Below are 142,610 nucleotides of genomic sequence, written 5' to 3'. Positions count from 1 at the left end.
TACTGTGCTGAATTACTTTAGACTTACCTGCACTAGCTAATATTACATGTTCAATGCTGGTGCATCCTTGTGCAGCTAAATCAATGACTGACCACTGATGTCCTGTGGTTGCTGCTCACTGCTCCCCTCACCTCCCAGGGGATGAACAAGAGGATGGGTCAATTGCAGAGGTTAATTTCACCACACCTAGTGTGTGTGGGACAATCATTGGTACTTTAACTTTTTAACTTTTTTTAAATGATGTTCTTATCGATCCCATGCAAAGTAAATCAGGCGGAAATACTGTGGATAACTTTTGACATTATATTTTTGGAAATTATTGTGGTTTTCACCTGAAATTGTTTGGTCGGAATAGATTATCAAAAGATTTGAGTCAAACCAACAAAAAATGTTGTCAACAAACACACATTAACAATACACAATAACACCTCTGGGGCGGCGTGGCTCAAATGGTAGAAGCGCCGCCAGCTAGAAACTTGAGGGTTGGAATCCAGCTGCAGCCAAAGACACTGCCGTCATGTCGTCGGTCGAGAAATAATAAACGTTTAAGTCAGGGGTGTCAAACGTACGGCCCGCGGGCCGAATCAGGCCCGTAGAGAGGTTTTATCCGGCCCGCGGGAGGAGTTTGCTAAGTATAAATGAGCCAAAATGTTTGATTGAAAGCAACTGCTGTTCTAAATGTGTCCACTAGATGTCGCAATAGCAATTCTTTGTATCTTTGTAGATTATGCTACATATGTAAAAAAAAATAAACCACGTTAGTGTATCAGTCGAGGAAAATGAGCAAACTACATAAACAACGTCCTGTGATTTGATTTTTATTTATTTTTATATCTTAAAAGATTGAAAATCAACACCAATGTACATTATCACATAATTTATTCAGAAGGTATAAATAACGACAAATAAAGGTAGAATACTATTAACCGCAACATGTTAGTGTGAAAAAAAAAACATGATTTGTACATTTTCAGAATGTGCTTCTTCTATTTTTAAACAAACAAACAAACAAAAAAAAAACAATTGGAAGTTGTCTTTATTTTTGAGTTATCGTGCCGTGATTTTACCTGTCCGGCCGACTTGGGAGTAGATTTTTCTCCATGTGACCCCCGATCTAAAATGAGTTTGACACCCCTGGTTTAAGTAAACATTTACAGAGCCACAAAAATATTATATTGAGAATGATTAGATGCAGAAAACAAAGTGAAGTACATATAAATGGCACATTAATCCTCAGGGGACAAATTAAGGCATTTTTTTTGTTTGTTTGTTTTTTTGGTCTTAATTTTTGTTGCATTACTCCATTAAACATGATTTTTCCTCAGCGGGCTTTTAAAATAAATTAAAGTGCAGGTGTAAGATCACTATTAGGCAATATCCCAACGAAGGACATAAAAGTATTTAACTTTTCAAAGAGCAAAAACTTTGGGATCTATTTTTATTAATTTTTTTACTCAAATTTCTCATTCATTATCAGCCCTAAACAAAAATGCCAAACATGTAATGTAATGTAATGTTTAGCCCTATAGCTCTTTGAAGGCCTATTGATATTTTGGTTATTTTTATTAATGTAAACCTGTGACATTATCCGATCAAAAGTCCTTTAAAAGATTAAAAAACAAAAACACATTACATGATTTATTTTTGGTTTAGAACCAAAGTTTATTAGGAATTTGAGCAACGAAAAGGTTCCAAAAAAATAATCAAAATGTTTTTACGCCCTTCAAAATCTTGAGGACTTTTATGTACTTTTTGGCTTAGAATATAATTGATATGAAATGAAGCGATAAAACAATATTTAACATCACTTTATACTATTGTTGAAGACTCTTGTTGGCAGAAACGGGCAATGAGTAGAGAGGAGGCAGGGGAGGAGGGAGTCACACGGCTAGCACCTTGTAGTTTGTGGCAAGTTTTTTCTTGAATTGAATTTTTCTCACTTTTTTTTTTGAACAAATATTGGCACTTGAAACTTTGCTGGCCCCATGGTGGTTTATTTTACAATAAATTCCAATAAGAAAAGGATGTCATGGGCACTAATTCTCCTCACCTGTCTTTGTTTAGCAATCAGTGTTCCCACCAGGTGTTTTGATTGATCACTCCCCTTTATAGATTTCTGTCACCCAGCACTAGTTGCTGGGTCAATGTTTGCTAGAGGCAACAATTACGTTTCTCCTAACTCAAGTATATTTTTCTACACGCTACTCTTACTCGCTGTTCACCCTTGGTGACTATTTGTTTTGCCGCTCCACACTTGTTAGCATCTGAGTTTTGTTTTGTATTTTTGCCCTGCGTTTAAATATCAAAACTCCAATCCCACCTGCACGCCGCTCCTGCGTTGGAAGAAAGACGACAATTACAGCCATGCGACGAAGACGTAACAAAGCAAAGACCATCTAAAACTTAGTCACTTAATTAAGGACTAATTAGTTTTTCACACGCAATATTAACCCGGTGGGCCAATTTCTGTCGAAAAGAGAATCGTATAAAAAGTGGAGCGTACCAAAAGACCGAGGTAATACTTTATCAATACCACAATGTACGACTATGTAACAATAGCAACAAATAAAATACATTTGTTTAGTTTAGTTTGGTTTATTATTTCTTCTGTCAGTGACCAACAAAATAAACAAACAGTTTTAGATAAACAAACAGTTGTACATTCATAAATTGATAATGTTGCAGACCGAAAGGGTTTAGGCTGAAGTTGAACACTTATTGCGCCTAACCCTATAAACAATGTTAAATACAAGAGGAGCTTCCAAAAAATGTAAAATTTCCTTTGCACAACATATTATAAATACAGGGCAGCACGGTGAAAGAGGGGTTAGTGCGTCTGCCTCACAATACGAAGGTCGTGAGTAGTCCAGGGTTCCAAATATTAGTTATAATTTCAGCATAGCAGTGATTAAAAATCCCTCATTGACATTATCATCAGACATTTATAAAAAATAACAAAAAAGAACAATAGTGTCACAGTGGCTTACATTTGCATCGCATCTCATAAGCTTGACAACACACTGTGTCCAATGTTTTCACAAAGATAAAATAAGTCATATTTTTGGTTCATTTGATTATTAAATGAACCAAAAATATGACTTATTTGAATGCAGGAGACAGCATTTGATTGCAATAATGTAAATTTGTTTTAACTATTCAATTTTAATAGTTAAAACAAATTTACATTATTGCAATCAGTTGATAAAACATTGTCCTTTACAATTATAAAAGCTTTAAAAACAAAATCTACTACTATATTTCAGTATATATGTGACACGTGTTAGTTAAACCTTTGTACCAATTATATACTATATACAAACAATTATACTTCCATTATTATTTATATCCCACATTTAGTTTGTAATTAACAATAATCATAGTATTAAATACTGTATTGATTAAAGAGTGATATATTTTTCCAAGACATTGGTCTTAAGGTGTTTTTTAAATGTGTGAATGGAACTGAAACATTTTAAGGAATCATCCAAGCTGGTCCACGGATGAACCCGCCTGACAGAAACACATCTACTTTTTAAGCTTGTTCTTATGTTTTCTTTCTGAAAGACAGCTGAACCTCTGAGGTCATTGGGACTCTCCTGATGTTTGAACCTCTCCTGTAGACACCGAGGCAGCATGTGGTTATGAGCTTTATACGTAGCAGTGTTGAGGTCAACAAGATCATGCAGTTTTAAGGCTCCGTTAATTCAATCAATCAATCAATGTTTACTTATATAGCCCTAAATCACTAGTGTCTCAAAGGGCTGCACAAACCACCACGACATCCTCGGTAGGCCCACATAAGGGCAAGGAAAACTCACACCCAGTGGGACGTCGGTGACAATAATGACCCAGTGGGACGTCGGTGACAATGATGACTATGAGAACCTTAGAGAGGAGGAAAGCAATGGATGTCGAGCGGGTCTAACATGATACTGTGAAAATTCAATCCACAATGGATCCAACACAGTCGCGAGAGTCCAGTCCAAAGCGGATCCAACACAGCAGCGAGAGTCCCGTTCACAGCGGAGCCAGCAGGAAACCATCCCAAGCGTAGGCGGACCAGCAGCGCAGAGATGTCCCCAGCAGATACACAGGCAAGCAGTACATGGCCACCGGATCGGACCGGACCCCCTCCACAAGGGAGAGTGGGACATAGAAGAAAAAGAAAAGAAACGGCAGATCAACTGGTCTAAAAAGGGAGTCTATTTAAAGGCTAGAGTATACAAATGAGTTTTAAGGTGAGACTTAAATGCTTCTACTGAGGTGGCATCTCGAACTGTTACCGGGAGGGCATTCCAGAGTAATGGAGCCCGAACGGAAAAACGCTCTATAGCCCGCAGACTTTTTTTGGGCTTTGGGAATCACTAACAAGCCGGAGTCCTTTGAACGCAGATTTCTTGCCGGGACATATGGTACAATACAATCGGCAAGATAGGATGGAGCTAGACCGTGTAGTATTTTATACGTAAGTAGTAAAACCTTACAGTCACATCTTAAGTGCACAGGAAGCCAGTGCAGGTGAGCCAGGACAGGCGTAATGTGATCAAACTTTCTTGTTCTTGTCAAAAGTCTAGCAGCCGCATTTTGTACCAACTGTAATCTTTTAATGCTAGACATGGGGAGACCCGAAAATAATACGTTACAGTAGTCGAGGCGAGACGTAACAAACGCATGGATAATGATCTCAGCGTCTTTAGTGGACAGAATGGAGCGAATTTTAGCGATATTACGGAGATGAAAGAAGGCCGTTTTAGTAACGCTTTTAATGTGTGCCTCAAAGGAGAGAGTTGGGTCGAAGATAATACCCAGATTCTTTACCGTGTCGCCTTGTTTAATTGTTTGGTTGTCAAATGTTAGAGTTGTATTATTAAATAGAGTTCGGTGTCTAGCAGGACCGATAATCAGCATTTCCGTTTTTTTGGCGTTGAGTTGCAAAAAGTTAGCGGACATCCATTGTTTAATTTCATTAAGACACGCCTCCAGCTGACTACAATCCGGCGTGTTGGTCAGCTTTAGGGGCATGTAGAGTTGGGTGTCATCAGCCTAACAGTGAAAGCTAATACCGTATTTGCGTATGATGTCACCTAGCGGCAGCATGTAGATGCTGAAGAGTGCAGGGCCAAGGACCGAACCCTGGGGAACTCCACACGTTACCTTAACGTAGTCCGAGGTCACATTGTTATGGGAGACACACTGCATCCTATCAGTAAGATAAGAGTTAAACCAAGACAGGGCTAAGTCTGACATACCAATTCATGTTTTGATACGTTCTAATAAAATATTATGATCGACGGTATCGAAAGCAGCGCTAAGATCGAGGAGCAGCAACATAGATGACGCATCAGAATCCATCGTTAGCAATAGATCATTAGTCATTTTTGCGAGGGCTGTCTCCGTGGAGTGATTTGCCCTGAAACCGGATTGAAAGGTTTCACATAGATTGTTAGACGCTAAGTGTTCATTTAACTGCTCCGCAACAATTTTTTCAAGGATTTTTGAAATAAAGGGAAGGTGAGACACCGGTCGGTAGTTTACCATGAGGTCAGGATCGAGGTTAGGTCTTTTAAGAAGAGGATGAATAACCGCTTTTTTGAATGCTAGGGGAACAGTGCCCGAGGAGAGTGATAAGTTTATAATATTTAGCACTGATGGACCTAATAATACAAAGAGCTCCCTGATCAGTTTCCTAGGAAGAGGGTCAAGTAAACATGTTGTCTGTTTTATTCCATTTACACGTTGTAACAATTCCTCTAATGTTATTTCCTCAAAACGAGAGAAACTATTTTGGAGGGCAGTATCCGCCGTATATACCATTGTATCAGTGTTAATAGAAACCCCGTTGTAGCTGGGACGCATTGTCTTTAATCTCCTTTCTAATGACTTCAATTTTCTTACTAAAGAATTGCATAAAGTCATCAGCTGAGTGGGTTGAGCTACTGGAAGGGGTCCCTTGTTGGGTTAGCGATGCTACCGTACTAAACAAAAATTTAGGATCATTTTTATTACGGTGGATGAGATTTGAGTAATATTTAGCTTTAGCTAAGGTAAGCATGCGTTTATAAGTTATTAAACCATCACTCCATGCTTGATGGTGCACCTCAAGTTTAGTCGTGCGCCATTTGCGTTCCAGCTTTCTACATGATAATTTCTGAGCTCTAGTTTCTTCTGTAAACCACGGGGTGCGCTTTTTTGGAGCCTTTTTTAACTTCAGCGGTGCTATGTTATCAATGGTTTCGCGCAGGGCGTCGTTAAAGTTGTTAGTGAGGTTATCAATAGAGTCCACATACTTTGGGAATGGTGCCATTACCGAGGGCAGTAGGTCAGCAAGAGTTGTCGTTGTGGCTGTATTAATGTTGCGGCTGCTATAGCAGTTATTATTATTATTATTAGTTTGACGAACATGCGTCTGAACCTCGAATTTTATAAGGTAATGATCGGACAATACTTTAGTATACGGGAGTATCGTAACTTTGGAAACGGTGATACCCCTGACAAGCACTAGGTCTATCGTATTACCGTTGCGATGCGTGGGTTCATTTATTATTTGTGTGAGACCACAGCTATCAATTACAGCCTGGAGCGCTACGCACGGTGGGTCCGATGGGGTATTCATATGGATATTAAAGTCCCCCATTATGATTATATTATCGGCGTGTGTCACTAGATCAGCAACGAACTCTGAGAATTCATTGATAAAGTCCGAATAGGGCCCTGGGGGGCGGTAGATAACAGCCAGGTGTAGAGGCAGCGGTGTGACAGACCTCATAGTTAGCACCTCAAACGATTTATATTTGTTATTTATGTTAGGACTAAGGTTAAAGTTTTCGTTGTATATTAGTGCGACCCCCCCACCCCTTTAATTAAATTAAAAACATTAAAACTGCACTATCTTGTTGACCTCAATACTGCTATCGTGGCTTCCTGCTGGCTCCGCTGTGGACGGGACTCTCGCTGCTGTGTTGGACTGGACTCTCGCGGGTGTGTTTGATCCACTATGGATTGAACTTTCACAGTTTCATGTTAGACCCGCTCGACATCCACTGCTTTCGGTCCCCTAGAGGGGGGAGGGTTGCCCACACATATGTGGTCCTCTCCAAGGTTCTCATAGTCATTATTGTCACCGACGTCCCACTGGGTGTGAGTTTTCCTTGCCCTTATGTGGGCCTACCGAGGATGTCGTGGTGGTTTGTGTTGTGGTTTGTGCAGCCCTTTGAGACATTAGTGATTTAGGGCTATATAAATAATCATTGATTGATTGATTGATTACAAAGCTCACAACCTCATGCTGCCTTGGTGCCTAGAAGAGGTTCAAACCCAGAGAGAATCCCTATGACCTCAGAGGTTCAGTTTTCTTTCAGAAAGCAAAAATAAGAACAAGCTTAAAAAGTAGATGTGTTTCTGACAGAGGAGTTCAACTGTGGAACAGCTTGGATGATTCCTTAAAATGTTCCAGTTCCATTCACACATTTAAAAAACACTTTAAGACTATTTTCTTGAAGAAATATATCAGTATTGGATAAACATTGTGATTAATATTGATTGAAAACTAAACTTGGATATGAATATCAATGAAAGTATAATTGTTTGTATATATTAATGGGTTGTACTTGTATAGCGCTTTTCTACCTTCAAGGTACTCAAAGCGGTTTGACACTTCTTCCATATGTTCCAAACAAGTGTTTGATGAGCATTCCTCAACTTTATCAGTATTAATTGCCACCTTTCCCAACTTCTTTGTCATGCGTTGCTGGCATCAAATTCTAAAGTTAATGATTATTTGCAAAAAAAAAAGTTTACCAGTTTAAACATTAAACATGTTGTCTTTGTAGCATATCCAACTGAATATGGGTTGAAAATGATCTGCAAATCCTTGTATTCTGTCCATACCTACATCCTACACAACTCTCCAACTCAAATGGAAACGGGGTTCGTAGTTTATTAATACTACTAAGCATGGTTTCTTGATGCTAACGATTAGAACAAAATACGCTATAATGTGGTCATCCGTGTCGAATAAAGCACTTGGCTTTTCTGCGCAACAACAAGCTTTTAGCTTCTGTTTTGACAATCGAGAAAGAAAATACAGTAGATTTGAACATTGTATCCATCCATTTTATATTGTATATAATTGGTGAAAAAGTTTAATACGTGTGCAAAGATATTTCACATGCCTTTACTGTGTATATAATTGAACTACGTTCATATTGTGTATAATGGGTATTCACAATATGTTGAGCAAAGGACATTTCAAAATTTTTCGGAAGTTTATATTTATTTTGTACTTGACATTGCTTATAGGGTTAGGCGCAATAAGTTTTCAACTTCAGCCTAAACCCTTTCGGTCTGCAACATGTTTTCATTTTATTTTTTCATTTTATGTTTGTATAACTGTTTGTTTGTTGACCGAAGAACAATAAACTTGAACTTGAACTAATTCAATAAATTTGTGTGAGGAAAAAAATTATCGGATTTTATTTAAATCCTTTGGGGTTTTTTGCCCCCAAAGCTATATCGTGTCCAATGACTTATTCCCTCAGGTGAGTTTTTGTTTGCAAAAAATAGAACAATATGAATGGAACAACATAAAATGTTAAATATACAGATATTGGAGAGAACTGAAAAGTATACACACTAATCACACCAGTGATACCACTCCTGCTATCTATTTTTAGGTCAGTCCACCCACCACTCATGAAAATACGGGTCTTGAATAAGATGTTTCTTGAAATGCATGTCATAGAAATTCAAGTGCATTTGTGTGTGTGCCACGTTTTGCCCCAGACAAGTGGTTCATTCTGCAGCTGGCCGTGTGGACCTGCAGAGGGGTCTCCCGCGTGATTATTGCCAACAACCCGCTGAGTGGCACTCTCATGCTAGCCGCGCTCTTCTGGGCCTCACCCTGGCAAGGCCTGCTGGGTACGGTGGGCGTGATGACCTCCACGCTCACGGCGGTCATCTTGGGACAGGACAGGTTGTCTTTAGCCACATGTAGCCATAGCTAGCAACACACATGCACAGGTTTTGTCATTAAGTGTCCTTTTCTGTGCACAGTGCAGAGGTATGGGGAGGCATGCATGGTTATAACGGCATGCTGGTGTCTCTGCTAATGGGCGTGTTTAACGCTGGCGGGGATTGGTACTGGTTGCTCCTGCTGCCCGTTTGCTTGGGCTCTGCTAGCAGGTGAGATACAACATTACTGGAGGCACACCTGTCAATCAAACTGGGATTCATTTAATGGTGTTAAGTCTCTTTACTTTATTGTATATATATATATGATATAAATCAGAGAAATAAGAGCCCTTTTAAGAAACAGCACAGACATATACCGGTAGTGCTTACAAGGTATATTGGGGGAAAAAAATGCTGAACCTCAATGCTCAGTAAGTTTACACACAATGTGTGCAAACTATAAATTTGTGTATATATCCATTTGGAAATTACTCAAATCAAATATTTATGAATAATAAATGTTTCCATTCTTTTTTTTTTTTCTTTTTTTAATCTATTGGACCTATCCGAACATGAAATAAGGCCCATATAGCAACTTGTTTCACCCAGTATGTGACAATCTGTCACTTCATTTCTGTTTGTGCTTCCTTGTTTTGTGTTTATTTCCTGTCAGTGCTCTTATTTTGATTTCCATTTTCTGCATGCCTCCGCTGAGCGTCGTTTTTCCCTCACCTGCTGTTGATTGGCATCCGGGCCACACCTGGTGCTAATCAGCAGACTTCTGTTATATGCTCCTCTGTGTTTGAGGATTGATTTATGTTTGAGAACCTTAAATGCACGACCGCTTCCTTCTCTGTTTAATTATATTAAAATGTTCTTACCTGATCGCCGTTCTCCGGGGTCCTGCACCTGGGGGTCACTACAACAGCAGCCATGCGAGTTCCTGACACTTTAGTGGGTTCTACTGTAAATTGCTTTTAAGTTTGCTCATCGTAGCCATACTTGTGAGCCAAAAATGCAGGAGACAGCAGGCAGTGTGCAGGTGAACAGGTATTTACAAAAAAACAAATAGGGTTCAGCAGGGACATGAACTAAAAAGCACAGGGAATATTTATTTACGAGTTTGAATGCATTAAAAAAGATATAGGGATAGAGATTGTGAATGACAAAAAAGTGTAGTTCCCCTTTAATGCATAACAAAAAAAGCAGACAGTTGAGGTACAACTGCATTTGTAATTGTTGTGACACGAAGAGTAGGGAGGATTCAAAAATCTCTGCGTCTTCCTACTCCTTTTTGGACATTGTGAAACTGTTAAGATTCAATCGAACCTTGTATTGAAATAAAACATTTCCATTGTGCTTGTTGAGAAATCCTTTCATCACACACCTGCCCGTTAGTGTCTTCCTATACAGTGGCTTCTCGTCTGTGCTGGACCGCTGGGACCTGCCAGTTGGTGTTCTTCCCTTCAACGCCGTCATCACCCTCTACCTCCTGTGCATCGGCCCTGATAACCCCTACTTCCCGCGCCACCTTGCTATACCGCCAGGCTCACCGCCGCCGCCCAACATCACCGAGCTCAGCGCATCGGAGGTAACAAGAACTATTATCTGACACATTTTGCTGTCAGAATGTCATTATGATGTCCCTTTTCCCCCCCACAAGAATTTTCAGTCCACAGCTGCTATAACAACATGCATGAAGCCCAGCCTGCTGTGTGTGACTCATCGGTTGCTTAGCAACTGATGGAGCGCCATTTGTCACTTTAATTAACAACGTCTTTAATAATAGAAACTCATCTGTGTTTTTTTTTTACGAGATAAAGTGCTTATTGTGTCGAACAGCTTAGGAATAAATTATTGAAGACTCACGCCCGCACACACACACACACGCACACACACACACACACACTATGCTTAATAGAGTCCATGGCAGATCGAGAGGATGGTCCACCACAGTCTTTGTTCTTCCCGTCTGTTTTCTTTTTTCTTTAACATTTCTTTCTGTCATTTCCTAGAATTCCCTTCAGTAAGATTTGAAGCATCTAAATCCTTTTTAATGTCCCGTCTCATATGTGTGTCACTGCCGTTCAATGTTAATCGACAGCCTCTTGTTGTGTACCAGAGAAGGGAAGGAGGCGACAACCAGGGCAGGACTGCGGTTTACAAGGTTTATTAAAAACCTTTGATGAATACGTGGTGTGTGTATGCTACTCTAAGTGAATGAGTGTTGACTATGTGTAGTATTAAATATGTAAATGTTACCAAGGGTTGTTGTCTGTAAATGTTGGTTGTATCTTTCGTCGTTATCCAAGAGGGCAAGGCGAAGAGGCAGGTCGTGGACTGGCAAGTGGTCATGGGCAAGAGCAGGGCAGCGTGGTCTGGGTCCGAGCAGGGAGGTAGGTCATGGATCGAGGAGAGCAGTCAGGAATCTGGATGGGAGTTGAGTGACAAGGCCCAATCACTGAGGAAATACAAAAGGACATGAACTAGGGGAAAACACGGAGCGATAGAGCAAAACAAGGGTGAGGAAATCACTGGGAAAACAGGGACTGCCAGACGTGATGCTTACTGGAAGGTTAGCGACATTCTGGCAAAGGTTCCTTGGATCTGCTGGTATTTATGCTGCTCCCCTTCATCAAGTCCCGGTCTGTTGATTCTTGATTGAGTGCAGGCTGGTTGCTGCGTGGGCGTTCTGCGCTCAGCATGAGCGAGGGCGTGTCTGAGCGCGCTGCTAGCAGAGGCGCACGCAGCTCCAGCTGCCGAGGAAACGCGGGTTTGACTCCGTGTCATGACACCTCTTCCCCCATCCTTCTCCATCCCTTCATCACTGTGTAAACATGTCCTCTTACTGTATATTCCTAATGTCCTCTTACTGTATATTCCCAATGTCCTCTTACTGTATATTCCTAATGTCCTCTTACTGTATATTCCTAATGTCCTCTTACTGTATATTCCTAATGTCCTCTTACTTTATATCCTTCCTAAGATGAGATCTGTTCCCAACATCCCCCGCCTCCTCTCCCCTCCATCTCCTACTTTCATGTCCTTGTAGGCCTCTGCCGCTGCACTCCTCCCACCAGAGGCGGCGATGACGTGAATGCTATTTATATTTGATGTCTTCATCTCGCACTCTGCCCAGGATGCCTGTGCAAGAGCGGCGTATTAAATCTTGACTGTACCTAAGGCAGTCACGTGAGCCAAGAGCCGTCACCATGGCAACTGTGCACCGCTCACACACTGAGGCAGGCTGCCGTTGGGAAATCGAGCTGTGCTGTGAATATTCCAGTGTCCTCTCTCCTGCGCAGGTGTTGCGAGGCATCCCTCTGGGCGTGGGCCAGATCTTCGCCTGTGGCGCCCTGGGGCCCGCGCTGCTCATCCTGGGGGCGCTCTGCCTTTACTCCCCTCTGCAGGCCGTCCACGCTCTGCTCGGCTCAGCCGTTGGAACGTTGGCCGGTAAGTTTTAGCTTCTAAAGTCAAGTCAACACAAGTAAGGGTGTTTTCACTTGGTGGTTTTTATACAAATGATGGAATCAATCTGCTGTGAAGTAAATTGCTGGGTTGCAACCATGCGACATTGAGGCCCTTTCAGTTTCCGCTTGAGGGCCAAACATTCAATAGAGTAGCTCGACTTACAAACTTAACTGGTTCTGTGACAGAGCTCTTAATCAAACACTTCAGTGAATGGGTGCTTGCTTTGTAAGCAGCTCAAATCAAAGTCCCAATGCACTTCCTAAAATATCACAATTTTAACATGTAACATGCCTTTGTAACAAACTTTTAGATAATAAATACTGTGTAAAACAGTACAATGTAATGTTATACTAACAACTTCAGTAGTTTTATGAAATAATGAAATAAAAATGTACAGCATTTACCTTGGAGAGTGAACTTCTACTGCATCGCCTTCCATCTGCTTCTCTGTCAAAAACACCGACAGGAGCTTTACCATACTTTCATGGATAAATGTGCACTGGTTAGATTTATTTTAACGCCTCAGTATAGTTCAGTATGGTGCAAACTAGCAGCGATACGCTCAAATTGCTTTGTCAAGTTGATGACACGCTCGGTCATGCTAAGTGACAAAACATTAAAACCACAGCTAAAGTGTACTGGGAGCCAATGTAGTTAGGCCAATATAGACGTAATATAAGAAAGCTTTTTTGTCCCAGTCATAAGTCCAGCAACCGTGTTTCATACCAACTGTAATCTTTTAATGCTGGAAAAAATAATACGTGACAGCAATCGAGACATAATGATTTCAGTGTCACTGATGGACAAAATTGGGACGATTTTAAATATAGTACCCAAATGAAAAAAAACTTTTTTGTAATAAACCTAATGTGCAGCTGAAACAAGAGAGTTGGGTAGAAATCAATGTTGAGATTTTTTACCGAGTCCCTTTAGACCTGGGGTCCCCAAACGTTTTGACTCGGGGGCTGCATTGGGTTAAAGGGGAACATTATCACCAGATCTATGTAAGCTTCAATATATACCTTGATGTTGCAGAAAAAAGACCGTATGTTTTTTTAACCGATTTCCGAACTCTAAAAGGGTGAACTTGGCGATTTAAACGCCTTTCAATTGTTCGCTGTCGGAGCAATGACTTTCACTCATGACGTCACAAAATGAAGCAATCCGCCATTTTCTCAAACACATTACACACACCAAGTCAAATCAGCTCTGTTATTTTCCGTTTTTTCGACTGTTTTCCATACCTTGGAGACATTATGCATCGTCGGTGTGTTTTCGGAGGGTGTAACAACACAATCAGGGACGGATTCAAGTTGCACCAGTGGCCAAAAGATGTGAAAATCCCTCGTTTGTTCTGCACACTGTACCGACGACGGCTAAGCTACAACAGAGATGGCAGAGATGGCAAGAATGTGTGGATATCCTGCGACACTCAAAGCAGATGCATTTCCAACGATAAAGTCAACGAAATCACTAAGGTGAGTTTTGTTGATGTTATTGACCTATGTGGACATATTTGGTCACGGCATGACTGCAAGCTAATCGATGCTAACATGCTACTTAGGCTAGCTGTATGTACATATTGCATCATTATGCCTCATTTGTAGGTATATTTGCATTCAGCCTTTCCCTCCACCCACATTTAATGCCAAACAAACACATACCAATCGTTGGTTAGAAGGTGATCGCCGAATTCGTCCGCACTTCCTCCCGTGCCGCTGTCTGTTGTGATATGGCTCAAAAGCTTCTGTTTCTTCTTTAATTTCATTTTCCGTACCTGCCTCCATACTCCAACCATCCGTTTCAATACATGCGTAATCTGTTGAATCGCTTACGGCGCGGAAATCCCAGTCTGAATCCGAGCTACTATACTATACATTTCTGTGCTATCCGCCATGTTTGATTTTGGTGGCTTCACGCAGTGACGTCACAGGACAATAAACGGGTGGATATAGCGATGGTGTAAATCAGGCACTTTGAAGCCGTTTTTTGGGAAATTGCGTGATGGGTAAAATTTTGAGAAAAACTTTGAAAAATAAAATAAACCACTGGGAACTGATTTTTATTGGTTTCAACCCTTCAGAAATTGTGATAATGTTCCCCTTTTGAAAAAATGTGGCTAGGGGCCGGAGAAACCAAGAGTAACAAACGGTAGAAAATTGATTAGAAGGGATGTAATTGTACATTATTTCTCCGGGGAGGTGTAGGTTTTGTTTTGATTGTTTTTGTTATAAGTGGAGCTACTGGTTCCAAAGTTGATATCAGTTTACTGTTAAAACGATCAACAATGACGTTGCATGATGCAAGTAAGATTTCAGCAGTAGCGTTCCGTAAAATCTCAATAAAATTTTCAGCCACTCTAGAAATTAATTAGCGTTTCTTTGCTGTTCTCACCGGGGGGCCCTGCTGGTTAAGACTGTTGATATTAAAAAACACACAATAGTGGTTAGACACGGCCAGGTCAACAACAGAGAACACACCAATGAACAGGCAACGACCTATAACCAGGTCCAGGGTGTGTCCCCTGTTGTGAGTCGGCTGTGTGACATGCTGCTTAAAATTAAAACAAGTTAAAATGTTTAAAAACTCTCTGGACAAAAAAATCTGAGGAGTCATCAACTTATAAATTAAAATCACAAGTTACTAAAATCCTGTTATAGGAGGTGTGGATAAATGATAAAAGCACAGAAAACACCCTGATAAAAGCGCTTGAGTGTCGGAAGGGTGTCGATAAACAGTTAACACAGAGTGGGGGCTGCTAAAAACAAAGTCATGCTGCTCAAAATATGTTGTTAAATGTTGTTAAGTGATTGTTGTTAAAAGACAGTGAGGTATTTAAAATTGTTGCAGTGCCCCTTCCTCTTCTGACCCCTCTAGTAGAAAATGAAAAAATAACGTTTGGTTTCATTGTTGTACTGGTACTTTTTAGTGCTACCGACCGATATAAGTTCGAACTGTACGGTACTTTATATTAAAAATTTTAACAGCAAAAGATGAATGCCCCAAAACAATAGGATAGAGAAAAAGAAGGAGCTTATTGACTACGGCACAGACTACACATTTTTGACACTTATGCAGATCCCAAACACACATCAGCAGGTAACAATAGGTAAGAACAGTTGCCCAGATAACAGTTCATACTGCGCCAGACCAGATCTGCATAGAGGTCACGCCCAATCAGCGCATGTGGAGCACTTGTGGCTGGGACTCTCAGATTGATCTTCCAGGTGATTAGTTAGGGCCTGTTTAGGGGCGGACTACGCAGACCAGATGCACCATGATTTGAAATTTACCAGTCAGCGTGTGATGTCACTGTAGTTAGCCACGCTAAACCGGGAGGACAGGGAAGCGCAAACATCAAGGACGGCGAAAAGTATCAAAAGTAAGTGGGTTTTTTGAAAACACATTGCTTGTTATAAATGTTTTTGTTTGAAAGTTTTCGTTAAAATCATCTTTTGAATGGCAGACCATTTTTCGCGGTTTTACCGTTAGCCACTGTTATTATAAGTAGTGCATTCTTGGTGAACATAGTGTAACAGTACAATTAAATTCAGTAACATAATAGGTTTGTCTCTGTTGTAAGCTAACTTCACATTTGAAAAGTTGCAATTTGAGTTTTAACTTAGCTAACTAGATAGCATGTGGCTAATAGCAGCTAGCCTGTGGCTAATAGCAGCTAGCATGTTCACATTAGTTGTATAAGTAGTGATGCAAACAGTGTGTGAAACTTTGCCAGGAAGCGTCAACTGTAATCTTAGATTAAGACAAATTATATATATCAAATGGTGTCGGTGCTCTACGCTTACTGTAATGTTTACAATGTAACACGACTTACTAACTTGGGAAACACAATGCACCACCGTCTTTAACATTATTTTTTTACGAAAACGCAAGCAGGTATAGCTAATGTCATTCACATACTTGCCAACCTTGAGACCGCCGATTTCGGGAGGTGGGGGGTGTGGGGTGGGGCGGGCGTGGTCAGGGTTGGGGCGGAGGTGTGGTTGGGGGTGTGGTTGGAGCGGGGGCGTGGTTAAGAGTGGAGGAATATATTTACATCTACAATTCACCAACTCGAGTATTTCATATATATTTCATATATATATATATATATATTTATATATATATGAAATACTTGACTTTCAGTGAATTCTAGCTATATATATTTATTTTATTATATATATAAATAAAAGAAATAGTTGAATTTCAGACGGCACCTGTCGAATACACAGTAATAAAAACACAGTTGTTCTACTAACTGTACTGTGCTTGCTGGTTACTATAAAAAAAAACACTTACCTTTCTCTATTTGAGTAACCTTTGTTCTGCCATTTATTTCTTCATTTTGCTCGTCGACGGTGTAATATATTGGGTTGGAGTCAATAACCAGGCAAGGTGATGAAGTTACGTCTCTTTACTGTGGGCTTCAGAACAGACTCCCTCACTTGCCGTCAGGTGCCCAACACCATGTAAATCGTTGGCCAATCAAAAAGCAACCCCATAACGCTATAGCCAACATTCACCAGGAGATGGCAACAGACAACACAGAATCACTCTATTACAGACGGCGTCGCCATGGCTGTAACTTCCTCGTTCTTCTGCTTCGTCTCCTTGTGTGTGCAGTTTTTTATTCAAATCCGTAGATGTTGTAATGTGATTGGGCAGGCAAGCTGTTTATATAACAGGAAAGCGGACGTGAAAACAGGCTGTCCCCACTCAGGTCCGCAAGGAGCTGGAGGGGGCGTGGCCTCCAGCTCCGGTTGGATTTCGGGAGATTTTCGGGAGAAAATTTCTTCCGGGAAGTTTTCGGGAGAGACGCTGATTTTCGGGAGTCTCCCGGAAAATCCGGAAGCGTTGGCAAGTATGGTCATTCATGTCGGATCAGTGGTGTAAAGCACTGGACTCTTGAGCAGTGGAGACACAATCTCTGGAGTGATGAATCACGCTTTTCCATCTGGCAATCTGAAGGATGAGTCTGGGTTTAGAGGTTGCCAGGAGAACGGTACATTTCGGGCTGCACTGTGCTGAGTGTGAAATTTGGTGGAGGGGTTGTTTTTCAGGAGTTGGGCTTGGCCCCTTAGTTCCAGTGAAAGGAACTTTAAATGCTCCAATATACCAAAACATTTTGGACAATTCCATAGTCCCAACCTTGTGGGAATAGTTCATACGTGAGTCATGGCAAGTGGCCAAATACTTTTGGCAATATAGTGTATATATGTTCACATTGCACCAGGTCACATCACTGCAGTTTTTAAACACTCTCGGGTGACCATAACTGAATGTCGGCAGCGCACATAAAAACAATTCTGATCTGTAAAGCGGGGAAGAAACGACTGCAGCCCACGGGCAGCTCAGAAAACTCTAAGCAATTAGCTGAGGTGACCATAAAAGTCATGCGGCTGACTGTGTTTTGGTTTTTAATGTGCCTCCCTGCACGTCTATACATTATTAAGGAGAGTAAAATATAAAGGACATTTTTCAGAGCAATCAGTGTAGTGTATTTGCAGCTGTGAGTCATGTAAGAGTTTGCTCAAACACACACACACTGTCATATAGCTGCAAAGCAAATAGACTGTGCAGAGTGGACTTTAAAGTCATGTCCACTAATTGCTGCGTGCATTCAGCGACAATAATCTCTGGTCTGCATTACACTTCATTTTAAGGGGCGTAACAAACGTTACGAATAAGAAAGCATCTCTCGAGCATCAGTCCTAGTTTCTCATTAGTCTTTAATGATCCTCTGGGGGGGGTGCAGGAGGTGATAAAGAAAGCAGAGAAGGGCACAAAGCGGCGAGGTAGGGGGAGCAGACTGACAAGAAAGAGGAGCAGAGCAAAAATGCTGTAGGCGGGAGCGGCCGTCTTTAGCATTAGGAGCCATATGTTGTTATTGGCCTGGTTCAGCCAAATGTCCAACAGACTGAAAATGTTATCTCCATAGTGCATCTCAGGGAGAAAATAGTTTTTGCCTTCCATTTTCAATCTTGTTACAGCTGCAGTTCCAAAGGTCAAAGGAGCTTTTGAGGCCTCACTGTGATGCATGTGTATCAACAGTGCACAGGGCAGACAATGACCTGCTTACTTCAATCTTAACAAGCTTTAGAAGTACAACATGATGACAAAAATAATAAGACAACTTTAATCAAACTGTGGCCTGTGTGTCTTGCAGTCATTTCTAAAGGTCAAAATAAGACTGAATTGTACGAAAAAGATAAATAATGATTTACCGTATTTTTCGGATTAAAAGTCGCTCCATAGTATACGTTGCACCGGCCGAAAATGCATAATAAAGAAGGAAAAAAATATATATACGTCGCACTGGAGTATAAGTCGCATTTTTGGGGGAAATTTATTTGATAAAATCCAACACCCAGAATAGACATTTGAAAGGCAATTTAAAAGAAATAAAGAATAGTGAACAACAGGCTGAATAAGTGTACGTTATATGACGCATAAATAACCAACTGAGAAGGTGCCTGGTATGTTAACGTAACATATTATGGTTAGAGTCATTCAAATAACTATAACATATAGAACATGCTATACGTTTACCAAACGATCTGTCACTCCTAATCGATAAATCTGATGAAATCTTCTTCCTCGATGTCGCTTCTAAACAACTCTGCCAACTCCAAAGATATACGCCGCTTCCTCTTGTCGTTTTCTGCTGCATATTTCACTACGCCCAGCTTGTAATCTGCAGTACATGATTTCCTTTTCGGTCCAATTTTTGTTCAGCCCTTCTCAGTTTTTATAAGTTACCGCCAACAAAGAAATGATCCATTTTAATAGCTACGGCAGTAGCATATAGCATTCCATGAGCCACAAGGCACTTCTGCCATGACCCTCCCCCGCCAAATTCTTATTGGTTGACGTGTGTGTGATGATTGCTGACATTTTCTTGGTCTCTTCCGCAAATGAAATAAATAATATTATTTGATATTGTGTAATCTGCAGTACATGATTTCCTTTTCGGTGCCTTTTTTGTTCAGCCCTTCTCAGTTTTTATAAGTTATCACCAATGATGAAATGATCCATTTTAATAGCTACAGCAGTGGCATATAGCAGTTAGCATTCCATGACCCACAATGCACTTCTGCCATGACCTTCTCCTGCCGAATTCTTAGTGGTTGACGTGTATGTGACGATTGCTGACATTTTCTTTGTCTCTTCCACGAATGAGATAAATAATATTATTTGATATTTTACTGTAATGTGTTAATCATTTCACACATAAGTTTCTCGGGAGTATATGTCGCACCCCTGGCCAAACTATGAAAAAAACTGCGACTTATTGTCCGAAAAGTACGGTAAACTAAATCCAATTATTCTGTTCCAGTATTATGCAAAACTATGAGCAGAATTCCTGAATTCATTAGTGTTTCTAACCGTTTTGTTAAAGGGCCGGAACTTGCAACTTTTTAACGCCCCTGGTGGATTATTTTGCAGTATTTTGCAACAAAAAAGCACAAGAAGTGTGCATCTATTTGGTAAACAAAAGCAATGGGTCTCACTGCACAGCTTTTGGCTCACAGTAATAGTATCTCGAATAGTGCAATAGATGGATGGATGGATGGATTGATAAATAGATACTGTTAAATACTGTAAACAGCCACAAACACCCTTGGGGATGGCGTGGCTCAGATGGTAGAGAGGCTGTGCCACCAACGTAAGGGTTCCAGCCACCTTGCTCCCAGTGCCACTCACACTGCTTCTAATCAAACTTTATTTATGAATGTAAATAAATGTTTGGTGGTGGTTGGAGGGGCCACAGGCACAAATTCGCAGCCACGCTTCCGTCACTCGAAGCTGGGCAGCTGGGGCTACAAATGTAGCTTACCCCCATTCCAACTGTGAATGTTCACTTAGACTTAGACTTCCTTTATTGTCATTCAAATTTGAACTTTACTGCACAGATAAGAACACAATTTTGTTTGATAATTTATCATCAACTATTATTATTATTATTATTATTATTATTAACAATTTACAAAATGTGGCCCAAACAGTTTGCTCACTGAAACTGGCCAGCAGGTTTCATGGTTTCCTAATAGTCCCAAAACAGCGGTAACTTGGTTGTCATTTGCCCCACTTTTCATGTCATTCATTTTTTGAGGAAGAATGTGACAAATAAATGTGGCCATGGTTTTAGAAGTCGGTTTGCCTGTGCATCAGTCCGTGAAATCGAGTTCCCACACGAAGAATCCCATGTTGGTGACTGACTCTGTGCTTTTTAATTTACTATGACTGCACAATATCCCAACATGGAGCCAACGATGTCATGGTCTGTCAGGGCAAGACCCCAAAGGATGCAGAGACAGATGTCTTTAAACATGTCCGCAGACTAATCAAATCTAAAAAGGCAACACAGGGTATAACAGAATGCATTCAAGTTAAAAAAGTCAAAGTGCTTAAGAATCGCCCATATTCGTGATTACAATCAGTTGCCTACTGAAGCCTCTGTAGACAGGAATCAAGGGAATGCATTCAACATAAAACAGGAAAGAGATGAAATAACGGACATCGACATCAAAAGCAGACCTTTCACTCTGTTTTACTGAATTGGTGTCAACAGACTCCAGCTAATTTAGTGCATATATTTTGGCTCTGCCCATCTCTGAACATTTTCAACACTGTCTTTGGTCACTGGAGAAAGGATGGAACCAAATCCCTTCAAAGGACTATTTGGGGGTAGCACCTCAGTCTCTAGCCTTAACAAATCCAAAAAGAAGATCAGGCTGACATTGAATTGTTGCTCGGCAAAGTTTCAAGAACTAGCCTTACTGAAATATGTCAGAGGACCTGATCTCCAAATCAACCCTGATTGAAACACAATTGAAATGTGGGTGGTTGATGAGCCTTTTTGGCGCTTGTTGGTTGCTATTTCTCTCTAAGGCCAATCAGGAACACAGATGTCTGTGGTTTTATTTTAATATATGTTTGTGTTTTTTTATTTTACTTCATTATATATTATTTTATTTATTCATTTTTAATATTATTTTTGTTTTATTTTAAATGTTGGGGGCAGTATTTGATGTATTTTGACAACTCCTGTTTATTGTATGTTTCTGAAAATTATCAAACAAATGTTTAAAAAAAAAAAGCAAAACTTTCACCAGGAAGACAATTTATTGTTTCCTGCATATTCATGTTATCATCCTTCTACCTGTCGTGTGTTGGTATGTTTTCAAACATGCAGCAGACATGTACCACTTTTTATGGGCATTTTAGAAGCAGTCCTGCGGCACATCGTCATTGAAACTGCTTTTCCTTTCTTTCTTTTTTTTGGCCACTGAAGGTGCGCTCATGGGAAAAGGCTGCGGCACTGACTGCGGATGTGATGAAAAATATGCAAAAAATGCATATTGCAAAAACTTCATTTCACGACAAGAGATATGTTATTACATCTCCAATATGAAAAAACATTTAAAAAAATAAAAAAATAAAAAAGCAAACACAAAAACGAAATAATTGTATTTGTTTTAATCAGCTCCTAAAGGCTACTTTTACACTACAGAGTAGGATGTCCAAATTAGATTTTTTTCTCAATTCCGATCTTTACATGTAGTTGTTTTTTATTACAAAAAATATTGCAATGTCTAAGGTGAAAACAAACTGACACGCCTGCAGACATGACGTCGCACATACTGCAGTGTTTACAGAAGTATATACGCATGGCTCCAGTTTTAGGTCTCGGTCCTGGCACGTTTGTGGCAATTTCAAGGATTTTGTGCAATCTCAGTCAACATTATTATTACACGTAGAAGATCAAGAAGGAAGAAGGCAAACATGTCAACGTTTGGGCGAATAGTTGGAGACAGCAGTGATGGAACATTAACGTGACTTCCTAAGACATATAACTTTTGCCTGTTTTCTGCTTTTTGTCAACTACATTTTTTAAAACTGCCTGTTTTGGTGAATAATTATGACGCTTATCGCTTTTTGATGTGATATTAAACCTGATCGTTCTGACTGCAGTTGCATCGAGTACACATCTGATTTATATCCACATACGAAAGAGGCCAGGGTCGCATTTGAAAATTCGGAATTGCACTGTTCACCTTGACATTAAATATTTCCGAAATAGTTCCGATATACCGTAAGCAAAAAAAAAATCTGAAATCACCTGAAGTGTGAACAAGGCCTAAATCATCCATCAGCTATTCCATTATAAAATGATACTGCTGAATAGACAATATTATATTTGTATTTTTGACAGTCCAAATATGTTGAAAAGCACACATATGACGGAGTGCTGTGCGTTCGCCTCTTTTCTCACAACCTTGTGTACAACTGTGTCATTTTGCACATACTTTTCAGATGTGCTGAATACAAATGCAAAATAGACTTTGCAGTTTAGTTTTAATCTTGATGAATCTGTGTGTAATTATATAGTTATATGATAATTATATCATCTTCTTCTCCTCCCCAGTATTACGGGCGTTCTGATGACCAGCCAACATTATGCATATTCATGAAGACAGACACGCTAAATTGATTGCACTCCTTATTCTGCTCACGAAAGAGACACGTGCACACATTTAGTAAATCAGCTTTGCGCGTGCTATCAAGTTTGCACGTGTTTTAGTGCATGCAAACAAATTTTCAGTAGCTGTAGCTATAGTAAAAGTGTGTTTGTATTTGTGTACGTGTAGGTTTATCTGTGGCTGTGCGCCATCAGTCTCTTTACTGGGGTCTGTCAGGTTTCAATGGAGCTTTGGGATGCATGTCAGTTGGAGGACTCTTCTTCACCTTCAGCTGGGAAACTCACCTGTTGGCCATTGCTTGTGGTAACAACACGCACACAGACACACATTTGGTTGCTGACAAGGGAAAACAACGTATATAAATGCTCCAAACACATTTATGTTCCATACCAAAAACACACACGCACACATCAAAAAACAAAGGCAACGGGAAAATACTGCAAATAAAAAATGCAAATTAACACACATTTGTTTTTGATTCTGTTGCGTTTCTATTATTGCAACATTTTCAATTTGTAGTATGATTGCAGGTGTTTAATGCAGGGGCTCATTTAGTCGTTTGGGGGCCCAAGGCAACTCTAGTCAACGGGGCACTCCACAAAACAGGGGGTGGGGTGGAGGCGTGGTTGCGGGGCGTGGTTGGGGTGGGGAGCATGGTTAAGAGGGGTGGCGTATAATTCACCAACTCGAGTATTTCATATATATTTCAAATATGTATATATATATATATATATATATATATATATATATATATATATATATATGAAATACTTGATTTTCAGTGAATTCTAACTATATATATTTATTTTATTATATATACATAATATATATATATATATATATATATATATATATATATATAAATAAAAGAAATAGTTGAATTTCCGACGGCACCTATCAAATACACAGTAATAAAAACACAGTTAGTTGTTCTACTAACTGTACTGTGCTTGCTGGTTAGTAAAAAAAAAACAAAAAAAACACTTACCTTTCACTATTTGAGTAACCTTTGTTCTGCCATTTGCGTATTGGCGAGCGATCTCAGAATCCGGGAACATATCCTTCACGGATTTGTTGTAGACATCCGCAAATGAGAACGGGATGTTGCTTCCAGCTATCAGCACAGCCATCTTTGTCTCAGCATAAGTTACACCATCGGGTCTTCATTTTGCGATGTGGGCTATAATACTGGGTTGTGAACGACGCTGCGCTGCGGACGCTTTGTGCTTCGCTGACCGTTCATGGCTGAATATCCGTTCAGCCGCCGTGTTCAATGGAGAAGGGTGTTCTACAAAATTTACAGGCAACATAACCCTTCTCCTTCGAACTCTCCTGGATAAACTGCAATTCTTGTTTCCAATCGTTCTGGAACTTGCCTGCGTATTTCTTCATTTTGCTCGTCGACGGTGTAATATATTGGGTTAGAGTCAATAACCACGCAACGTGATGAAGTCACGTCTCTTTACTGTGGGCTTCAGAACAATGTAGAATATATTTACATTCTATTCTACTATCCCGTTAGTAGTAGTCTGCGCTGCTGATCCGCCTCCACTTGGGATGTTTTCCTGCTGGCTGCGCTGTGAACGGGACTCTCGCTGCTGTGTTGGATCCGCTTTGGACTGGACTCTCGTGGCTGTGTTGGATCCATTATGGATTGAACTTTCACAGTATCATGTTAGACCCGCTCGACATCCATTGCTTTCGTCCTCTCCAAGGTTCTCATAGTCATCATTGTCACCGACGTCCCACTGGCTGTGAGTTTTCCTTGCCCTTATGTGGGCCTACCGAGGATGTCGTAGTGGTTTGTGTTATGGTTTGTGCAGCCCTTTGAGACACTAGTGATTTTGGGCTATATAAGTAAACATTGATTGATTGATTGATTGATTGATTGATATTCTATGTACAGTAGATGGCAGTATTGTCCTGTTTAAGAGGGTCACAACATTGAGTCAGGTCCGACTCAATGTTGGGGGGGCGTGGCCTCCAGCTCCTTGTGAATTTCGGGAGATTTTCGGGAGAAAATTTGTCCCGGGAGGTTTTCGGGAGAGGCGCTGAATTTCGGGAGTCTCCTGGAAAATTCGGGATGGTTGGCAAGTATGGTTTCTAGTCTTTTAGTGAGATTCTAAAGTACCTGAAAAGCGGAGGGGTGTGGCCACGGGTGTGTTGACGCCAGAGTCTCTGAGGGAAGTCACGCAGCTGCAGCAAGACGGAAGCTCCGCTGATGTCTCCGGTAAGAGCTGACTTATTACCACAATTTTCTCACCGAAAACTGCCGGTTGTCATTTGGTCGGGATCCATGTTGACTTGACCGCTCTGATCCATAGTAAAGCTTCATCTTCGGGAATTTTAAACAAGGAAACACCGACTGTGTTTGTGTGGCTAAAGGCTAAAAGCTTCCCACCTCCATCCTTATACTTTGACTTCTCCATCATTAATTGAAGAAATTGCAAAAGATTCAGCAACACAGATGTCCAGAATACAGTTTGAATATGCGATTAAAGCAGACTACTTATAGCTTGGATCGGGCTGGAAAATAATGTCCGCTACAACCTGAGACGTCAAACGCACGCGTCAGCATACAAGTCATCATACCGCGACGTTTTCAACACGACACTTTGCGGGAAATTTAAAATTACAATTTAGTAAACTAAAAAGGCCGTATTGGCATGTGTTGCAATGTTAATATTTCATCATTGATATATAAACTATCAGACTGCATGGTCGGTAGTAGTGGGTTTAAGTAGGCCTTTAAACAACTTCAACATATTTTTTTTGACAATTGGCCACTAAATGGTAACAACGGAATAAGTTTTTTTGACATGAACAAGTTGAAAAACTTATTAGGTTGTTACCATTTAGTGGTCAATTGTACGGAATATGTACTGTACTGTGCAATCTACTAATAAAAGTCTCAATCAATCAATCTTAACAGGGCACATAGCTCCGCCCTCCTAGCGACAGAGGACACAAATAAAAAAATTGCTGTTGTGACATTTAGTGAACACATTTTAAAACAGCAGTTTCTTTCATTAGCAAATTAATCTCGCAGGCCGGATAAAAGTTGGGATCTAAATCTTTATCAACTATTTTGGGGGCCGATGCAACTCCCTGTGTTTGCCGAATTGTAAATCTAGCACTGGTTTCATGGTGTTTTTGGTATTGGATCCTTAGTGCGTTTGTATGCGTCTCCCCTGTCAGCATGCACATGCACAATGGAAGGGTTAAAAGTGTCCCCCTGTCTTCTTCAGCCTTCCTCTCGTCTTATTCTGACATCGCCCTGAGCAATCTGCTGGGAACTGTAAGTACACTTCATGTCATGTCGCTGGTTCCTCTTCAGGCCAGTTGAAAACGCATGTGTCGTAAATTCCCTAGATGGGTCTCCCAGCATGCAGTTGGGCAGCCACACTGACTGTCACGCTGATGATGCTGCTGACGGGCAGTTTAGCCGCACACCGCCTCCCCCTGGCTAAGGTTCGGGTGCCGGGGCAGAACATGTGCTCCGGCAGCCGATGGGAACCCGGCAGCGACGCCGAACGAGACAGCACTGACGTGTAATTACAGACTAATTGTTTTTTATAATATTGTATCGGCTGGCTACGGGGTGTTCGCCAATGACTTTTCCTGGGTGGGGCGGGACTTCCGGAGAGAGATATGGAAGTGACGTTGATGATAGAGAGTAAGGCGTCCGAGCATTGCCGGAGAAAGCGGGGAGACGCACATTGCAGTTGTGTGGTTGAATCGCATCTTGTACAATAAAGGCAAGACAAATAAGTTGTATGAGCCTGCATTCCTGGGATATTATAATATCTATACGAGCACCCTGATTCCGGGTGAGATACGTGCAGTTTCTTACGCTGTCTCCAAAATGGCGGCGCAAATGTTCACGCATTTCATTTTCTACCTTGTAAACGTGTTGCAGTTCATGGTGTCAACCACAAGATGGCAGTAAAGCACACGTCTTGCTATAGTCTGCAACAAGCCATTCATGTTTAATACTTGATAAATCCTTTGTGTTGCTGCCCCTTGAATTTGTTTCAATAGAATACTAACAAATATATATATAACAATCAATTCAACTCAGAATAAAGGACACAGGCAATTATTTTTTTGTTTAAATGTATTAGGTCAGTCAGTGAATACATTGTTGACATGACATTTTTTCACTGCATTCAGTGTACACACTCAGTGAGAGACAACTTTTATTATGATTGTTAGTTGTTTTTCCACAGTTTCACACTGCCTGTTTTTTGTCAATATATTTACCACCACTATTACCCATGAAGACATCTTTTTTTAATCAGACGTTCGGTTAATTTTTTGCCAGAGTGTTTTTTTTTCTTTCTGTTTTTAAATCAATATTTATTTTGTGATTTTTTTTTTTTTTTGTCACAGACAGTGCTGATGTGATGAGTTTGGTCATAAGAAATATACAAAAGTGCCTTACAGTCTATAATCAGTTGATTGATAAAACGTAATTGTAGAAAAGAATCATAAGGTAAAAATACAAAATACCAGCACAAACTGCTTCTCTTGAACGTGTTACAAGAAATGAACATTCTAAGTGTGTGTTTCTGTGTGTGCTGTTGTGCTGCTTATGCATTTGCGTGTGTGTTAGTGTGCTTGTCTATTTGAGAACGTATTTTCTAAGAATGGCAGCGCACTTGTCGTCACCTGTGACAATGCCAAATGAAGGTTTAATCAATTAAACCCGATGTAAACATTAGGTAGGTGTTGGCTTTAATGCACATGCAAGAGTGTCTGCAGTGTGTGACTTAACAAGCATGATGACTCTAAACAGTGTGGTTATGTGACCGTGCGTTAAACCGCCTAAATTTTTGTTTTACCCACAAATATCCACTCAATGTTTACTTTTTCATGCATGTTAACATTCACTGAAACAAAGCAAACTCTCCAAGAGCTAGCATATGACATTCTAAAGTTGTGGGGAAAGGAGAGGTCAAGGTCAGATGGTCAGGATGTATTGGAAACCTTTTACCTGGACATGCTTTACAGTACAGTAGATCCTCACTATTCGCAGGTTATATGTCCTAAAAAGCTCTAAAATGTCTATTTTTGATACTTTAAACCCAATAATAGGCCACTAACTTTCATACATTTACAGCATACAGTATACAGCAGGGCTATTCAACTGGTGGCCCGGGGGCCAAACTCCAACCGGGAATGACATTATACCGACCCTAGAGTTCAGTTCAAAGCTTGGGAGACAAACATTTGTTGCAGCAAACTCCCCAAAACACTTGTGTGCTCCTGTAGAATGATGGCAGATCATTGCATTGACATGTTAACCTTGCAAGCAAAACCAGTACACTGGGGTCCAAACTTGTGATTTATATAACTGCGGTGTTCCTCAAGGCACTCCATTAAGTCATATTATTTTTAGAAGTTATTTTTCATGATATAATTGAGGGTGTTGCTGTAGCCTGTTTACTTCAGATGTAGTCAGTAGCCACTAGTTATTCTAGTGGTTTTCCTCGAGGTTCCATTTAAGGTCCTCCCTTTTTCATATTTTGGGCTATTTAACTGTTGGCCCTCGAGTTTAGTTAAAAAAAATGTTTGCATCAGATTCTTCTGCTGTCATAGAGATGATCTTTGACTCATAGTTTTGCAGAAGCTCCTTAAAAACAGCACAGTGCTTCTATAACTCTGAGAAAAAGAAAAAAAAATCACTGTCACTGCAGAAGACGCTGGTTCTCGGTTGTATGGAAAATAAGACTAATAGTGAATGGAGAAGTTCAGGGCTCTGATCTTTAGCTTTCAATAAATGTGTGCCCCAAAACAATATATTATGTATTGTATATTCTTGGTGTACAGCAGTGCTATTCAACTATATTATTCTCGGGGCCACAGTTTCACAAAGCTAAAGACCGGGCCGGACTTCGCCCTCCACTATTATGAGAACCAGCAACAACATTTGTTTTGTGCTAGTTCTCATATTCGAATTCCACAGTTAGGAACAAAATAGCCTAGTTATGCAAAATGCAAGGGACGCGGGCCTTTTGATGGTCAAAATGTCAATGCAAGGATAAGACAATGTTCTTACTCTGTTTCAAGTCCTCTGCACAACAGAAGCGCTCCATTAATTTTAGGAGGACACAGCAAAAAGAAGTCTCCAACGTTTTGAACTGAACTTCAACTTTGGCCCCCGGGCCGCCCGTTGAATGGCCCTGGTATACAGTGTTGATCTTACAAAACGTCTTGTCAAAGTATCTTCCTGCTGGAAAAAGTTGTGAATCAACTTGTGAGACAGCATCCTCAGCTGGATTCATAGCAGCACTATTTTTCCAATACAGAACGTGCCATGAAACAATTTTCTATTGAGGTTACCACATATAAACTAGTTATTTACCATTCAAAACCGAAAATAGATTTGCGCTAACAGCGAATAAGCAGAAATCTACTGCCTCATTTGAAGTCCAGATTGGTGTAAACACGCTGCTCCCTCTTTAATCTTCTTTATTTTTACAGTCTTCCCTTGAAAGGACATATTGATGTCCTAAAATTAACACATTCTCCGTTTTGTCTTTGTTAAGTAACGTTTCTTTTACACATAATTGTCTAGGTGTAACTACTGCATGCGTCTTTACATGTTGCTGTGCATGTTAGCATGTTTGTGTGTGTATGTGAATGGGGGTGTTGTGCTCAAAGCAGCCTGCCCATCACCACCCCTTCTCTGCTCCTGGCTTCCCCTCTGAGGATCTCCAAGAAGCCCAGTTTGGTCAAGAATTCCAGCCTCTGACGGTCCGTTGGCTGCACCTCACAGAACACACCCTGTGAACCTGCACACGAGAGAGAGGGCACCCAGGTAGGACGATATTACAAATGTTTCCGGAGGTAACATTGGCTCCTCCTCACCATTGGCTTTGAGGGCCGTCAGGAGGGCGGCAAGGAGCGTGCGGCTGACGCTGACGTCCACCAACTCGGGCAGGGCGTCCAGACGTAGCTGAGAGGGAAAGTGATGTACGAGCGAGTCCGGGTATTCTCCCTGGTCCTCTTCCATCAACTTGACCAAGCTCTGTGGGGAGAAGCAAGTTGGCATAGACAAAAGTAATAGTTTCATCCAATACCCAAGTCTATATCCTACTCCTTTTTGGGCATGTTGAATTGTGCAAGTGCAAACGTGATGTATTACAATGTAACTAAAAGAAATATTTCAAATTATGTATACATGTAATTTACTGTCATTAATGGCGATTAATCAAAATGCAAAGTGCAGTTAATGTGATTATACATGTAATCGTTTGACAGCCCCAATGTGTGTGTGTGTATATATCCATCCATTTCCTACCGCTTATTCCCTTTTGGGGTCGCGGGGGGCGCTGGCGCCCATCTCAGCTACAATCGGGCGGAAGGCAGGGTACACCCTGGACAAGTCGCCACCTCATCGCAGGGCCAACACAGATAGACGGACAACATTCACACTCACATTCACACACTAGGGCCAATTTAGTGTTGCCAATCAACCTATCCCCAGGTGCATGTCTTTGGAAGTGGGAGGAAGCCGGAGTACCCGGAGGGAACCCACGCATTGTATATACATATGTATATATATATATATATATATATATATATATATATATATATATATATATATATATATACACATACACACACACATAAATGAAATTAGACAATGTTTAGATTATATACTGTACATATACACAAATACATACATGACATACATACATCCATCTTCTACTGCTTGTCCCTTATAGGGTCGTGGGGGGTGTAGGAGCCTATCTCATTATATACACATACACACATTTACAGTATACATACATACATACATACATACATATACACCGGTATAGATCACATGTATTGCCTCTGAATTTTTCCATTTAGTAATGGTGACTTTGAAAATATCAACACAATGCTGCATTCAAACAAGTTACTTATTCTCTTTTATTACATGCAATTGTCTGATTTAAACAATTGCAGTCAAAAGCATGCAATAACTAAACAAAATTACTCTCCTTTACTTATTTAAATATTTTGGGTTTTTGCCCTCAAAGTCTTCCTGAGTTTGTAAACAATAACAAAAAACGGCAACAAAATTATTTTGCAAATAAAACTATCTAATCACTTTTGTATCGTTTGTATAATGATACTACCTCTGGTATTAACACCACCAATTTATGGATCGATCTGCTCTCTTACTTACTTACTAATTACTAAACACGGGCGGGTGTGGAGAATTAGTGTACATGCCAACCAAAAGTCAACGAAAGGAAAGAGGGTGAAGAACGGAAACAGACTAACACATAGGGAAAACGCTACTAAACATAACTTAAGACATGACCCGGGCAACAGATCATGACACTGAAGGTTACTAATGAACGGAACTTAATGTCCTCTAATAAAAAAGGAAAATTCTTATATAACCCTCTTTTTGGTCAATGTTTACAGTAAGAAAGTGTGATGAGACAGGCTGACATGCAAGTTTTCCAGCCTTCCACAGCCACGTACATATATATATATATATATATATATTAAACTTGCAATGACGCACAGCGTGAGCAGAGATGATGAAGTCAAGTCCTCCAGTGACTATTTGGCTCTTTGCCTGACCATTCACTTCCTATTTTGCCCATGTAACCCAATATACTGGATGTACGCTACTTTGTGTTGCTTACACACCTGTGTGTTGGAGTGGCCCCCTTTGGGTGGGTACTTGTCCCTCATGGCGGGCAACCAGCTGGCCTGACAGCGCTTGGCAAAAGAGCGCACATCCAAAATGCCCAAAATGCAACCACAGACCCCCAGCTCGTCCTCTAGGATGAAGCTATACTCGGGGCACAAAGCCAAGCAGGGTCCCAAACACCTACAAATGGAGAAAGAGAAAATATTCTATTAAAATCCATTAATGGAGTCTAATGATATTCCAGTCATGTGACACACACCTGTCTCCTACCACATCTGGGTGAGAAGCACTCGACTCTGGGACACACTGGGACCTCAGGTGAAGCTGACGCACCATCCGATATAACTCCACCTATTTGAATACACACCATGTGGACAAAAGTACTGGGACAGGCCTCTTCATCATTAGCCTACCTTGTCCTTGCTATGGTAGGGCCTGATGTTGTAGAGACGTGAGGTGGGAAAGAGAGGAGGGGGGTGCGTGAAGAGCTCACTGCTGCTGCCTATTGGTAGGAGCATCTGACAAGAAAACACAAAACACATGGGTCTTTGAAGTCGTATGCACGGACAAGACGAAGAAACAAACAACCAACCTGCACTTCCCCAGCGACGCCTCCTTTAAACACCCATGGCTCCGCCTCCTCTCCCAGCTCATCCCCTACTGAGGCCATCCCACACCCTGTCACACACAAATATCACCTGCAAGTCTGCTGGATCCAACTCCATATGACAAGAACATCAAGATGATTACTCACAATGAAAGCAGTTCCTCCAGGAGGCCATGGTTGTGCTGTCATTCAACACACGACCATCTGAGTGACAGGAAGGCATTGTTATTAATATTGTTAATTTCCTCATTATTATCAATGTGCAAGATCCTCACCTAGCCAGCAAATAAAGGCCTTGGCCACAAGTGCCATGTTTCTAAGGTCCCATACATATGGGTAAAGGTCATACAGCACTGCCCGATTGGCCCCACCAACAACGCTACAGTGCAGCTGCGCTATGTCTTCACACAGAGACAGGAACCTGGAGGCCCGGCCTCGCCATTCGTCCACCTGTGGACACACTTAATTAGTCCCAGCGGCTAAAAGATCACACACAAACACACTCTTCCTACCTTCTGGGGTAAACCTTTCTTGCTGTTCATGCTGACAAGATGGCAGTTTGTTTTCAGCCAGGTGAGATCTTGAAGAAGATTCTGGGCTGATGGGCCATGTTCATGAGGAAGGTAATAGAGGCCAACCAGCAGCCGCACCTGGGACTCACTCAGTTGGCCCTTCCTACTACCGAGGCTTCGACCCTGGGCTATGTGTCCATGGCCTCCCCCAGAAGGCACTCCATGCCTGGTTCCCTGGGTTTGGTGGTTTGCTTGACCGGTCTGCCGTCGCTTTTCACCCTCGCGTACTTCCCTGTCTCCTTTGGCTTTAGTAGGTGAGGGAGGAGGGGAACTAGAATCGAGGGGGAACACGGGGAGTTTAGCCACTACGGAGGTCCCCCTCAAAGTGGCGTTGCAGTCGGATCTGTCTGGAGTTTTGCATCGAGAAGCCGCGACAGAACAACGCTGGTCTCGTCCACTCTGCCTTCCTAAGAAAGAATTTCATATACACGTTTTTTTCAATCCAACAATCTTTTCAGGAGGGTTGAAGATTTAAGAACCTTATATTTATTTACCTGCTTGTAGAGGCTGGTTGAGGTCTTCCAGCCAGTCATGGAGTGCAGCAGACAAAGCTGTTTCAGGTGAATAACCTGGCTCCTCATCTAGAGGATAAAACAAAAGTGAAGTGAAGTGAATTATATTTATATAGCGCTTTTTCTCTAGTGACTCAAAGCGCTTTACATAGTGACCCTCAAGTTGCTGGCACGGCCACTCTACCAACCGAGCTAAACCGCCCTAAAAATGAGGCAGAACAGCATTTGTCTTAACTACAGTAGCACTGCTCCCCTCACATCCCAGGGGGTGATCCAGGGTGATGGGTCAAATGCAGAGAATAATTTGACACAGAATTTGCTAGTGTGTGTGTGTGTGTGTGTGTGAGACAATCATTGGTACTTTAACATATAGCCAGTGTAACTCCTAGGAGTCTTTGACTTCGGACACGGAAAATGCAGCCACAAATGCGTTACCATGAATTGATTAACGTGGACCCCCACTTAAACAAGTTGAAAAACTTATTCGGGTGTTACCATTTAGTGGTCAATTGTACGGAATATGTACTGAACTGTGCAATCTACTAATAAAAGTATCAATCAATCAATGAATGCAGAGTCTCCCTTTCAACTCAGGTCAAAAGTGCAAACTTCTACCTGCCTACCAGTCTTTGTGTGGTGTGTTTTTTTTTCTTTCAAATTAATATTTAGAGATATTTACCATTTTATCGTAGAGTCGTCACCATATTTCACACTTGTAAGCGCTTTTGGTGCAGAAAGGCAGCCAAAATAAACATGACACCACCTCCCATTGGTGGAAGACTTGGTTGCAGAGGGAGAGGGGCAAAGATGGGCCAACAGTGCCATCAAGTGACTGACACACATCACAGCTTTGAAAGGCTTTTTCTCTCTGGAAAGTTTTCTCAATGGGGACACAAACATATTTTTGCTTGGAATACTTGTGTGCATAGTGAATTGTAACTGCCTGTGACCTCGCCTGGCTTTACAGGTACATAGTTGTCATGGAGTCTTATGGTTGCTATTGGCGTGGCCCCGGGATGCATAGACAGTTGATGTGCAAGTAAGATGGTCCCTTTATTAGGCACCAGCAGGCTTTAAAGCATACAAGTCATACAGTCATTTAGGAATAAACAGAACACTGTTAAAGCAAAGTTCCAGGAAAAAAGAAAATCTGTGTTGGGTTTGGTGTGGATCTATCCTGTAAGGTGTGATCACCTAGTAGACGTTGCCTCACTGTCTCTACGACATCCTGGGTTGGATTACAGGTGAACAGGGAGGTGACGTCAAATGAAACTACAGTTTAATTTTGTCCACTTTTAGATCTCTGATCTCTGCTACAAAGTCAATTGAGTTTTGGACATGGTGTAGAGTTTTGCCAACCAAAGTTGCTAAGACGTTGGCCACTTAATCAGTAATAGTGTATGTCACAGAGTTAATGCTGCTGACAATGGATCTTAAGGGAGCCCCATCTTTCTGTGTTTTTGGAAGGCCATAAACACCAAGAATGGTTTGTTATGTAAATAAGTATTATAAATATTTTACTGCATTTATGTTTGTGGTTTACTAAATGTATTCACATGTTTTTGAATTATACATTTTATATTTGCGTTCATTACACGTTAGACATTTTTACAGTTAAAAAACGTGTCCCTACTTGAATATTAGGTTTTTAAATACATTTTAGGTCTGATTTGTTAATGGGTCTGATCTACTAAACTCCAAATAGTACGCACTAAACAGTGTGTGCAAACTATAAATTTGAATGGATCATTAGTGGGCGTGTAATCACTGATTACTGCGCACTCCAGACTTCATGAGCGCCAACAAACATAATCAAACATCACTTACTGTACAATGTCTGCTCTCACTTGGATGCCAATATATTCTTGTTTGGATGAAGAATGACTCATAATCCTTGCAAAAAAACTGGGGTGGAACGAATGCCATACCGGGTCTAAATTGGCTATCATAGTGTACAAACTGCTCAGTTTATAGTCACGTTATTACATTATCAAGGTGAGAGACATGATTTATAATCTAGAATTACCTTTTACAAGCTCAGAGGCGAGAAAGCAGCTCACCAGCTGATGTCAATACAGCAGCATAAGGAAGTTACCTCTCTGTGAGAATGCGCCGCTAAAAAAGGGTCATTATCGTTAATACTTGGTTAATATTCAGGTCACAAAATGTAAATGGAGTATTGTTGGCACTTTGTGGATGATTATTTATTGGGTTTAATGATAAAAAAAAGATGCAATGACGTCATGGCTTCCAATGGAATCAATTGTAAGTGGACTGTTATTTACATTTATTCACAAATTAGAATGCATTAAAAAGAAAAACGTGTGTTTTTCCCCAAAAAAATTACAGTTTAGATTCAAGGGATAAAAACTACCAAAGACTCGGAAGTGTTGGTGGTGCAAGCAAATATTTGGGTAAAAAAATGGTATCTTCCTTACCTTTCCTCTCATCGCTCCCAGCTCTGTACCAGCTTGCCAGCGTGTGCAGCGGAATGTAGTTGGCTTCAAACTCACAGTTGGGGTTGAGGAGGAGGCCCCTTAAGCGGGCCCTGAGCCGAGGCTCGCGTCCCTTGAATGGACCCAAGAAAAGGCGCCTGGAGTCATAGTCGTTGGCGTGCAAGTTGTCCCAGATGAGTGGAGGACGCTGGAGTACGGACTCCACCTCAGCCAGACAGTCCACAGACAGTTTTCTTGAGATGACCTTACTTCCTGCAGAAACCCAGAGAGGAGGGTGAAAAATAAAGGCGCTGGCAGCTCGTTATATGTGAACACTCTCACCTGTCCATATGACTGTGATGTTAGGAAGCAGGTCCTCTCCAACGGTCTGCAGGTATGGAGATTTCAGCACACTGGGAGAACACAGAGAAGCGCAGTACTCTAAAAAATGAGAGGATCCTCAATCATTAGTTTTCATCTCCAAGTTAACAAGTAAATGTTTGACACAGTTACGCACGGCACACACCTGTCGGGCAGAAGAGAAAGACAGGCGGCTCCCCCAGGAAGTGATAAATCTCATTGGTTATGGTGACCTGAGCGTGTGCAAAGGAAGAGAAGGCCTCACTGTCGGCCTGACACAAGGAGTGGTCGATGTCATCAAACAGGATGGCAAACGCCTGGCAGCCCAGATCGGACACCTGCAGGCCGGGAGAGGAAACCAACTGCTGGAGACAGAGCGTGCGACAGGGTCAGATTGTTGGGGCGCCTCCTACTTGTCTCAGCTTGCGTTTAAGAAGCGTCAAGTCACAGGGGGATGAGAAGACGATGTCCTGGCCGGGAGAGAGGGCGTAAACAAACCCGAGGCCTCTTGACTGGGCCTCCGCAATCAGAGTGCGCAGCTGACCTGAGAGGAGAGGCTTGGCATAAAGGTGACAGAACACAAGAGTGAACAGAACACTCTTCTAGTACCTTCTTCCTCAGGTGAATAGACTTCTCTCCACAGCAGCCTGTGTTTTAAGTCATCTTTTGGGCCGTACAGGTAGGTATTCAAACCCCAGTCCTGCATCCTATAGCAAAGAGAGCAAGCCTAGTCCAGCGCTGTATTGATTTTGAGGATAATTCAGCGGAAATGACTCCCTGAATTATACATATGGTGCGAGCAGTCAGCTGATATGAGGAAAGTGTTTACATGGACAACGTGTTTCCGTTTTAGGCTGCTTCCTGTGCAGATGGCATGAACATCAACAATGCTGCACACACACACACACGCTGTGCAGCCATGCCCACTCTGCCTAACTTATGCAACACTGAACACTTGAGCCGTAAAAAAGTGGATCTATAAATAACGACAGTGCCCACATGCTGGGTTGCTGCTACGGCAACATGGCCAAATCATGCATGCGATTCTAAATATTTTTGAGCTCGTGTGCAAACATATATTCAGGAGCGGACTGGGGTGCTGCCTTTGCGATTGTTTGTTTAAATATAGCAAAAAATAGTGGCACACTTACCATTGGAAGAGAACTTTCCTCTGGTCCATTGACCATGGTCTCCCATAGAAACCTACAGAAATAAAATGAAATGTGATACATCAGGATAGATGCCATTGAGGTCCTGCGGGGTTCACAAATAATATTTACTGCATATACCAGCACACCCCCTTAGCTTGTCTGCTATTACAATCACAGCAATCCTAAAAGTGGTACAAGTCAAAGTTACCACCCCCAGTGGTGTTCACTGCAGCCCATCTCTTTTCGTCTCGTGTTTGCCAGAGGCAGAATTCATTTTTACACAGGGTTTGCTATTATTAGAAACAGAAGCATCTCCAGGGTCCTTCTTCTTCCTTTGTGATGTCTGAATATGTATGTGAGCTGTACATCAGATGTAGTACTGCTAATATGTCACCGCTCTGGTGCAAGCCTACAGGGAGTGCGGCTTTTTGATGTGTGCATCCTGTTCCCCCAACAAGACTAATTGCCACACCACACAGTAGAAGGTGTTACTATAGGTAATTAAACATGACTCAAATCCTTGCATTCAAAGTTAGCTTTGATTGTGGTGAGTAGTTTGGCATTTTGCATTCAGTCACCATCTCCTCACTTGTGGTCACAACATTAGGTACACCTGCATCAAACTGAAAGCTCGTTCTGCATTTCTATCCACTAAATGAGTTCACGGGAAATAAAAAAAATATGACTTGTTAAGTTGTAATTGTAGATGGATGTCATGTGTACATCAGCTTCCTTCCTTTCACCCGAGCAGGCTGGGAGTGATGCCTTCATGCATGGCCGCTGCAGCCAAGAAACACCTTCACTTGAAAGGCTGCAAGGGAGCGATCTACATGCCCACACAAATGTAGGTCAAGCGGATGGAGAAGGAAGAGGGGGTGGGGGTTGGGGGGGGGGGGCTGAGAAAGGGAGAAAATGGCATGATGTGACAGGTGAGGGATGCTCTTACCTTCCACCACCCCACAGAGAAAGTGCTTCTCCTCCTCCATCCTGCCGCCCTTCCAGCGTCCAGTCGGCCGTGCAGCAACCAGGGAAGCTGCGATGCTCTCCCGCCGTCTTTGGGGCTAAATTGTGGCTGAATGCTTCATGATTCTTCTTCCTCTGCCTGCCTCCTCCTCCTCCTCCTCTTCTCCCCTCATCCTCCTCTTCACTGTGCTGCTCTTACCACTGGGGCTCTACGTGTTGCCTTTACGTGTACAACAAAAGCTAGTATTTTCCAGGACCACGTCTACTTGCAAAATGCATTTCCGAACATAAGACAAACAATGTTATGATGTTTTTTTTAAATCCAACTATGCAAATAACACTTTCTCTTACTGACTTTTTTTTTTCATTTAAAAAAAAAACTTTACCTTTTCATTTATTCACCTGACATTTTTTTTTTTTTTCATTTATTCCACCTATCCGGGACAAACCCCTCCCCCAGAGGTGTGGCGTAATTGCAAAATTGGGTTGGGCGATACTGCGAACATTCTGATAGCGAAGATATCCAGGCCAATATTGCCAATACCGGAACTTCTTAACTTTAACATTGTTCAGGACTATTGAATAACTTTGTTTTTTTATGCCTAATATTAACAAAAAAATAAAACACAATAACGATTTCCCAAACAAAAACATTGTAAATGAACAAACCTGTATAAAAAATACATACATACAACAATATATGACAGTATCAACAAAACAATCACATTTTTCAGTTTTGTTCCATACAATTGTTTGAGCAAAATAACCAATATCGCTAAATCACTAAAATCCACCATTGGGTCACATTCAAATCATTTGGCTCATTTACAGCCCTCTGTATCCAGGGTTATTGAACTATAGTATCCATCCATCCATTTTCTACCGCTTATTCCCTTTGGGGTCGCGGGGGTGCTGGTGCCTATCTCAGTTCATTTGAATAACACAACAAAAATCATGCAGATTAACTGTAAAATATTGACCGTATCACCCTAGTATCGATTAATTGATCCGATACCAATATTACCCTTAGTGTCGATATGCTGTTTGAAAGTATCTGCCCACGGTCTGTTAAAATGTACTAAAGTAGCTAATCCTCCCTACAGTGTTTACTCCTCGAAAAAGTGACGCTTTCTATTCAACTTAGGAACAATGCAAGTCAACTCTCTTTAATTTCTATGACTTATATCAGTGTAATGTCCGTCATCTTTGCTCAGGAAGGTAAAATGCTTCAAGTGTAATGGAAGCTGTGGCCAGGGCGTCGAAGTGGACGGGTATGTCGTACAAGCGGGCAGGGCCCTTGATCTTTTTTAAAGTTTTAATATATTTTTATTGTTATTTAGATTTGATATAAATATTAATACAAAACAAATATAGCTATGGAAATTCAATAATGTTTTTTGAATCTATAACGTTAAACTGTGTACACCCACCTATCAAACATGCAAAATGGTTCGTCATCATCTAGCTCTGGGATTCTCAAACTGTAGTACGGTACATGGGCTCTCTCTAGCGGTACGCCAAAGAATCACTTGATTAAAGTACATTTTTTATTATCCTATACTTAAAGGCCTACTGAAATTAGATTTTCTTATTTAAACGGGAATAGCAGGTCCATTCTATGTGTCATACTTGATAATTTCGCGATATTGCCATATTTTCGCTAAAAGGATTTAGTAGAGAACATCGACGATAACGTTCGCAACTTTTGGTCGCTAATAGAAAAGCCCTGCCTGTACCGGAAGTATGTGCGCGTGACGTCCCTGGTTGCAGGGTTCCACACATATTCCCATTGTTTTTAATGGGAGCCACCAGCAGTAAGAGCAATTCGGATCAAGAAAGCGACAATTTCCCCATTAATTTGAGTGAGGATGAAAGATTCGTGGATTAGGATATTGATAGTGAAGGAATAGAAAAAAAAAGAAGAAAAAAAAAAAGCGACGGCTCCGGGCGATGGCAGTGTGAGCGTTTCAGATGTATTTAGACACATTTACTAGGATAATTCTGGAAGATCCCTTATCTGCTTATTGTTCTAATGATGTTTTAGTGAGATTTTAAAGATTGTAAAAGATTGTAAAGCCATACCTCGAGGACGGATGGCTGCGGTGAACACGAAGTGTCTCAGAGAGAAGCCGAGGAGCCAAGCTCACAGCTGCCGCTGCTGCAGGATGACAAATAATCCAATGATTTCTCCGGTAAGATATACAGTATATCACAATTTCCCTATCCAAAAACATGCTGGTTGACGTAGAGAAAACATGTTCGCTTGACCGCTCCGCTTCACAACAAACAAAGAAACATCGGCTGTGTCTCGGTTCTAAAGAGAGCTGCAATACACCGCTTTCCACCAACAGCATTGTTTTTTATTGTCTCTATTATTAAATGAACAAATTGCAAAAGATTCAACAGCACAGATGTCCAAAATACTGTGTAATTATGCGGTTAAAGCAGACGACTTTTAGCTGCGAGTGGTGCAGCTGCTAATATTTCCTGACAGTCAGTGACGTCACCCGTACGCGTCATCATTCCGTGACGTTTTCAACAAGAAACTCGCGGGAAATTTAAAATTGTAATTTAGTAAACTAAAAAGGCCATATTGGCATGTGTTGCAATGTTAATATTTCATCATTGATATATAAACTATCAGACTGCGTGGTTGGTAGTAGTGGGTTTCAGTAGGCCTTTAAACAAACTGTTATTGTTCAAACTGCCTTATGTTACAGAGGCCAAAAATATGAAATATACTTCTTAAATAAAATGTTTGCCTAGTTTTTAATTAATATTTCGGCCTGCAACACTACTGCATTTTAACGTTGGTCATTATTGTAGTACTTGGAGCGACAAGTTTTTTTTGAGGTGGTACTTGGTGAAAAGGGTGTTACCGGTATTGTGCTGACTTTGACAATTGAATGCACTACAAAGACAAGATATTTGATGTTCAAACTCCAAAACTTTTTTTTTTTTGCAAATAATTAACTTAGAATTTCATGGCTGCAACACGTGCCAAAGCAGTTGGGAAGGGGCATGTTCACCACTGTGTTACATCACCTTTTCTTTCAACAACACTCAATAAACGTTTGGGAACTAAGGAAACTAATTGTTAAAGCTTTGAAAGTGGAATTCTTTCCCATTCTTGTTTTATGTAGCGCTTCAGTCGTTCAACAGTCCGGGGTCTCCGCTGTCGTATTTTACGCTTCATAATGCGCCACACATTTTCGATGGGAGACAGGTCTGGGCTGTTGTAGCCACGCTGTTGTAACACGTGCTGACTGTGGCTTGGCATTGTCTGGCTGAAATACTGTAAGCAGGGGCTTCTATGAAAAAGACGGCGCTTAGATGGGAGCATATGTTGTTCCAAAACCTATATGTACCTTTCAGCACTAATAGTGTCTTCACAGATGTGTAAGTTACCCATGCCTTGGCCACTAATGCACTCCCATACCATCACAGATGCTGGCTTTTGAACTTTGCGTCGATAACAGTCTGGATGGTTGGCTTCCCCTTTGGTCCAGATGACACAATGTCGAATATTTCCAAAAACAATTTGAAATGTGGACTCATCAGACCACAGAACACTTATCCACTTTGCATCAGTCCATCTTAGATAATCTTGGGCCCAGAGAAGCCGGCGGCGTTTCTGGATGTTGTTGATAAATGGTTTTCGCCTTGCATAGTAGAGCTTTAACTTGCACTTACAGATGTAGCGACCAACTGTATTTAGTGACAGTGGTTTTCTGAAGTGTTCCTGAGCCCATGTGGTGATATCCTTTAGAGATTGATGTCGGTTTTTTACACAGTGCCGTCTGAGAGATCGAAGGTCACGGTCATTCAATGTTGGTTTCCGGCCATGCCGCTTGCGTGGAGTGATTTCTCCAGATTCTCTGAACCTTTTAATGATATTATGGACCGTAAATGTTGAAATCCCTAAATTTCTTGCAATTGCACTTCGAGAAATGTTGTTCTTAAACTGTTTGACTATTTGCTCAAGCAGTTGTGGACAAAGGGGTGTACCTCGCCCTATCCTTTCTTGTGAAAGACTGAGCATTTTTTGGGATGGCACCCACCTGTTCCCAATTTGCCTGCACACCTGTGGCATGTTCCAAATAAGTGTTTAGTGAGCATTCCTCAACTTTAGCAGTATTTATTGCCACCTTTCCCAACTTCTTTTTTACGTGTTGCTGGCATCAAATTTTAAAGTTAATGGTTATTTGCAAAAAAAAAAAATGTTTATCAGTTTTAACATCAAATATGTTGTCTTTGTAGCATATTCAACTGAACTGTACGTGTCCTCATCTTTTATATGAGATGGTTGGTTATCAGACATCGTCCATCACACATTAACCTGTCACGGCTTTCACCACAGACCTGAGACGTGCATTCCACTACAGAAACAGCTCTACTCGCCCACCGCTAAACTGACCTTAAAGCTCGCTCTGGCGCGCACAAGTGGGCAGTGTAATCAGATTAGTGCGCAGGCAGGATTACACGTGCAAGCAGATGGAACACTGAGGCGGTCTTCAGGTTTACTTTGAGCCAAAGTGCACACACAGGCAGAGGCTCAAGAGGAGGACAGGATGAAGATGGATTAAACCCCATGTTGTTCAAACAGATATAAAAGAAGACACGACACAGGAATTGCTGGAAAACTAGGGTAAGGTCAAATATATCCATATGACTCCACTGTGTTTATAGTCCTTGTCATTTAAACTCCATCCAGGTGCTTTGATTGATTGTGTGAAGGTGTGATGTCTCCCGTGGTGGACGAGACAGCGGGGGACCTCCCAGTTCGCGATGTGGGGCTGATGAGGGGAGGACTCATGCTGACTGTTCCAGGTTTGTTTGTTCAAAAAAAAATGTGAGACCAACAGAGATGGACAGCGTAAGGTCTTGTCTCAGCAGATGCCACACGTGACATGAAGCCGTGGAAGAAGCATCACATCATGATGACCAAAGGTGAGACCGCACCTTCAGCTTCTTTCGTTTTTTTCTTGACACTCTTCTGTCCCCCGCAGATCCTCAGCGGCTCTTTCGTTTCCCCAGGGAGCAACTGGAGGACCTTTGCCTTCACCTGCAAGAAGAGAACACTGTGTTAAGAATGCACTCACGAGCACAAGAGCAAAAGATGCGCAGGTGCTTTGCATAGTTAGGAATGTTCTACAATGCATTAATGCACTTGTAGCCTCCGATACATATACAGACACAAAAGCATAAAATAGCTTTTCTCTAAAAAGGATGTCCACCAGACTGATTCGTCTTCGTCAAGCCAGTCCCGGTGCCAAAGACAGGGACATGGAGGACTCATTGCAAGAGCTGGAAGCTCGTGTGGCCACGTTGGAGAGCCAGAAGGTTGTATTACAGAACAAACTCAGCCTGGCCAAGCAGCACATTCTGGACTTGGGGGGGCGTACACCATACAAGTTCAACAAAGGTGTGTGTGTGTGTGTGTGTGTGTGAGCGTGCATGTGCAAGTGTGTGCTGTATTCCAAGTTGTGCCTTCCGTGTCTTTCTCCTCTTCCAAGGTAAATGTGCAGAAGTTGAGGGCGGAGTCAGGAGGGCTGCGCAGACGGCCCCACCCCGCTACGGCCCAACAAAAGAGGATACCAGGGGGCAGATGGAGAAATTGTAAAATTAAAATAATCCATCTTCTTTACCATTTGTTGCCCATCTTTTTGAAAACCCATGTTTTCTCCATCGAGCTGTGTGAGCGAGCAGATGAGGGTGACGGAGCTCCAACTGGCCCTCCGAGACACACTCCAAGATAAAGAGCGAGAGATGAAGAAGCAACAGGCTGAAATACACAAGTGAGGACAGCAGAACTTTTGCTTACGAAGCCTCACTCACAGCTGATTATTTTGTGGTCAGAGCAACCATCAGAGAAAACGTGGATGTGATCCGTCTCCAAAAGAATCTTTCCGAGAAGAGTACGGCCCTGCGGGTAACCCAGGAGAAGATCACTGACCTGCAACAGGTGGGATGATGTTTACCAAAACACTAAGCACACTAAGGGTGGGATAAATTACGTTTATACTTTCCATCGCTCTGCTTCCTCTTTTGGCAGGCCTATGAGAAGCAGCTGGAGGAGGTGAAAAAGCAATGAAAACCTCATGGGGTTCTCCTGGTAATGAAGTCAGCATTTAATTTTTGGTTCACCTCAGACTCAGACGTCACTGAGGGAAAGCCAGGCTGTCCTCCTAGAGAAGGTGGAGGAGCTGAGTGAGAAGCTGAAGCAGGAGAGGCAGAGAGTGCTGACCCTGGATGGTCAACTCACAACTGCCAGTTTGTCTCTGCAGAATCTGGAAAAGGTCTGGACACAAGCAGGACTTTCAGTCATTGGAATAATCTATTAAGTAATGTAATTTTTCTCCTCCAGCTACAAGAGCGTATAAGTGACCTGGAGGGAGAGAGGGATCGGATAAAAGAAAGCTATGACTCACTACTTGAGAGGTAAGAGAAAAAAACTGCTGGATATTTACCACACTTCAAAATTCTTCATTCAGGTTTCTCTTCTCGTAGTACTTTATCTACTTACAACGACACTGTGGAAGAACACAAGGTAGTGTACAAGGAAAGGGAGGCACCAGAAGACACCGTTTCCATGATAGATGCAAATATCCTGGAGAAAGCGCTGCAGGCAGAGCGGGACGAAAGAGGGAGGCTGGAATCAGAGAAGGAGAAGCTCATACTAGAGAAGGAGATAATGGAGGAGCAGAGGGAGCAAGAAGGAGGTGGGAGCTGCGATGGATTTGTTTGTTAATTTAATGCAGCTAATTTTGGTATTTGCCTGCAAGCCATTCTATAAACAAAGCAACACATGGCCTGCGTTAGAACATTACACAAGTAACACCACCACGGAATAGCTCGGTTGGTAGAGTGGCCGTGCCAGCAACTTGAGGGTTGCAGGTTCGATTCCCGCTTGTGCCATCCTAGTTACTGTCGTTGTGTCCTTGGGCAAGACACTTTACCCACCTGCTCCCAGTGCCACCCACACTGGTTTAAATGTAACTTAGATATTGGGTGTCACTATGTAAAGCGCTTTGAGTCACCTGAGAAAAGCGCTATATAAATATAATTCACTTCACTTCACTTCACCCTATGGAAAATTGGCTATTTTACCATTTTTGGGTCCTGCAAAGACCATCACTGTAGGTTTTCTTATATCCCTGCAGCCTAAAATATATTTCGCAATAAGTCTGAACCTGGTAAAGTCCAGATAATCATGCCGTCAAAAAGTATCCTCCAGTGTACCAAGAAAAACTGAAACTGTCCCAAATGCCACCTACAAACAACATGGATGCCTACCTCTAAAAGTAGACTCAGGGTTTCCCCTTAATATAATTGAATGTGGCGGACCGCCACAGCCTTTGTATTACCATGTTTTACTTTTTACTTTAAAACACATTAAAGTAATATTATATATTGTAGCTTTCAGAAGAAACTATACAACGACCAATGCTATTTTTAACTTTTACCTTTAGTCTTATAAAAACAAATAGCACAATTCCAAAAGGTTTTACCTCCCATTTCCACACTTTCGTCTCAGTAACTCGAGTCCGCGCTTCCCCGCCGGACACACAACAACACTTTCTCATGCTCGGCCAATCGCCTTTCAGGCAAGGGTGGCGTGTTTGCAAACATGAGAAAAATTGATATTAAATCCTAACTACACAAACATTAAACATTACCAACAGCAAGTCGTTTCACTTTGAATGGATATACTATATATACCCTATTATTTGCGCACTATTGACAAGTGATATATCGAAAACTCGACCACCAAAGAAAGATTTTGATTACTGAATACATTTGATTACTGGACGTAAAACATTGTCTGGAGCGTTGTCAGCATGTCTGCAATGTGGACGTATCCAGATATACCCATGGACATAGATCTACACAATGTGCAAATATGAAAAAGACTTTTCATATTTATAGACTGGGGCGGTATAGCTCGGTTGGTAGAGTGGCCGTGCCAGCAACTTGAGGGTTGCAGGTTCGATTCCCGCTTCCGCCATCCTAGTCACTGTGGTTGTGTCCTTGGGCAAGACACTTTACCCACCTGCTCCCAGTGCCACCCACACTGGTTTAAATGTAATTTAGATATTGGGTTTCACTATGTAAAGCGCTTTGAGTCACTAGAGAAAAGCACTATATAAATATAATTCACTTCACTTCACTTTTAGGAAGAAAAAGATCAACTAGAGCAGCGCAAAGCAAATGTGACGTGTTTGCTGTCACTCACCTCTTTTGTCAGGGACATCAAGGGACAGAAGCTAAGAGTCTATAAACACAAATCCATTTTATAACATCAGAATAATATAAGATTTGTTTGCTAGTAGTTTTTAATAAATAAAAAAAGTCATTAAAAGTCTATGGAATGACACTTAAAAAATTCTCAAAGTACATTGTACAATAAGCAGCAACAATTGAGAATATGCTGCGATGAGGTGGCGACTTGTACAGGGTGTAAACCGCCTTCCGCCCGATTGTAGCTGAGATAGGCACCAGCGCCCCCCCCCGTGACCCCAAAGGGAATTAGCGGTAGAAAATGGATGGATGGATGGATGGAATTGAGAATATGGCAAAACAATTTGAAGATGTACTTTAATACTAACTAATAACAACAGATTTGTTTTTAAATGTATGTATACATTTTTTTTTTTAGCATTTTTATCCATTTTAGTTTACTTTATTTATATAGCACGTTTTAGAAAACAGGAATTGAAACCCACATTTACAAGCAGGATAAAACTCAGGAGAGTCAATTGTAAAAAACACTCCTGAAATCCATCTACCGCTTATTCCCTTCGGGGTCGCAGGGGGTGCTGGAGCCTATATCAGCTATAATCTGGCGGAAGGCAATGTACACCCTGAACAAGTCGCCACCTCATCGCAGGGCCAACACAGATAGACAGACAACATTCACACTCACATTCACACACTAGGGCCAATTTTAGTGTTGCCAATCAACCTATCCCCAGTGCATGACTTTGGAAGTATTTTTTGGATTTTTTTTTTTTTTTAATCATATAGCAGATTATTCAAAAACGTCATGGTGACCACACCCATAACCACACCTTGACCACACCCCTACATGTATCTTGACAGTCGAGGGGAAACCCTGAGATATTATGGTTTGTTGTTTTTTTTGTTTATTCATTTGCTTATTACAATCCCCAACATCCGCTGCAATAGCAGCCACTGCTTTTCCTGGGGTCTAAAAATGGTGTATGATGATTTTCATGCGTCCTGTCATGACAAACCTTTGAACCGTTTTTACTGGGATACACATACCCACAAGATTTGGTATGGTTAAGCCCTCAAAGAGTGATTTATATTAAGAAATAATAATAGTGAAGGAAAATAAGATGTAAACAAATTCAAGAGGGTCACTTTGTCACCTATACCACAAAGCTGCTCTTTGCATTTATTTGTGTTATCTTAACCCACATTAAATTGATTTAAGCATGTGTAATGAATTAAAATGTGAAGAATCAATTAAACCAGTAAAAACAACTGAAGTATATTTAACCTGTAATTCTTGATGTTCAGCCAAACTTAAATATCTGGAAGAGAAGATACTGGAGTACAACGAGCAGATTTCTGTCCTACAGCGCAGACTAAACTCTGTCACCAAGGTCAGTAAATAAGTTATGACATAAAGATAACTTGACTTATTTATTGTGTCCTTCTCTCGCCCTGCAGGAGTTTGACATGAGTGACGAAGAGCTCAGTGAAACACTTTTTCAGATTAAGGTGTGTAAGCAAATGGATCCCAAGACTGTCTCAATTGGCATACTTCTATATTTACTCTTAGCCTGTTGAGTGCATAAGTAAGAAACACGGCAAAATGCAATGCACTGCCATGGGGCAGACTTTGCACTCAATACACCCAAAATGGCAAGCACAGTGATGGAGGACCCTTACCCTCAACAGTCACCATCTTGGCCACGTAGCAGAAGGGGAGAGACTAGCTTGAATGGGTTATGATTAAAAAGGAGACGAGAGGAAGTATCCGACAATTATGCCAAGATTTTACGACAGAAATGGATTCAAAACAGCACTACACCCGGGGTCTGGAGATATATATATATATATATATATATATATATATATATATATATATATATATATATATATATATATATATATATATATATATATATATATATATATATATATATATATATATATATATATATATATAGGTGTGGGGAAAAAATCACAAGACTACTTCATCTCTACAGATCTGTTTCATGAGGGGTTCCCTCAATCATCAGGAGATTTTTTGCGCTCTACCACGGTATCGAGCACTATTCTCTGGATAATCCAATCAAGACATATATATATATATATATATATATATATATATATATATACAGTAGGGTCAAGACAAATACGTGTGTGTGGGTGTGTGTACATATATATATATATATATATATATATATATATATATATATATATATGTGTGTACACACACATATATTTGTTTTGACCCTATACATACATATATATATATATATATATATATATTAGGGGTGGGCAAATTAATGCGTTAATTACGCGTTAACTCATCAATCTATTAACGCCGACAATTATTTTATCGCACATTTGCGTATGTTGTTTACATGCTTTTATTTTGTTAATGCCTTTTCTTAACAAGATGGCATCTCCCGGATGTACTTCGGCGTCGAGGGGCTCTTGGTAAAGATGGAACATTTGGCAAAAATACCGGACAATTCTGCAACTTTCATGGCTGGCTTACAGCGTGGTCACTCTGGGATCACTTACGACCGCCAGACAATTCTGGATGTGGATAGATCGGGCCGTTTTGGACTGAATGACGCGTGCTTACTAGACCGGCTAGCTAGCATGGGAATACATCCAGCGGCCTGTGAAGCAGCGGAGTATATGTGTTGTCTGTCTATTTATGAATAATGCAGACGAGGAATGTTGGCTGAGTTCTTAACGTTTGCTTTCAGAGCGTGCATATCACAACATACAAGATGCCGTCATGGCGACACAACCTATACCGGGCTACCGCGCATGCTCGTCACTCCTGTTGCATGCTGGGTAGGGTAGTTCTTTTTTTCCCTGGCTCATAACATCACAAATAGTGCCATGTATATGCGTTCAGTTTATCAAAGCACCAAGCAAACAATCGGAAAATTCCCATCATATCAATTCCTAAATATGGTCATAATTATTTTAAGTGCACTACGCAGAATAAACACAACATTATTAATATTGGTACCACGGATAATTTGATCAAAAATTTCCTAAAACAGCCCACTACCTATAATATAGGTTTTTTAAACATAAGACCCTGATAAAAAAAATGTTTCTGCTGTTACCTCAGAAATTGCCTGTTCAGATGTTATGATTGTGGCTCAGAGATTTGTATGTAGATTATATTTATTTTCCATAACAAACAGGATAACTTAAATACCCTGGCAGAGGCAATAAGCTTAAATGTTTGTATTTACATTTTTTGAGTTGATTTTCATAAAATATGCTATTTAACTGCTACTGTTTAACAAGGACTGATTTAAATTGTGTTTGCACAACAAATGTTTTGGCGCTTTTGTTCATGTGGGAGAATATTCCAATAAAGGTGCATTACACACTACTTTTGAATTCATTATTGGGCTTTGCGTATACAATGCAGTTAATCGCGATTAATCGGAGAAATAGTGCGATTAACTTCGATTAAAAATTGTAATCGTTGCCCAGCCCTAATATATATATATATATATATTCATATATATATATATATATATATATATATATATATATAATATATATTTGTCTTGACCCTACAATTGTCCTTCTGTCTTTTTTTTCTTCTTCTTTGTATCACCTCCTGCTCGATCCGGCTGAGCCAAACACTACAGCATATACATCCAAGTATTCAATAAAGTCAAATACAAATAAGGCAACAAGAGAATTATCCCACACTTGTCTTTTGTACTGCGATGAGGTAGCGACTTGTCCAGGGTGTACCCCGCCTTCCGCCCGATTGTAGCTGAGATAGGCGCCAGCGCCCCCCGCTACCCCAAAAGGGAATAAGCGGTAGAAAATGGATGGATGGATGGATGTCTTTTGTAAAGTAAATCTGTACAGCAGATCTGAGCATCTACATCAACAATAGGATTTGCCAAAGCAGGTAGAAAAGACAAATGTTGTATTTTTCTAACCGAGTACTTCCCGCGGGCCGTATTGTAAACACTGGCGGGCCCAAACTGGGCCGCAGTTTGTGGACTACTGCACTAGATTGTCATAATTTGCGCCAGTACACAGTACACTTAATAAAGCATTCTGACTGAAGTATTCCATTTGAGATTCAGTCCTACAGAAGTCCCAACATGCTGGATCTTTAAAGAAAGGTTCTTATTTCCTTCACATGTTGGACAGGCGTTCCGTATGCAACAGGAGAGCAGAGAGGGTTTATGTCTCCCCGGGGCTGATGGAGAGAAAGAGCTTGTCAACAATCAGGCCGTACACGCCGAGACCGTGCTCGAATTACAGAAAACCAGGAGCCTCCTTTTGCTAGAGCATCGCATCAGTAAAGACTTTCAGGTGCCAACACATCCTCATGATCAGCACTGGCATCCTCAACACGCTCTTTTCAATGTAACCCGAAGTGTTTTCTACCCAAAGGAGGAGTTGGATACAACCAAAACAAGGTTGGAGAGTGAAAGGGAGGCAATGAGGATGAGGATGGCGGAGAAAGACAAACTGTTATGCAAAAGAGCTCTCCAGATCAACGCTTTACAAGGTAAGAACTGGAACAGCAGTAGCAGTCTTTCAGCATCAATACCTAACGCCATTAAATATGTGCTCAAAAGACCAGCTGAAAACCTTTGCGTACAACACAAAGAACCACAAACGGACCATACCGATACAGTACACATGGCCAACAGGAGAAAAACAAGCAGTCTCGCTTGAAGATTATATTTCTTATTCTCCACTGAGGTCTGGAGAGTCCCTCTTAGAAATTCACATCAAGGTGAAAAGTGCTTTATTAATTCTATTCATGGTTGTTTAGACACCAACTGTGTTCTTACTTCTTTAGGATGCCACCTTTACTCCAAGTGGGCTTCGGAATATGAGCAGCATTGATCCAGACCAAGGTGAAGACACGGTGACCTTCTGTACGTACAGCCTTTTGAACTTTGAAGTCCACTCCACACCTTTGGTGGCGGGAAGCCAACCCAACTACAGCTTCACCTCTCACTATGCTCTGACTGCCTGTGATCTGGAAAGGCTAGAGGTACAGGGGTGGAAGGTCAAAGTGGAGCTACACCAGGCAGTAGGAGGGGTCCGCTTTCTAACACACGGGAGCGGACAGTTGTCCCTGTTGGCTGCCGTGGAGAGGAGAGGGGAACATATTAATGGACGTGTGCACATCACAGGTACAGACAAAGTTCTTAGTTGGAGTGGTAGGATCTGGTTACTGTCAGACAATACATTCTTGTGTCTCTCTTCAAGGTTCTGTGGGGGAAATAGTTGGTGTTGTGGATTTCTGGGTCCGTCTATTTCCACCTACAGAGCCCATTAATGCAGTGGTGTCGGGAGGCAATGACAGGACCACAGCAACAAAGAAAATGCCGGCTCAAATCTCTCTTGGCTGGCAAACTACCGGCCATGCGGTAAATTCAAAGGAATTTTCATAAAGATTTCCAGCCAGTTCTGTTGAGAAATAATCACTTTCTATGTAAAGCAGGAGTTGTACGATTTTGGTGGAGGCATTCCCAACGAGCTGATGTTGCTGCTGGAGCGCTGTGAGAGTCTAAAAGGGCGCTGGCCTGGACTACTTCCTGATGCCTACCTGACCTACAGATTCTACGACCTGCAGCCCCATGTGTCCCAAACGGTCCGGAGTAATGTTAACCCAGTTTTCCACGACATCACCAGCTACCCGCTTGCAATCACAACTGATGTGTTGCACTACTTGAGGTAGGCTGTGAACCCCCGGGCAACCTACTTTTGTAACATTGTGCAAAATGTTATTCATGTTTAAATTGCGCAGGTCAAGCAGCCTTTGGGTCTATGTGTTTGATGACAGCGATGACCAGATACCACCAGTCTACTTGGCTAAAACACCCATCCCACTGAGAGCGCTGGCGACTGGCAGGGAGATCCAAGGTGATCCAAACAAGATTACCAGTTCATATTCCTGGACATGGCATAAACCCAACAGGGTCTCTGGTTCTCCAGGTCACTATGTTCTGCGTGATCCAGCTGGTGGCCCACGGGGGACTGTCAGGGTGTTGATTAAATGGAAGTACCCCTTTCAACCACCAGTAGATGTGATGGAAAACAGCATGAAAAACCAAGGATTAGCAGAAGACTCACAAAAACCAATAGCTAAGCCCAGAGTCAAGGTGTCTAAATAGTGCACATTCTATCTACTGAATGAACATCAATCTTCCACATTCAACAACTTTTGTCTTGTCTTCCTGCAGACAAAGCAACTTGAGTCAGGAGCAACCCAAGCAAAGATGAGAGAGATGAGAGCTTATGTGAGGTTTTATGCACCTTAAAACACACCATCATGGTACATTACCCAACAGTATGGTGCACAAATGTTTCATCTTTTATGTTGCTAGCCTTCACTTGACAACATACAACCACGCCAGACCAAGAGGTCCAACAAAAAGTCTCCTGCTCGTCATGACGAGGAACCCCGCACTGTGCTCTCTCATTCGCCAATCACAAAGTAAGTTAATGAAAGAATGTGGGCACAGCGATGGAGATAAACTCATTTCATTGATCTCCTGAGATCTTCCAGACATGCCACATCACTGAGAAGACGCTCTTTTGGTGATCCTGCTACTCAGGTAGGGTTCGACAAGGTCTACTGATGTCATGGAGGCAATGTCAGGTTAACTGTATGTGCTAATGTTCAGAACATTTCCTCTGTGGATCTGGTGTCAGTGGATAAAGAGCAGGAAAATGAGGAAAGGAGCGAGAGTGGTAAGAACTCACAACCTTACTTTGTGGTCGTTCTTCATTAACATAGTTTTACTGTGCAGCTGCTGAAGAACCCTCGGAGTCCTCTGAGACCTTAACAAGCGACCTCATTGTTTCATCGAAACAAGAGAGAAGAAAGGTCAAGTAAAGCTATAGGCCAAAGAAAACACAGCATCTCATCACATATACTATAAGTGATAATGTTGGCATGCAGGGTGACAAGCTGAGAGTGGAGATCTTTTCGTTGACTTTCGAACCGTCCTCTCAAGTGGCGCTGGACGATTCAGTGCAGCGTGTCTACGTGGAATACCGGCTGCTGGGTATTCCCATGGAAACAACGGAGACACCTGTGTCCCTCCGCAAGCCCACAGAGGGGGAGGAGATTCACTACAACTTCACACGAGGTGGGAGCATTGATAGGCAAAAGGCATTCATATTTTCTTTTTGCTAATCTCTCTGTGTCTCTGCCAGTCATCTACGTGGATGGTTCACTGTCAGCCCCACTCAGACAGTATCTTTACACCATGTTGGAGGGCAGTGACCCCAACAAGGGCAGGTAGAGTAAGTCAGTGCACAGCAGGTGTGTCCAAAGTGCAGCCCAGTGGGCCTTTTTGGCCCTCAGCATATTCCGAAAAGTAATACAAATCATTTATAAATAAAACATGTTCATAAATATTACATTAATTGGCTTTGTCACCTATACCACAAAGCTTGTTACAGGTAGCTTAGCACAGTGGTGTCAAAAGTGCAGCTCTTTTTTTGTTGTCCCGCAGCCTATTTTTTTTTTAAATTACTTAATGGTCTTTGACCTCACGGGTGCAGAAAATTCAGGTGCAGCATAATTGGTGGCTTAGCCTGCTGCCACACAGGCACCAAACTTTAAATCAATCAAACTTCACACTGCATACAGTCGTTTAATGGTGCAAAAAAAAAAAAAGTAAAAATACAGTCTTTTTTTTTTGTCTCAGAATTTCTCATTCTTAAGCGCTTTTGGAACAGGAAAGAAGCTGTTTTAAAACTAAGGTAAACAAGCAATGAACCATGAAACCACCCTCTTTTTGCTGTAAAAAGGTTGCTCACGTTCAAAGAATGAACGTGAGCTCACAGTGCCATCAATTGGCTAAATGCCAAAAAGACGCAAACTTTTACACTGATTCATGATACAGTATATAATGTGACAATTAAAGTACCAATGATTGTTACACAAACATGTGTGATGAGATTATCCTCTGCATTTGACCCATCACCCTAAAATAGTATTTATGATATTAATTCTAATAGTATATATGATATCAATTATAAGACAGATATACTAATAGTATATACTGTATATTAATTATTAGACAGGAACAAAAACAACATTAGAGCGACATAGCAGATCCTAAATAGTATCAATAAAAATGGTGCGAAGAGAATGAGCCACAGAGAGTAACGTAATGAACGAAGTAGTTAAATGTTTTAATAGTGACTTTGTAAGTATTGGCTCTGGAAGAAAGGATTACAGATTTCAGATGGATAACACCATAAACAGAAATCCCAACTCGATGTTCCTCGCGGATGTGACAAAAGAAGATATAATCAACGTTGTGAATAAATGTAATTCCCAAGACCTCAAATGATTGTAACGGATTTGATATGGAAACCATAAAAAAGGTTATTGAAGCGATTTCCAAACCTTTAACGTATGCAACCTATTTTTTCAAACAGGCAAATTCCCAAACAAAATGAATATAGCAAAAGTTATAACGGATTATAAGACTGGCGACAAACACCAGTTTACAAACTATGGACCCGTTTTCTTAACTGCACAATTTTCTTAAAAAATACTGAAAAACTCTTCAACAACAAAATGGGACAAATTCATGAAAAAAGTGGAACACTCACAGACAGCCAATACAGATACAGAGCCAACATCTCAACATCAATGGCATTAATGGAAATAACAGAATGATTTACCAATGCAATACTAAATCATAAACAGTGTGGATCTAACAAAAGCATTTGACGCAACTAATCATAATATCTTAATTAACAAATTGGAACGATATGACATCAGAGGTCTGGTTTTGAACTGAGTAAGAAGCTATTTAAACAACTGGGAGCAATACATGTAGCTTGACGAACACACGTTTACAACGCTAAATATATCCTGCAGCATAGCCCAGGGTTTAATACTGGAACGGAAATTGTTCAATCTGTATATAAATGGCATATGTAAAGTCACAAAGTATTATTTGTATTATTTGCAGAGGACACAACTGTTTCTGTTCAGGAGAGAACACAGAAGCTATTAAAAATAATAACAGAATAAATTGACAAATTAAAGAGATGGTTGGACAAAAAAGACAACGGTGTCCTTGAATCTCAGTAAAATTAAAATAATGTTATTTTAGTAGAAGAGAAAGTCAGACACAAATAGGCGGAGCAGAAATTGAAAGGGTAAAAGAAATAAATTTTTGGGGATTAATAATAGATGATAAAATGAATTGGAAATCTCATATAAAAATATACAACAAAGTAGCGAGAAACACTTTTAATAATGACTAAGCTAAATATTTTTAAGACCAAAAATCACTCCATAGTCTACTGCTCGCTTGTGTTACCATATCTAAGTTATTTTGTAGAAATATGGGGACACAATGACAACATTATACTTTGTTCACTAACCGTGTTACGAAAAAGGTAAATTAGAATTATACACAATGTTGGCGATCGAGAACTTTTAAATCCTTTATTTTTTTCATTAAAAATATTGACATTCAATGATTTGGTGCATTTGCAAACAGCTAAAATTATGCACAAAGCAAACTATAACCTGCTACCCAATAATTTACGACAAATGTTCTCAACAAAAGAGGATAACTTTAACCTTAGGAGAAAATGTAACTTACAAGATTTGTATGTACATACAACACTTAAGACCTTTAGTATATATACATTATGAAATGAATTAAGCAAAGAAGTCAAACAACGTATTAATATGATTCTGTTTAAGAAACTGTTCCTAAAAGGGACACGCGGTAGAAGATGGATAGATGGATAATCCAGAACATATTGAGCTTTATTCATTATTTAAGTGTTTCTCCGTACCTTATGTTCTATCTTTTTTATGAGTTTTCCAATTCAACTGTGTTAAAAAAAACTGTTTTCAAAGTACAAAAAAGAAGAATCCTGATAAACTTGTTAAACCTAATTTAAAAATGAGATAATTTACCTATTTGTCTCATTATGTGAATCAAAACTTACTTAACAATTCATTTATGAGAACTTTTTTTTATTAAAGCAGTTATAAGTTACTTGTCGACCGTCATAAAATATGTTAACTTTTGGAATGATACATGGACTTACAAGTAGTTGAATAACACCTCTGTCTTGGCCTAAGGGGTCTGTATCGCTTTTGCTGGCACTTAGCGACATTGAGGAGGGTGGCAGGAAACCTGCCACACAAAAAACTACAAATGTGCTGATTTGCTTTACGGCATACGTCACTCCCTTTTTAACCATTCGTTAAAAATATGCCAACGCCTTTTGTCGCCAGAAAACTAACAGAAAAAGAAGAATGCCTACGTGCAATTACTGCTATCATGGTAGCAGCTATAAAACAACCAAAGAAACAGAATATTTTGCCTGAGGAGACAAAAAAATAAGAAAAGGGGAGGCTACCCGGATAAAAGGACAAACAAAAATCAATATTGTCCTGGCTATTATTTGCTGGCGTGAGCTCAAACACAAGAAAGGCTTTGTGATTTATGCTGTCTTGGCCCGGTTCTTACTGTAAGTAACTTTCGATGCTGAAATTAAAATGATAATGCTAATGTTAATGATCGGAAATTTGCGCGGTAGCAATAAATAGCCACCAGTTTGATAGTTTGCAGTTCCACACTGACACGACCAGCCACGCAACAAACTCAAAAGTACTGTATAAAAAAAAAAGCAATGCGATGACCGGTGCAATGGACGTCGAGTGGATCTAGCATAATATTGTGAAAGTCCTGTCCATAGTGGATCTAACATAACAGTGAGAGTCCAGTCCATAGTGGGGCCAGCAGGAGATCATTTTGAGCGGAGACAAGTCAGCAGCGCAGAGACGTCCCCAAGTGACGCACAGACGAGTGGTCCACCCTGGGTACCGACTTTGAACAGCTAGCGTGTCATCTGTGGTCATCGAATCTGTGCCACCCCCCCTCTACACGAAGGAGAGGGGGGCAGAGCAGAAGAGAAACAGCAGATCAACTGGTCTAAAACGGGAGTCTATTTAAAGGCTAGAGCAGTGGTCCCCAACCTTTTTGGAGCTGCGGACCGGTCAACGCTTGATAATTTGTCCCGCTGCCCGGCGGGGGGGGTTTATTTATTTTTTCATTATTATTTTTTGTCAGGAAAAAGGGAGGTTTTTTGGGCTGGTGCACTAATTGTAAGTGTATCTTGTGTTTTTTATGTTGATTTAATAAAATTAAATAAAAATTAAGATAAAATTAATAAAAAAATATTCTGCGACCCGGTGGTTGGGGACCACTGGTCTAAAGTATACTAGAGCAGTGGTCCCTAACCTTTTTGTAGCTGCGGACTGGTCAACGCTTGATAATTTGTCCCGCTGCCCGGCGGGGGGGGTTTATTTATTTTTTTATTATTATTTTTTGTCAGGAAAAAGGGAGGTTTTTTGGGCTGGTGCACTAATTGTAAGTGTATCTTGTGTTTTTTATGTTGATTTAATAAAATTAAATAAAAATTAAGATAAAATTAATAAAAAATTATTCTGCGACCCGGTGGTTGGGGACCACTGGTCTAAAGTATACTAGAGCAGTGGTCCCTAACCTTTTTGTAGCCGCGGACTGGTCAACGCTTGATAATTTGTCCCGCGGCCCGATGGAGGGGAGGTTTTTTTTTTTTGTCAGGAAAAAGGGAGTTTTTTTTTTAGTTGGTGCACTAATTGTAAGTGTATCTTGTGTTTTTTATGTTGATTTAATAAAAAAAGAAATAATAATAATAAAAAATTATTCTGCGGCTCAGTGGTTTGGGACCACTGGGCTAGACTATACAAATGAGTTTTAAGATGGGACTTAAATGCTTCGACTGAAAATTATTTTCCCTCTATTTTTTTGTCGTTAACCATTTTTAACTTGGCATATCTTGACCAACATTGGATTGTTTTTGCTCAGATGTGAAGAGTTTTAAAGTGGTCCCTCCCTTTTATTTTGGTAAAGTGTTTGGACACCCCTGGTTTACAGATAACGACTTTGTTGTGTTTCTTTGATGTATGTGAATATAAATCACAAAGTGTTTGTGCAGGTTAAAGTTCACCGTCGTCAGCGAGCCAATGGATGACAATGAGGAGTGCTGGGATGTCGGATGCTCCTTCTTGGACCTGCAGGAGCTGCTGCTGACAGGGAACGACGTCATTGAACGGCAAATTGACAGTAGGCGTTTCTGAAACATTTCCAAAAATTTAAAAATGAAAGGCAGATTGTTTCTGCTTGCTTAATGTGTGTCCATCTCGTGTGTTTTCTCCAGTTGTGCGAGTAGATGACGAAAAGGAGGTGATAGGATTCCTCAAAGTGTCTCTGGAGGCAGCAAAAGCCCTGACTGGAATTTACCAAGAGTTTCACCGGCCAATGGATGCTGAAGATAACAGCGATAAGGAAACCCAGCAAGAAGAAGAAGAGCAGCAGCAGATGGAAAAAGATGCAGTTATAGTGATAGACTACAATGACAGCGACTTTTAATTACACTTTAGGCCCACTCACAAAAAGGAATATTCATTTGGCTTTTGGGTAATGTTTCAAGTTGAGCCTAAAGTGCACTGTTTACCTTTACAAGTGAACCTAATTTGACCTTCACCAAATTTTTTAATTATCCAAATAGTTAAAAGTTAAAAGCTAGTCTACTTTCTGCATAACTTGCTGTTCTCTAACAAGTCGCTGAATAGGTGTGTGATCGATACATAAGCCAATAAATGTTTGGCTTCAATTAGAATCCGAATTAGAATTAGATACAAAGGGACTGGAAGAGTCACTGATAATTAGAGGTGAGCGTGTCGTTCTAGGTTCTGAGTTCAAACCCCGGCCGAGTCAAACCAAAGACTATAAAAATGGGACTCATTACCTCCCCGCTTGGCACTCAGCATCAAGGGTTGGAATTGGGGGTTAAATCACCAAAGTGATTCCCGGGCGCAGCACTGCTGCTCCCCACTGCTGCTCCCCACTGCTGCTGCCCACCGCTACCCTCACCTCCCAGAGGGTGATCAAGGGTATGGGTCAAATGCAGAGGACAAATTTCACCACACCTAGTGTGTGTGTGAGACAATCATTGGTACTTTAACTTTTTTAAATATTGATAGTATTGATCCCATGGTGGGGGTCGGTATCGGATCAATACTTTTGTTGCAGTTTTTCGTCTGTGAATCCAGCAAATTATTGTCTTTTCCTGAGAGCTCTTACGAGCGCAGCATGTATTCTAGTCTCGAAATAATAATTTGTAACGCGCTTTACATTTGTTAAAATCTCAAAGTGCTACACAATATTTACAAAAAAAATTAAAAAATCTAAATGAAAAGTTACAATAGAAAATTAAAATAGAAAAACAACCCTTGAAAAACACTAGATAAGCACTAGATAAAACATAGATAAAATAAAATAAAAAACATGAAAGCACTGGATAAAACAGATAGGCAAGCAGTGCATTTAAAAACAAAAAGGCAGAGAAATTAGGTCAAAGCTGTGCTAAAAAAGTGGATTTTTTGTCCCTTCTTAGAACGGTCGACCGGCTGTGGTGCTCTAAGATGATCGGGGATAGTGTTCCAGAGTTCAGGTGCGGTCTAGCAGAAAGCCTAGCGGCCCATTGTTTGTAGGTGTGTCCTGATGGGTTTGAGGAGGTTGGTGTTTGAGGAGGGGAGGTTGCCACCCGCAACCTCTGCCTCCGAGGTTGAGGGGAAACTAGGTACTTGAGGTAGGAGGGGGCGTTGCCGTAGATGCATTGATGTGTTAACACAGGGGTAGGGAACCTATGGCTCTAGAGCCAGATGTGGCTCTTTTGATGACTGCATCTGGCTCTCAGATAAATCTTAGCTGACATCGCTTAACACGGTGAGTAATGAATAATTCTGCAGGTAATCACAGTGTCAAAAATAACGTTCAAAATATAAAACATTCTAATGCATTTTAATCCATCCATCCGGTTTCTACCGCACCTGTTCAAGAAGTTGCATTAATGGTACGGAGTATTTTATTGATTGTTGGTTAGTTTCAGAATAACAATGTTATTAAAAAGAAGAAGAGACTTATTATACTCTAAAAATGTTGGTCTTACTTAAACATGCACGCATTTAGTTGTATTCAGTCTTAAAAAAAATATTATTTGGCTCTCACGGAAATACTTTTTAAAATATTTGGCTTGTATGGCTCTCTCAGCCAAAAAGGTTCCCGACCCTGTAAGCAGGTTAAACTTGAATTTGATCCAGGATGCAATAGTGAGCCAGTGGAGTGATTTGGGGATAGGTGTGATATGATCACGCTTGCGCACTCATTAGGATCCGCACTGCGCTGTTTTGGATATACTGGAGCTTCTTTATGCTCTTTTTGGGAACCCTGACAAGAAGTGCGTTGCAGCAAACAGTGCATCTCTTTCTTTTTCTACTGCTCATTCAGGTACACTTTGCCATTCCTACTCCCCGCTACTGTTGACCTAATTATTCACAAATATCTGCCTGCAAAAGAAGTTATTTATGGTGTTGACATTTTTGTGTTAGATTTTTTTTACATGGTTGCATTTTTGTTTATTTGCACTAGTAGATGTTTTCTTAAATAATTGTATGAAATAGAAAGTCATGTAATTATTGCATATATTTGTTTTTTCCATATGTAGTTTTGTATAGTTGCATTTTAGCACATTTTTATTTGAATAAAATAATTACCTTGTGGTACTACAGTCACAATCAACTAATTAGTTGCAAATTTGCAAATGTATTCAATGTTTTATAACTAAAGTCAAAGTATCGTTATCAATAACTGCAATTCTAGCCCTTTTTTATCGGCCCAATAGCAGAATTCCTAGCATTGCCCAGCTCTAATTAACTGAAAAGGTATGAGAAATTATTTTCACAAATCAATCAATTAATCAATCAATGTTTATTCATGTAGCCCTAAATCACAAGTGTCTCAAAGGGCTGCAAAAGCCACAACGACATTCTCGGTTCAGATCCCACATCAGGCCAAGGAAAAACTCAACCCAATGGGACAATGATTAACCTTGGAGGACCGCTCCTCTCTGAGCTGCCACCTTATCGTGGTAGAGGAGTTTGCGTGTCCCAATGATCCTTGGAGCTATGTTGTCCGGGGGCTTTATGCCCCCTGGTAGGGTCTCCCAAGGCAAACAGGTTCTAGGTGAGGGATCAGACAAAGAGCAGCTCGAAGACCTCTATTAAGAAGACAAAACATGGACCCAGATTTCCCTCGCCCGGACGCGGGTCACCGGGGCCCCCCTCTGGAGCCAGGCCCGGAGGTGGGGCACGATGGCGAGCACGTGGTGGCCGGGCCTGTTCCCATGGGGCCCGGCCGGGCACAGGCCGAAGAGGCAACGTGGGTCACCCCTCCAATGGGCTCACCACCCATAGCAGGGGCCATAGAGGTCGGGTGCAATGTGAGCTGGGCGGAAGCCGAAGTCAGGGCACTTGGCGGTCCGATCCTCGGCTACAGAAGCTAGCTCTTGTGACCTGGAACATCACCTCACTAGGGGAGAAAGAGCCTGAGCTAGTGCGCGAAGTGGAGAAGTTCCGGCTGGATATAGTCGGACTCACTTCGACGCACAGCAAGGGCTCTGGAACCACTTCTCTCGAGAGGGACTGGACCCCCTTCCACTCTGGCGTTGCCGACAGTGAGAGGCGACGGGCTGGGGTGGCAATTCTGGTTGGCCCCCGGCTCAAAGCCTGCACGTTGGAGTTCAACCCAGTGGACGAAAGGGTAGCCTCCCTCCGCCTCTGGGTGGGGGGACGGGTCCTGACTGTTGTTTGTGCTTACGCACCAAACAGCAGTTCAGAGTACCCAACCTTTTTGGGTACACTCGAGAGAGTACTGGAAAGTGCTCCCCCCGGTGATTCCCTTGTCCTACTGGGGGACTTCAACGCTCATATTGGCAACAACAGTGAAACCTGGAGAGGCGTGATTGGGAAGAATGGCCGCCCGGATCTGAACCCGAGTGGTGTTTTGTTATTGGACTTTTGTGCTCGTCACAATTTGTCCATTACAAACACCATGTTCAAACATAAGGGTGTCCATATGTGCACTTGGCACCAGGACACCCTAGGCCGCAGTCCCATGATCGACTTTGTAGTTGTGTCATCGGATTTGCGGCCTTATGTTTTGGACACTCGGGTGAAGAGAGGGGCGGAGCTTTCTACCGATCACCACCTGGTGGTAAGTTGGCTGCGATGGTGGGGGAGGATGCCGGACCGGCCTGGCAGGCCCAAACGCATTGTGAGGGTCTGCTGGGAACGTCTGGCAGAGTCTCCTGTCAGAGAAAGTTTCAATTCCCACCTCCGGAAGAACTTCGAACATGTCACGAGGGAGGTGCTGGACATTGAGTCCGAGTGGACCATGTTCCGCACCTCTATTGTTGAGGCGGCTGATCGGAGCTGTGGCCGCAAGGTAGTTGGTGCCTGTCGGGGCGGCAATCCTAAAACCTCTTGGTGGACACCAGCGGTGAGGGATGCCGTCAAGCTGAAGAAGGAGTCCTATCGGGTCCTTTTGGCTCATAGGACTCCGGAGGCAGTGGACAGGTACCGACAGGCCAAGCGGTGTGCGGCTTAAGCCGTCGCTGAGGCAAAAACTCGGACATGGGAGGAGTTCGGGGAAGCCATGGAAAACGATTTCCGGACGGCTTCTAAGCGATTGTGGACCACCGTCCGCCGCCTCAGGAAGGGGAAGCAGTGCACTATCAACACCGTGTATGGTGCGGATGGTGTTCTGCTGACCTCAACTGCGGATGTTGTGGATAGGTGGAGGGAATACTTCGAAGACCTCCTCAATCCCACCAACACGTCTTCCTATGAGGAAGCAGTGCCTGGGGAATCTGTGGTGGACTCTCCTATTTCTGGGGCTGAGGTCGCTGAGGTAGTTAAAAAGCTCCTCGGTGGCAAGGCCCCTGGGGTGGACGAGATCCGCCCGGAGTTCCTTAAGGCTCTGGATGCTGTGGGGCTGTCTTGGTTGACAAGACTCTGCAGCATCGCGTGGACATCGGGGGCGGTACCTCTGGATTGGCAGACCGGGGTGGTGGTTCCTCTCTTTAAGAAGGGGGACCAGAGGGTGTGTTCCAACTATCGTGGGATCACACTTCTCAGCCTTCCCGTTAAGGTTTATTCAGGTGTACTGGAGAGGAGGCTACGCCGGATAGTCGAACCTCGGATTCAGTGTGGTTTTCGTCCTGGTCGTGGAACTGTGGACCAGCTCTATACTCTCGGCAGGGTTCTTGAGGGTGCATGAGAGTTTGCCCAACCAGTCTACATGTGCTTTGTGGACTTGGAGAAGGCATTCGATCGTGTCCCTCGGGAAGTCCTTTGGGCAGTGTTCAGAGAGTATGGGGTATCGGACTGTATTATTGTGGCGGTCCGCTCCCTGTACGATCAGTGCCAGAGCTTGGTGCGCATTGCCGGCAGTAAGTCGAACACATTTCCAGTGAGGGTTGGACTCCGCCAAGGCTGTCCTTTGTCACCGATTCTGTCCATAACTTTTATGGACAGAATTTCTAGGCGCAGTCAAGGCGTTGAGGGGTTCCGGTTTGGTGACCGCAGGATTAGGTCTCTGCTTTTTGCAGATGATGTGGTCCTGATGGCTTCATCTGACCGGGATCTTCAGCTCTCACTGGATCGGTTTGCAGCCGAGTGTGAAGCGACCGGAATGAGAATCAGCACCTCAAAGTCAGAGTCCATGATTCTCGCCCGGAAAAGGGTGGAGTGCCATCTCTGGGATGGGGAGGAGACCCTGCCCCAAGTGGAAGAGTTCAAGTACCAAGGAGTCTTGTTCACGAGTGAGGGAAGAGTGGATCGTGAGATCGACAGGCGGATCGGTGCGGCGTCTTCAGTAATGCGGACGTTGTACCGATCCGTTGTGAAGAAGGAGCTCAGCCGGAAGGCAAAGCTCTCAATTTACCGGTCAATCTACGTTCCCATCCTCACCTATGGTCATGAGCTTTGGGTCATGAACGAAAGGATAAGATCACGGGTACAAGCGGCCGAAATGAGTTTCCCCCGCCGGGTGGCGGGGCTCTCCCTTAGAGATAGGGTGAGAAGCTCTGCCATCCGGGAGGAGCTCAAAGTAAAGCCGCTGCTCCTCCACATCGAGAGGAGCCAGATGAGGTGGTTCGGGCATCTGGTCAGGATGCCACCCGAACGCCTCCCGAGGGAGGTGTTTAGGGCACGTCCAACCGGTAGGAAGACCCAGGACACGTTGGGAAGACTATGTCTCCCGGCTGGCCTGGGAACGCCTCGGGATCCCCCGGGAAGAGCTAGACGAAGTGGCTGGGGAGAGGGAAGTCTGGGTTTCCCTGCTTAGGCTGTTGCCCCCGCGACCCGACCTCGGATAAGCGGAGGGAAGATGGACCGCAGATGTGGGGACCCCACCCCTCGGGCGACCGGTGCAATGGACGTCGAGTGGAAAGGTTTGTTCAGTTGCACAATTCAGCTCCTGGTGGGAAAACATTAAGTTGTGCATAAAGTATTGAAACATTGAACAGTGGGACATGTTCATTCAAAAGTTGGATAAGGTCAAATTATATTAACCATTTAAGGTCATAGTGCATTTGTTATGTTCCACATAATGGTGGTTTGTTTGTGTTTCTTCCCCTATTGTTTCTACAGGTGACACTCTTCACTGCCTCTGCTGCCAATCAACTGGGTCCTGTCTTCTTTTTCTTCTTCTTTTGTTTTTATGGCGGTTGGCAAGCAACCTTCTGGTGTGCATTACCGCCACCTACTGTAATGGAGTGTGGACCGAGGTGGATCCCTACTCTATATTCTTTTATTTAACCCAGTTTTTTTTAAATATGTGTATATTGCTTTATATCCTATGTTTTCTGAATGCAATCCTAATATACTTCCCACTTCTAACCTAATATTTTCTTTTGCTAACTTATTTTCCAGTATTTTTCTTTCTCTATTGTATTTCCTACATTGTATTAAGACATGGTCAACATTTTTTATTGGATCATGTCTTGGAAATTATGTTTTCTTCTCAATATTCTAAATGCTCTATTCCGTTCTTGTATTGCATCTGTACACTCTTGTGTCCACCACGGCACTATCTTCCTTCTTCTCCCTATACTATTCCTTGGTATGCTCTGTTCGGCTGCTTCTATTATGCACTTTGTAATATCTGTATTTAATTGTTCAATATCTTGATTTATATCTACTTCCTTTAAAGTTATGTCGGTAATTTCCCTAAATTTCTCCCAGTCACCATGATTATACTTCCATCTTCCTTCTATCCTAGTGCTTTCTGTCCTATGATTTATGTTTATGTGAATGAAGATTGGATAGTGATCGCTTCCCATTGTGCTGTATTTATTTACTTCCCACTCCACCTTTCCTGCTAACCCTTGTGACACTAGTGTTAAATCTATTGCTGTTTCTTTACCCGTGACGACATCCAACCTTGTTCCCGACCCATCATTCATTCACACCAGTTCTTTTTCCTCCAAAAGTGCTTCCAATGTATCCCCATTCCAGTCATCCCTTTCACCCCACATTGTGCTATGTGCATTAAAGTCACCACACCAAATAATACTGCCACTCCAGTGCTCCATTATTGTTTCTTGTTGGTGAATTTCTAATTTCTTGCATGGATTATAGAAGTTTAGTACTTTGTATCTTTCTTTATTATTCCATACTTTTACTCCTACTATCTATAGTTCTTGTTCTACTTTTAATATTGAATAATGCATATCTTCCTTAATAAATATGGCACATCCTCCTCCTTGCCCATCATTCCTATCTTTACGTATCGTTATATATCCTTTTATTATAAAGTTTAATTTTTGCTTCAGCCATGTTTCTTGAATACATATTATATGTGGTTTATGTTTCATATTATTAATATATCCCTTTAATTCCTGTCCTTTTGCTATCAAACTTCTGGCATTCCACTGAACAATTAAAATGGCGTTGGATTGTGGTAACATGACTCGGTCTCGTCTACTCTCTGTAGCTCACCGTGCACCTGTTCCCAGGATAGTTCTTTTAAATTTAAAAACTTTGCTGCTGCTTTGACAATTATTTTGATTTTCTCAGTCTTGTTTTTAACCTGTTCTGTACAATTTATTACGTAAGCCAGGAATACAACTAGTTTGTCCATGGAAATTCCTGTATTTGCTGCCTCTTGTTTTTTATTTCTTGAACTATTTTCACTTCTGTCCTGTTCTGCACTTTCTTGATTTCTTATTTTAACTGCCTCTGCGTATGTAATATTTCTTTCAACTCTGATCTGTTGTACTTCTGTTACCTGTTTTCTTATGATGCAGCCCTCATACGCTGCTGTGTGATTCCCGCCACAATTACAACACTTGACCTGTTCATTTTCTCCACATTGTCCATATTCATGCTCTCCTCCACACTGTCCACATCTCATCTTAGCATGACACACACTAGCTATGTGCCCAGTGTGTTGGCACTTGAAACAACGTACTGGGGGTGGCACGTAAGCTCTAACATAGAAGCTTAAATACCCAATCATGATTCTCTCTGGTAGGACCTCCTCTGCAAATGGCACTAGCACGGATTCGCTCTCAGTCTTTTCACCATTCCTAAATGCCATCATTCTTTTCATCATAGTGACAGTTCCTCCTTTTATTTCTTTTTTCAGATCATCTAAATTTTCTCCTCTTGGGATTCCTGTCACGACTCCTCTTGCCCCCTTTCGTTCTCCCACTTCGATTTTTTCCTTTATTATTTTGTTGCACAGTTTTGGCAATCGCATTGCTTTGTTCTTTTGCTCTCCATTTTTGCATTTAATCAACAGCCGTCCGTCCCTGAGCACCTTCGCTATCTCCACCTCTCCAATGTCCTTCTTTAATCCCTTAACCAGTGTCATCAAACTAATGTAATTCATATCTTGGTTTGATTTAAATGTATAAATTATCTTATATTCATCTACCATAACCCTTATCCTCTTATCAACCTCTTCATCGTCTTCATGCACTCTTTTAGTACTCGACTTTGCTTCACTCCCTCCTCTCCCCTTCTTTCCTCTCTCCCCTCTAGTCCTATCCATTTCCATATTATCCTCATACATCCCGTCACTATCCCCTTCCATCTCGATCCAGTCACAAAACAGCTTATGCTCAACCGCCAAAACAGATTTAGACACTCTCGCCGCCGCCAAATTCACTCCAAATGTTTGGTAGTTCCGCGTCTCTCCTTCCGGAAGCTTCCACCCCGAGTTCAAGGACCGCCCAGTACCCAACACCGACAAAAACCAACTGGGTCCTGTTCCCAGCTGCTCCTCATTTCACTCGCCTATTAATCAGCCAGCCAATCCCTGTCCACCATTCATCCTCCCAGATTGTTTAAAACCACCTTCTCACCACTGGATCAGGTGGATTCTTTTTCTGGCAGGCTGTGTGGAGCTTTGATAGATGCTACTTTGTTTTGTAATAATTTTTGTTAAGCTCTTTGCTTAACTTGTGCCACCTGTTATTTTATCTCCATTTTTGTTTACCTTTCAACTTTTTGTAAGTATCTGCAGCCCAGTCTTGGGAAAGGTTAGACAGAGGTCGCTATACACTATATACACGTAGGATTTGTTTGTGTATAGAGAGACCAAGCTTAGTGGTGGCTGTCACCCTTGTAGGTTATGGACCCCCTCTTTAGGCTAGAGTAGGTAGGTAGGTTGTTGGTTTATGCTAATTAAATAGCTTTAGTTAGTAAGCTTACCTTTCTTTTTCAGATGTGTCTTTTGGTATGTTTTGTTCATTTCTCTGACTGCACCTGTATTCCCAAGCTAGGCTTGTGTTGTCTTGTTGTAATCCCCCCCGCCCACGCCATTGTTACTTTTCAATAACACTAGTTTTGTTTTCAGTTCTTGGCTTTGGCGTCTTAATTTACACCATTTAGTTTATGCACTTTTATGTTTCGTTCTCCTAAGATCCCTAGACTCGGAGCCATCTAGGATTTTAGATTCATCCTGGAATCTCACCCGAAAGCTCAATGTCCCTTACTTTTTGTGACATGTGTTTGTGACAGTAAAGCACTTTAAGCCGATGCACTCTATTGTTAAATCAAAAATGGTTACTTGATTCGCTAATTTAAATTTTTGAGCAGGAGTTCCTAAACTTTTTGCCTCCAAAAACCAAAGTGAATGTGTGCCAATATACTGCAGGCCAATGTCAGCGATTTTAATCAAGGGTGTCCCGATACAACTTTTTCACTTTCAATACGTTAACAATGAAATTATCAATTGAAGCCTTGGGTATTGTCTGATTACTACTTTATATTGCAGGAATCATACACACAGTACTTTTATTTTGTAGTGTGGAAAATTTGGAAAAGGTTTGGTCAGATGAAATGAGTTAAACAGAACAATGGTTGGTATGAACACCACTAACCTACTTATTAACCATCTGGAATGGACTCATGGTGTCTTAAATTGAAGTGGAAGGGTAATTGTTTTAGGTGATACCTAATGGCCACATTATTTCATGAAGTTAAGCTTATGTTTCAGTAAGTCAACTGATCTGGATACTTTTTAATATCCCTTGGAAACTTTTTGTGTAAGCAATATGCAACTATAGGTTTGTATTGACAAATGTGATGTTTTAGACTGCAATATTGTTCACCCTTTTACACCTGTCAAGCTTATGTGCTATATTGTGTGCTTAGCTGCTAGCGCTTACTGGACTACAGCCTAATATGTTTACATTTTGTAATGAACTTCACCTACAAGAAAAGACCAATTTTGTGTGCTTATTTGAAGACATTTGTTAGATGTTAACTGGACAAGAAAGCGTGCTGCAGGAGTGCTTGCATCAGATTCTACATGCAAACTGATATCACCCAATACTTGTTTTTGCTATTATCACATTAATTTCCTATATCAATATTGGATCAGGAGACCCTAATTTTAAACACAAATAACTTAAACGTGAATAATAAATTTCACCCTTTTGGTGGGCCAAATAAATCGACTTTAGCGGGCTAATCTGGCCCACAATACCCCACTTTGAGCACCCCTGGTTTAGAGACTAGTCACTAGAACTACTACATTTAAGATGTACTAATACGTTGTCAAAATTATCTACAGTAGCCTATGTATTTGGTAAAACAAGAATTTACCGACGTGAATATTAATGCTTTTCTGAAGCCAGGGGTGTCACCAGGTTTGAAGAACAAGGGGGGGCTTAGACCCCAGGAGGTTCTTGTGAAAATGTTTGGCTCACAACTTTTTGGCATTGTATTAGAATCACACAAACACTGAATACATCTATATTGTTGCAAGTGTAAGACAACTTCGGTTATCTTTAGTAAGCACAAGATGACCCAAACACGTTAGAACAGTGTTGTTGCAGGCAAAGCTAGCAGGCAATTTTCAAACAGGGAAATGTTGCACAGATAGCAGTGTAAACAAATTTGCACAGCACTACAGAGTTGACTTAAACAGAAGAAGTTCTGGTGGAAATAAACGTTCATGCCTGGAAAACAGAGGCTGGATGTCCACCCAAATATGTTGTCTGTGCACAACCGGTTTGGTTCAGAATTGTTGCATGGGAAGATTGTTTTGCGTATTACTTGTCACTGTATTAGAATTACACAGCAAACACTGAAGAAATCGAAATTGTTGAAAAGCAATATTGTTAGTTTCCTGTTGTTACTGCAATGGAAATTTAAGGTATTTAAACCAGATGTCAAATTCAATGCCCACAGGTAACACTAGGCCACTTGATTTTCATTTTAAATAATTTTATGTCACACAAAAACCCAACATTTTTCAAACGCACCATTAGTTTTTCAACATAGTCTACCTTAACTGTCTTGCTTTATTTAACACCAAAGCACAAACCCCATACATTTTTCAAAAACACACCAATAGTTTTTCAGCATTAATAGTCGACTTTTACAGTCTTGTCTTGACACCAAAACATTATTTAAACGCTCATTTTTTTCTTTTGTGCACCCTTTTTTACTGTCCATGCCCTTATTTCTTTTGGAGTTGACTCAGTTTACCTTTGTGGCCTGTAATAAACTTTACTCGTTCACCGGAGTCTCCAATCCCGACTTGCTTGACGATCTGCAGCTCGACTCATCCACGTCCTCCGTCATCTACACCGGCTCCGATGCGATTTCCGCCACTCGTTCACCACTCCCCGTAGACTATTCCCAATGCGCCTGCAGTATACCAGCTGCCGTGGCCGTCCCCAGGTCCTCCGCCTGGCCTCGCCACGCCGCTCACCTGGCTTACATCCCGCTGCCCTCCCGTTTTTGTCCTTAGTTGCTTACAACCGAACCGTGACATTATGGCAAATCCTTCTTCTCATGCATAACTCAACAGAGAAGTGTTTTTTTACTTGAATTATGGAGACTCAATATAGTTAATGCACTCCAAGGTTTCGGCTGGCTTTTCTTTTAATAACAAACTTGGACCAATAGGTACGAAGGTAAATTTTAATTTCTTCTCAAACAAAGCATACATTCTTGTAACACAAAACTCACACTGCCGTCAGCCTGCGGTCAAAAAACAAGACTCTGGTGTGCCACACCTGAGTGCAATCAGTGCGTACTTAAAGGTCAATGGCTTCTTCCCCGCAGCGCCACTCAAGCACCTAGGCACAATGGCTCCACCGATAATCATAATATTATTCCCTCCCAGGTCTTAATACAGGCTCAAGTTGTTCGTTTTGCTCAATGACCTTTATTTCAACCACGCCTTCTTCACTGTTACCAACCAGTGAGGCAGTGACTCACCTTGCCACCAGGTGACTTAACCTTGAGATGTTCAAAAACAAAGTACCATCCATCCATTTCCTACCACTTGTCCCCTTTGGAGTCGCTGGGGGTGCTGAAGCCTATCTCAGCTGCATTCGCGCGGAAGGCGGGATACACCCTGGACAAGTCGCTACTTCATCACAGGGCCAACACAGACAACATTCACACTCACATTCACACACTAGGGCCAATTTAGCGTTGCCAATCAACCTATCCCCAAGTGCATGTCTTTGGAGGTGGTAGGAAGCCGGTGGAAAATAAAATAAGTTTGAATATTTCTATTTTGGTCTATGCTTTTTATGAGATTTTGGTGTGGTTCATCTATATTTTGATCATTTTCATGGTCAAAATCGCGGAAATTCCGTGTTTCTGGATCAAAATAACACGGCATACGAGAAGTGAGGCAGACACAGGGGGTGCCTCCACACTAAGTGTGATGAGCAAGTGTGTGCGAGGGGGCGCGTGCTTGTTGGCACAGGGAGGAGGCCGGCCATGAGGCAGCAAGTACCTCTGCCTCACAGTAGGGAGTGATATGATCTTGCAGTTCAATGCCTTTGCAGTACTCTGAGTTGCCAAACTGGGAGAAGTGGGGGCGCTCAAGCTAGCAGACACATGTCTCTCCAGCAGAAGCTAGCCTTTGTTCTTTTCTTTTTTAAACTGTATTTATAACAAACATGGCATTTTTGTTAGAGTAAGCCAGGGTTTGTGGGTGTTTTTGTCAGATGTAAAAATATTGTTTTGTGGCTTGGAATTAAATTTAATTAAATGAATGTGTCTGCCAATATCGAGGATTATATACTGTATCCAAGATGAAATACTTCTCTAAACTGGACTTTGAATGTGATCATACAAAGAATATTTTTATGGAAAATGGGTTGTACTTGTACAGCGCTTTTCTACCTTTTTAAGGAACTCAAAGCGCTTTGACACTATTTCCACATTCCCCAATCACACACTGATGGCAGGAGCTGCCATGCAAGGCGCTAACAAGGTCCCATCAGGAGCAAGGGTGAAGTGTCTTGCTCAAGGACACAACGGTGAAGTGTCTTGCTCAAGGACACAACGGACGTGACTAAGATGGTAGAAGGTGGGGATTGAGCCAGGAACCCTCAGGTTCATGGCATAGCCACTCTCCGAACTGGAGAGATAGCTATTGCTGCTTCAGATACAAATACAGAAAGTAAGATACACTCACAATACTTGATTAAATTTGTTAAATGCAAATGGGACCAACAAGTATTTAATTCATGAAAGCTAACGACTCCTTTCTTTTTCCGGTTGTTCTAATGTGCAACCTAAATCAACAAGCATAAGAGCTGTACATATTAATTTTTAATTAAAAAAAAGAAGAAGAAAAAAAAAGTATTTATGCCTCACCTGGTGTTTAGTTCACCACACATCACTGTAACCAACGTTGCCAAACATAATGCCTTTTTAGAACTAATAGAATAAGCCAACAGAACTTACATCTGACATCCAAGAAACAAAACATTTTGATTTCACATACATATTAGAAATAATCATACTTCATTGGCCTCATAAACTCCAATGGAATAAAGTTTCCTTTCAATACGAGACTTGGAGAGCAAACACTTGTCTCATGCTGCTTCCTTAATTCCTTCACATGTTAATTGTCCCAACAATGTCACCAAATCGGAACAAAAAATATATTCCCCTTCAATTTACATGGGTTTTGTAACACAAATAAAGTTAACATGAATTGCGTGAATTGACCCAGTGAAATACATAATTAATTACATTATGTGTACAATATGAACTTATATTTTACATTGTATTTATTCATTCTCACCAACTAGGAAATGATATAACAAATATGCATGTTGCTTCTGTCAGCAGCTACACAATGAATAATAAAAGATTATGCATTTTATTATTTAACAAACTTATATCCCTGCATATTTGTATTGAATTGTTCTGCGAGTTTTTGTAAAACAAACAAACAAAAAATAATCACACCAAATGATTTAGGAGGCGGGGGGGCTTAAGAATATCTGCAACTATTAGTGACACATGGAGTACCATCCATCCATCCATCCATCATCTTCCGCTTATCCGAGGTCGGGTCGCGGGGGCAGCAGCCTAAGCAGGGAAGCCCAGACTTCCCTATCTCCAGCCACTTCGTCTAGCTCTTCCCGGACGATCCCGAGGCGTTCCGAGGCCAGCCGGGAGACATAGTCTTCCCAACGTGTCCTGGGTCTTCCCCGTGGCCTCTTACTAGCTGGACGTGCCCTAAACACATCCCTAGGGAGGCGTTCGGGTGGCATCCTGACCAGATGCCCGAACCACCTCATCTGGCTCCTCTCGATGTGGAGGAGCAGCGGCTTTACTTTGAGTTCCTCCCGGATGGCAGAGCTTCTCACCCTATCTCTAAGGGAGAGCCCCGCCACACGGCGGAGGAAACTCATTTCGGCCGCTTGTACCCGTGATCTTATCCTTTCGGTCATGACCCAAAGCTCATGACCATAGGTGAGGATGGGAACGTAGATCGACCGGTAAATAGAGAGCTTTGCCTTCCGGCTCAACTCCTTCTTCACCACAACGGATCGATACAACGTCCGCATTACTGAAGACACCGCACCGATCCACCTGTCGATCTCACGATCCACTCTTCCCCCACTCGTGAACAAGACTCCTAGGTACTTGAACTCCTCCACTTGTATTTGTATTGAATTGTTCTGCGAGTTTTTGTAAAACAAACAAACAAAAAATAATCACACCAAATGATTTAGGAGGCGGGGGGGCTTAAGAATATCTGCAACTATTAGTGACACATGGAGTACCAATGGAATCAAAATAAAGTTTATAAATTCCGAGTCTACCCAAACGCCTCATTCATTTGCCCAATCGTGGTAACACTTGCTGCTGTTCAAACGACAGAACGAGCTCAACCGCCAATTGTAATTTATAAAATCATTTCATTTCTTTTAAATAGAGTCCCACTGACGGTGGCTGATAGACGACATCAGACTCCTGTTTTGGTTGTATAATACAAAAATTCGTAACTAAGGTAAAAGTTAGCTTCAGCATTGAAGACGTCTATTAATTTCCACTATGGTAAGTATCTACTGCAACAGTAATGCTAATTACTGCTGAGCGAGCTTAGCACCAAGCGGCGACGATGGAAGGCCTAATTAGAACCATTTGTATTATTCTCCCACCTTCCGAGCATTAAGACCTCAAAAGTCATTTACCGCGCCATCTTCAAAAAAAGGACGCTCAAAAAAGTCTCAATACCTCATGTTTAAACAGAAGGTCGGCTATTTTGGGCGATAAACAGGGTCCTTACATCATCAAGCTATGCCAATTAGAACTAGGATAGAAAAAATCAATATTGCCAGCAAATTTAGCGTATACGGCCATAAGATGTGGACAGCGCCTTTTAAACTCGCCAAGCAATACGTAACTAATAATTCGGCTCCACAGAGTCAAAGTTTGATAGTACATTCAGCAAAGTCAAATGTCTAAATTGGCTTAATGTAATAGTGTTTTCTCGGGAATGCCAGTCATCAATGCTGTGACTTCATTGAAATGATAGCAATTAATTAGGTAATTATTGCTAATTCTAACTAGTTTAAACTCATGGTAGCAATGATTGTGCTTTTATTGAGAGTGTGCCATTAAGGTAAATGTTTCTTTAAAAGGATCAAATGAAGCTCGTGGGCCACCATCATCTCAGCAAGCTCTTCCACAACAAGTTTATAGTGGTTTTAGGAAGCTCTAGTAAGTATTTATTTTATTTAAATTTCTTCTTGACTAGTGTGTTACTATTATGCTTTAAGAATACTTAAAAGCTGACATATCATTTGAAAAAAACATAATTTTTAATGCAAAGCATTAAATCAGTGGATTTCTCTTTGTATCACCAGTTCAGCGGTCCGTCTACAAAGACATTGTCCTGCTTTTACAGCAGGAGAAATACCTCAACAACTCACAACTCAAGAAAAAGGTAAGCGATGGTGATTTGTGTTTTTTTGCTGGCTCCTCTTCTCTACGGGGGATGACTGAGGCAGAAATGATCCCAAACCGAATACCATCAAACAAACGTAACAGTTAAAGGGTGCAAGGTAAAATATCGCTAAAATTACATGAATGATGCAAGGTCAAATATAAATGGAAAAGACAAATGCCAAATGCACACACAAACTCAGAAATCAACCGCGTTAAAAAATTATACAAGTTAATGATATATAAAAAGGACGTTTGCCAAGCTACCAGAGGAGCCAGATCTAAGGGATATCAAGTAGAAATTAGCAAGCTGCCGACAAGAAAGTTGCTACACACGCGGTCGTAACATTTTACAATGATCCAATACTTTTTCATTCCACCTTTTTAAAAGTTAGCCAACTAGTGTATTTCTCGATCAATACAGACATCCATTAGGTCTGGCTCCCCAGTAAGCCTGGCAAAATTCTGTTTCTTTCCATCAACTTGCATTTTTTCTCTTTTGCCGCTTTTTTTTTTTTTTATCATGCAGCATTTTCCCATTGCATTTGTTGTGTGTTTTTAAGAGTTTGGGCATTGAGGCATGTTTGCACCAGTCAGCCACCGTACTTCTCACATCTTTTCCCGTGCAGGGCGAGATGAGCTTTGAACAGGACTGCCTGGTGGAAGGTGGTTGCCTGAGCAAATTGCACAATGGCACATCTTATCGAGAGGTCCGGCAGTATCAGTCCACACACCACCTGGTCCGGTTCTACTTTGTGACACGCATCTTCTCAGACTACATGAAGAGCATCTTGAGAGACTTCCGCCATGGTTTGAAACCAGATTTGGTCGTAGTCAATTCCTGTGTTTGGGACATTTCAAGGTGAGTGGATAGCTAATTGGTGATAATAATCGGGGTGCAGGAAGTCTTAGATCATAGCTATTTGTTTCAGATATATTTAACATTTTAAGGAACAACATATGGTTATGTGTGTGTGTGTGTGTGTGTGTATGTATGTATATATATATATATATATATATATATATATATATATATATATATATATATATATATATATATATATATATATATAGTTCGTATCTGAACTGGGTTCATCCTCGCAATTCTCAAGATCTTTTACTGATGAGTTCATACGTTTACATCTTTACATTAAGTTGACTTCCTGTGTGAAAGAAAGGAAGGTGTTGGGGAAAAAAATACAAATCGATCTTAAGTAAATAGAAAGCAATATATACATACTTGTCCAAAAATGTTGACGATCTTGTACACTTTATAATTGTTGTCTTTAGCAGCTGCAAGTCTTTGTGAGTTTTCTTGTTTCCCTGTTGTCGAGATGTCAGCTTGAGTATTTGTCCAGCTCCTTGATGTCTTTGACAAGGACTCTGGTTTCTTCCGGTGCTCCGTTTATTTTGATGTAGATTTTACAGTTGGCGCTTCAAGTGCACTGATTTTTCCTTTTCTTCCTCAACTCACGTGCATTCTTAGAGAGATCAGCGTTGTTTTGTCAGAAGCTCAGTGATGTTAAGTTCTTATGTTGTCACTTTCCAGTTCATTCAAAAGTGACTCCTCTTGCAGCTTGTATTTAAGTTGTGAGTCTCCATTTAGGCATTGTTTAAAATGGAATGAGAACTACAAGGAGAACCTCAATCAGTTCTTTGAAGAGCTGAATGAGATCCTGCCAAAAGAAAGCTTGGTAATATGGAACCTCACCATGCCCCTGGCAGAGACGATCAAAGGTGGCTTCCTGGTTCCTGAGGTATTGTAAATTTTTTAGAGGCTTCAAAATGCCAACCAGTTTGATCTGTATAAATGAATTGATATGAATATTTATTTTGGATTGATCATTCTCATAGATTTCGAACAAAGCATCCCATCTACGCCACGATGTGGTTGAAGCCAACTTTTACAGCAAAACCCTCGCCAACGCCTACAAATTGGACGTGCTGGATCTCCACTTCCACTTTCGCTTTTCCCTGCATCATCGCACTCGTGACGGTATCCACTGGAATGCCCTGGCTCACCGCCAGATAACCACCCTGTTGACACAACATGTCGCAGATGCTTGGGGAGTGGAACTGCCACCTTTAAAAGGTGACATGGAAAGCTTATTGCAAAACGTTTTGCACCATTTTTCTGTTAAGTATACGCCGTGTGCTTTATTTTTTTAGCGAACATTCCTGTTGCTAATCAGCTGCCAGTCCATCATACTGTTCCCAGGCATGAAGGTAGGATGCACGTTATAAAAAGACACATGTTAAGATTATCATACAACCCAACAATGTTTTTAAAATCCATTCAGCATTTTTCACTGCTTGTCCTATTAATATCAACAAAAAATAATTACATCAGTACATTGGCTTGGGATCAGAATTGAAAATCCAATAGTTTGTGTTGTAAAACATTATTAGTGTTAATAGTGTGCAGTATCGACATTAAACAATATATTCAGTTACCTTTTTGTCCTTTGAACTTGCTGGGATTTTAGAATGTGGCACAGGCCAATACAAGCTGCGGGCTGCTAGAGGCCGCACCTTCGAAGTTAACATTCAATGTTTCTGGCCTATTATCCAAATGTCTCAATAGTGTGCTTGGATAGGTTACTATAATAGCTATACATATTTATGGTCACTTACATTTTCTTCCACAGTGTGCCCCCCAAGAAACAATTTCCATCGTAATCCTGCACCCTTCATGAACTCCAAGTTTAACCCCATGCCATACTGGTACGAAAATGGACCATTCCAGCAATCTCACTTTACTCGACACTCACTGCCAGACGGTAAGATTTGTATTATCCAACTAGACTAGTATAGGTCAAAAGTAACAAATGTCTTTTTTTTAATGTTATGAAGAGTATTTTCATCGCCCCATGCTTTCGAATACACATTTTGGAAATGGGTACAAGCCCCGCCCTTACGTGATGAAGAACAGACACAGCAGGCAGTACTTTATGCCATACACTAGTCACAGGCCCGGTCAGCAGTTCTCTGAGCAATACTTTTACCAAGATGTTTATTTTTAGATCATCTGCACTAGATTAGTTCTGAGTTGTCATTCACAATTTTCAACTTGTTGCCTTAATTGTTTTTAAATGCAGTTGTCATTATTGACCGAATTATAATTGCATTTTGAATGTATTACTGCCTGGAGTTTATAACTAAAATTGACTTAGAACTGATGACTTTACAGTGATGTTTCAACATGCGGTTTCTTCTATTAGAGGAATTAATACATACAACATTCGAAGGGAGTGTGTTTTTAATTATTATATTTTTATACATACACACATTTTGTTTCAGAAATTCAATTCAAAAAGTGAAACCCTTACATTCAAAGATTCACTACTCAGTGAAGATTTCCAATGCATTATTAATTTTGATGATATAGCATACTAGTGGAAAAAAACAAATTCAGTATCTTCAAACATTTCCAAATTTGTAAAAATATAATTTACTGGTTTGCCCTCCATTAGCAAATTAACTGCAAATCTAAATTGAACTGCTGAAATCAAATATCTTTCGCACCATATTGTAGTTGATATGTTCCTGTATATGTGACAAACTATCCCATTTCTTGTTATGTGACATACTGAAAAATATGTTCTGTGACAAGTGAAATCCAAATCAAAGAATGTTGTGTAAATACTATAAAATATCAAAGTAGGAATGGGAATAAAAAGGAGTTTCAATCTGCCTCAGTCCATGATGAGGCGGTGCACCTTTTGCAACTGCTGCTGTGACAGAACCAGGCGGTGGCTTTGTTCTTGTCCCCGAGTGCAACGAATGGCGATGCGGCCCACAAACACTGTTCCGCTATTCTTTTCTTCTTTGGCCTAAGAAATGGTGCATAAGATGAAGAACATGCCAGGGTTGTGGTGTATGCATGCTAGTGCAGTGGTCCCCAACCTTTTTGTACCCGCGGACCGGTCAACGCTTAATGACTTAATAATTTGTCCCGGGGGGGGTCCTTTTTATTTATTTATTTATTTTTTTCTTTGTCATGAAAAAGGGATGTTTTTGTCATGAAAGAGGGAGGTTTTTGTGGTTGGTGCACTAATTGTAAGTGTATATTGTGTTTGTTATGTTGATTAAATTAAAAATATATATATATATAGATTTTTTTTTTTTTTTAAATAAAAATGAATAAAAAATTATTCTGCGGCCCAGTACCAAGCGGCCCGGTGATTGGGGACCACTGTGCTAGTGTACAGTGTGTCCCATGTTTAGTTTATTTCTTTGTTACAAAGAACTGTGTACATTAAAGTAACGGTTTACAACTTGTTTCAAGTTACATTTTTCGAACAATACTGGCTTGCTTATACACATTTGTGGTTTAAAAGAACAAACCCTCAATTCTGGGCTGTAGAGCATACCTAATTATAAGCCACACCCACCACATTTTAAGAAATATTTATGTTTTGTACATACATTTTCTATATAAGTGTACACATTGAAACATTTTTTTACACAGTTTTGTGTTCATTCCCAAATTTAACAAAAGCTTACACGGGATACAACTTTGTACGTTCCAGCCTTTGGGGGCCTGTTAGGGGTGATGGATTACCGTTTCGTGCGATAGTTTTTTTTTTGTCGATAATCATTGGCTTTGGTAGTGTGCATTTTGTTCATTCTTTGTGGTGCGTGTTAGGTTTGCACAATTTTAACAAAACATATAATTGAGATTTTTCTCTCCAAAATTACAATTCCATTTGCAATTTTTATATTTTATACAAAAAATGCGCAACACTGAAAATGACGAAAGACATGTTACTTTTAGACTTCACATTCTTGTCTTCGGGTGCCACACATTCAAACAATGTGCAATAATTATTCAAATATTTGGCTTCATGCAGACACTCGAAGTTTTGTCTACACCATGCTCTTTAACTGAAGAAATAATCGATAGTGTTTTATAATGTAATGTAATCATAATATAGAATACAAGTTACCATTTAAAAGAAGACAGTGTAAACACATGTTTTACCATTGTATTGTTATTGGAATATGAATAACTTTGTAATCCTAAATAAATAACAACAAAAAAAATCTACTGATTTCTGTGTGCAAAAATGTAACCTTGATATTGAATATCATAAAATGCACTTGTTTTTCCAATCAGAAAAACAAGTGCACTTTATGATATTCAATATCAAGGTTACATTGAGTGTAAGACAAGGTTCAATATCAGGGTCTGTTTAAGGGCTCAAATTGCCCATCCCACAAAAGGGACATTTGGCTTTTTAATCTTTTTTTTCCCCTCCTAATCTGTTACTTTGCAGAACTTCTTAATGGCGAATCGCAAGGTTCTCTGAATTGAATGTGTTGGCATCGGCACCCTGCTCTAGTCTACGCTGAGACAAAGACTATGATTGACTGAAAAGAGTGGTCCGTCCGTTCAGTCAATTTCACTGTTAAACACGCTCAGGTGTTGAAAGCGATGCACAAAGTAAGATGTCATTCTTCCTGTTTGGAGCGGGAGACGAACAAACACGCACCTCAATAACTTGATTGGCGTATATGTCGGTCACGCAAATGCAAGTGATATTGGCGGAAAAAAAATACACAGCCTCCTGGGTTATTTACCGCACTAAATAAAACCTCGATGTCTATTCCATTTCAAATAATCATGCAGCCCTAGTCGATGTAGAACATGCCAAATAGCTGATTGTGTGAGACAAATCCATAAATTAGCAATAGCTTTGTATATGTGTTGGGAAAAGTAGCGGCTTTTAGTTCGGAAATGACGGTATAAATTTTTTGAAAATATATATTTTCTACAATAATATTTAAAAAAAAATTTTTGTCCGTCTGAGAAATAAGACTGTCATACAGGTGGTCACTCACAGCTGTCTCGTACACACATACACGCCCACAGTACTTGTGCACACACAAAAGCATCTCCAAGAGAAGCAACAAACAATTTGCACTCCAAAAAAGATAATGTGTGTTAAATGGAGTGTAGTTTATGTGCTCAAAAACAAAGGAGGGCAGGATATAATGCTTACAACACTTTTGAAAGTAAGCACCCTCTATTGCAAAAAGTTTTGCACCATTTTTCTTTTAGTTTACGCCGAATGCTTTATTTTTTTAGCAAACATTCCTGTTGCTAATCAGTTGCCAGTCCATGATACTGTTCCGAGGCATGAAAGTAGGATGCACGTTCAAAAAAGCCACATGTTAAGATTATTTTACAACCCAACAATGTTTTTAAAATCCATTCAGCAATTTTCACTGCTTGTCCTATTAATATCAACAAAAAATAATTACATCAGTACATTAGCTTGGGATCAGAATTGAAAATCCAATAGTTTGTGTTGTAAAATATTATTAGTGTTAATAGTGCAGTATCAACATTCAAAACTATATTCAGTTACCTTTTTGTCCTTTGAACTTGCTGGGGTTTTAGAATGTGACACAGGCCAATACAAGCTGCGAGCTGCTAGAGGCCGCACCTTGGAAGTTAACGTTCAATGTGTCTGGCTCATTATCCAAATGTTTCAATAGTGTGCTTGGGTAGGTTACTGTAATAGCTATACATATTTATGGTCACTTACATTTTCTTCCACAGTGTGCCCCCCAAGAAACAATTTCCATCGTAATCCTGCACCCTTCATGAACTCCAAGTTTAACCCCATGCCATACTGGTACGAAAATGGACCATTCCAGCAATCTCACTTTACTCGACACTCACTGCCAGACGGTAAGATTTGTATTATCCAACTGAAATAGTGTAGGTCAAAAGTAACAAATGTTATTTTTTTTGTAATGTTATGAAGAGTGTTCTCATCGCCCCATGCCTTCGAATACACATTTTGGAGATGGGTACAAGCCCCGCCCTTACGTGATGAAGAACAGACACAGCAGGCACTACTTTATGCCATACACTAGTCACAGGCCCGGTCAGCAGTTCTCAAATGAATACTTTTACCAAGATGTTTACTTTTAGATCATCTGCACTAGATTAGTTTTGGGTTGTCATTCAAAATTTTCAGCTTGTTGCCTTAATTGTTTTTAAATGCAGTTGTCATTATTGACTGATTTATTATTGTATTTTGATTGTGTCACTGTGTTTATAATTATATTAAAGCTCCTGCCTGGATTTCATAACTAAAATTGACTTAAAACTGATTACTTTACAGTGATGTTTCAACATGTGGTTTCTTCTATAATAGGAATTAATACATACAACATTCAAGTGGAGTGTGTTTTTAATTACTATATTTTTATACATACACACATTTTGTTTCAGAAATTCAATTCAAAAAGTGAAACCCTTATATTCTAAAGATTCACTACACAGTGAAGATTTCCAATGCATTAATAACTTTGATGATATAGCATAATAGTGGAAAAAAAACTAATTCAGTATCTTCAAACATTTCCAAATTACTAAAAATATAATTTACTTGTTTGCTCTCCATTAGCAAATTAACTGCAAATCTAAATTGTACTGCTGAAATCCAATATCTTTCGCACCATATTGTAGTTATGTTCCTGTATATGTGACAAATTATCCCATTTCCTCGTATGTGACATAGTGAAAAATATGTTTCTGTGACAAGTGAAATCCAAATCAAAGAATTTTGTGTAAATTCTATAAAATATCAAAGTAGGAATGAGAATAAAAAGGAGTTTCAAGCTGCCTCGGGGAATGATGAGGCGGTGCACCTTTTGCAACTGCTGCTTTGACAGGACCAGGCGGTGGCTTTGTTCTTGTCCCCGAGTGCAAGGAATGGCGATGCGGCCCACAAACACTGTTCCGCTATTCTTTTCTTCTTTGGCCTAAAAAATAGTGCATAAGATGAAGAACATTCCAGGGTTGTGGTGTATGCATGCTAGTGTACAGTGTGTCCCATGTTTAGTTTATTTCTTTGTTACAAAGAACTGTGTACATTAAAGTAACTGTTTACAACTTGTTTCAAGTTACATTTTTCAAACACTACTGGCTCGCTTATACACATTTGTGGTTTAAAGCAGTGGTCCCCAACCTCCGGGCCGAGGTTAAAAAAATTGTTTTTATTTTTTTTTTATTAAATCAACATAAAAAACACAATATAGACTTACAATTAGTGCACCAACCACAAAAACCTCCCCTTTTCATGACAAAAACGTCCCTTTTTCATGAAAAAAAAAAAATATATATATACTGTATATATATGTAAATATAAACGGAATACAATGATTTGCAAATCCTTTTCAACCCATATTCAGTTGAATGCACTACAAAGACAATATATTTGATGTTCAAACTCATAAATTTTTTTTTGGAAAATAATAATTAACTTAGAATTTCATGGCTGCAACACGTGCCGAAGTAGATAGGAAAGGGCATGTTCACCACTGTGTTACATCGACTTTTCTTTCAACAACACTCAAACGTTTGAGAACTAACTAAACTAATTGTTGAAGCTTTGAAAGTGGAATTCTTTCTCATTCTTGTTTTATGTAGCGCTTCAGTCGTTCAACAGTCCGGGATCTCCGCTGTCGTATTTTACGCTTCATACTGCGCCACAAATTTTCGATGGGAGACAGGTCTGGACTGCAGGCTGGCCAGGAAAGTACCCGCACTCTTTTACTACGAAACCACGCTGTTGTAACACGTGGCTTGGCATTGTCTTGCTGAAATAAGCAGGGGGGTCCATGATAACGTTGTTTGGATGACAACATATGTTGCTCCAAAACATGTATGGACCATTCAGCATTAATGGTTCCTTCACAGATGTGTAAGTTACCCATGCCTTGGTCACTAATACACCCCCATTTCATCACAGATGCTGGCTTTTGAACTTGGAAATGAAATGTGGACTCGTCAGATCACAGAACACCTTTCCACTTTGCATCAGTCCATCTTAGATGAGCTCGGGCCCAGCGAAACCAGTGGTGTTCCTTGGTGTTGTTGATAAATGGGTTTTGCTTTGCATCGCAGAGTTTTAACTTGTACTTACAGATGTAACGACCAACTGTAGTTACTAAAAGTGGTTTTATGAAGTGTTCCTGAGCCCATGTGGTGATATCTTTTACACACTGCTGTCTGGTTTTGATGCGGTACCGCCTGAGGGATCATCGGTCCGTAATATCATTGCTTACGTGCTGTGATTTCTCCAGATTCTCTGAACCTTTTGATGATTTTACGGACCGTAGATGGTAAAATCCCTAAATTCCTTGCAATAGCTCGTTGAGAAATGTTGTTCTAGAACTGTTTGACGATTTGCTTACAAATTGGTGACCCTCGCCCCATCCTTGTTTGTGAATTACTTAGCATTTCATGGAAGCTGTTTTTATACCCAATCATGGCACCCACCTGTTCCCAATTAGCCTGCACACCTGTGGGATGTTCCAAATAAGTGTTTGATGAGAATTTCTCAACTTTATCAGTATTTAATGCCACTTTTCTCAACTTCTTTGTCATGTGTTGCAGGCATCAAATTCTAAAGTTAATGATTATTTGCAATAGGTTGTCTTTGTAGCATATCAAATAAATAAATTATAAATGGGTTGTACTCTTATAGCGCTTTTCTACCTTCAAGGTACTCACGCTTTGACACTACTTCCACATTTACCCATTCACACACTGATGGAGGGAGCTGCCATTCAAGGCGCTAACCAGCACCCATCAGGAGCAAGGGTAAAGTGTCTTGCTCAGGACACAACGGACGTGACGAGGTTGGTACTACGTGGGGATTGAACCAGGGACCCTCAGGTTGTGCACGGTCACTCTCCCACTGTGCCACGCCGTCCCATATGGATTGAAAATGATTTGCAAATCATTGTATTCTGTTTATATTTACATCTAACACAATTTCCCAACTCATATGGAAACGGGGTTTGTAGATCTACATTTTAAGTTTCCATGACCAAGTGTCATTCACTTACTCCCTGCTGGTCCTTGAACAACAGAGGCAATTCCAGAAGCAGGCATGCCCCGCAGGCCTTCTATGGTCATCTTTGATTGATTATTGAGGCGCTGTTTCAGCTCAGCCTTCTCCGCTTTCAGCTGATCGATGTTAGCTTGGAGAGCATCCATCGTCTCCTCAAATTCTCTGCATTTGTGGAAAAGGAGAGCGCGTGAGCAGGCACAGGATAGCACAGGGAATAAAAAAATCTCTTCTCACTTTTCTTTCTTTTTCAGCAAGTCGAGGTTCTTATCCAGTTTAGTTTGGATCTTCTCCACACGTTCATCTGCGTCCTTGGTGGATGTGTCCAGCGTTTTCTCCAGAAGGCTCAGACGGACATTGGCCTCACTAAGCTCTTCTCCCTAAAATGTGTTTTTATTTTCTTACCTTCTGCACAAATGTGAATTGTATTCTGTTTGACTGACAGACCTTGATCTTGAGGGACTTTTTAAACTCCTTGATGACCGTTTCTCTGTCTTCTAGTTTAACACCAAGTCCCTCAGCATCAGTCATCTCAGCTCTGACTATTGCTGCTCTCATTTCCACGGGAGGACTCTGAGGTCAGAGTTATTACAGGTTAATGTGTAATTCTGATATCCTGATTTACCAGTGAGACAAAGTTAAGGACATAAATACCTTTCCCTGGGGTTTGTCTGCGTCATACTCTCCTTCCTGCATGGTTGCGGCCGTCTTGTTCATAGTAGCAATGATAGCGCAACAAGACTGTCGTAGGCAGTCGGGGCCATTAAGACCATGAGCGCCATAGACCTTTTGTGGGGTTCAAAGAGAATCCCTTGAACAACCTTCCCTAGTCTGTCTCAGAACAACTTCATTTAACATGACTCCATACCTGGTCCACAACCTTGCATGCAATATCCTCTAATTTAAGAGCATTTAGTCCTTCTTGATCGCCAAGCGGAGCGACCATCTGAGCTCCAGTTGCCGCCACTTCCTGATAGGAAAGTACATTTTAATTTCTTCTCAAACAAAGCATAAATTCTCGTAACACAAAACTCACACTGCCGTCAGCCTGCGGTCAAAAAACAATAAGTCTCTGGTGCCACACCTAAGTGCAATCAGTGTGCACTTAAAGGTCAATGGCTTCTTCCCCACAGCGCCACTCAAGCACCTAGCCACAATGGCTCCACCGATAATCATAATGTTACTCCCTCCCAGGTCTTAATACAGGCTCAAGTTGTTAGTTTTGCTCAAAGACATTTATTTCAGCCACGCCTTCTTCACTGTTACCAACCAGTGAGAGGCAGTGACTCACCTGGCCACCAGGTGACTTAGCCATAAGATGTTCAAAAACAAAGTACCATCCATCCATCCATTTCCTACCGCTTGTCCCTTTTGGAGTCGCGGGGTGTGCTGGAGCCTATCTCAGCTGCATTCGGGCGGAAAGCTGTGTACACCCTGGACAAGTCGCCATCTCATCACAGGGCCAACACATACATTCACACACTAGCGCCAATTTAGTGTTGCCAATCAACCTATCCCCAGGTGCATGTCTTTGAAGGTGGGAGGAAGCCGGAGTAAAATAAAATAAGTTTGAATATTTCTCTTTTGGTCTATACTTTTTATGTGATTTTGGTGTGTTCCTCTATATTTTCATAATTTTCATGGTCGAAATCGTGGAAATTCCATGTTTCCGGATCAAAATAACATGGCAGACGAGAAGTGAGGCAAACGCAGGTGGTGTCTCCATCCATGGCGACACATAAAGTGTATTGAGCGTGTGCGTGCGAGGGGGCGTGTGCTTGTTGCCACGGGGAAGAGGCAGGCCATGAGGCAGCAAGTACCCCTGCTTCACAGTAGGGGGGCGATATATTGTCAACTTGCAGTTCAATGCCTCAGCAGTACTCTGACTCGCCACACTGGTAGAAGTGGGGGCGCTCAAGCGAGCACACGTTTTCCAGCAGAAGCCAGACTTTTTTTCTTCTCTTTTTTAAACTGTAAGACAAACATGGAATTTTTATTAGAGTAAGCCAGCGTTCGTGGGTGTTTTTTGTCTGATGCAAGAATATTGTTTTATTGCTTGGAATGAAATTGATTTACAAACCCCGTTTCCATATGAGTTGGGAAATTGTGTTAGATGTAAATATAAACGGAATGCAATGATTTGCAAATCATTTTCAACCCATATTCAGTTGAATATGCTACAAAGAAAACATATTTGATGTTCAAACTGATAAACATTTTTTTTTTGCAAATCATTAACTTTAGAATTTGATGCCTGCAACACGTGACAAAGAAGTTGTGAAAGGTGGCAATAAATACTGATAAAGTCGAGGAATGCTCATCAAACACTAATATGGAACATCCCACATGTGTGCAGGCTAATTGGGAAAAGTTGGGTGCCATAATTGGGTATAAAAGCAGCTTCCATGAAATGCTAAGCAATTCACACTTTGTAAGAAAATTGTCGAACAGTTTAAGAACAACATTTCTTAACGAGCTATTGCAAGGAATTTAGGCATTTTACCATCTACGGTCCGTAAAATCATCAAAAGGTTTAGAGAATCTGGAGAAATCACCGCACGTAAGCGATGATATTACGGACTTTTGATCCCTCAGGCGGTGCTGCATTAAAAACCGACATCAGTGTGTAAAGGATATCACCACATGGGCTTCAGATACACTTCATAAAACCACTTTCGTAACTATAGTTGGTCCCTACATATAAGTGCAAGTTAAAACTCTACTATACAAGCTAAACCCATTTATCAACAATATCCTGTAACGCCGCCGGCTTCCTCAGATGGACTGATGCAAAGTGGAAAGGTGTTCTGTGGTCTGAGTAGTCCACATTGCAAATTATATTTGGAAACAGAGGATGTGGTGTCCTCCAGAACAAAGAGGAAAATAACCATTCGGATTGTTATAGGCGCAAAGTCCAAAAGCCGGCATCTGTGATGTTATGGGGGTGTATTAGTGCCCAAAGCATGGGTAACTTACACATCTGTGACGGCACCATTAATGCTGAAAGGTCCATACAGGTTTTTGAGCAACATAAATTGTCATCCAAGCAACGTTATCGTGGACGCCCCTGCTTATTTTAGCAAGACAAGTGTTACAACAGCGTGGCTTCATTAAAAAAAGAGTGTGTGTACTTTCCTGGTTCGCCTGCAGACTAGACCTGTCTCCCATCAAAAATGTGTGGTGCATTATGAAGCATAAAATACAACAGTGGAGACCACGGACTGTTGAACGACTGAAGCTCTACATAAAACAAGAATGAGAAAGAATTGTACTTTCAAGGCTTCAACAATTAGTTTCCTCAGTTCTCAAACGTTTATTGAGTGTTGTTAAAATAAAAGGTGATGTAACACAGTGGTGAACATGTCCTTTCCCAACTACTTTGGCACGTGTTGCAGCCATGAAATTCTAAGTTGATTATTATTTGCAAAAAAAAATAACGTTTTTGAGTTTGAACATCAAATATCTTGTCTTCGTAGTGCATTAAATTGAATATGGGTTTAAAAGGATTTGCAAATAATTGTATTCCGTTTATATTTACATCTAACACAATTTCCCAACTCATATGGGAACGGGGTTTGTAAACATTGCCAATATAGAAGATTATACTGTATCCAACATTAAATACTTCTCTAAACTGGACTTTGAATGTCATCATACAGTTTGTTCTCATGGTAAATGGGTTGTACTTGTATAGCGCTTTTCTACCTTTTTAAGGAACTCAAAGTGCTTTGACACTATTTCCACATTCACCCATCCACACACACATTTACACAATAATGGAGGGAGCTGCCATTCAAGGCGCTACTCAGGACCCATCAGGAGCAAGGGTGAAGTGTCTTACTCAAAGACACAATGGACGTGACTAGGATGGTAGAAGGTGGGGATTGAACCAGGAACCCTCAGGTTCATGGCACAGCCACTCTCCCAACTGGAGAACCAGGAACACTCACAATACTTGATTAATTTTGTTAAAAGCAAATGGGACCAACAACTATTTGATTTATGAAAGCCAATGACTCCCTTCTTTTTCCGGTTACTCTAATGTGCAACGTAAATCAACAAGGATTAGAGTTGCACATATGAATTCCGATTAAAAAAAAGAAGAAAAAAACCCCCAAAAGTATCTATGCCTCACCTGGTGTTTAGTTCACCACACATCACTGTAACCAATGTTGCCAAATATAATGCCGTCAAAACTAATAAAATAGGCCAACAGAACTTACATCTGACATCCAAGAAACACAACATATTGATTTCAAATACATATTAGAACTAATCATACTTCATTGGCCTCATAAACTCCAAAGGAATAAAGTTTCCTTTCGGTACGAGACTCCATTAAAGTCTTCTCCAGCCAACACTTGTCTCATGCTGCTTCCTTAATTCCGTCACATCTGTGACCAAATCGGAACAAAAAATATATTCCCCTTCAATTTACATGGGTTTTGTAACACAAATAAAGTTAACAAAAACTTTTATGAATTGACCAAATGAAAAAATTTTTTAATCACATTATGTGTACAATATGAACTTATATCCATCCATTTTTTACCGCTTATTCCCTTGGAGTCGCGGCGGGCGCTGGTGCCTATCTCAGCTACAATCGGGCAGAATGCGGCGTACACCCTGGACAAGTCGCCCCCTCATCACAGATTAATTTATATTTTGCATTGTATTTATTTATTCTCACCAACTATGAAATGATATAACAAATATACATGTTGCTTCTGTCAGCAGCTACACAATGAATAATAAAAGATTATGCATTTTATTATTTAATCACCTTATATCCCTACATAATTATATTGAATTTTTCTGCGAGTTTTTGTAAAACAAACAAACAAAAAATAATCACACCAAATGATTTAGGAGGCGGGGGGGCTTAAGAGTATCTGCAACTATTTGTGACACATGGAGTACCAATGGAATCAAAATAAAGAAGGTATATAAATTCCGAGTGTCCCCAAACGCCTCATTCATTTGCCCAATCGTGGTAACACTTGCTGCTGTTCAAACGACAGAACGAGCTCAACCGCCAATTGTAATTTATAAAATCATTTCATTTCTTTTAAATAGAGTCCCACTGACGGTGGCTGATAGAGGATATCAGACTCCCGTGTTGGTTGTATAATACAAAACTTCGTAACTAAGGTAAAAGTTAGCTTCAGCATTGAAGACGTCGATTAATTTCCACTATGGTAAGTATCTACTGCAACAGTAATGCTAATTACTGCTGAGCGAGCTTAGCACCAAGCGGCGACGATAGAAGGCCTAATTAGAACCATTTGTATTATTCTCCCACCTTCCGAGCATTAAGACCTCAAAAGTCATTTACCGCGCCATCTTCAAAAAAAGGACGCTCAAAAAAGTCTCAATACCTCATGTTTAAACAGGAGGTCGGCCATTTTGGGCGATAAACAGGGTCCTTACATCATCAAGCTATGCCAATTAGAACTAGGATAGAAAAAATCAATATTGCCAGCAAATTTAGCCTACGGCCATAAGATGTGGACAGCGCCTTTTAAACTCGCCAAGCAATACGTAACTCTAATAATTCGGCTCCACAGAGTCAAAGTTTGATAGTACATTCAGTAAAGTCAAATGTCTAAATGGGCTTAATGTAATAGTGTTTTTCTCGGGAATGCCAGTCATCAATGCTGGGACTTCATTGAAATGATAGCAATTAATTAGGTATTCATACATTTTTCTACCGCTTATTATTCCCTTTGGGGTCACTGGGACGCTGGTGCCTATCTCAGCTACAATCGGGCGGAAGGCGGTGTACACCCTGGACAAGTTGCCACCTCATCGCAGGGCCAACACAGATAGACAACATTCACATTCACACACTAGGGCCAATTTAGTGTTGCCAATCAACCTATCTCCAGGTGCATGTCTTTGGAGGTGGGAGCAAGCCGGAGTACCCAAAGGGAACCCACGCATTCACGGGGAGGACATGCAAACTCTTATTGCTAATTCTAACTAGTTTAAACTCATGGTAGCAATGATTGTGCTTTTATTGAGAGTGTGCCATTAATGTAAATGTGTCTTTAAAAGGATCAAATGAAGCTTGTGGGCCACCATCATCTCAGCAAGCTCTTCCACAACAAGTTTATAGTGGTTTTAGGAGACTCTAGTAAGTATTTATTTTATTTTAATTTCTTCTTGACTAGGTGTTACTATTATACTTAAAAGGCCAACTGAAATGAGATTTTCTTATTTGAACGGGGATAGCAGGTCCATTCTATGTGTCATACTTGATCATTTCGCGATATTGCCATATTTTTGCTGAAAGGATTTAGTAGAGAACATCGACGATAAAGTCCGCAACTTTTGGTCGCTAATAAAAAAAACCTTGCCTGTACCAGAAGTAGCAATGATGTGCGGGTGACATCACGGGTTGTAGGGCTCCTCACATCGTTTATAATCATAGCCACCAACAGCAGGAGCAACTCGGACGGAGAAAGCGACGATTTCCCCATTAATTTGAGCGAGGATGAAAGATTCATGGATGAGGAAAGTTAGAGTAAAGCACTAAAAAAAAAAGAAAAGGCGTTGGCTCCAGGCGGCGGCAGTGGGAGCGATTCAGATATCATTAGACACATTTACTAGGATAATTCTGGAAAATCCCTTATCTGCTTATTATGATAAGTGTTTTAGTGAGATTATAAAATCATACCTGAAAGTCGGAGGGCTGCGGTGAACGCCAGTGTCTCTGAGAGAAGCCAATGGAGGAGCCAAGATCGCAGCTGTCTTTTTGACTGCTGCAGGAAGAGGTCGCCTAATCCGCTGAAGTCTCCGGTAAGAGCCGACTTAAAATCACAATTGGTTGACGTGGTAGAGAAACATGTTCGCTTGACCGCTCTGTGTTAAAGCTTCACAACAAAGAAAGAAACATTGGCTGTGTTTCGGTTGCTAAAGGCAGCTGCAATCCACCAACAGCATTCTTTTTTTATAGTCTCCATTATTAATTGAACAAATCGCAAAAAATTCAGCAACACAAATGTCCAAAATACTGTGTAATTAAGCGATGAAAAGAGACGACTTTTAGCCGTGAGTGGTGCTGGGCTGAAATGTCCGCTCCAACCAATAACGTCACAAGCACGCTTCAATATAAGCGTCATCATTCCGTGACGTTTTCAGCAGGATACCTCGCGGGAAATCTAAAATTGCAATTTAGTAAACTAAACCGGCTGTATTGGCATGTGTTGCAATGTTAAGATTTCATCATTAATATATAAGCTATCAGACTGCATGGTCCGTAGTAGTGGGTTTCAGTAGGCCTTTAAGAATACTTAAAAGCAGACATGATCATTTAAAAAAAAAAAAAACAATTTTTAATGCAAACAATTAAATCAGTGGACTTTTCTTCGTATCACCAGTTCAGCGGTCCGTCTACAAAGACATTGTCCTGCTTTTACAGCAGGAGAAATACCTCAACAACTCACAACTCAAGAAAAAGGTAAGCAACGGTGATTTGTGTTTTTTTTGCTGGCTCCTCTTTTCTACGGGGGATGACTGAGGCAGAAATGATCCCAAACCATCAAACAAACGTAACAGTTAAAGGCTGCAAGTTAAAATATCGCTAAAATTACATGAACGATGCAAGGTCAACTATAAATGGAAAAGACAAATGCCAAATGCACACACAAACTCAGAAATCAACCACATTAAAAATTATACAAGTTGATATATGAAAGGGAAGTTTGTCAAGCTACCAGAGGAGTCAGATCTAAGGGATGTCAAGTAGAAATGAGCAGGATGCCGACAAGAAAGTTGCTACACACGCGGTCGTAACAATTTACAATGATCCAATACTTTTTCTTTCCACCTTTTTAAAAGTCAGCCAACTTGTGTATTTCTCGATCAATACAGACATCCATTAGGTCTGGCTCCCCAGTAAGCCTGGCAAACTTCCGTTTCTTTCCATCAACTTGAATTATTTCTCTTTTGCCACTTTTTTTTTTTTATCACACAGCATTTTCCCATTGCATTTGTTGTGTGTTTTTAAGAGTTTGGGCATTGAGGCATGTTTGCACCAGTAAGCCACCGTACTTCTCACATCTTTTCCCATGCAGGGCGAGATGAGCTTTGAACAGGACTGCCTGGTGGAAGGTGGTTGCCTGAGCGAATTGCACAATGGCACATCTTATCGAGAGGTCCGGCAGTATCAGTCCACACACCACCTGGTCCGGTTCTACTTTGTGACACGCATCTTCTCAGACTACATGAAGAGCATCTTGAGAGACTTCCGCCATGGTTTGAAACCAGATTTGGTCATAGTCAATTCCTGTGTTTGGGACATTTCAAGGTGAGTGGATAGCTAATTGGTGATAATAATCGGGGTGCAGGAAGTCTTAGATCATAGTTATTTGTTTCAGATGTATTTAACATTTTAAGGAACAACATATATATATATATATATATATAGTTCGTATCTGAACTGGGTTCATCCTCGCAATTCTCAAGATCTTTTACTGATGAGTTCATACGTTTACATCTTTACATTAAGTTGACTTCCTGTGTGAAAGAAAGGAAGGTGTTGGGGAAAAAAATACAAATCAATCTTAAGTAAATAAAAAGCAATATATACATACTTGTCCAAAAATGTTGACGATCATGCACACTTTATAATTGTTGTCTTTAGCAGCTGCAAGTCTTTGTGAGTTTTCTTGTTTCCCTGTTGTCGAGATGTCAGCTTGATTATTTGTCCAGCTCCTTGATGTCTTTGACAAGGACTCTGGTTTCTTCCGGTGCTCCGTTTATTTTGATGTAGATTTTACAGTTGGCGCTTCAAGTGCACTGATTTTTCCTTTTCTTCCTCAACTCACGTGCATTCTTGGAGAGGTCAGCGTTGTTTTGTCAGAAGCTCAGTGATGTTAAATTCTTAAGTTGTCACTTTCCAGTTCATTCAAAAGTGACTCCTCTTGCAGCTTGTATTTAAGTTGTGAGTCTCCATTTAGGCATTGTTTAAAATGGAATGAGAACTACAAGGAGAACCTCAATCAGTTCTTTGAAGAGCTGAACGAGATCCTGCCAAAAGAAAGCTTGGTAATATGGAACCTCACCATGCCCCTGGCAGAGACGATCAAAGGTGGCTTCCTGGTTCCTGAGGTATTGTAGATTTTTTAGAGGCTTCAAAATGCCAACCAGTTTGATCTGTATAAATGAATTGATATGAATATTTATTTTGGATTGATCATTCTCATAGATTTCGAACAAAGCATCCCATCTACGCCACGATGTGGTTGAAGCCAACTTCTACAGCAAAACCCTTGCCAACGCCTACAAATTGGACGTGCTGGATCTCCACTTCCACTTTCGCTTTTCCCTGCATCATCGCACTCGTGACGGTATCCACTGGAATGCCCTGGCTCACCGCCAGATAACCACCCTGTTGACACAACATGTCGCAGATGCTTGGGGAGTGGAACTGCCACCTTTAAAAGGTGACATGGAAAGCTTATTGCAAAACATTTTGCACCATTTTTCTGTTAGTTTACGCCGAATGCTTTATTTTTTAGCAAACATTCCTGTTACTAATCAGCTGCCAGTCCATCATACTGTTCCCAGGCATGAAGGTAGGATGCATGTTTAAAAAAGCCACATGTTAAGATTATTTTACAACCAAACAATGTTTTTAAAATCCATTCAGCATTTTTCACTGCTTGCCCTATTACTATCAACAAAAAATAATTACATCATTAGGTTGGCTTGGGATCAGAATTGAAAATCCAATAGTTTGTGTTGTAAAATATAATTAGTGTTAATAGTGTGCAGTATCAACATTTAAAAATATATTCAGTTACCTTTTTGTCCTTTGAACTTGCTGGGGTTTTAGAATGTGGCACAGGCCAATACAAGCTGCGGGCTGCTAGAGGCTGCACCTTGGAAGTTAACGTTCAATGTGTCTGGCCCATTATCCAAATGTCTCAATAGTGTGCTTGGATAGGTTACTATAATAGCTATACGTATTTATGGTCACTTACATTTTCTTCCAGTGTGCCCCCCAAGAAAAAATTACCATCGTAATCCTGCACCCTTCATGAACTCCAAGTTTAACCCCATGCCATACTGGTACGAAAATGGACCATTCCAGCAATCTCACTTTACTCGACACTCACTGCCAGACGGTAAGATTTGTATTATCCAACTGGAATAGTATAGGTCAAAAGTAACAAATGTCTTTTTTTTAATGTTATGAAGAGTATTCTCATCGCCCCATGCCTTCGAATACACATTTTGGAGATGGGTACAAGCCCCGCCCTTACGTGATGAAGAACAGACACAGCAGGCACTACTTTATGCCATACACTAGTCACAGGCCCGGTCAGCAGTACTCTGATGAATACTTTTACCAAGATGTTTATTTTTAGATCATCTGCACTAGATTAGTTTTGAGTTGTCATTCACAATTTTCAACTTGTTGCCTGAATTGTTTTTAAATGCAGTTGTCATTATTGACTGATATATTATTGTATTTTGATTGTGTTACTGTGTTGATAATTATATTAAAGCTTCTGTCTGGATTTTATAACTAAAATTGACTTAAAACTGATTACTTTACAGTGATGCTTCAACATTTGGTTTCTTCTATAATAGGAATTAATACATACAACATTCAAGGGGAGCGTGTTTTTAATTACTATATTTTTATACATACACACACACTTTGTTTCAGAATTTCAATTCAAAAAGTGAAACCCTTATATTTTAATGATTCAATAGACAGTGAGGATTTCCAATCCATTAATTTTGATGATATAGCATACTAGTGGAAAAAAAAACTAACTCAGTATCTTCAAACATTTCCAATTTAGTAAAAATATAATTTACTAGTTTGCTTTCCATTAGCAAATTAACTGTAAATCTAAATTGTACTGCTGAAATCCAATATCTTTCGCACCATATTGTTGTTGATATGTTCCTGTATATGTGACAAATTATCCCATTTCCTTGTATGTGACATAGTGAAAAATATGTTTCTGTGACAAGTGAAATCCAAAATCAAAGAATGTTGTGTAAATACTATAAAATATCAAAGGAGGAATGGGAATAAAAAGGAGTTTCAAGCTGCCTCAGGCCATGATGAGGCGGTGCACATTTTGCAACTGCTGCTTTGACAGGACCAGGCGGTGGCTTTGTTCTTGTCCCCGAGTGCAAGGAATGGCGATGCGGCCCACAAACACTGTTCCGCTATTCTTTTCTTCTTTGGCCTAAGAAATAGTGCATAAGATGAAGAACATGCCAGGTTTGTGGTGTATGCATGCTAGTGTACAGTGTGTCCCATGTTTAGTTTATCACTTTGTTACAAAGAACTATGTACATTAAAGTAACTGTTTACAACTTGTTTCAAGTTACATTTTTCCATCCAACACTACTGCCTCACTTACACACATTTGTGGTTTAAAGGAACAAACCTCCAATTCTGGTCTGTAGAGCATACCTAATTATAAGCCACACCCACCACATTTTGAGAAATATATAGAAAATGTATGTACAAAACAAAAATAAGTGTACACATTGAAACAATTTTTTACACAGTTTTGTGTTCATCCCCAAATTTAACAAAAGTTAACACAGGATACAGCTTTGTATGTTCCAGCCTTTGGGAACCTCGTAGGGGTGATAGATTACCGTTTCGTGCAATAGTTGTTTTTTTTGTCGAACATTGTTGGCTTTGGTCATGTGCATTTTGTTCATTCTTTGTGGTGGGTGTTAGGGCTGCACAATTTTGAGAAAAAATCTAATTGAGATTTTTCTCTCTAAAGTTGCAATTCCATTTGTAATTTTTACATTTTATACAAAAAATGCGCAACACTGAAAATAACGAATGAAGATAAACATGTTACTTTTAGACTTAACATATTCTTGTCTTTGGGTGCCACACATTCAAACAATGTGCAATAATTATTTGAACAAATATTTGGCTTTATGCAGACACTCAAAGCTTTGTCTACACCATGCTCTTTAACTGAAGAAATAATCAATATAGTGTTTTACAATGTAATGTAATCATAATATAGAATAAAAGTAACCATTTAAAAGTAGACAGTGTAAACTATTTTTTTACCATTGTTATTGGAATATGAATAACTTTGTAATCCTAAATAAATAAGAACGTACTGATTTCTGTGTGCAAAAATGCAACCTTGATATTGAATATCATAAAATGCACTTGTTTTTCCAATTAGAAAAACAAGTCCACTTTATGATATTCAATATCAAGGTTACATTGAGTGTAAGACAAGGTTCAATATCAAGGTCTGTTTAAGGGCTCAAATTGCCCATCCCACAAAAGGGACATTTGGCTTTTTAATCTCCGCCCCCCCCCTCCTAATCTGCGTTACTTTGCAGAACTTCTTAATGGCGAATCGCAAGGTTCTCTGAACTGAATGTGTTGGCATCAGCACCCCGCTCTAGTCTACGCTGAGACAAAGATTGTGATTGACTGAAAAGAGTGGTCCCTCTGTTAGTTAATTCCACTGTTAAACACGCTCAGGTGTTGAGAGCGATGCACAAAGTAAGATGTCTTTCCTTCTGCTTGGAGAGGGAGATGAACAAACACCCACCTCAATAACTCTGATTGGCGTATATGTCGGTCACGCAAACGCAAGTGACATTGGCGAAAAAAAATACACAGCCTCCTGGGTTATTTACCACACTAAATAAAACCTTGATGTCTATTCCATTTCAAATAATCATGCAGCCCTAGTTGGTGTAGAATATGCCAAATGGCTGATTGTGTGAAACAAATCCATAAACTAGCAATAGCTTTGTATATGTATTGGGAAAAGTAGCGGCTTCTAGTTCGGAAATGACTGTATATATTTTTAGAAAATATATATTTTCTAGAATTATTAGTGGTGGGCAAATTAATGCGTTAATTACGCGTTAACTCATCAATCTATTAACGCCGACAATTATTTTATTGCACATTTGCGTACGTTGTTTACATGCTTTTATTTTGTTAATGCCTTTTCTTAACAAGATGGCATCTCCCGGATGTACTTCGGCGTCGAGGGGCTCTTGGTAAAGATGGAACATTTGGCAAAAATACCGGACAATTCTGCAAATTTCATGGCTGGCTTACAGCGTGGTCACTCCGTGATCACTGACGACTGCCAGACAATTCTGGATGTGGATAGATCGGCCCGTTTTGGACTGAATGACGCGTGCTTGCTAGACCGGCTAGCTAGCATGGGAATACTTTGCAGGCTACATCCAGCAGCCTGTGAAGCAGAGGAGTATATGTGTTGTCTGTCTATTTATGAATCATGCAGACGAGGAGTGTTGGCGGAGTTCTTAACGTTTACTTTCAGAGCGTGCATATCACAACATACAAGATGCCGTCATGGCGACACAACCTATACCGGGCTACCGCGCATGCTCGTCACTCCTGTTGCATGCTGGGTAGGGTAGTTATTTTTTTCCCTGGCTCATAACATCACAAATAGTGCCATGTATATGCGTTCAGTTTATCAAAGCACCAAGCAAACAATCGGAAAATTCCCATCATATCAGTTCCTAGATATGGTCATAATTATTTTAAGTGCACTACGCAGAATAAACACAACATTATTAATATTGCTACTACGAATCATTTGATCAAAAATTCCCTAAAACAGCCCACTACCTATAATATAGGTTTTTTTAAACATAAGACCCTGATTAAAAAATTCTGCTGTAACCTCAGAAATTGCCTCTTCAGATGTTATGATTGTGGCTCAGAGATTTGTATGTAGATTATATTTATTTTCCATAACAAACAGGATAACTTAAATACCCTGGCAGTGGCAATAAGCTTAAATGTTTGTATTTACATTTTTTGAGTTGATTTTCATAAAATATGCTATTTAACTGCTACTGTTTAACAAGGACTGATTTAAATTGTGTTTGCACAACAAATGTTTTGGCGCTTTTGTTCATGTGGGAGAATATTCCAATAAAGGTGCACTACACACTACTTTTGAATTCATTATTGCGCTTTGCGTATAAAATGCAGTTAATCGCGATTAATCGGAGAAATAGTGCGATTAACTTCGATTAAAATTTTTAATCGTTGCCCAGCCCTAATAATTAAATAAAAAATGTTTGTCTGTCTGAGAAATAAGGCGGTCACTCACAGCTGTCTCGTACACACATACACGCCCACAGTACTTGTGCACACACAAAAGCATCTCCCAGAGAAGCAACAAACAATTTGCAGTCATAAAAAGAGAATGTGTGTGTGTTACATGGAGTGTAGTTTACGTGCTCAAAAACGAAGGAGGGTGGGATATAATGCTTACAACACTTTTGAAAGTAAGCACCCTCTAGGGAGCTACTTATGGTTGAAACGGTCACTTTAATGGACAATAAAATGTATATGAGTAAAACTGTTGCCATAGGCTCATTTTCATCTGTATTCTCTGGCAAGTTAATGGTAATTATAACACAGGCCTTACCTTAACAAATGAGGAGACCGGGAAGGTGGCAAAGTCAGACATTGCCTTAGCTCCTGGCTGACGGGACACTACATGCTCAGCTACTTCACCCTTGAAGAATATGTGTTTTCAGAAGTATATTCAAGTGTTGCTCATCTGAAGTGCAGCAAGCATTTACCTTCAGTTTGGCCAGAGCATCGCTGAAGTTCTGCATCCGAGCAGTCTGCTCAAGCAGCTGGGAGCTCGCGCTGACTGGTGGTTGAAAGCGAAACGGCAGAAAGTCACATTTGGAAAACGGCAGAAAAATATTTCACAGGTGTGAAGCGTGTGCACACCTGATGTCTTCCCGGTGACGTCCACTACTTTGACCTCTGCACTCAGCTTGAGAAGGGTCGCAAGCAGCTGGTCGGTCCTGCGATAGATGTCTGTATTAAGCCCCTCTGGTGGCGTGGAGCTTTCTTTAGACATCTGGGGCAGTTTGGCAGGGCAGAGGGGGGGCAGGGAGGCCAGCTGTGCGCTCATTTTCTCTGCCTGGATGATTAACATATTCCTCGTCAATCCGAAACAAGTGTTGCTTAATTGATACAAAATACCTTCAGTCTGTTGTTTTCATTCTTGAGGCGTTTAATTCCCAGTCTTTGAGCTTCAATCTGCTGCTGAAGAAGAGGAGAGTCCACTACTTGCATTGGTCCTGATAGTGACTGGGACAAAACTACAAAAAGGAGGGCAAATTAAAAAAAACAGTGCATCCTACTCAAAAGTCATTCGTCCTGCATCTGATGCCAGATCTACATTTTAAGTTTCCATGTGTCATTCACTTACTCCCTGCTGGTCCTTGAACAACAGAGGCAATTCCAGAAGCAGGCATGCCCCGCAGGCCTTCTATGGTCATCTTTGATTGATTATTGAGGCGCTGTTTCAGCTCAGCCTTCTCCGCTTCCAGCTGATCGATGTCAGCTTGGAGAGCATCCATCGTCTCCTCGAATTCTCTGCATTCGTGGAAAAGGAGAGCGCGTGAGCAGGCACAGGATAGCACAGGGAATAAAAAAAATTCTTCTCACTTTTCTTTCTTTTTCAGCAAGTCGAGGTTCTTATCCAGTTTAGTTTGGATCTTCTCCACACGTTCATCTGCGTCCTTGGTGGATGTGTCCAGCTTTTTCTCCAGAAGGCTCAGACGGACATTGGCCTCACTAAGCTCTTCTCCCTAAAATGTGTTTTTATTTTCTTACCTTCTGCACAAATGTGAATTGTATTCTGTTTGACTGACAGACCTTGATCTTGAGGGACTTTTTAAACTCCTTGATGACCGTTTCTCTGTCTTCTAGTTTAACACCAAGTCCCTCAGCATCAGTCATCTCAGCTCTGACTATTGCTGCTCTCATTTCCACGGGAGGACTCTGAGGTCAGAGTTATTACAGGTTAATGTGTAATTCTGATATCCTGATTTACCAGTGAGACAAAGTTAAGGACATAAATACCTTTCCCTGGGGTTTGTCTGCGTCATACTCTCCTTCCTGCATGGCTGTGGCCGTCTTGTTCATAGTAGCGATGATAGCGCAACAAGACTGTCGTAGGCAGTCGGGGCCATTAAGACCATGAGCGCCATACACCTTTTGTGGGGTACAAAGAGAACACCTTGAACAACCTTCCATTGTCTGTCTCAGAACAACTTCATTTAACATGACTCCATACCTGCTCCACAACCTTGCATGCAATATCCTCTAATTTAAGAGCATTTAATCCTTCTTGATCGCCAAGCGGGGCGATCATCTGAGCTCCAGCTGCTGCCACTTCCTGAAGCACGGCGACCACACGGGTTAGTTGACGTCTGCACTCGGTCAGCACCTCGGACACCTAGTAAACAACATAAATATTTAGTAACCGCTGCTATTTGTTATTGTAGCTCCATTTGAGTTTTCATATGTACAGTATGAATTGTCATTGTGTGTATGTTATACCGGTTGTCCAAAATGGAGAGCGGCGGGTGCTCCAACAGCATCTGTGCCAGGCATGCGACGGCGGACCTTCTTGCAGAACTGCTTGATGTCTGAGCAGGAAGTGTCTAGGTCGTTCAGTAAAGCAGCCAGCGTGGAGCTGTCCTGACCCGCTGCTAGGAACGCTCTCAGACGACCTACCTCCACACCCATACAGTCCAAGGCACTCTGGACAAACTGTAAACAGAGAGTGAATCAATGAGTTGGTTTTGAGAAGCAACTCAAGAAATGTTCCTTCACAGGGATCATACGTTTCCCGACAGGAAAGACTCGTACCTTAATGTGGTCCGCAAGTTGCACTGTGCAGTCCTCTGTGTGGTCTACAAGATGAACACTGTACAATTGCTAAAAGCCAGAACAAAACTTACTTTAAATGTTTCTATTATGAAGGGCATCATTTGCGTGCACAAAAGATTCCATTACCTGGTAATATTTGATGGCCTTGGTCAGTGGTTCCACCTGAACAGTCTCATCTAGTTGGTCTTTGTGCAGCAAGTCGATGAAATAATCCAGAGAGCGCTCGTGAAAGCTCATTTCAGAGTAGAGAGTACCCATGCGCTTAAAAACATCCACTGTACACACATTTAGAGCTCTGGAACAAGAGAGGACATAATTCATTTAACCATTTTATTGCAGAGCTAAAAACCTTGTATTTGTATAAAGTAAAGTAGGAAGTGGCTTACTGCTCATATTTGTGCAAGGTGGCTTGCAGCAAACTGAGAGAGTACACCAACCCTGAGGCGAAACTACGCTGTTCTCCTGGAGGACCTTTGAGCGCTGTGCCTTGGGCCACGTTTCCATTCAAGTCAAACTTCTCCTGCGCCTGTTTGCTGATTAGCTCAGCCTTTGGGGGACATATACAAAAGGAACACATGACCGAAACAGGTTCAACACACAACAGTAGACATTTTACTGGGTTCCTACCTTGCAAATAATCCTGGGTATGAGCAAGAGCACCAGTATGCAGTCGTGGTCACCACCATGACGGAGGAAGGAGTCTGGCATGAAAGAGGTTAGCAAGTTAACCTGGCGGTTCAGCTGAGCCACTTCCATTTTCCTCAGCTCCATCTCAATGGCCTGAAGACACATCACCAAAATAAAGAAAGCATATTTCACTATTAAAAAAATGGTTATACTCCTACCTTGGCATACGCCTTTGTTTCTGCAAACTTAATCTTGAAGTCAAAGAGTTCTGCAGGGGGTTGCTGAAATTGTTCGGTACTTGCACTCTGCTGAGTCATCAGGTCTTTGTTGGCCTCCTGGTGCACATGAATTGAAATAAATGAAACCTAATGTTTCCATAGCTACAATACCCTGCTGTGCACCCACCTGTAGTCTATTAGTGAGCTCTCTGTATTTGCTAATAGTCTGCTGGTAATCAGCCACTGTCTCCTGGGCAGCCTCCACTCTTTTGTCTGCCTCTCGGACTTTTGCTGCACTAAGGTCCAACTGCTCTCTCAGCTCCATTTCGGTCTCTCTGGCATTCTCCTGAAGCTCATCATTCATTTCATTGATTGCCTCCTGTTGGCACAGAAGTATTCATTTTTTGGTATTTGTGATCACTAAGTGTCTGGGTTTATGAGAGAAGTTTGTTTAACAGAAACTGGCAGTGATATTCACAATTACGCTCTTAGGATAAAAGTCGCACTGACCAGATCAGTCACGGTTTCTCTCAATTCTCTGACTTTCTCCTCAAGGTCAAGATTTCTCTCTGTCAGCGTCTCAACCATCTCCTCTGAGCCCAGGGCAGCATCCACCTTGTACAACATAGACACAAATGCTCAGACACAAATTGGAAAAACCTTTTCACCATTTTAGAATCTGCAAGTTTCACCTGTTCCTTAAGCTCATCAATTGTGGCCTCAGCATGTTTGACTTCCTCCTGCAGTTTTTCCTTCTGAGTCCTCAGAGTCTCCACCTCTGTGTTCTTCTTCTCCATCTGCTTTTGCAGCTTCAGATGCTCCTGTTTCTCAGAGGCAGACAGGTCGCGCATCCTGAGAAGAAAAGTTGTCTCTCAAAGCCTAAGTTTGCGTAACAAAAAAACTTTGTCAAAGTGTAATTATTATAACTTTTAGATTTTGTGTACAACCTCACCTGACCAAGGCCTCCTTCAGCCTGCTGTTCTGCTCCTCTAGCTGTTTCACATGGTAACTGGAGGCAGCACCATCTGAGCCTGCAGGAGAAAACACAGAAGGTGACCAAGAATGAAACTAAATTTGTCAAACGGCTGAATGGAGTACAAACCTTTCTCTGAAATCTCATGTCGAAGGATCTCTAGGTCCATAGAGAGTTCCTCTACTTTCTCCTTCAGTGTGTCCACCTCCACCTGCAGTGACTCTGCTCGCTCTTCAGCCATCTCCTTGTCTAGAGTAGCCATTTCGATAGCATCTGCTGTGTCCGACATCTCTTCCATGTAGCGGTCCTTGGCCTCCTGGGCATCACGTGCTTCCTTGAAGAAAAATAAAGCAGCTGTCATGACAGTGGTGCTTTGTTTTTCATCCTCTCAGGTTTGAATATCCCCTAAATTCACACAGTTCAACTAAATACACCTCATCGTGACATTATTGTACCATATACTATTTTTACCCTCTTGGCTTCTTTGAGTTGTTTTTGCAGCTCGGTCTGCTGCTCCTGCATTTTGGTCTTCCACTCCTGAAGTTGCTCAAGTTGGATCTTGTGCTTCTCCAGCTCCTTCAGTTTGGCCTTGTCCTCCGTGCGCTTCATCTTCAGCGTCTCCAGCTTCTCATCCAAGTCCTTGACCTGCGCCCGCAGTGACTCCTCCTCCTGGTAGCAGCAGACAGATAGAAGTAAGCAAGTTGGTAGTTAAGCACTGTGGTGCTTACTCATTCATTAACCAATATTTTTTGGTCCAAGTATAGAGAAAATATAACCACCAATATTGGTCAGAGCCCATCAACAAGAGAAAATATTACTTATTTTGGTCCAAATCGTAATCTTAAAATTCACCCGAAATAGAAACACACCATTAATGTGCAGGAGTGTGCATTTTGAGTTAGTGGACACATGCCATCAGCATGCATGCAGTAATTAGAAGACTACCTGTTTGGAAATGGAAGGTTCCACCTTTTCCAACAATGGTAACATGGATGGAATAAAAATACATTGAAATTAAAATGATATGAAATGGGATCATGACAAACAAATAAAAATATATGAGTGAACCCTACTTTCTTAGTGACCCACCTTGCTGGAAGTAGCAGGAACAGGTGTCGCTGCTGCTATGGACGTCCCAACAGGCTGAGGGATAACAGGAGCGCCCAGTGCACCCTGTTGGGTGGACAGGCCAACCTCGCTGACATCGCCAGACGACAGACTCTCACGAGAAGACTGACAAAAGAAGGTAAGTGTCAAAGTGACGAGACATAAAAAAGGAAAGTGAGCAACGTTACAGCTGGACCAAACATTCCCCTCCATTTGTGTACCCTGACTTTTTTGTGCCTTAATTGAGCCAAAAAGGATAAATTCACCAACATTTAGTGACCACATGTTTCACCACTTCCCGTGGCACACACAAGATGTGGTGGAGCATACCATGAGCGGTAGACTGGAGCGTCCAAGGCGTACCAAGAGGGAGGGGAGGGAGCTGGCTGGTGCCAGACCTTGGGGTGTACGCCACTGCCACAGTTTGATCATTAAGAATGTGTTACTCCCAAGACTGAAATGTCTAAAAGTAGAACACTAAAGAGGCCTATACTTTCATAGAAATACCATCTTTATCAAAAATGTAACCTTGATTTTCTGCTTCGTCTGAGGTCACACGTTTGATTTTCTACTCACAAAATAGCATTCCTTCTTATTGCACACAACAGTGTCCTTTCCTCGACTTGTTAAAAACTACATATTTTAGCAGGAAACGTTTCTTTGACTTCAAGTTTACTGTTGACCATCTCACCTTGGAAGAGCGGCGGGTTGAGGACTGAAGGAGAGGGAGACCACACACACAAACATATCCAGGGTCGCAAGATAAGAGATTAGCAAACCATGTTAGTTTATATTGACTGTTCAGAGTTAAGAAAAGCCCCAATTAGTGCCAGAAAATATGCAATCTCATGCAAATGTGTTAAAATGCCTGCAAAGCTCCCCAACTTTACACATATGCAAGTTTGTGAGTCATGAAGTGCAAGCTATGGTCTCTAGATGTGAGCAGAGTGCATGCCTTTAATAAAAATGCAAATAAAATGTGCAGACAAAAAGGCAATGCCTCTTCTGTGCAAAAGAAAACCAGATGACAGATGTAAAATGCCATCCTTGTGTGCAGTGCCAATAATCGACAGTAGATCCTTGCTATTCACAATGGAAATGTTCCAGACTGACAAAAACATGAAGGCTTTCATTTCAAGCCCTAAATACGCATATTTCTGATGCACCAAGGGTGTCCAGACTATGGCCCACGGGCCAAGTGCAGCCCGCCATCGTTGTCAGTCTGGCCCGCAGGACGTTCCAAGGTAAAATTGAAGTCTAGCCCGTGGGATGACCCAAGTTAAAATTTTATAACATTACGGATTCATAACTGCAAACATGCTGCCACCTTACGGACAATGTTAGAAATATTGGTCAATGACCATGAGTGTAATATTAAATTGAATCGAACATAGCATCAGTTTATACGTCCCAATTCAAACAATCTTTACCACTCATGTTACAAATAAACCATAACCAACACTGAAAGTTAACACACGAGGCAAAACACACACCACCTGCCTGCTGAACAATGTGGACATTATAAAAAATGTCTAACCAATTTTAAAAAAAAATGTAAATTACAGCCATTCACTGCAAAGCATCATGGGCAATATGCAAAACCCTCCCCCTCGACATTTGCCCATCTTTGGCGCATTTTAACCATTGGATATTTTAAATGCTTACAAACTTTAATGCGTTGATAGTCACAGAAGTAAACAAGGTAGGGGTCAATATTTTACATACTATTAATATTCATAATTGTATCGTTTAGACTTTGTAATGTAGTGTCGTTAGGGTCTGATTTGGCAGGCTATTAAAACAGTTTAAGTTACGTGGTGTTGTTCAGTCTGTTAGCTATAGATTGCTTTAATAAATGGAAACTGAAGTGTCTCTGATCATTTCCTAATTATATTGTAAATCCTACAATCTTTATTTTCGTACAAATGATTGTTGTTATGTCACAATCAACACCCTGCAGCGAAAAAAAGCGTTGCGTGTAATTGTGCGTGCGGAACCATCTTACAGTGATTACCCTCGGAAATAGGGCTTTATCGCAGGAGGGAGCTGAAAGTCTGTGTTACTCAGCGACAGCCCAGAAACCGGACTGATCGAGAGAAGATCTGTGTAGAAGAGTGGGCAAAAATCCCTCCTGCAGTCTGTGCAAACCTGGTGAAGAACTACAGGAAACGTTTGACCACTGTAATTGCAAACAAAGGCTACTCTACCAAATATTAATGTTGGTGTTCAAATACTTATTTTCAGCTTTATCACACAAAAATCATAGATTGTGATTTCTGGATTTTTCTTTTTAGGTTCTCTCTCATACAGTGGACATGCACCCATTGTGAAAATTTCAGACCCCTCCATGATTTCTAAGTGGGAGAACTTGCAAAATAGCAGGGTGTTCAAATACTTGTTTTCTTGACAGTGTGTGTGTGTATATATATATATATATATATATATATATATATATATGTGTGTGTTCAAATACTTGTTTTTTTGACTCTGTGTGTGTGTATATATATATATAAATATATATATATATATATATATATATATATATATGTGTGTGTGTGTGTTCAAATACTTGTTTTCTTGACTGTGTGTGTGTGTGTGTATATATATATATATATATATATATATATATATATATACATATATATATATATATATACACACACACACACAATATTGTAAAACGTGCAGTTACACAACATCAACGCCTGCCAACGCAGCATCCTGCTGGACACCAACTCAGTGGCCTAGTGGTTAGAGTGTCCGCCCTGAGATCGGTAGTTTGTGAGTTCAAACCCCAGCCGAGTCATAACAAAGACTATAAAAATGGGAGCCATTACCTCCCTGCTTAGCACTCAGCATCAAGGGTTGGAATTGGGGGTTAAATCACCAGGGGGTGATCAAGGGGATGGGTCAAATGCAGAGGACAAATTTCACTAATGATTGTCACCCTCTGCTGGATTATAGCTGCAGCAGTTTTTCCCCCTGAAGATAGTACCATAAAACTCCTTTTTTAAGTTTGTGTAAAACTATATATCTATATGTTAACAATTTAATGTGATAATAATTGTGCAAATAGGTGGGGGAGTGAATGCAAAAGCATGAAAAGGCACGGATCTACTGTTTGTATTTTAAAAGAGGGATAGGATGAGTGAAGTGAGTGTGACCACCAGTACAGAGAAAAATAAACTGGATGTAAACACTTCTACCTTTTTAACGCTCATGGGTGTCTGAAAAGGGTATTTGGAAAAACAAGAAACTTGTTTTGTGTTTGTTGTATTTCTTTAAAGAAACATTGTCATGAAGCGAACCGACATTAAATGAAGATTGCCTACCTGTTTGGATGTTTTGGGAGTCTCTGGAATATCTGGTGGACCAAGTACATTTCAAGGTTATCCTGGTTTTAACTGTAAGGCACTGTTAATTACAAGAGCAAGCATGTCTACCTTTCTGTCTAGGGATCTTGGCAGCACCAGACTCAGGAGTATCTGGAGAGGTTGCACTGGAGCCATCATCAACGACATGGATCTGAACATGGCAAGATGTGAAATGAGAAAACGACAGAGTTTGCTACTCCTCGTGTGCATATAATTTATCTTATTTACAAACCTGAGACTGCCTGACAAATATTCCATGGTTTTCCTCACAGGGAAAGTAGCGTTTTCCCTGGACGGTCCCGTCATTCTTGCCTTTGGGTTCATCGAGTCTGACACCCACCCATTTCCCAGAGGCAAAAAGGGTCGCTCCAATGTAGGCTACAGTGCCACGTTGACCCTTTCCTGTCACTTCTACTATAGAACCAATCTAGGAGAGGGGACATGTAATTACAGAATCTAAATATGTTTTTTCCCCAATCATTGTAAGTTCACTATATTCTTCCTATCACTATTAAAGTTACCTTTGGAGGTTTTCCACTTTCCACAGTTCCCCCGCTGCTCATTTTGCTGACCAACGGGCTGGTTAGCTATAAATTGTGGTATTGCAGATTTGGAAAAGGAAAACAAATCAGAACTCAGACAATTTAATGTATTGTATGTGCATAATTAAATGCAGTTCCTAACTAACGACAGTGATATATTTTTTTAAAGCTTTTTTTCTCAGGAAGTTAAAAATAAAAAATGACAGATACCAAGTCATATGTTTTAGACCACAGTAGGCTTGGTATGAATCCGTCTTCTATTTAGTTCAGCTCACACAAAGATGTCCATTCAAAACAAAGTAGGACATGTGAACTCATGCTTTCTAACAGCTTACAACCACAGGGGAGAAAACTGGATCGAAAAGTGTCGTCTTCATTCAAGCAGACGCAATATTTTGTTTGCCAGTTCTTATATATATATATATATATATATATATATATATATATCTACACATTCATAAAGTCATCTGATTTATACTACTTACATATAGGAAGGTAAATGGTGTTTTTTATTTAACAGCTTTGACCAGTTTACCAATATGCAGAAGTTATACCTGCACACCATGAAGACACAAGATGCAGTGAGATGAATCACACCTCGACAATATGGTAAGTGCCCCAAATCTCGATAATACAATTTTAGATTTAACTGATTAATGGCAGAGTGATTAATCACGATTATGTAGGATGTTTAGTATTTAATTTACTTACCCGCGGCGTATATGAATGTCTCCTGTTCAAAGCCATTATAAAAATTAATTTTAAAAAGTCGTCATACAATCTGTGGTACTATTTAGAGCTGCTCGTGTTTTTCCTCATACTTCAGAGAAAAGATAAGCAACTCATCTGAGGGGAGGGGTTTAAGATGCACGATTGTCTGATCCTGCTGAGCATCACCAAGTAGGAAATACAGGGCCAGTATTGTTGATACTGCAAATACCTATACTTTATACTTGAAATTATTTCAAAATAATAAGACCTTGTGATAGGTCGATTGGCAACACTAAAATGGCCCTAGTGTGTAAATTTGAGTGTGAATGTTGTCTATTTGTGTTGGCGACTTGCGCAGGGTGTACCCCGCCTTCCACCCGTGCAGCTGGGATAGGCCCCAGCACCCCTGCAAACCCCCGTAAGGGACAAGCGGTAGTAGATGGATGGATGGATGGATGGATAAACAAATGTATTTTAACTACACATTTGTTGTGAAAAATGAATAAATACCAACTATCACTACTTTTAAAGGCCTACTGAAACCCACTACTACAACCACGCAGTCTGATAGTTTATATATCAATGATGTAATATTAACATTGAAACACATTCCAATACGGCCGGTTTAGTTTACTAAATTGCAATTTTAATTTTCCGCGGAGTTTCTTGTTGAAAACGTCGCGGAATTATGACGCGTGTGCCTGACGTCACGGACTGTCAGGAAATGTTAGCGCAGCACCACTTGCGGCTAAAAATCGTCTCTTTTTATCATGCAATTAAACAGTATTCTGGACATCTGTGTTGCTGAATCTTTTGCAATTTGTTCAATTAATAATGGAAAAGTCAAAGTAGAAAGATGGAGTTGGGAAGCTTTAGCCTTTAGCCACACAAACACACGGTGATTCCTTGTTTAAAATTCCCGGAGGTGAAGCTTTACTATGGATCAGAGCATTCAAGCGAACATGGTTCCCGACCACTTGTCAACCGGCAGGTTTCGGTGAAAATTGTGTTAAAAAGTCGCCTCTTACTGAAGATCTGTGGAGTATGCGTCGTCCTTGTATCGGCCGTGACTTCCTTCAGACAATGGCCTCAAGACACCTCAACCCTCCGACTATCAGGTACTATTTAATCTCACTAAAACACTAACAACACAATAGAAAGATAAGGGATTTCCCAGAATTATCCCAGTAAATGTGTCTAAAAACATCTGAATCAATCCCAATGCAATCGCCTTTTTTTTTTTTTTTTTACTTTATCTATTTATTTATTTTTCTAGTCCTTCGCTATCAATATCCTCAGCCACAAATCTTTCATCCTCGCTCAAATTAATTGTGAAATTGTCGTTTTCTCGGTCTGAATAGCTCTTTTTGTTGGAGGCTCCCATTATAAACAATGTGAGGACGTGAGGAGCCCTTACACTTGTGACGTCTTCGTCTGCGACTTCCGGTAAAGGCAGGGCTTTATAATTAGCACCAAAAGTTGCAAACTTTATCATCGATATTCTCTACTAAATCCTTTCAGCAAAGATATGGCAATATCGCGAAATGATCAAGTATGACACATAGAATGGACCTGCTATCCCCGTTTAAATAAGAAAATCTCATTTTAGTAGGCCTTTAACATACAGTTGGTAAAACAAAATAAAACAAAGGAACGACGACTACACACATTCAAATCCCTCATGAACTATCCCTGAGTTTCTAAAATACAGAATATAATAAGTTAATGTAACAATATGACTAAAAAATTAGGATACTTGTGAAAACCATAAAAAAAATACTAAAAATAACGATAAGAAACTACAAAATATCGATATCACAATACTACAGTACAGTTGGTATACCCACCCATCTATTTTCTACCGCTTGTCCCTTTTAACACAGTTAGTTGGCACTTGTACTGAGTGCTATTGCACTATACCTCCCATGCAAATATACTTACGTTCACACCCAGTTGCTGAAATGTCAAATTTCTTTTTTTGACATAACGTTACTAACCTGCCATTGTGCTATGTAATCAACATCAGTAAATGACAGCCAATGATGAAACGAAACTGGAAATTCTCAAACGTAATAACAGAATAACACATAGGACAAATGCCATACGCATAATGGGTGGCTAAGATTAGCACAGCTAGCATTAGCTTTTACTCCAATAGCAAGCAGAGCAACACTTGCAACATAATTATCGAGTAGTAATTTCATGTTATCACTCACCACAGTCAGGAAAAAAGATGCTTAAAAGCGTCGATTCTATTGGTCTTTTTGGCAAAGGTTTGCTTCGTTTATAGTATCTTGTACGTCACCTCCGGTTAAATGATGAGGTTGAATTGTGCAATAGCGCCCCCGTACAGCCAATATTGGTAATACACACATGTTTTATTATGTTTTATGACATCCATCCATCCATCCATTCTACCGCTTATTCCCTTTCGGGGTGACAGTGGTTCTCAAATGAGGGTACACATACCCCTGGGGGTACTTGAAGGTATGCCAAGGGGTACGTGAGATATTTAAAAAATATTCTAAAAATAGCAACAATTCAAAAATCCTTTATAAATATATTTATTGAATAATAAGTCAACAAAATATGAATGTAAGTTCATAAACTGTGAAAATAAATGCAACAATGCAATATTCAGTGTTGACAGCTAGTTTTTTTGTGGACATGTTTCATAAATATTGATGTTAAAGATTTATTTTTTTGTGAAGAAATGTTTAGAACTAAGTTCATAAATCCAGATGGATCTATTTTACAATCCCTAAAGGGGGCACTTTAAGTTGTTGACTACTTCTATGTGTAGAAATCTTTATTCATAATTGAATCACTTGTTTATTTTTCAACAAGTTTTTAGTTATTTTATATCTTTTTTTCAAATAGTTCAAGAAAGACCACTACAAATGAGCAATATTTTGCACTGTTATACAATTTAATAAATCAGAAACTGATGACATAGGGCTATATTTTACTTCTTTATCTCTTTTTTCAACCAAAATGTATTTGCTCTGATCAGGGGGTACTGGAATTTAACCATGAATTGATTAACGTGGACCCCAACTTAAACAAGTTGAAAAACTTATTCGGGTGTTACCGTTTAGTGGTCGATTGTACGGAATATGTACTGAACTGTGCAATCTACTAATAAAAGTTTATCAAAAGTTAATCAATTGAATTGAAAAAATGTTCACAGGGGGTACATCACTGAAAAAAGGTTGAGAACCCCTGTTTTATGAGAATATATTTGTTAGGGATGGTCAGATAAAGTCTCATGATGAATTGAACCACTTTGGGCAAATGGTTCAATAATTTCTCGAAGCTTCAATACAAGACTTCACCTGCTGGTCAAAAGTCACTCAGCTCCATGCGGACCTGAGTGACGTGTATAAAGAGCGTGTCTGCCCAATGATATTATAACTGTAGAATGATCGAGGGCGAGTTTTTGGTTTCTTATGTGGGTTTATTGTTAGCCAGTTTCATTAACGTCCTCCGAGCGCGGTGAAACAACACACAACAACAGCTGTCCGTTTTCGTCTACCGTAAAGCAGTTAATCTGCCGTAAACAATAATGTTGTGACACTCTTAAACAGGACAATACTGCCATCTACTGCACATGTATATGGTTAGAAAAACAAGGATGGACAATTCAACCCTTAACTCAACGAGCAGATGAGTGTTATGTGTGTGTAAATGTGTAAATAAATGAACACTGAAATTCAAGTATTTCTTTTATTTATATATATACATATATATGTATATATAGATTAAAATATATATATATATAGCTAGAATTCACTGAAATGCAAGTATTTCATATATATATATATATATATATATATATATATATATATGTGAATGTAGCGGTAAATATACTCCTCCCCTCTTAACCATGCCCCACGCCCCCGCCCCATCCCGATCACGCCCCCCACCCCCCACCTCCCGAAATCAGTATGGATGAAGTTACCGATATAACTTGGTTATTTAATAGTCATTACATGGATATTAGGTATGTTGTTTGGATTCAGTTTGTTGTCCTTCCTTGATTCTAGTGACATTTAAAAAAAATACTTGTATTCTCTATCCAGATTCCGAACTGCATGGTCACATAATCAAAATCCCACATTTTCCATGGAGCTTGGGCGGTTTATAAATTGTCTAATCTCCCAGCAAAACTGTTCACGTCATCATACCCGGCTCCTTCCCCAAATGAAGCAAGCATCCATACGCACTTCGCGGCAACGCCGCCTCCATTACTCGTCACACGCCTCGGCACATTTTCTCCCATCAGTAGTATTTGTACAGTTCTTAAAAATATGTAAATGCAATTTTTTTTGTTGTAGTTATTTCTGGTATGTCAAAAAGAAATGTAAAAGATGACCGTGAGAAAAATGCTGGCGAACTTCAGCCTCTGTTGTAGCCGTTTGTTAACAGGTGTCGGTAATCATTGGCTTCTAGAACAGTGGTTCTTAACCTGGGTTCGATCGAATCCTAGGTGTTCGTTGAGTCGGCCCCAGGGGTTCGGCAGAGCCTCCCCCGCAGCGGTCAAGACCTACCAGACTCATGAATAGATTAACGCACGTGGACGCCGATTTAATTAAACAAGTTGAAAAACTTATAGCAATCAATTACCATACTAAGTAGTATGTGTGCTGTAGTCTATGTTATGTAGACTTAAAACTCTGAACTGTTTTTTTTATTGGTGAAATTTTTACTGGGGCACTGCAGATCAACACTGGGGCACGTGCCCCAGTGAAATCTGTCTGGCGACGCCACTGGTGTTACCATTTAGTGGTCAGTTGTATGGAATGTGTACTGTACTGTGCAATCTACTAATGAAAGTTTCAATCAATCAATCAATCGTGCAAATAAAAACTCCTCCCTATCGGCGTATCTGCACTGTAAAGTTAAAATTTGAATGACAATAAATAGGCAGTCTAAGTCTAAGTATTATGGATACCCCCGAACAATGTACCCTCTAATTTTCTATCTGATTTGCAAGTGTGTAATTTGTTGGGAGTTCATACACTGTGTTGGTTCTGTAAGAACGTGAACTTTGGTGCAACTTGCTGCGTGGCTTTCGCAGTTTGCTGCAAGGGTTGTTTTCCCGGAATGCAAACGAGCTGGACCGGACATGGCTTGAAGGTAAATACATGATTTAATTTTACTTGAAAAAAAAGGAATAAACAAAAGGTGCGCAGAAGGCGGAGAACAAACTTGGCTAAGAAAACAAAAACTAGCATAAAGGCAGAACTATGAACATGAAACAAAAACACTCACGGTGACGAGAACTATAAATGTCGCCAGGTTGACTACCTAGCAACTACAGGCTTAAATAATAGTGACATAATTAACAACGGGTGCATAGAATAGAATAGAATAGAGTTTTATTGTCATTATTGCAATGAACAGGTTCAAAGAACAACGAAATTGGAGCAGCTCCTCCTAAGGTGCATATACAATATGGTAGTATAAATTTAAAAAAATAAATAAAATAAATAAATAAATAAAAAATAAATAAAAAAAAAAGATAGAGATGACAGATGTATCTATGTATACATACATAAAACATTATTTCACATTGTAGTCCAAAAAAATAGAAAAACATTTAAACATTACACATGAGGACATGATGGACATATGGACACTCAGTGCCTGTTTAGTGCTACTATGGCTCTTGGGTAAAAGCTATTTTTTAGTCTATTGGTGCTCGCTTTTAGCACCCTGTAGCGTCTGCCTGAGGGTAGCAGTTCCAGGTGGCTGTGCCCGGGGTGGAATGGGTCTTTCAGGATGCTCTGTGCTTTCCTGAGACAGCGGGAGCTGTACAGGTAAGCCAGGGAGGGGAGGGGGGATCCGATTAACTTCTGGGCGGTCTTTATGACTCTCTGGAGCGCCGTTCTCTCTGCGGCCGTGCAGCTGCTGAACCACACGCAGATGCAGTAGGTCAGGATGCTCTCAATAGAGCACCGGTAGAAGGACACCAGCAGTTCCTGTGAGAGGTGGTTGTTCCTGAGTATTCTCAGGAAGTGCAGTCTCTGGTGTGCCTTCTTGATGGTAGCCGTGGTGTTGGTGCTCCAGGATAGGTCGTTGGCCAGGTGGACTCCCAGGGAGCGGAAGTCGGAGACCCTCTCCACACAGTCACCACTGATGATCAGGGGCAGGATGTCCGTTTTTTTCCTCCTGAAGTCTATGACCAGCTCCTTGGTCTTGGAGGTGTTCAGGGCCAGGTTGTTGACTTTGCACCAATCCGACAGCTTCTCCACCTCATCCCGATATGCAGCCTCGTCTCCCTCCGAGATGAGCCCCACTACGGTGGTGTCATCCGCAAATTTGATGATGGAGTTGCTGGAGTGGGCAGGTGTGCAGTCGTATGTGTAGATGGAGTAGAGAAGGGGGCTCAGCACGCAGCCTTGTGGAGAGCCGGTACTGAGGTGCAGGCTTGATGACATGTGGCGACCCAACTGCACCCTCTGGGGGCGGTTGGATAAGAAGTCCTTAATCCACATGCAGATGGAGTTCGAGAGACCCAGGTTTGACAGTTTGGACACCAGTCTATCAGGAATAATGGTGTTAAATGCCGAGCTATAATCCACAAAAAGCAGCCGCACGTAGCTCCCCCCCGTCTCCAGGTGACCCAGGGAGGAGTGTAGGGCTGTGGCGATGGCGTCCTCTGTGGACCTGTTGGCTCTGTAGGCAAACTGGTGTGGGTCGAGCTCGGGAGGGAGGACTGAGGTGATATGGGTCCATACCAGCTTCTCGAAGCACTTCATAGCTATAGGTGTAAGTGCAACTGGACGGTAGTCATTCAGACATCTGACAGAGTTCTTCTTCGGCACCGGGATTATTGTGGAAGTCTTCAGGCATGATGGGATGACGGCCTGGGAGAGGGACTGGGTGAAGATCTTCGTAAATACTCCGGCCAGCTGGTCTGCACAGTCTCTTAGTACCTGTCCCGGGACTCCATCTGGGCCCGTAGCCTTCCTCGGGTTCACTGCCTTCAGCGTGCGTCTCACCTCATGCTCCTCCAGTATAAGGGTGCAGCTGCTGTGGGTGTTGGGTGGAACTGTTGTGACGGCTGCAGGTGTTTTTCTCTCAAATCGGGCGAAGAAGCTGTTTAACTCCCCCGCTCGAGAGGCGTCGCCGTCAGCCGAAGGGTTACTGGGTCTGAAGTTGGTCATGTCTTTTATTCCTTTCCATACCTCCTTGGTGTTGTTGCTCTGCAGGTGGGCTTCCATTTTCCTCCTATGGTCGGCTTTTGCCTCTCTGATGCCTCTCTTCAGATTGGCTCTGGCAGCACTGTAGAGTGCCAGGTCCTGCGCTTTGAAGGCACTGTCTCTCTCTTTGAGTAAGCCCTGGACTGTTTTTGTCATCCAGGGCTTCCTGTTGGGGTAGACTCGGATGCGCTTGTCCACTGTGACAGTGTCTATGCAGTGTTTGATGTACCCCAGGACTGCTTCTGTGTACTGCATGAATTCAAACAAATGAGGCAGGTGAAAGTAATGGTTGTCATGGAAACTAAAACAAACCAGGGTGCGCAAAAACAGGAACTAATGGAGTCAAAAAAAAAAAACAACTGATCATGACCAAACAGAATCCAGACCACAGAACATGACAGGTTCATTTTGTGCACTAGTAAAAAAAATATATATAACTTTGTTTTGAATTTGAAAAAAAAAACAACAACTGTATTTTTCATTAAATAAGGGTTCGTTAATGTGCATATGAAACTGGTGGGGTTCGGTACCTCCAACAAGGTTAAGAACCACTGTTCTAGAACAATCTGGTGTCTAGGCGCCCCCTATTGGCATTCCCGTATAAAACACACAGCCCAGAAAAATACCACCTCATATGTTCCTTATTACACAAGCATTATTACTACTCTTTTACTTTTCTAACTGATCGATTCCTGTTTTTCAGAATAGCCTTCTCTTCTCCGTACACACTGACGTGGAATTATCCAGGGTAAATCTGACCAATCAGATAGCGGAGGAGAGGCAGCACTAGCACGGGGTGACTAACCAGACACACCGGGTCCAGAGATCCGGCTGCTCAGACCTGTGGTGGTGACAGCACTGCAGCGTCCTAAACCTGATCTGTCAAACTTCACGTTTAGGGGCACAAGGTACAACACTTTTAACGTATTGTCATTGTTTATGGGTACTTTTAATAACACTTGTCGCTCTTGTTTAAGTTGTCGGTTGTCTTTTGTCGTTATATCCTTAGATGACTCGGTATTTCAAAGCTATTTAAGTTAAGATGTAACTTCCGGTAATGTACTTACAAAATAAAATAATATACTAGGAAATGGGTTTGCATGAACCTTAAAAGTGGCTCATATTGGTGTTGTTTTGAAGGAAATGTCTATGTTTGCACGGTTGTGTGGTTAGCTTGCTTCTGTGCCATATAGAGATTGTAAATTCTATGTCATTTAACGATTCGATTTAGTCACACTGCTTAATGTCAACAAGACAGCCCATCTGTAAATACTTGCGATACAACTTAACAAACCTTCTGTTTGTGTTTGTGTCTGCTGACGAAAGTCATTCGGATAGTTTGGTGCTAATCGGGTGTGCCATGTTACGTCATTCCTTCGCTTTCATTTCTTCAAAAGTAAAACTATCCTGCATATAACCTAGAGGCTCGACTTTTTAAGTCTTCCTTTTTCTTCCTGACATGAGTGTTTGGCTGACTGCATGTTTCTATCATTGTTGTCAAATGGTACTCAAAAATGCATAGGTAATGCATTTGTGTGTGTGTGTGGGGGGGGGGGGGGGGGGGGGGTTGTATCATAGCAACATAAACTAGTTACCGTATTTCCTTGAATTGCCGCCCGGGCGCTAATTAATTTAAAACCTCTCACTCCTGCGCTTACCAAAGGCATGTGGTAAAAGTAAGCATGCGCTAGTTGTTTTAAAACCTCTTCTCACTCCGGCACTTACCAAAGAAGGTATGCAGTAAAAATTTGAGTGTGATGTAAGCTTGGACCTTAAATCCTACTGAATAGCTCTTAATCTTTTTCCCTTTATGCTATTTCAAATTACCGGTATTGAAATCAGCCTCCTCCATTTTGAAAATGATGACAGGGGGAAGTGTCACTCTTGACGTCACAAGTTTGTCCAGGCGGTAATACTAAGCATGCGCTAATTATTTTGGGAAGCGAGTTTGATCCGGCAGTAATTCAAGGCAGGCGCATACTATATACCCTGCGGCAATTCGAGGAAAGACGGTATTTCGTTTGATATATAATCTATTGCTATAAGAATGTGAAGATGGGGTGTCTATAAATCCACAGTTCCAAATGTGTTAATCTCGTCATCATATTATATGGATATTATTTGGTCATTTTAAAGGCATAATGTGAATTCCTTTGCATGACGGTTTGGCAGCACCTCCTTATGGGAAACGGAGTGCTTTCCTTCTCAGAAAGAATGTACTGACTTTTTTGCATTTCAACAGAATTATGTCTGCATGATCCCTTGATCGTTTACTGTGTGGTTTCAGGACTCATAACTGTATTACATTCAAAACACAAACCTTTAACAAAGTAGTAATCTGATCAGTATCAAAATGAAACATGCCAAAGTACAAACCCCGTTTCCATATGAGTTGGGAAATTGTGTCAGATATAAATATAAACAGAATACAATGATTAGCAAATCGATTTCAACCCATATTCTGTTGAATATGCTACAAACACAACATATTTGATGTTCAAACTAATAAACATTTTGCAAATAATCATTTACTTTAATATTTGATGCCAGCAACACATGATAAAGAAGTTGGGAAAGGTGGCAATAAATACTGATTAAGTTGAGAAATTCTCATCAAAAACTTATTTGGAACATCCCACAGCTGTGCAGGCTAATTGGGAACAGGTGGGTGCCATGATCGGGTATAAAAGCAGCTTCCATAAAATGCTAAGTAATTCACAAACAAGGATGGGGCGAGGGTCACCAATTTGTAAGCAAATTGTCAAACAGTTTTACAACAACATTTCTCAACGAGCTATTGCAAGGAATTTAGGGATTTTACCATCTACGGTCCGTAAAATCATCAAAAGGTTCAGAGAATCTGGAGAAATCACTGCACGTAAGCGATGATATTACGGACTGTTGATCCCACAGGTGGTACTGCATCAAAAATAGACATCTGTGTGTAAAGGATATCACCACATGGGCTCAGGAACACTTCATAAAACCACTGTCAGTAACTACAGTTGGTCGCTACATCTGTAAGTGCAAGTTAAAACTCTACTATGCAAAGAAAAACCCATTTATCAACAACACCAAGGAACGCCGCTTGCTTCGCTGGGCCCGAGCTCATCTAAGATGGACTGATGCAAAGTGGAAAGGTGTTCTGTGGTCTGATGAGTCCACATTTCAAATTATATTTGGAAACTGTGGACGTGGTGTCCTCCGGAACAAAGAGGAAAATAACCATCCTGATCGTAATAGGCGTAAAGTTCAAAAGCCAGCATCTGTGATGGTATGGGTGTGTTTTAATGCCCCATGGCATGGGTAACTTGCACATCTGTGAAGGCACCATTAAGGCTGAAAGGTCCATACAGGTTTTGGAGCAACATATGTTGTCATCCAAGCAATGTTATCATGGACACCCCTGCTTATTTCAGCAAGACAATGCCAAGCCACGTATTACAACAGCGTGGTCTCGTAGTAAAAGAGTGCGGGTACTTTCCTGGCCCGCCTGCAGTCCAGACCTGCCTCCCATCGAAAATGTGTGGCGCATTATGAAGCGTAAAATATGACAGCGGAGACCCCGGACTGTTGAACGACTAAAGCTCTCTATAAAACAAAAATGGGAAAAAAATTCCACTTTGAAAGCTTCAACAATTAGTTTCCTCAGTTCCCAAACGTTTATTGTGGTTAAAAGAAAAGGTGATGTAACACAGTGGTGAACATGCCCTTTCCCAACTACATAGGCACGTGTTGCAGCCATGAAATTCTAAGTTAATTATTATTTGCAAAAAAAAAAAATAAAGTTTATGAGTTTGAACATCAAATATCTTGTCTTTGTAGTGCATTCAACTGAATATGGGTTGAAAATAAATTGCAAATCATTGTATTCCGTTTATATTTACATCCAACACAATTTCCCAACTCATATGGAAACGGGGTTTGTAAATCCTAATGCCGTGTGTCAATGTATCTCATGTTTGGGGGAAAACTAAACTCAAATACTTTATGGAATTTTGTGTTTTAACTGGTTGTATTTGTGCAAAATTCGATGGATGGAGTTTCATGTTTTAAATAGTTCTATTTGTACAAAACTTACACTTTTGGTAAATGTTTTTGTTGAAGATGTCAGAATACGAGCTGGTAAAGAAAATGCTGACGATTATCCTCCAAGCCAACAAGGGTGGAATGTCACTGTCCCGTCTTCAGTTCGAGTACAAGGAGCTGACCGGCGAACAGATTCCACATAAACACATGGGACACAATCATCTGGACTCTCTGCTTGCCAGCATGCCCTCCGTGGTCCGCGTGGAACCAAGCCGCTCTGGAGAGGTACAAGGTTACTAATCCTGTCAAACGAGAATACTTACAAAACTGAACGTAAAAGATCTGTATCTGAATTTGTGTGTCTCCAGGTGGTGTATTTTGCTTCAGTGGACAAAGAGATGGCCCACATTGCCCAGGTGATGGCTCGCCAGCAGGGCTCCAAGAAGACTGGCCGACCCCACCTGGTGAACACCCAAATGAGGGTCAAACCACCCACCCTGCTCCTCGTAAATGGTTAGCCCTCATGCATTTGAAAACTGTTTGAGCGGTGCACACACTATTTCTGTCCTATAATTTGCAGTGCCTCCACTAGAGTATGAATCAGCAGAATATTCTCAGACTCTGAGGAGGTGGTAGTGGGGAGAACGGCGTAAAAGAAAGGGACTTCTGAAAAAAAATAAATGCAGCAGAATGGTGGTGTGTAGGGTGGACAGATGACAGGAAAGGAGAGGAGTCATCCGAGGACAAGGACGGCGAGCCTACAGAAGTGGAGGATTCAACGTTAGGCAACAAATGCTGATTTGTGCATCACTGGGATTTTGATATTCAGGGAGAGTAAGACCTCGGACTCTGACTTGATCCCAGTGAGGTGATGCTTTGCCATATGATTATTTTCAAATTGTTATCATTGTTCATTTGCATGCCTCTTGAAGTAATTACAAAGTTTATAGCCTCACTTGAAATACTTTGAGGACTGAAAGAGTGTTCAAGGTGCATGTTAAACCTGACAAGGGGAGTGTAAGAGTAGACATGCTTAGTTTTGACCCATTGTGTCTCATGCATGACACACATGCCCTCCATTCAGAGACACTGCCTCGTCTCACCATTTTGTTTGTGTGTGTGTACGTGTGCTGCCTACAGCAAAACCTCAAAACTCCCTGAGGCAGCCAAGCCATCGTGGACGATGCGCGGGCAGAGGTCGAGGTGGCGGCAGTCGAGGGGCGGGCTATGGAGACTTTAGACAATCGAGGGATGTGAGCGATGGCCAGACGGATGGGAGGACGATCCAATCACCAAAGATGTCCAATCAGAGCACACCCTACAGGTGATATAATTAGCAATGCATGCGGCTCTTGGTTCATTCCTCGATGGAAAAAACTCCATCTAATGTTCAGTTTGCTCATTCAGTATTAACTGATGTCCCCCACTGTCAACATGGTTGTCTGGTGGGCTTGTACCTTTAAACATAACAATGTAAATTATGTTCCCCGCCCAGTATATTGGCAGGACATAAAGTGTAAACCTTCCTAATCCCCCCTCTATTATGTGGTGGATTAACACATTTAAACCAATACAGAGTGAATCAGCACATTCAGTGGATTGGGGATCCCACTAGAATAGACTTTTCTCTAGACAGCAGGGCTCTTCTATCACATTGTGTGCATGTGTGTGCATGTCCACATGCAGGAAGAAATAAATGTATACAAGTTGTATTTAAAATGTTGTTTGTTGAAACTGCATCACATGGAGTGCTTACATTATAATCCTGTAATTGTCTCCCACAATACGTTTAGAATTTGACACAAAGCCAATAGAATTTGACACAAAGCCAATAGTGCTAGCCAAGTTCTATTTCAGAGATGATGTGGTCCTGTGTCCAGGTCAGAAAAGAGAATGACAATCCCATCGCGATTTCAGAAGGAGGTACATTCTCACCTGTCCAGAAATTCCCAACAAATCAGCCGTAAGTAGGATAATTAATCTCATTAAATAAACTAGAGACTGTAGAGAAAAGAGAGAAACAGTTCCTCTAATAACAGCCTTTAGCTGGGACCTTCAAAAGATTGACTTGATTTACCCTTACTGTGAGTGAGGACAGTATATGTTATTGACTTTTTGGCAATGTGCTGAGTAAGTTGTATTGTGAATTTGGTGACCAAAGTGGCAAATAACCGTGTTAAAAGGGACAAACGGTAGTAAGTGGATGGATAGATGGAAGTTTAAAAGGGCACACTGCTTTCAAAGTGTAAAATATCAAAGAACTTGGAGTGTTCATTTCATGTGTGTGTTTGGTTGTTCATCCTTTAGCACCCTCTCATATAAAGGAGAATTTGGGCGCAAGCAAAGGAAAAGTATACAACCCTCAGCAGGTCCAGAGCTGTATCAAGGAGATCCTGGCTAAGTACAGCAATGGCTTCTGGGTCTCCAAGCTGCCTCAGATTTACAAAGAGCTTTATAAACAAGACCTGCCTCCTGAGACCGTCAAAGACCTGGAGACCTGGACACACATATGCACTGTATGTTCTGCAACATAATCCTGTAGAGTAATAATACAAAATAATAATATGGGCTGCTTGCATTGCTCCCATTCACTGCTATTTAGCAGCATTTGAATGGGCGCTTGCATTGCAGCAGGTTCATAACAAGTGTTTGTCTAATAAGTGGGTCCCATTTCTTCATTAAGGTTGAGAGAACTTGCAGCAGTAACCCATCTGAGCTGCTTCTCTACCCCGCCAAGGAGCAGACCACCGCATCCCCCTCTTCACTAGTCCTCAACTCAAACCCTACTTCAGCCCCATCTTCTACCTCCCCAGCAGACAAGACCTCGCAATCTTCTGTCCAACAGAGACCCCAACTGAGGCGCTCCAGCGCTCACCCTCCTCCATCAACATCCTTGTCGTCCCATAGTCCTCCCTCCTCGCCTTCCACTCTTAGCCCTGAGCTAAAGCTGAAGCTGGATGAGTTGCTGCAGAAGTATTCCACCGGCCTCTGGGCACATGCGTTGCCCCAACTCTTTCAGGACACCTATAAAGTCAGTGTTGAAGGGTGAACAGTGTGGTTGGCAGGACATTTTGGCCGTAAATCCCTTTGTTGTCATCTGTTTATCAGACTAAAATGCCTGAACACGTCCTCGAGAACCTTCACCTCCTCTCAGACATCTGTACCATTGACTACCCGATGCCTGACAACCCCAAGAGGGCCATCCTTTACAGGAAGAGCAGCACCGGGGGAGGAGGAGAAGACGAGATCTGTAACAAGAGAGGATCGTTGGCCAGCGAGGATGAGCAGAAGGTGCAGGAACCTGAGAGGAGACTCTGTGATCTCTCAGTACCTTCCCTGCAGATCCCCAAAGAGGAGTATCCCTCTGTCTTGGTGGTGGAAGCCACCAACACTAATGAAGTCGTTCTTAGGTAGAAGAGAGCTGTCTAAACAGAACTAGATATACAGATCTGATTGACAGAAGTCTCCTCCTTGTGAAGGTACATAGGTGAGAGCTACTCACAGGCACAGGAGTCTATGGAGGATGAAATGAGGGAGTTTTATGGCCTGGACAAGAGAAAGCGGACTCCTTTATTGTCTCCATGCCTGGGCCAACTTGTGGCTGTCAGGGCAGAAGAGGAGGAGGAAGTTCTAAGGGCACAAGTCTGCGAGATCATGGCAGATAAGGTTAAGGTGAGTAGCCGCCAAGGACCACCACTGTTTTGTAATGAAAGCTTCCCAACTCTTAAGGCAGGTTTATGGTGCAAATGGCCGCACGATTCACTGACTTTGTGAAACTTGAACTGTTAGGATAGAATTCTGCAAAATTTGTCAATCACAATTTTTTTGCTTGGATTAGAAATTACATTAATCTGGGATTATTTGTTTTACACATGCATGCGCACAAACACACTCACTCACATGAAATCACAGTTTAATCAACATTATTATTATCATTAAGTCTCTAATACCCATTCTGCTGTTCTTCATTGGGAGGACAGTTGACGGGGGGACTGCCTTAATAAAAAGAAAAAACATGGCTTGCTCGCTTACTCAAATGTACTTTCATGCACTTTATCAAGATAAATCAAGACGAAAGTCAGTTTGTTGAAGAGGTTCATTTAGCCTACTGACGTGTATTTATGAATGGTTGACTTATATAGGCTGGTAAGGTAAAGTGTTGTACCTGACGTAGCCGAAACTTGTCAGGTACGACACTTTACCTTACTAGCCTATATAAATCAACCATTTATAAAAACGAAAGTCAGTTGATTTATGCCGTCGCTCCTCCCGCGACCTGATGAATCACAGAGGGTTGCCGCTTGGGTCAGGCGGTCAGAGGGTAGGACCAGGACCGTACAGCCAACTTTCCCAGGCCGGTGAGGCTCTTACCCAAATGGGTAGAACGAGGCAGAAGAGTTGGTCACCATGCGAATAAAAGTGCAGGTCATTAAGTGATAAAAAAGAAAATTAGATTGTATTTTAATGTTAATATTTTTTTTTCTGCCCACACACAGTTGGTATACAATACCTGTCATCGAAATTGATATTAACTTTGGTTTATAGGTGCACTTTGTTGACCATGGCTTCTCAGAGGTTATTAGCAAAGCCAAGCTTTTTGAGCTGCATGAGAAGTTCTTCAAACTCCCTTTCCAGTCAACCAAGTGCAAACTAGCTGGTGAGACCAAAATCAATCATAAAACCTTCATCTTTATTATTGTATATCTTCCTTTTTTCCACCCCATTTAATTCATTGAATATTTGTCACTCGTAATTTATGTACAGGCCTGGAGCCATTCTGCCAGGAGCCTGCCGTGCTGAAAAAATTTGAGGCGATGGCGAGTGGCAGGATCCTTTTGGCTGAAATCTTGCAAAGAAGCCCGACCCCTCTGGTGATCCTGTATGACACTTCGCAAGATGACGACGTCAACATCAACGCAACTTGCATGAAAGCCCTGCAGGACAAGACACTGACCAGTCCACTACAGGTAAAGGGGAGAGTGATGGTGAAAGTGGTGGCTTTTCTACATGTCTGCACCATACTAGACTTAGATTAAGTGTATTCCTCAGGTTAACAGCACTTACATGAATATGACCGTCAGTAGCGTCTGCTCCGACGGCACAATCTTCTGTCAGCTGCCCTCCAGAGGTCTTGCCAAGCTCAACGAAATACTGGACAACATTGAGAAATACCTTAACTCGCAGGTAAACTCCATGCCACACGTTGTGTAAATGACTTTACCTAAAGGGTTTGGCCTTCTTGCAACATTCATGCTACCACACAAAATGGTTATAGCATGATCACATTTACACTTCATTATTGTATGTCCAGTGTTGTTTAACACAATGTGACTGCCATGTACGCATCTTGGAATGTGTCTGTGCCGTCTCAAATTAGTGGACAGATTGAGACTAGGTTGATAATCTGGATTTGATGCATCGCCAAGCCACTTAGGATGTGAGCTGCCTGGTGCCACTTCTCTCCTTTAAGACTTTACCTCAGTGTTTAGGTAAACAACGTTTTATGTCTAGCTATGTGGACTCCCTGTCAAAAATTAGTATTTACTCTCTTACTACAAATTTAATATACAGTGTAATTAATTATATAATTCTCCCAGGTAACGTCGGAGTTCTTAGTGTCCAGACCATTTTGCGGCAAAGGATGTCTGGCTCGATACAAAGGGAAATGGTCCCGTATTGAGGTGAGATGGCCTGTGACTTTTTAACAAATATTCACCCAACAGCCAGAATAATAGGCACACTATGAGATAAATGACAAGTGCGGCATGAAAAAAGTTTGAGGATATTTCATGTTTACATTAAGCTTGACTGTTTTTGTTTAGATCACCAATCTGCATGGCAGCAGAGTGTTGGACATCCTCTTTATTGATGTGGGAGTCCAGGCTTCCGTGGAGGTGTTTGAACTCAGGGAGATCCCACAGAAGTTCCTCCGTGACTTCATGGCCATTCCACCACAGGTTGGCCCCATTTGAAGGCCAAAAAAGAGATAAAGGATATACAATATTTCCAAATATTCTCTCTGGTGTTTAGGCTGTCAAATGTTGCCTGGCAGGCCTGTCTGTCAGCATCGGGTCTTGGACTCCAGACACTGTCCAGTGGCTTCGAGAGAAGGTGCTTAACGCCACTGACTGCAGCATGAAGGTATTTTGATGTAATTCCACCTTCCGTTTTGTTCTCATGTCACTCTTTCATTATATATATATATACCTCTTTAAACTCCTACTTAAGGTGGCCAAGGTAGATGAAAGCAAGCAGTGTGTCTACGTTCACCTCTTCACTGATAAGAACATCCACGACCCAGCCTGCAGTCTCAACCATCAGATGGCAAAGTCTGATCTGTTTAAACGCCAACCTGATGTCTTCCTGACAAGCCACAGGTCTCTCACACTCACATTTCACCTCTCCCTGTCCGTGCGTTTATTGGTTGAGCAAAAACCATCCCACTGATTGTCACAAAGTTGAATTCCCCTTTATGTTTTACTTATCCAACAGTCCCGTCAAGCTCTCCACACTCACTGGCCCCGCCAAAACGCAAAACAACACTGACATCACCAACGGCAATCCTAAGTCCACTTCGATACCGGCCAAGACTCACTTTAGAAGGGTTCTGTCAGGTCCCAGTGGAGCCGGCAACGCAACCACCAGCAGCCCATCTCAGACTGCCCAACCCTCTTGTCCTTCTATCCAGCTGCCACCACTGCTAGAGCTGCCCCCTGCAGGTCATAATCACCATAAAGGCTCCCTGCGCAGTTCATTAAAATATAAAGGTGTCTTTCTCAGGAAACAACATGGATGTGTATGTGTCGGTGGCGTGTCATCCAGGCCATTTTGTGCTGCAGCCCTGGAGGGACATGTACAAACTGGTGGCGATGATGGAGGAGATGATCCTCTTTTACAACCAAACTGATGAAACACCTCTAAAACTGGAGAAGAATCAGATATACGCTGCTAAAGTGGCGAAAGAGTGAGTTAAGCCATGCTTTATTTGGGTATAAATCAATGTGGATTTAATAATAACAAGACAAACCAAAGCAGCTGTGCTCTCCTTAAGTGTATCTCAGCCACCATCTCGTCTTTGCAGCTGGTATCGTGTTTTAGTGAAGGGTGTTCTCACCAACGGGCAGGTTTCTGTGTACGAGTTGGACTATGGTAAGCATGAGCTGGTCAACTGCAAGCAGCTCAGGGTTCTGAACAGGGAGTTCAGACAGCTGCCCTTCCAAGGAGTCACTGCTCAGTTGGCTGGTGAGTCAAAAAGGACGAATCTTGACCTTTTTTGAAGCCCCTCATGCCACTCTATCCTTTTTACCCAAGTCGAACATGGTGGCCAGCTTCATACTCACAACTGTCTCAACCTACAGGAGTGAAGACAAGGCAGTGGTCTGAGGAAGCCTGCATTGTCTTCAGGAACCACGTGGAAAAGAAGCCCCTCGTGGCCCAGCTGGAGGCTGTGCAGGACGTTGCGAACGCATGGGACAGGAAGTTGACGGTCTTCCTGGTCGATACCTCGCAGGAAGAAAGAGACATCTGGGTGCATGACATCATGGCAGTGTTTACTGATGAACTTGTCGGAGACATGTAGATGTATCCTAAGATTGTGGACAATCTTACCATTATTAGGTTGGCTCTCTAATAGACACATGAACGTTCTTACAACTTAAACATTTCAGGGGACTGAAGGACCAAAAGTTGGAGAGCAATGAACAAAACGGGTTTAGTGGAAAATATTGACATTGTGGCGCCTTGCTGATTATATTGGAATGTGATTTGAGTGACTGCAGTGCCACAATAACAATGTAACACGATGTTGAGCTGTTTAGCTCAAGTTAACAATCCAGTGACTGTTATTTGCATCTCAAGAAGCATCCAGTTTGGCTGTGTCACTCAAGTAGACGATAACATGCACACGCCTGGTGAACAACTGACTTACTAAAGCATGCATGCATTTCTTTCCAAGTATGTGCGTATACCATTTAAAGTGAATGATAAACTTAAGCATGTAGATTTATGAAAGTACACTCCACATTGTGTCCCTTTTGGACTTTCTACTTTATGTTCAAGACTCAAAGATCTGAGCTGCACAAACAGACCAGGAATTAATTTATTATTGAAGCTATATAACACTATTTGCATTTAACATGGTGTTGACAGATTTTTAATAAAGGTAATGACAAAAGGTGACATTTGTGTAGGAAGTTTTTTTTAAGGTAACAAAGGAAGACAAAGTTTGAATTTCTTTATTAAATTAAGAAAACATGTTATGCACTTATTTACACATCAAGTTGTTCTGTTCTGCCTTCATTATTTATTATTTGGGAACGGTGTGTCTCAGTTGATAGAGTGGCCATGCCCAGTTTCCGCCATCCTCACGTCCGTTTTGTCCCTGAGCAAGACACTTCACCCTTGCTCCTGATGGGTCGTGGTTAGTGCCTTGCATGGCAGCTCTCGCCATCAGTGTGTGAATGTGTGTGTGTGTGTGAATGTGGAAATGCTGTCAAAGTGCTATAAGTACCCTGAAGGTAGAAAAGTGCTACACAAGTGTAACCCATCTACCATTTTGACAAACCATGTACTGTTGCGTCTTGCTCTACAACAAAGTTACAATTAAAATGTCATTGTTAGATTTTCTGTTTTTGCAATGGTTCAGTTACAGGAGTGCTAACCTCTGGACACTAGCGGATGGAGAGCATCATGACAAACTCTGAAGAGGAGAGCATAGATAACACAGTAAGTTTACAGAAGTGAAATGCTTGAACGTGTGAGTCAACCTTCAGCATTTTAACCTTCAAAGTCAATGTTGCCGTCTGCGTTTATGTCCAACTCCTTCAGGATCTCCTCCAGCTCTCCTTTCTTTAGCTTCTCGCCCAGAAGGCACTTGGCTGCCTCCTTCATCTCATCCTGGGTGATCTTCCCGTCTCCATCCAAGTCAAACTTCACATGAACAGAGCAAAGTGTGCCAAAGAATGATCATCTATAAAAAAAGTGTTATGTTTCTCGCTAAGAAATGCACAAATATCTGCAGTGTGTCAGGAAAGTATTCACTCTGCTTCACTTTTCCCACATTTTATGTGACAGCCTTATTTCAAAATGTAATACATTAATTTTGTCCTCATAATTAACCACAAATGCTCCATGCTGACATTGTAAACAAGTTGTTTTTTCCCCTTTCAAATGTATGAAAAGTTAAATAAAATAAGAAATCACAGGCACATATGCATTCACAACTTAAGGTCACTTGTTATTTGATGCACCTTTGGCAGCAATTACAGCCTCAAGTCTTTTTGAATTCAATGCCACAAGCTTGGCACACCTATCTTTGGGCGGTTTCACCCATTCCTCTTTGCAGCACCTCTTAAGCCCCATCAGCCATTTTCAGATCTTTCCAGAGATGTTCAATCAGATTCAGATTCAAAGTCTAGGCTCTGGCTGGGTCACTCAAGAACTTTTACAAAGTTGACCTGAAGCCATTCCTTTGCTATCTTGGCGGAGTGCTTAGGGTCATTGTCCTGCTTAACGATGAACCATTGCCCACAGTCTGAGTTCAAGAATGCTCTGGAGCAGGTTTTCATTCAGGCTCAATCAATCAATCAATTCCTTTGTCATTGTCATAAATAACACTTAAGTCATACATGTCAACGAGATTTCGTATGAGCTTTGTCCAGCAGCATAGACACTGCATTGATGTGAGGGTTGACCATAGTTTACAGTTTAGCATTTGTCTATGAGAACGCGTATAAAGGGATGTGGGGGGTGGGAACCGTCAGATGTCTGATGGGTGTTGCGTTGATGCTGCAGCAATGCAATGTCCAGAGCACAATTATTGAGGTGGTGAAGAGTGAGGTAATAAGATGGTCGGGGGCAGTAAAGGGGCATGCTGTTCATTTAGCAGTCTCACAGCCTGGGGATACCGACTGTGAGACTGTCTCTCTACATTGCTGCATTCATCTTTCCCACAAGCCTGAGTAGTCTCCCAGTTCCTGCCCCTGAAAAACATCCCCACAGCATGATGCTGAATTTACTACAGGTATACTCCAATTAAGCTGTAGGAACATCTCAAAGATGATCAGTTGAAACATGATGAGCTTACGTTTGAGCTTCTTGGCAAAGGCTGTGAATACTTATGTACATGTGATTTCTTAGTTGTTTTGTTTTTTTAATTTCCAAACATGTAAAAAAAAATGTTTCACAATGTCATTATGGGGTATTGTGTGTACAATTTTGAGAACAAAAAATGAACTATTTCCATTTTGGAATAGGGCTGTAACATAGCAAAATGTGGAAAAAGTGAAGCGCTGTGAATATTTGCACCGTATTACATTATTTAGAAGTATGTGAAATGAGGATTATTGTCATTCTCACTTGTAGAAAAGCTGACTGCAGCTCTTTGAGACCCAGCATGTCTGCAGTCTCTCCCATCATTCTGGGACCCATCAGTTCAATAAAGTCCTCGAAGTCCATTAGTCCACCCACTTTGGACGGAAAACATGAACTTGGTTAATTGCATAGCTATAAATGTGCTTATTGTAGGCTCCAGGGGATCGGTGCGTTTTGTACAATAAAGAAGGTAAAAAATAATCCAAAGTAGGTCAGCTCTCTGAACAAAACGCACATAGTTTATCTTTGTGTTAGCTGACAGAAAATGTGTTATATATAATCCATCCATCCATTTCCTACCACTTCTCCCTTTTGGGGTCGCAGAGGGTTCTGGAGCCTATCTCAGCTACATTCGGATGGAGGGTGGGGTACACTCTGGACAAGTCGCTACTTCATCGCAGGGCCAACACAGATAGACAACATTCAGACTCACATTCACACCTACTTTATTTAAATGTATATATAATAGCACACCTTAGACACCCCGATGTATGTGGACTCACTTCTCATTTTGATCTGCTGCACTATCTCCAGCAGCTCCATTTCGGTGGGCATGTAGCCCATGGTCCTCATGCACTCTGCCACGTCCTTGTAGTTCAGGTAGCCATCTTGGTCATAGTCAAACTCCTTGAAGGCCTCTTGTAGCTCTTTAAGAGGATTCACATGTTCAGAGAAAAGCACTTCTAAGAGTTTATTAATTAATTGACTTCAATCTGGCTGTGACTTGGGGATCTACCTCTGATACTAAGCTACTAATGCAAATCACATCTTTCTCTACAGTATTCAGCTGTCACTGCAGGGTCTCTGTTTTTCTTTTACTGCAATTAAGTTGCATTTCAGAAGTGAAACTTACCGTCTAATTCACCTTGTGCTAATTCCCTTTCCTGTTGAAAGAAAGGGATTACATTAAAAAGACCTTTCCATGTCATATGTTTAAATGTTCTGTCATTGATTTCATGTCATTTACACATGAAACCAGCTAGTAACCTTTCAGTGATGTTAACAATGCCCTTAAGCTCCTATTAATGAGGAGATAATGTGGCATTCAGCAAGTTTAGAAGGATCAACCAGCCAGTGGGCTGCTTGACTCCACTATGATGTTTGACATTTGTGATTACCTTCTCAAGATCAAAGCACGTAAATATCACATATTTATTTTAATACTGTAGATATAGTTATTGAAAATAATGTGAACCTTGTTTACTTACAGCTCCAAAAACACTGTGGAGCACAGAATTGTAGACTTTGGTCATGCTGTCCGTGGATTTCTTGGACTTTTTGGAGGACTTCTTTGGCGTCTCTGACACCGAGCCGGATGGAGACCCCCGAGACGAGAAAGTCCCGCTTTTGCTGGACAAACATGGAAACAAACTGGGTGAGTGCTTTTATGGTGTGAAATAACAGAAGGGCTCATGATGATGTTAGAAAGTGTAAAATGTACCCATCCGTTGAAGTGGAGTCTGCAGACGCTGTAGAAGAAGTTCTTTCTACTGCTTTGGACATGCTGTCAATCACGAAGATGATTACAAATGTTACCATAAATCAACTGTTGTACAATTTATGTCCTTATTTGGTTATAATTGTGTTTCTTACCTTTACGTGTCCCCAACAAGGCAAGAAAAGTAATCAAGACACTGGCCTTGGTTGTTGCTCGTCTTCGCTTGGATCTCTTCTGTTTGTCCTAACCTCTTGACGTCCTAGCATGAGAGAGGCTTAGCAGGTAATTCCCTGGCTGAACGGGTTGCCATATAAATCAAAGCGTGGAGCAGCAGTGTGACTGACTCCATCTGGAGGAGTATCAATCAATCAATCAATCAATCAATGTTTACTTATTTGGCCCTAAATCACTAGTGTCTCAAAGGGCTGCACAAACCACCACGACATCCTCGGTAGGCCCACATAAGGGCAAGGAAAACTCACACCCAGTGGGACGTCGGTGACAATAATGACTATGAGAACCTTAGAGAGGAGGAAAGCAATGGATGTCGAGCGGGTCTAACATGATACTGTGAAAGTTCAATCCACAATGGATCCAACACAGTCGCGAGAGTCCAGTCCAAAGCGGATCCAACACAGCAGCGAGAGTCCCGTTCACAGCGGAGCCAGCAGGAAACCATCCCAAGCGGAGGCGGATCAGCAGCGCAGAGATGTCCCCAGCCGATACACAGGCAAGCAGTACATGGCCACCGGATCGGACCGGACCCCCTCCACAGGGGAGAGTGGGACATAGAAGACAAAGAAAAGAAACAGCAGATCAACTGGTCTAAAAAGGGAGTCTATTTAAAGGCTAGAGTATACAAATGAGTTTTAAGGTGAGACTTAAATGCTTCTACTGAGGTGGCATCTCGAACTGTTACCGGGAGGGCATTCCAGAGTACTGGAGCCCGAACGGAAAACGCTCTATAGCCCGCAGACTTTTTTTGGGCTTTGGGAATCACTAACAAGCCGGAGTCCTTTGAACGCAGATTTCTTGCCGGGACATATGGTACAATACAATCGGCAAGATAGGATGGAGCTAGACCGTGTAGTATTTTATACGTAAGTAGTAAAACCTTAAAGTCACATCTTAAGTGCACAGGAAGCCAGTGCAGGTGAGCCAGTACAGGCGTAATGTGATCAAACTTTCTTGTTCTTGTCAAAAGTCTAGCAGCCGCATTTTGTACCAACTGTAATCTTTTAATGCTAGACATGGGGAGACCCGAAAATAATACGTTACAGTAGTCGAGGCGAGACGTAACAAACGCATGGATAATGATCTCAGCGTCTTTAGTGGACAGAATGGAGCGAATTTTAGCGATATTACGGAGATGAAAGAAGGCCGTTTTAGTAACGCTTTTAATGTGTGCCTCAAAGGAGAGAGTTGGGTCGAAGATAATACCCAGATTCTTTACCGTGTCGCCTTGTTTAATTGTTTGGTTGTCAAATGTTAGAGTTGTATTATTAAATAGAGTTCGGTGTCTAGCAGGACCGATAATCAGCATTTCCGTTTTTTGGGCGTTGAGTTGCAAAAAGTTAGCGGACATCCATTGTTTAATTTCATTAAGACACGCCTCCAGCTGACAACAATCCGGCGTGTTGGTCAGCTTTAGGGGCATGTAGAGTTGGGTGTCATCAGCATAACAGTGAAAGCTAACACCGTATTTGCGTATGATGTCACCTAGCGGCAGCATGTAGATGCTGAAGAGTGCAGGGCCAAGGACCGAACCCTGGGGAACTCCACACGTTACCTTAACGTAGTCCGAGGTCACATTGTTATGGGAGACACACTGCATCCTATCAGTAAGATAAGAGTTAAACCAAGACAGGGCTAAGTCTGACATACCAATTCGTGTTTTGATACGTTCTAATAAAATATTATGATCGACGGTATCGAAAGCAGCGCTAAGATCGAGGAGCAGCAACATAGATGACGCATCAGAATCCATCGTTAGCAAAAGATCATTAGTCATTTTTGCGAGGGCTGTCTCCGTGGAGTGATTTGCCCTGAAACCGGATTGAAAGGTTTTACATAGATTGTTAGACGCTAAGAAGAGGATGAATAACCGCTTTTTTGAATGCTAGGGGAGTAGGTGGAGTGGAGTGGAACGTCTTTCTAATAACTAGTCCTCCCCACCTAGTTGCCAATAGATTAGACACCACTTCTGCACCACTACAAACAACTACAATCAACGGGACTTTGATATTATTACCTCTGTAACAGGGGTGTCAAACCTACAGCCCGAGGGCCGAATCAGCCCCGCGAACAGGTTTCGTCCGGCCCGCGGGGTGAGTTTAAGTATAAAAATTAACCTGAATTTTTATATGAAAGAAACAGCTGATCTAAATGTGTCCACTGGATGTCGCAATAGCAATTCTTTGTATCTTAGACTTAGATAAGTCTAAGTCTAAAATACAAGATAGTCAAAGAATTAGTGTTGTGTCGTTCAAACAAACAAATCTTTTGAGTGAACGTACTGAACCGAATCACTTCATAAACTGATTCGTTCCTTTCTCAGTTCAGTTGAGCTCCGCCGCGACCATGTCAGTATGAGTGGAACTGGCGTATTCTGTGACTCACTGAACCCTCGACGCAACCAGCTACTCATCATGGGGGCAGGAAAAAGGACTGAGCGAACGATTCGTTCACCGCGGATTAATGACATGAATCACTCAGTGAACGACAATGCTCTCGCTCTCAGGACTCGTGAACCTACTGACACAGAGAACTGACTGTGTCGCGGAGGAGGACGTCACATTGAGGATCTTGTTCAGTCACTGTGCGCGTCGTTCATTGAGTGCTCAGGGCTTGTGTCGTCCGCGAACTGACACACACTGAGATCTGCTGCTGGGGAAGCTGTTACTGACTGACTCATGATTCGCCGACCTGCACACATTTTTGGGGGGGATTCGGTGAATTGGTGAACACATTTTTTGAATGAATCAATTTAAAGAACTGGTTCTAGTGATTCAGTACAGTCAAAAGAACTGCCGATCCCATCACTACTAATAATAGAAATTCTTTGTATATTTGTAGATGATTAGATTAGATGGATTAGATTAGATAGTACTTTATTTATTCCTTCAGGAGAGTTCCTTCAGGAAAATTTAACATTTTCAGCACAATCCCATTCAAGATCAGACAAACATTACAGGGAGACAGAACAGGATCGCTGACGGGTCTGCCGGCTTCCAGCGCCCCTTACAAAAAAGATGAGATACAGGTAAACAAGGGGGGGGAATGGAAGAAAAAAAATAGAAGATTACGATAGAAGATGCTACATGTGTGCAAAATAAACCCCATGATGTCGAGGAAAATGATCCAACCACATGAATAAGATGCTATAAATTGATTTTGATATAATTTTTTTATCTTGAAAGATTGAAAATTAGCAACAATGAGTTGACTGATGAACATTATCACATAATTTTTTCAGAAAATATAAATTACGACAAATAAAGTATAAATACTATTAACCGCAACAGGTAATCGTAAAAAACAACAACGTTATGATTTGTACAATTTCAGAATGTGATTGTACTATTTTTAAATGAAGAACACAATCTGAAGTTGTCTTTATTCTTAAATTATCGTGCCGTGATTTTATCAGTCCGGCCGACTTGAGAGTAGATTTTTCTCCATTTGGGCCCTGATCTAAAATTAGTTTGACACCCCTGGTCTATAACCTTGTCCAAAAAATGCATTAGCACAGTGGGTCAGAAACTCTTAAGGCAGTGGCAGTGAGGTGTGAGGTATTCATGTTAGAACCATACACAAGCCTGCAGCTAGCTGGCAGCAGTGCTCAATATAATCACGATGCAACACGTGCACACAGCTAACAGAGGTGGAGAAATGGAAACGTTTTTGACAGGAAGGAAATGTCAGTGGCAAGGAAAACATGTGGCGATAACCAAAATAAAAATACCTGGTATTACAATGAAGCATAGCCTTTGGATTCATTGTAAGAAATGAGGAAAAACTGCAGGTGTGTGTTTTTGTCATTCTAGTACACTTTGCAACATCATGTCCCTGTGAGCTGGAATATCTACTGTTGCTGCAACAAAAACAATGTCCGGATCACAGTTTACATTAAGCAGGAGTTCATGGCAGTGATGTCAAGTTTGCAAGTGCAGTGCAAAGTTTCTCACGACAGCCACTAAATACAAGCAAATTCCTCTTTTGTTTATGTAGTTGATGTAGATTTTCTGTGCATCTGGCAGAGTGGTGGCAAATAACACTGAAGTTGAATGTGTTCAGACCAGGGGTGTCAAACTCATTTTAGCTCAGGGGCCGCATTTGAGGAAAATCAGTGCACACGCGGCGGGCATCATGGCATTAAAACTAAAAAATAAAGACAACATGGGATTGTTTTCTTTGTCTTACTTTGGCCAAAAATAGAAGAGACACATTCTGAAAATATTACAATAAAAATATAGAAAAAAATACAGGCAGCGATAAAGTTTAGAACCATGAAGGAAAGAAGAACGTGAATGAATGCTTATAACTGAATGTTTATAATATGCATAAAAAAGGGTTTTCTTTTGTATAATGTTTTTTTAGTGAATTAACATTGATGACAACATTTTCCAAAACACAATATAGAATGTGAGATATAACAGGATAATGCATACATTTATCATTTGATTTCAAAAGCATTACAAAAAAGTGGGACCCCAAAAATTTACTGTGGGACCCCATTTTTATGACTGGTTAGGGTCCCTAGGATCCGATTTTGAAAATTCCTAGTGCCAACACTGATGGAGTATTGTTGCGTGCAGGCCTTGTCTTTGAAACCCCTAGTTTTGACAAATGCTGTGAAATTTAAAAGCATTGGTAAAGATTGATTGTGTCTAAAAATACATGCTCAAACTGATATAAAGTAGTTGACAGTTTGAAATGCTTCAATTATCTTTTCATTCCGGTCCTGTCCTAAAAAAATAATATTTATCTTTTTTACTTTTTTGATGTTTTTCGTTTAGTACATAAAATAAAGTGTTTAACTATTTGTTTCCCATGTATTCAAATACTCCTAAATATACGTCCAATCCCTTAAGGCTACACACCCGTACTCAAAGTTGTGTGACCCCCACAACTGAAAGCGTTACTTCCACCCCACCCCCAGTGCAAAAGACCAGTGGTTCTCAAATGGGGGTACGCGTACCCCTGGGGTTACTTGAAGGTATGCCAAGGGGTACGTGAGATTTTTAAAAAATATTCTAAAAATAGCAACAATTCTCAAATCCTTTATAAATATGTTTATTAAATGATACTTGAACAAAATATGAATGTAAGTTCGTAAACTGTGAAAAGAAATACAACAATGTAATAATCAGTGTTGACAGCTAGAGTTTTTGTGGACATGTTCCATAAATATTGATGTTGAAGATTTATTTTTTTGTGAATAAATGTTTAGAATTAAGTTCATGAATCCAGATGGATCTCTATTACAATCCCCAAAGAGGGCACTTTAAGTTGATGATTACTTCTATGTGTAAACCTCCGATTTCGGGAGGTGGGGGTCCGGCGAAGGGCGTGGTTAAAAGGGGAGGAGTATATTTACAGCTATCCATCCATCCATTTCCTACCGCTTATTCCCTTTGGGGTCGCAGGGGGCGCTGGTGCCTATCTCAGCTATAATCGGGCGGAAGGCGGTGTACGCCCTGGACAAGTCGCTACTTCATCGCAGTATGTGTAGAAATCTTTATTTATAATTGTATCAGTTATTTTTTATATCTTTTTTTCCAAATAGTTCAAGAAAGACCACTACAAATTAGCTGTATTTTGTACTGTTATACAATTTAATAGATCAGAAACGGATGACATTGTGTTGTATTTTACTTCTTTATCTTTTTTTTTTCCAACCAAAAATGCTTTGCTTTGATGACTTGAATTAAAAAAATGTTCACAGGGGATACATCTCTGAAAAAGGTTGAGAACCACTGCAATAGACAAATACAAGGAGGCAGCTCAGCAATATTTATTGATAAAAAAGGCAAGAGAACATTACATTCCCAAGTTTTAGACGTAGTAAGAATTGACACAAGCATTTTCAAATTGTGGGCAGTTCATTGCCACGAGCATCTTCACAAAGTAACTGTTTAAAAAAAACATGCACGTGGGACCAAAATAATACAAACTGCCTCAGCAATGTTTAATGGCAGTCAACACAGGCAGTTGAACACAATGTTTATTTAAAAAGCTGTAAACATTTCAGAAAGCATGAACAGTACCAACAGCAAAGGGCTATTCAACTGGTGGTTGATAATCGTTGACTAGTTTTGTTTCTGTTTGCAGTAGGTCCTTTAAAACAGCAGATTTTTATGAATATAGAAGATAAGAATAATAATGAAGAAAGAATTTTATGGAAAATGTTGCAATAAGATAATGGTTGATTTATCAGCATTATTTGTTCAACCATGCTTTGTACATAATCTATTACAACATCCTATTCCTAGATGTCTTCATTCTATTGAACAGTATTTTCTTTCTCCTCTCTCACACCCACACCTTTCCCTTTCCCCCACCATCAGCCCCGTCACGCCCGCCGCAGCAGCCTGTGCCCAGGCCCCGGTGCTGGTTTGCTGGAAGGTTCTTGTAGACGGCCCGGCTGTAAGGAATGAAGCACAAACCTAGCTGCAGATGACGGGCCAGGCGACAGTAAGCAGCCAGGGCCAGGACCAGCAGAGGGGTCACTAGGAGGAAGCCAACTACCAGCAGAGCCACGCAGCCCCCGTCGGTTAACAGGTCAGAGCAGTGAGGGCTGGTACCATGCGGACGGACCTTTGTGGGGTGGGCCGAAAAAGAGAGAGAGTATGTGATTTGGGGTCAGTGTTTTTCAACTTTAATCTCTTTTTTTAAGGTGTTTGCTAGCACAGCCAAAATGTTTGTGTGAAAGCACACAGCAGGCTGTATGCGTCCCATAAAACATTTGGGCAAATTGACAAATTAAATGCCAAGACCTATAAAAATTTGAGTCTGAAAAAGTATGGCATTTTGACAATTTTTTAAAATCTGTAAGAACCTTGTTACAGAAACGAGAATACCTCATTTTTGGTCCTGCTCTGCACAAAAGAGATTTGAGACAGGACTGGACTAAATCACCCTTATCGCTTTGTGACGCAGGACCAGAATGCGGGAGTGCAGGGAGGATCTGGCTGCAGGCTGGTGTGGTGTAGAAACATGGATGTTGAGTAGACACTGTTGGCCAAACTTATCTTCACAAGATAAAGGGTGCAGCTGTTCAGTCAATTTGTTACGATCATTGGATGTATGTAACGTTTGGAACATTGAGCTATGCAGCGGAGCCCTAAAGATAAACCTTCCCTCCTTCTTTTGGTCTTTTTTCAAACATTGTTCCTTCTTTTGATGTCTCGCCTTCTCACCATCTTGCCAAGTCTGCCGTAATCCTTAACTAAGCTTCTGTCACATGAGGTCTCAGTGTGAGAGGTCAGGGGAACATGGAGAATCCAGGCCTAACTGAGCTCATTAAGTCACTGCGCAGTAACTTATAGAGCACAAGGTCAACCAGCAGGTCCTTTTTAGCTATATTGTGTTGTCAACTTGTCATCTCCTCAACATCTGAGAGAAGCCCAGATGTGTGTGATTGTAAGAGCTGTCTCATCATCAGCGATCACAACAAACCCACCTTCGCCTCGAAGAGGAGTGTGGATCGTCGTAGTCGTAGTGGTTTGTACAGTCCTTTGAGACATTTGTGATTTAGGGCTATATAAATAAACATTGATTGATTGATCAAAGTTGTGGGATTAGGACTTTGCAAGCATCAAGGTACATTTTACACAATGTTTTTTGCTTCATACAGTAGAATTAAAGGTATTATAAAATAACAGGCTGATTATGCCATTGTGAAGATGATGTATCAGGGTTGAATTAAAACTATATAAAAAATAAAATATTTGGTAACAGAATGTCAAACACAAATAAAAGTATTATATATTGACAGAGTAAAATAAATAACATTTTTAAATGTAATGATAGATGATGAAATTAACTGGAAATCTCATACAAAAATATACAACCCAGGGTAGCAAGAAATATATCAATAATGAATAAAACTAAATATGTACTGGACCAAAAATCGCTCGATAGTCAACTGCTCGCAAGTGTTACTATATCTTTGTTATTGTGTAGAAATTGGTGGAATAACTACAAAAGTACACTTGATTCATTAACCGTTGTACAAAAGAGATCATTTAAAATAATACATAGATGTTGGATATGGAGAACAATCAAACCCTTTTGTATTGAATCAAAAATACTGATGTTCATTCGCAAACAGCACAAATTAGGCACAAAGCAAACTATAAACTGTTACTCGAGAACGTAAAACAATTGTTCTCAACAAAAGTAGATAAAGAAAACCCGAGACAAAAATGGAAAAAAAATGTTTTATGCACATACATTTATATCAGTATGTGGAATTGAATTTAGGAATTGATTAAGTAAAGAAGTCAAACTATGTACTAATATGATCCAGTCTAAGAAACTGTTCAAACTCTGAAATTGTTTACAAAGGACTAAGAAGAAGAAACATGATAAACATCTTGAACCTTATTGAAAAATGAGATAATATTACTAATTTTCTTTGTGAAAAATTGCTATTTATTTTTGAGAACTTTGTGTATTGTTTAATTATGTATTAATATTTATTGGCACGTGAAAGTTGCATATTTTAGCGGTAGTTGTTTCCCCAAGATGCAGAAGGATGTCCGAGAGCAGCATGCAGGTAAGAAGGATGATTCTTTTTAAAATAAGCAGAACAAGAATACAAAAAGATCACGTGAGAAACTATGGCGAAGCTTAACAAGACTAGTCAAAAATGGAGCAAGAAGCTAATAATTTTAAACTCAGATCAAAAATGACACCAACGTAACTGTCATGTGTTGCGAATAAGACGGCCTGGCAGAGTGTGGCGCGAAGAAGGAATAAATATCCCTCTGAATAGTGACCGTGAGCAGGTGAGCGTCCCAAACACTAATCAGAGGCAGGTGACAAAAAATCAGCACCCATGGCATCTAAAACACAAACAAGGGTGCTGAACTAGAAATAATTACCAACTGAAGAAATATCAAACTAAACTAAACATGACCCGGGCAACGGATCATGACAATGTATTTGCTTATTAACTCGCATATATACGTATTTACTTGCTCATTTATTTATTCACTGTTGCGTTACAGACTGAGTACAACCAAATGTGTTAAAAATTGGTATAATGTGTAAAAGGGGTTGGATTAAAAAAGGTCTTCCTCTTCCTACTCCCTTTGGGACATGGTGTACTGAGAAACTGCAAATATGTGATCATATTGTAATTGTAATTATCTTTTAATAAACTAACACTTAACCATAACATACTGTAAGTTTAAGAGGCAGGTGGGGGAAAAATCCAAATGCGTGCACAACACATCCCAATCATCACCCTTACTGTAGAGTGGCAGAGGAAGCCAAAGACCACCATGACGTTGGCCGGCGTCAGGATGATTCCAAACACGAGCCCGGCCAGGCAGGCATTGATGACAGCAATGACAAGGTTCTGAGCCGTCACCAGAACCGAGCAGGCCCAGCAGTCCAAGGAACCCCGCAGCTCCAGCGGGGCCTCGCCGCTTTCAGCTGCAGAGTAAGGTGGAGGCACCACCACACGTGAAGGCGTCTCCCTACCTGCTCCAGCTCCCACTGCAGCTGTGGAGGCCAGCGAGTTGGATTGGTGGAGGTGCGAGTGATGGTTGTTGGGGAGATGATGAGTGTGGTGGTGCTGAGGCGACAGCTCTTCAGACAGGTCTAAGACCTGGTGGTGTGCCCCCTTCTCCAGAGTACCAGTCATACTCACGGTGAACTGTGGGACACAAACAATGTTCAAAAGGCTTTTCAGTCGTCATTAACCTAATTAGAGACAGCACGTGGAGGAAAATGCAGTCTTTGAACGCTGTTGGTGACTGGGTTCATTTGGAGATAAGAGGCTTTATATTTAGAGGGGCTTTACCATGTTTCTATCTTGTCATCTATGAGCTGATGAGTATCACCAGTTAATTGGCCAAAAGATAAACTGACCCATAATTGTCCTTTATGCTGTGTTGTTAATTTAATTCTAAGTATTCATGGTAGTTTTCTTTAATTCTGCACATTTACAAATGTTAGTAATGCGTAATCAGGGACCGCAATGTCCCTATTGGTACAATGGGATAGAGGACCCTATTGTATTTTGTATTCCGCACCTTCGCGCCATAATTTGACCCCCTTAACATGCTTCAAAACTCACCAAATTTCACACACACATTGGTATGGCAAACCTTCCAAACTTATTAGGCA

General features: G+C 41.1%; 8 protein-coding genes across 31 annotated transcripts in view; 4 read left to right on the top strand and 4 right to left on the bottom strand.

The window, feature by feature from the left end:
• The window catches only part of si:dkey-183c6.7 (urea transporter 1), a 27,414-nt gene extending 739 nt beyond the window's left edge, over nucleotides 1-26,675 (top strand). The window contains exons 2-8 of the mRNA XM_061912507.1: nucleotides 8,782-8,971; nucleotides 9,052-9,180; nucleotides 10,348-10,540; nucleotides 12,255-12,402; nucleotides 23,073-23,207; nucleotides 26,153-26,202; nucleotides 26,277-26,675. Coding sequence (XP_061768491.1) covers nucleotides 8,782-8,971; nucleotides 9,052-9,180; nucleotides 10,348-10,540; nucleotides 12,255-12,402; nucleotides 23,073-23,207; nucleotides 26,153-26,202; nucleotides 26,277-26,459 — 1,028 coding nt within the window. The 3' untranslated portion in view covers nucleotides 26,460-26,675. The remainder of the gene's footprint in view (nucleotides 1-8,781; nucleotides 8,972-9,051; nucleotides 9,181-10,347; nucleotides 10,541-12,254; nucleotides 12,403-23,072; nucleotides 23,208-26,152; nucleotides 26,203-26,276) is intronic.
• Nucleotides 26,676-27,003: 328 nt separating this feature from the next.
• On the bottom strand, nucleotides 27,004-38,355 carry si:dkey-183c6.8 (protein O-GlcNAcase). Its single transcript, XM_061912506.1, has 17 exons — nucleotides 38,150-38,355; nucleotides 37,204-37,255; nucleotides 36,662-36,759; nucleotides 36,466-36,596; nucleotides 36,219-36,390; nucleotides 36,035-36,133; nucleotides 35,696-35,965; nucleotides 33,240-33,326; nucleotides 32,686-33,152; nucleotides 32,449-32,623; nucleotides 32,321-32,377; nucleotides 32,159-32,244; nucleotides 31,980-32,084; nucleotides 31,826-31,917; nucleotides 31,563-31,746; nucleotides 29,778-29,937; nucleotides 27,004-29,701 (listed from the first exon to the last, which is right to left on the bottom strand). Exons 1-17 carry the CDS (start codon nucleotides 38,187-38,189, stop codon nucleotides 29,565-29,567), a joined length of 2,412 nt encoding a protein of 803 aa, XP_061768490.1. The 5' UTR covers nucleotides 38,190-38,355; the 3' UTR covers nucleotides 27,004-29,564.
• Nucleotides 38,356-42,577: 4,222 nt separating this feature from the next.
• On the top strand, nucleotides 42,578-59,755 carry rpgrip1 (RPGR interacting protein 1). 9 transcript variants are annotated; one of them, XM_061912501.1, is made up of 31 exons: nucleotides 42,578-42,814; nucleotides 42,881-42,996; nucleotides 43,060-43,116; nucleotides 43,176-43,293; nucleotides 43,395-43,591; nucleotides 43,683-43,785; nucleotides 43,860-43,964; nucleotides 44,026-44,131; nucleotides 44,222-44,245; nucleotides 44,319-44,465; nucleotides 44,534-44,607; nucleotides 44,677-44,888; nucleotides 47,713-47,798; nucleotides 47,866-47,916; nucleotides 50,575-50,739; nucleotides 50,824-50,938; nucleotides 51,009-51,169; nucleotides 51,236-51,575; nucleotides 51,652-51,812; nucleotides 51,884-52,119; nucleotides 52,193-52,308; nucleotides 52,381-52,547; nucleotides 52,629-52,685; nucleotides 52,773-52,882; nucleotides 52,946-53,003; nucleotides 53,073-53,139; nucleotides 53,199-53,275; nucleotides 53,351-53,540; nucleotides 53,608-53,692; nucleotides 58,423-58,550; nucleotides 58,645-59,755. In XM_061912501.1, exons 2-31 carry the CDS (start codon nucleotides 42,909-42,911, stop codon nucleotides 58,854-58,856), a joined length of 3,813 nt encoding a protein of 1,270 aa, XP_061768485.1. In that variant the 5' UTR covers nucleotides 42,578-42,814; nucleotides 42,881-42,908; the 3' UTR covers nucleotides 58,857-59,755. The 9 variants fall into 9 exon arrangements, with proteins under 9 accessions (XP_061768485.1, XP_061768487.1, XP_061768481.1 ...); XM_061912503.1 differs by having other exon boundaries at nucleotides 42,579-42,814; nucleotides 43,407-43,591; nucleotides 50,821-50,938; XM_061912497.1 differs by having other exon boundaries at nucleotides 42,581-42,814; nucleotides 42,904-42,996; nucleotides 50,821-50,938.
• A 14,179-nt stretch (nucleotides 59,756-73,934) lies between these two features.
• fam113 (family with sequence similarity 113) lies at nucleotides 73,935-96,279 on the top strand. 7 transcript variants are annotated; one of them, XM_061912487.1, is made up of 11 exons: nucleotides 73,935-74,167; nucleotides 74,755-74,833; nucleotides 74,980-75,059; nucleotides 75,688-75,920; nucleotides 76,665-76,815; nucleotides 76,913-77,150; nucleotides 77,228-77,284; nucleotides 77,707-77,838; nucleotides 81,627-81,758; nucleotides 94,935-95,066; nucleotides 95,140-96,279. In XM_061912487.1, the coding sequence occupies exons 1-11, from the start codon at nucleotides 74,165-74,167 to the stop codon at nucleotides 95,307-95,309; spliced, it is 1,407 nt and encodes a 468-aa protein (XP_061768471.1). In that variant the 5' UTR covers nucleotides 73,935-74,164; the 3' UTR covers nucleotides 95,310-96,279. The 7 variants fall into 7 exon arrangements, with proteins under 7 accessions (XP_061768471.1, XP_061768477.1, XP_061768473.1 ...); XM_061912488.1 differs by lacking the exon at nucleotides 73,935-74,167 and adding an exon at nucleotides 74,613-74,659; XM_061912493.1 differs by lacking the exons at nucleotides 94,935-95,066; nucleotides 95,140-96,279 and adding an exon at nucleotides 85,188-85,699.
• Nucleotides 95,554-111,542, bottom strand: LOC133560224 (dynactin subunit 1-like). 8 transcript variants are annotated; one of them, XM_061912480.1, is made up of 32 exons: nucleotides 111,419-111,542; nucleotides 108,471-108,536; nucleotides 108,182-108,376; nucleotides 108,019-108,100; nucleotides 107,908-107,939; nucleotides 107,782-107,802; nucleotides 105,267-105,290; nucleotides 104,906-104,989; nucleotides 104,558-104,701; nucleotides 104,414-104,437; nucleotides 103,940-104,137; nucleotides 103,598-103,802; nucleotides 103,448-103,526; nucleotides 103,188-103,347; nucleotides 103,006-103,110; nucleotides 102,683-102,874; nucleotides 102,496-102,612; nucleotides 102,278-102,430; nucleotides 102,037-102,197; nucleotides 101,777-101,945; nucleotides 101,630-101,698; nucleotides 101,318-101,530; nucleotides 101,052-101,213; nucleotides 100,838-100,969; nucleotides 100,631-100,756; nucleotides 100,421-100,563; nucleotides 100,182-100,348; nucleotides 99,953-100,071; nucleotides 99,695-99,890; nucleotides 99,538-99,611; nucleotides 99,381-99,470; nucleotides 95,554-96,149 (listed from the first exon to the last, which is right to left on the bottom strand). In XM_061912480.1, exons 2-32 carry the CDS (start codon nucleotides 108,510-108,512, stop codon nucleotides 96,012-96,014), a joined length of 3,816 nt encoding a protein of 1,271 aa, XP_061768464.1. In that variant the 5' UTR covers nucleotides 108,513-108,536; nucleotides 111,419-111,542; the 3' UTR covers nucleotides 95,554-96,011. The 8 variants fall into 8 exon arrangements, with proteins under 8 accessions (XP_061768464.1, XP_061768465.1, XP_061768461.1 ...); XM_061912481.1 differs by lacking the exon at nucleotides 111,419-111,542 and adding an exon at nucleotides 111,200-111,387; XM_061912477.1 differs by lacking the exon at nucleotides 111,419-111,542 and adding an exon at nucleotides 109,203-109,315.
• A 5,483-nt stretch (nucleotides 111,543-117,025) lies between these two features.
• Nucleotides 117,026-128,617, top strand: tdrd7b (tudor domain containing 7 b). Of its 2 annotated transcripts, XM_061912486.1 has the most exons (20): nucleotides 117,030-117,318; nucleotides 120,518-120,724; nucleotides 120,808-120,952; nucleotides 121,580-121,763; nucleotides 122,320-122,402; nucleotides 122,747-122,955; nucleotides 123,123-123,470; nucleotides 123,548-123,849; nucleotides 123,919-124,111; nucleotides 124,985-125,096; nucleotides 125,204-125,406; nucleotides 125,489-125,623; nucleotides 126,037-126,120; nucleotides 126,262-126,396; nucleotides 126,470-126,580; nucleotides 126,668-126,816; nucleotides 126,932-127,158; nucleotides 127,220-127,403; nucleotides 127,521-127,681; nucleotides 127,798-128,617. In XM_061912486.1, the coding sequence occupies exons 2-20, from the start codon at nucleotides 120,518-120,520 to the stop codon at nucleotides 128,016-128,018; spliced, it is 3,393 nt and encodes a 1,130-aa protein (XP_061768470.1). In that variant the 5' UTR covers nucleotides 117,030-117,318; the 3' UTR covers nucleotides 128,019-128,617. The 2 variants fall into 2 exon arrangements, 1 of the variants encoding a protein (XP_061768470.1); XR_009808407.1 differs by lacking the exon at nucleotides 127,798-128,617 and having other exon boundaries at nucleotides 117,026-117,318; nucleotides 126,932-127,206; nucleotides 127,279-127,403; nucleotides 127,521-127,670.
• A 40-nt stretch (nucleotides 128,618-128,657) lies between these two features.
• Nucleotides 128,658-132,554, bottom strand: si:cabz01076231.1 (calcium-binding protein 2). Its single transcript, XM_061912495.1, has 8 exons — nucleotides 132,404-132,554; nucleotides 132,252-132,314; nucleotides 132,019-132,160; nucleotides 131,664-131,694; nucleotides 131,314-131,457; nucleotides 130,796-130,905; nucleotides 129,220-129,367; nucleotides 128,658-129,137 (listed from the first exon to the last, which is right to left on the bottom strand). Exons 2-8 carry the CDS (start codon nucleotides 132,311-132,313, stop codon nucleotides 129,109-129,111), a joined length of 666 nt encoding a protein of 221 aa, XP_061768479.1. The 5' UTR covers nucleotide 132,314; nucleotides 132,404-132,554; the 3' UTR covers nucleotides 128,658-129,108.
• A 5,686-nt stretch (nucleotides 132,555-138,240) lies between these two features.
• Nucleotides 138,241-142,610, bottom strand: part of tmem88b (transmembrane protein 88 b) — a 15,293-nt gene continuing 10,923 nt past the window's right edge. For both annotated transcript variants that reach the window (XM_061912475.1, XM_061912476.1), the window contains exons 2-3: nucleotides 141,730-142,137; nucleotides 138,241-139,067 (exon numbers count right to left, since the gene is read on the bottom strand). In XM_061912475.1, coding sequence (XP_061768459.1) covers nucleotides 138,783-139,067; nucleotides 141,730-142,125 — 681 coding nt within the window. In that variant the 5' untranslated portion in view covers nucleotides 142,126-142,137 and the 3' untranslated portion in view covers nucleotides 138,241-138,782. The remainder of the gene's footprint in view (nucleotides 139,068-141,729; nucleotides 142,138-142,610) is intronic.

This window comes from Nerophis ophidion, linkage group LG10 (assembly GCF_033978795.1).
Source record: "Nerophis ophidion isolate RoL-2023_Sa linkage group LG10, RoL_Noph_v1.0, whole genome shotgun sequence".
Taxonomy (NCBI): domain Eukaryota; kingdom Metazoa; phylum Chordata; class Actinopteri; order Syngnathiformes; family Syngnathidae; genus Nerophis; species Nerophis ophidion.
The sequence above is the reverse complement of the archived record's forward strand: the minus strand, read 5'-3'. Positions and strand labels throughout refer to the sequence as shown.

Coding starts and splice junctions, on each gene's coding strand:
- si:dkey-183c6.8 (XM_061912506.1), bottom strand. CDS start 38,189: ATGGAGGAGGAGAAGCACTTTCTCTGTGGGGTGGTGGAAG. Junction 36,134..36,218: donor CTTTCTCTTCTGCCCGACAG/GTGTGTGCCGTG, acceptor CTCATTTTTTAG/AGTACTGCGCTTCTCTGTGT. Junction 31,918..31,979: donor CCTACCATAGCAAGGACAAG/GTAGGCTAATGA, acceptor GTATTCAAATAG/GTGGAGTTATATCGGATGGT.
- rpgrip1 (XM_061912497.1), top strand. CDS start 42,909: ATGTCTCCCGTGGTGGACGAGACAGCGGGGGACCTCCCAGTTCGCGAT. Junction 53,541..53,607: donor TCACTACAACTTCACACGAG/GTGGGAGCATTG, acceptor TGTCTCTGCCAG/TCATCTACGTGGATGGTTCA. Junction 53,693..58,422: donor AGTGACCCCAACAAGGGCAG/GTAGAGTAAGTC, acceptor GTGTTTGTGCAG/GTTAAAGTTCACCGTCGTCA.
- fam113 (XM_061912487.1), top strand. Junction 74,834..74,979: donor AGTGGTTTTAGGAAGCTCTA/GTAAGTATTTAT, acceptor TTGTATCACCAG/TTCAGCGGTCCGTCTACAAA. Junction 76,816..76,912: donor GTGGCTTCCTGGTTCCTGAG/GTATTGTAAATT, acceptor TCATTCTCATAG/ATTTCGAACAAAGCATCCCA.
- LOC133560224 (XM_061912477.1), bottom strand. CDS start 109,238: ATGGCTTTGAACAGGAGACATTCATATACGCCGCGG. Junction 100,564..100,630: donor AAAAGTCCCTCAAGATCAAG/GTCTGTCAGTCA, acceptor AACACATTTTAG/GGAGAAGAGCTTAGTGAGGC. Junction 100,072..100,181: donor TGTTCAAGGACCAGCAGGGA/GTAAGTGAATGA, acceptor TCCTTTTTGTAG/TTTTGTCCCAGTCACTATCA.
- tdrd7b (XM_061912486.1), top strand. CDS start 120,518: ATGTCAGAATACGAGCTGGTAAAGAAAATGCTGACGATTATCCTCCAA. Junction 122,956..123,122: donor CCTGGACACACATATGCACT/GTATGTTCTGCA, acceptor TTCTTCATTAAG/GTTGAGAGAACTTGCAGCAG. Junction 126,121..126,261: donor GGAAATGGTCCCGTATTGAG/GTGAGATGGCCT, acceptor GTTTTTGTTTAG/ATCACCAATCTGCATGGCAG.
- si:cabz01076231.1 (XM_061912495.1), bottom strand. CDS start 132,313: ATGTCCAAAGCAGTAGAAAGAACTTCTTCTACAGCGTCTGCAGACTCC. Junction 132,161..132,251: donor GACTCCACTTCAACGGATGG/GTACATTTTACA, acceptor ATGTTTGTCCAG/CAAAAGCGGGACTTTCTCGT. Junction 129,368..130,795: donor TGCAGTCAGCTTTTCTACAA/GTGAGAATGACA, acceptor GTTCATGTGAAG/TTTGACTTGGATGGAGACGG.